Below are 104,025 nucleotides of genomic sequence, written 5' to 3'. Positions count from 1 at the left end.
TAACTGGGAATTGATGCGGGAATAAGGGATTGATCTGAGATGTTTGCGGAGTTAGGAATTGTATTGCTTTCTTTCCTTGATCTTAGATCTCTCCTTTAGAGGTTGACCACCTTTGTTATCTTGCTGATCAACGGAAGGATTATCATTTGCTGACAAGAAAAGAAACGTTCAAGAATTTCGAGTTAACCTTTAATTAGCTGATGTCTTTTGGCTTAAAATTTATTTAGAGGATGTCTTCCAAACATTCTTTCTCTAGATTTGTTGGAGAGCAAATCATAGAATTGCATATCTTCCTTTTCTCTCATCGATCTGGTCATTCTGTCCAAGCAAAAGAAACACCCTCAAGCACACAGACATATGATTACACAAAATTTGATGTTGTGGAGGCTACACCTGTAGATGCTTTTCAGTTTATGCCTGTTCAAAGTTCAAACTTACATGGATGGAATTTATCAACAACCTGTTGTTTTTTTAACTTAAAATAACTTTTTACAGCTGATGTTGACTAATCGTTTCTAATGTCTGCATTAATCATATACAACCATGAGAACCATAGACAAAATAAATCATACGATTAAGAAATCTTATTTGAGATGCTCTAAGCATACAAACAATAATATTCTGAGATTTTCCAATCAGATTCTCATTTCCCCCGCCTGCTCAAGTACATGCAAATAGCTTATGCTTGTGTCTTGTTCTCAAGCATAATAATGGAATACTTTACTTAAAATCATGCACTTGTGCATGTGCTAAAAATTAATATATTTATCGCATGGCCAAAGTACAAAAATTGCTAACATATCTAATTGGAAACATTTTAAGCTCATGCCAGGATTCTAATTTCTACAGGCTTCAAAATAACTTCTGCTATTGATGGCTGACACAGCAAGAAGGATATGGAGATTTCAGTTCATTTAGTTTCTTTTCCCACATCCTAGATTTTTCCTCACCTTACTACCTTGTGTAAAATACTTGACTCCCTTTGCAGCAACTTCAGCCTCATCCTTCTCTTTATTCTTCTTCTCATGCCTATTCTTCTTGACTCCCGCCTTCTTGCTTTTGTGGCTGGAGCAATGTTTTCCATCAACATTGGCGTCATGCCCCTTGTAGTATTCAGTTATTCCGCGACCAGCCGTCCACGGTTGCTCTCGATGACTGGGACCAGAAGAAGCATCAGAGGCCATAGAATCATCACTATTTGCATCATGATGATTAGCTTTATGATTTTCTTCAGCTAAACCATCAAATTCTCCATGAGCATCATAGCCACTTGGATCAATATCATCATCCTCCTCACCTTGCACAGGTGAGCCAATGTACATAGTCCACCCGGATTCACTGCTGTGGCATTCTTCTGCACCTCCAAAAACTAGGGAAGAATCCATTTTGAGGGCTAAAAGAAAGGTTGGAAGAACAACCAAGAAACAGTAGTGTTTTAGAGATACAAGGTGGTGATCAGCGTAAGAACTAAACTAAAACACCTGTGAAAACCACATGTGCTTTCTCCTGTCTGACCAATACAGCTCTATCATGAACAACAGACATGCCTCTCTTATACTTTTGAAAGCAACACAACCGACTATTTATTTTATTCTCTTTTATTAGCTGGATTAAATTTCACCACCTGGATATCTAAATAGCCAATTAATTATTTTTCCTGACTTTACATCACCAGTACAGCTAGAAGCTGCCAAAAGAAAGAGAGATGTGTCATACAAAAAGCATAAAAACACCGCTCAAGCCAAGTCTCCTTGAATTTGAAAGGACATGTTTTTGATTTTTCCTCTAACCAAGAGAAGAGAACATGCAACTTTTACTACTCTGGTCATGCCATCAATGAAAAGCTAGTCTTAAATGCAAATACACAGATGCCTATAGCCCTACGTGCAACTGAGAGAATATGTGAGTTGTGCCCTTGGTTTTAATGTGGGTTAGAGAGAAACAACTTCTTCTTTCTTTATCGCCTTCCTCATTAATTTTACTGGGTACATCACTTCTGTGTCATGTCAAATAAAACATAACGCCATGAAATAAATAAGGATGCAGCTTTTCTACTTTGAGAGGGAGTAATACGTAAGAAAGAACCAAACTGCAGTTATACCTAGATCAGGATATACCCAGAGGATTCTTAATTCTCAACTTTCTTTGCTTTAGCCTTTAGGGGGTCTGCTCATAAACCACATACTACATGTTTCTTGCGCTTTTAAAATAAAGGGAGAATGCAAGGCTTTGGACGGTGTAAATGTACGAGTCTCGTTCGGTTGTTAGGTAATTCGTGTATCCAGAATAGTTGCCCATTATGTGGTCAGGCTACTTTAGCATTCAAAGTAAAACATATTCTGCTTCATTTATTGCATTCATCCTTTCCGAAATTCCTGTCATTTTCCCAAGTATCATGCCTTGTTGCTCACATGCTAGGCACTTTTTAGGGATCTTTAATGCCTGGGGAGTATTTGTGTAGATTTAATCCTACTGTGCTAGAAAATTTCCCACAATTTTAAAGGAAGTACATATTGATGCAAGCGGTTCAAGTTACCATTCTCAAGATAAAGCCTGCAATACCAAAAATTTCATTTCAAGACTTTGATTCAAAATGTCGAATTCATCCTTCTGGAGATAAAGTCCAATAATCTTCTTTGTCTAAAGCAGTAAGTTGAAGTATTAGAACAGTGTCAGAAATCAAATCGTTTTTTATAGTAATAAGTATGCTTGAAATTGGTGCACCAAGAAACTTGATCGAAATAACATTGTACAGGTGATGATCTCAAAGCTGCAGGCATTGACATGAAGTGGCAACAGTCATTTGTATTTTATGCATGTTAAAAATTGGAGAGCTTTCATTTTCTTGGGACATCTCATCTCATGGGTCCGGATATAGCTTCAAGTGAAGGAACAAAAGAGACTTAAGAAAGAACCCCAAATGGCATGGGACATACACTGTTCCCAACCCCTTTTTAGTTGTTCCCCACGTCCATTTGTTCTGTTGTGGCTTATTGATCAATTGCAATACCGGACAAGTAAGGCCACTGTGTTACTCTTGTTGGTTGTCCTTTTGGTGGATCGTATCTTGACTTGCACTTGTCTTGGGCTCCATGTGAACAAGCAAATGTTTCTTAATCAAAAAGAACAAAAATCATCAGAAAGCTGGAAAGATCTAGTAATTGACGATTTTCACATTTAGGATTGCTGATCTGAATTAAGAATGTGGTGCACATTGCATAGTTCCTAAAAGGAATAATATGATAATAGTAAAATTTAGTCAAATTGGGATATGATTGAATTCTCTTTGTCTCAGTAGGAGTTGTTGCTTTCTCTTTCCATATTTGTTCAAATCAATTAGTTTCCTATGTTGCCATGAATTTTCCTATTGTATGCTGCTGCCATGGCTGAAATTGTTTCGATCTGTCCTCACAAACCTGATGTCACACACACCTTTTTTTCCCCGTTAATTGTCTTGTCCCTTCTGTATATACCAAACCCGCACCCCCCCCCCCCCCCAAAACAAAACTCTTCCTGTTCAAGAAAGACTATTGCAGGTGCTTTCTGAAGGTTTTGTTATAGTTTAGGCATTTGATGACAAAATGTTATTACTGAACCAGACGTTTTCTTCTTCTTCTTCTTCTTCTTTTTCTTCTTTCCAAATGAATTGAAAAGAAGAAGTATAAAAAAGAAATAATGATGCATGGAAATTGTATTTTTTAAGCAAAAATATCCAATTCTCAATTACTTGACTTAATACTGCGTGATTTACATGAAATAATTGGATAATTAATAGTCATGCTCTCTTTTAATATTTCAATCATGGGATGTTGGGCCTAGTGGTAAGTGCCACTCGCTGTTGAGTACAGTTTTTTGTTGACCACGACAACCATTAGATATAACAGTAGTTCAGTGCCCGAATAGCAACAGGATTGGAGCCGAGCTACAGTATTGAGGAGAAAGATTGGTAAAGGAAATGTGTGAAAATGAACATGCAAAAGAAGAGGTTAAATTGAATTAGCAAACCACAATTGTTACTCCTGACGATGGCTCAATCAAATTCAATGAAACCAAGTAAAATTTCGCTGTCCTAAGAAAAGTCTTGTACCCGTCCCTCAGGGGTCGGCTCGGCTGGTGTTGGGTTGCCTCATTAGGTTCCTGCACCATGTGATTGTGGTTCGATTTCTTCTACTATCTTGTGTATCTTGGGAGGCGGGTGCACAAACGAAGGGAGATTAGTCCACAAGGGATACTCCCTGTGATGATAAAAAAAAAAAAGTCCTGTACCTCCTACTTCTTATATTTTTACACTTTTTCCTCCTACATCCAAGAGTCAAAATAATCTTATACTACCAACACGAGCCAATATGAAGTGGCATCGGATATGTATCGAATTCGAATTCTTTATACATTATCAATGCAGAAAAGATTAATCAGACTGCAACAATGTATCAATGCAAAAATAATCTTATACTATAACACAAGCCAATATGAAGTGGCATCAGGTATGTATCGAATTCGAATTCTTTATACATTATCACTGCAGAAAAGATTAATCAAGCTGCAACAATGGATAAGATCTTGATTGATCTTCAAAGAAAAAGAAAAAAAAAACCTCAGATGCTATAAAAATCTTTAGAAACACAGTGTGAAATGATCGATGCCAGTTGTAAATCCTGACTTAGTAAAGTACCTGTACTATTTATCCACTTAGATTAGAAGACATATATAGAATGAAAAATGCAGATGGATTTTAAGACAAGCATGCTGGAAAGTGCAAACATCTTAGATATGACATGATAGATTTCTTGACATTCATGAATCACGATTGAAAATCCCGATGCTACTGTTTGAAAAGCCGTGGAAAATTTGGTCAGATTCTTTGTATTGCAATACAAACATGGTGAAAACGTTCCAAATTTACAGTCAAACATCCATCTTCAAAGCTAAAAAGCTATACATGATTTACAGGTGGTTAGCTGCAGAAGCAGCAGTACTAGAAGCCAGGGGCTTTGCTACGTACATGGGATTGGCATGTCCTGGCAAGACTACTAATACTGTGATCATCTCTGGATCTACAGCGCTCAAGTTTCTTGTTTCCTTTTCTTCTGCATCACTTTTGGATTCTGAGGAAGATGGAGTTTCATGAGAGCAGAACAGAATGACTAAAGCACAGGCAAGGAGCACCAAGAGGAAGGCAAAAAAGCAGTAGACATATGGAACTGGAGAATTCCATTGCCAAAAACTTGGCTTGGCCATAGAACCTAGTATCTGAATGGCTTGTTTAATTAGCTTGCCTGGATCAGTACTTTATACTATGGATTTTGTATCACTTAGAGAGCTTTATAGACGACTCTTGTAATTTATAGACTGCTGAGAAAATTGAATCACTTAGATGAGAAAAAGGACTGTAAATGGATAAGAAATGATTTGATTCTATTTGTTTAGTATCTGTGACTATGATTGAATGTTCGAATCTGAATTTGTCCTCCACAACCCACAAGTGCGATTCGATTGTCCATGATGCATTTGTGCCTATGTATGGATTCTTTAATAAAAGCAACCCCATTAGTGGCAATTAGTGCTAAGCATGAATATTAACGTAATCAAAATCGGTCCCTCTGCTTCACCTTCTTTCCTTTTACTATCAGGTAGGTGGCATCCAAACTAGGGAAACCGGGACATTACTGTGGGACGTAAGGAGTTTGCCTTTGCCATAAACAATCATTGTCATCTAAGAATCTCTTTTGTTCTTTTTTTTTTTAATTAGAAAAAGTAGAACTCAAATCTCCCTTTGATTGAATCAATTGGTGTTCCATTCAATATAATGCAGAATACTGATATTGTAACGATAAATTGAACTAATGATAGTTTACAAATACTATGACCTCGCGCAAGTGGAGGAATTTTCATCATTTTCTTCCTCCTCACTTCTTAAACCCACTCTTCTCCTGCTTTTATATATATATATATATATATATATAATCTAGCAAGGACTTGTTGTAGGAGAAAAAAAAAGATATAGAATGGAGGCAAAACAGAGACTTTCAATTCGCTGGAATTGTATCTTATGCAGTAGTCACAACGCTTACTACTTAGCATAAAAATAAAAACCATTAAAAGGTATACTTCATTAATATTTTATAATTAACTATTGTATTTTCAAGTGTTAATATATATTTTTTGTAATTAATTCTTGAATTTTCAAGTGTTAATATATATATATACATACCGATATTGTCGTTTGTTGAAAAAAAAAATAAAAGTGGTTTGGCTAGCCAACAAAGTGTCCACCAGCACCATTGGAATTTCAGGTGTAAGTTTGGCTCGATAAACACCCGTTAAGAACGATTTCAGGTATCAGTATTTATAAAAGTATAATTAATTTTAAGAAAAATGTAAATGTAGGAATTGCAATAATTATGATCAATGAACCAACAAGTGTCCGCTAACACCATTGGAAAAATCCTTATAAAAGTGATGTTGTGAATTGTGGGGACTCGTTGAGATAATTTAATTTCTGGTGAATTCAAGTCCCATAGTTTTATAGAAACTTTGGGCTGGTGATGTAGTATTAGCTATTATGGTTTGCATAGAAAGCGCATGGATTTAACGCATCAGGGGGATAACTCGAAAAAGAGGCGACGGTCGTAAATTAAAGGATCTTTTTTCTCACTTTCTGTAATATTTTCTATCTTAATATTTACTAAATTGTTGTACATCTTTCTTGAACAGCTCAGTTTAATTCTCTTTTCTTGTCCCTCTTCAAGTTCTAACAATTACTTACAAGGTAGATAAAAAAAAAAGATAACAGACTAAATAATAATATATGTATTTTACCTATTAGTAGTGTTAGAATAAATTTTTAAAAAAAAAAGATAAAAAAAAAAGGATGTTTGTGAAGACGATTTAAATAATGTTGAAACAAAAAATAGTGGACGAATTGTAACACTAGATCCCTTACCACTCAAAATACATGCACGACACAGGAACAGGACGATGGGCCAACATCTAGTATGTCGCTTATAGGATAAGCATTAGCTAAATTCCTTTTCCACAAAAAAAAAAAAAAAAAAAAAAAAGAGAATCCCTCAATTGCTTGAGATCTATATACACGATCCGATACTGCAGAGGAATAGAATATTCTCTCCTTGAAAAACAGACTATGAAGGCGATTTGGGAGTACTTTGAAGGTGAAGTACCAAAAATAAATATATAAAAGAAGTTAGTGTCGTTGGAATCTGCTATCGAACTAAAGATGCCCCGTGTGAGAAATTCGTTGTACTTACTGGATTTGGTCTTTTTTTTTCCGAAAGCTTAATCGAATATTGATTGCTTGGGAGAAAGATATTAGTAAAATAATGAGGAATCCTATACATGTATAAAAAGCATTTTGCAGCTGTTTTTTTTTTTTTTTGGAAAAACTTCATCTGATGACATCTGAAAAGATAAATATGGAAGAGAAAAAGTATAATACAAATGATTAAGCGCTGGGTACAGTTTGATCATGCGTGCATTGGTATGTTATGTTGATAATACCCTTTTTAAATGTGGGCGAGGAAGACTGGTCGGGACATGGTAGAAGAGCCATAATTAATCAATACAAATAGGGGAAAAGACATTAAGATGGAGGGAAATGTTATTATGACAAAAGAGTGGGGAAAATGTCTTTTGAGAACTTGCAGGAAGAGCTAGATGGAAAGAATGGGAATTGTCTTTCAATGAGGAATGCAAAGAACTCTAATTAGCGAGAGAGTTGTGTTTGAAAGGGTTTTCATGCCATTCAACAGAGTAATGGAGCTTTGATTAGTCGTTTCAAAAAATGGCACTCTTGGCAAGAACTCTTGTTGGATCCTTGCTCTGCAAGTAACTGATGAGGATTGCAACGGATGTGAAGAGTATGGTTTATTGAAAACACTAATTAATAGATCTTTAACCAACGATGAATAGATAATGGATGAGTAATGATTGTCATTCCGTTACAAGAAACACTGCAATACTCTTGAGCTTCCTGACAATCATGGGGCGCACTTGGATATTAAAAAATGTTGGCTCATGGGGTTGGGTTTCATGCTGCTAAGAATCACCACCCCCCACCAACCTTCGGGAATTAGCCTCACACTTCCAACCTCTCGCTGCCCACCTCAACAATTACAACTTCTGCTACTAGCCCCGCATCCCCTACACAACCCATTTCCTCTTCAGTAGCTCCCCAACCAGTCTCTCCCCGTGTCATTGTTACCCGTTCCAAAATTAGCATCCATAAACCAGTTCACAAACTTAATCTCTCGGTTAAGCTCCAACCCACCACCATCACTCAAGCTTTGAAGGAACCCAAGTAGAGACAGGCTATGTTTGAGGAGTTTGATGCTCTCCTTCGAAATGGAACTTGGCAACTCGTCCCCTCCCGTCCCTGATCACAATGTGGTTGGCTGCAAATGGGTTTTTCGCACTAAATATAGACCTGATGGTTCAGTGGACAGGTACAAAGCTCGGTTGGTCGCCAAAGGCTTTCACCAACGTCCGGGTGTTGACTACTCCGAAACCTTCAGTCCTGTCATTAAGCCTACTACCGTTCGTCTAGTCCTTAGTCTTGCGGTTAGTCAAGGTTGGTTACTCAAACAACTTGATGTCAACAATGCCTTCCTTCAAGGCAGTCTCACTGAGGATGTGTTCATGTCCCAACCTCCAGGGTCGTTGATCGTGATCATCCTTATCACGTTTGTAAGCTGCGCAAGGCCATTTATGGTCTCAAACAGGCACCCCGTGCCTGGTGTCACAAGCTGCGCACATTTCTTCTGTCCTCTGGCTTTACTAACTCTGCAGCCGACCCCTCATTGTTCATCTTCTCCAGTCACGGCATTGTCCTTTATCTCCTGGTCTATGTTGACGACATCATTATCACCGGCGACAACTCTCAGGCTGTGCAAACCTTAATTGAGCAGCTGTCTCATCGGTTCTCCCTCAAGGACCTTGGTCCCTTGTCATACTCATGGTTCGAAGTCTCGGCCGAGACCGAGACGACTCGGCCGAGTCGTCACCGTCTCGGCCCCTACCGATACGATACCGTGACGAAACGATACCGAGATACTTGACTCGCCGAGAAATCGGCCGAGACGTCACCGCGACGGATTGACTCGGCCGAGTCACACCGAGTCACTCCGAGTTATCCCGAGTCAAAACGAGAAATCGGCCGAGTTACACCGCGACGGATTGACTCGGCCATTTCTTTTGCTATTTTTTATTATTTTTGTTTAGCATACTTTTTTTATATTATTAACAATTTTTAAAATATTAAATACTTTAAAATTTGCGTCTCACCGAGACCGCGACCGATATGCCGAGACCGATGTGGAACGTTCTGGGCCGCGACCGCGACCGGGACCGCAACTTTGAACCATGGTCATACTTCCTTGGTGTTGAAGTTCTGTCTTACTCAGGTGGTCTCTTCCTCAGTCAACGCAAATATATTGCTGATCTCCTTCATCGCACCAAGATGACTGAAGCAAAGCCTGCCTCTACGCCTTTGGCAACACATCCGCCTCTCACTCTACACTCTGGAACCATTCTATCTGATCCCACTGAGTATCACAGGGTCGTTGGTAGTCTTCAGTATCTCTCCCTCACTCAACCTGACATCGCTTATACGATGAACAAGCTCTCTCAATTTCTGCACCGCCTGACAACTGATCATTGGACTGCCCTCAAACGCCTTCTTCGGTATTTATGTGGCACCTTGGACCACGGCATCACCCTTCGTTGTACCTCCCCTTTGGCATTACATGGCTTCTCTGATGCTGATTGGGCGTGTAACAAAGATGACTTCACCTCTACAAGTGCCTACGTTATTTATTTCGGTCATAATCCTATCTCTTGGAGCTCCAAGAAACAACGGGCTGTGGCTCGCTCCTCCACTGAGGCAGAATATCGATCAGTGGCCTCCGTTGCTGCTGAACTTCGTTGGATTTGCTCTCTTCTTAGCGAGCACGGTGTCACTCTTCCGTATCAACCAGTCATTTATTGTGATAATATTGGTCCCACGACTCTATGCTCCAATCCGGTCTTTCACTCGCACATGAAACATGTGGCCATTGACTATCATTTCATTCGAGACCAAGTTCAAAATGGTCTGCTACGTGTGTCCCACGTATCTGCCTCTGATCAACTCGCTGATGTTCTCACCAAACCTCTTGCTCGCTGTCAATTTGATTCCATGAAACTCAAGACAGGACTTGCTTCACCGCCGTCCATCTTGCGGGGGCATAATAAGAATCCTCATCCTCCACCAACTGATACTAGATAGAAGGTAGAACTCTAGCTGTTGATTACATATAGAACTCTGTCTAGTGTAGGTTCCTATTTCTGGTGTAACTTTCCCACCTTTGTGCTGCTATACGTGTATATATTAGGCTACTATGAATGAGACAATATACAAAAATTGCTCCAGTCAATGCCTCTCTGTTTCGACTTCTTCACATGCTTTCTTCAGGCGTTGGGTCGGGTAGTTCTATTTCCACTGTCCGTTTCTGTGCTTTTTTTTTTTTTGCTTCAGTTGGTTCAATAGGTATCGTGGATTCTTTTCTACAATTTGCTCTTATTAGTTAGGCTATGAATTTGAATATTTTGTGATGCAATAGATTGTTTTTGTGCCTTTTTACATCTGTTAAATGTGTTCTTAAACTTTGATTCCTATGATTGTTGGTGGTTGAAGGGTGAGAAAAAGTTATCTGCTTTACAGAACTTTTTGTACTCAAGGTAAAGTCTCAATCTTCATTCTCAATTAGTACATGTTTATTGTGGAGAGTTAATTGGACGTGAATTAATGTTTGTAAAATTTCTGAATATTTTTTACATGGAACAAATAGTTTCTATTTTGTTGGGATTAAAGATTTGTTGAGTAGTTTATCAGCACCTTTTGTTTTTGAATTTATTGGAATGCTTGTCCGTCTATTAGTTGCGTGTTTTATAAAAATTTTGTTCATTAGATTAGCACAACCTTTGCTTCGATTAGTATGACTTATGGAACTCGGGAAATGACTATGGTAAATAAGAGATGTGTAGTGAAACATGTTTTAGCTGCGATAAGGGGAAATATAATTAAACATGCACTAATTAACAAAAACACATCAAACATTCCTAAATATCTAAGCGTATGATAGTTTTATGGCTAGGGGCTCCTGTTTGTTGATTACTTTAGGAGAAATAATTTACAATCTGAAATAGTTCAATCTTAGAACAAAGGATTTACAATTAGTTGTTTGCTTTTGTTTCTAATCATTACAATTGCAAGGATGAAAGTGATTCAATTTTTTTTTGACAAATGTTTTCACAGTAAATTTTGTAAAAATTCCGATTAACTTATGATTATGTGAGTAAATGACCATTTGGTTACTTTTACATTTCTCCCCTTAAACAAATTAGTGTATTTGATTCTATTTCTGCATTTAAAAATCACTATACTTTCTCATTTTCTTACCTATATTTCATAATCTCACGATACTTAACAATTATAATACAAGTACTCACTCCTGCGTATTGCGCAGGCTTCTCCCCTGGTCTTTATGATTGGATTTGCTTTGCTCTTTGCAAATTGCAATTTATTAACGACCTAAAATTTTGGAGGGAATAAATTTTGTATTCCTAAGAGTGAAAGGTCATTGGCCAGAATAAATTGGGGATAACTAACTAATGAAATTCTTAATTTCTTCTTGTTCTTTTTTTTTATTTTTATCTTTTTTGGATTCAAGAGAAATTTTAAATCTTTAAAAAAAAGAGAGAAAAAAGAAGAGACTTGAGAGACAAACGCCTCGTACAACTGCATTCATTTCATCAACTGAAAATATAGAACCCATTTGGTCAAAGGGTTCAAGGAAGAAAGTTGGGCCTGTTACCACGCTCCAGTCCTCCTCTAAGACGGTCGGACCAAGCAAACATACAAGACCTCGGACCAGGGCGTGGGTGGATCATTGCACAGAAATTCTGGGCCTAGCAACTCGCAAGTGAAGTTGAGATGGTGCTCACTTTGTGTGTGTGCTGTGTGTTTTTTTTCCCCTTTTAAATTGTCCCTTCACTCTACAATTTTTTTCCCCTTATCCTTAGATCTAAGGCCTATGAAGTATGAACTGCTCTACTACTGCAATATCATTAGAGTAAAAAAAAAACATTGAGTTAATCATATATACACTGATTGATAGTGTATACACTATTAGATATATAACACATATGTAAGATTTGAATTTTAAATTCAAATTCAGATTAATTATCATATATTTAATGATAATAGTGTACATACTGTAAGTGTATTAATCCAAAAGGTTTTAATACAATTAATGATGGGATTTATAATTATCACGTCCCCTACCACCCCCCTCTCCCAACTTGAACCCAAAGGAAAGAAACCATAAGAGAGAGAGAGATATATATATATATATATATATTTGTTTAAATGGGAGAAGTAGAACTCGAGACCTTTAATCATACTCCCTTCCTCGAACTACCCAACTCATTTCTCCCCTAACCATAAGAATATTTCAACTCTAGATTTGTCCTTTAGAAAAAAAAAAAAAAGGCCATAAATTTGTAGTCGAAGAATTAAATTGACTAAAAATAAAGTTAAAGGACTATTTTGTCGTTAGCAAAACGGTCGAGAAAGGACTCAGGTCATTTGCTGTTTAGCTAAAGATGGAACATTAACATTCATCTACTACACAAATTGATGATCCGTCCAAAGTCTAGTTTACTTTTCGAGTCATTTCCATCTCAAAATCATTTACAATTCCATCAACAAAAAAAATAAATAAATAAAGAAACAAAAAATCACTATATATTTATAACACTTGAACGAATCAAAGCTTCTATTCAAAGACCAAACAAATCATAAAGGACCGTGGTCCAGGTGAACATAAATTCTAGGCCTCTCAAGTGAAGTTCAGATGGCTTTTGTTATTGATTTTGTCTGATGAAGATGAGGCCAAATGATGTATAATGGAATAATAAGCAACTGGAATTAGGCAGCTTCTTCCTTCTTCTTCCCGAGCAGCCTAAACATTTGAACAATTCCAGGTTCTATACACAAAAAATCTGAATTCCCTGCTCAGAAAAAGTCATACTTGTTCTTCTGGAGAACCTGGACGTGGTGAAGGTGCTGGCATTGCAATGAAACTCGGGGTCTGGTCTCCAGCCATGATCACAACAATCTGCTCAGCACGAGCCTCATCTGCATTACTCACCGGCAATTGCTCCTGAGGCTTCTCTTCTGCTTGACGATTATCATCGTTCGACAAATTACTCGACAGAAATCGTCTAGAGCAGCATACAATCATCAAAGAAAACACCATAAAATTGAAGAAAATCAGCCCACCAAAAGCAAAATAAGATGCACTTATACTCCACCCTTCCATGAACCCTCTACAAGGATAGCAGTCTAGGATCGATATTTGTAGAACCAAACCAATTTTCTTCCTCTTTCTTGGTTGAAGCACTAGGATTCTAAGTTGTTGTTTATATATACAGCATTGAAAACATTGAAATATGCCTAGAACAAGTCTGGTTCTAAATGGGAAATGAAGCATTGATAAATCTTGGGTCAAATTGACATTCCAAAAGTTGTCAATTTAGATGCAACAGTTGAATTATCACTCTCGAAAGTGGCCGTATCTTTTGACTCCATGAGTAACATTATTGTATATCTTGTTCCGTTGTTTGTTGTCATTCGTGTGTTGAAGAGGCTAGAAGGCTCTGGCAGTCCAGCAATACCAATATACTGCCGTGTGAAAATAGCATTCTCTGCCTAATGGATAAGGACCATAAAAGGTTGGAAATGAAAGTTTAAACTCCACTTACCATCCATAGTTGTTGGTGAACTAACAAATGTTTCATTTGTTTAAGCTACAATTTGACCAACTTTTACATCACTTATATGTGCAGCTCGAAGAGAGAAGAGGAAGACTAAATTCATTTGAGTTTTTGTTTGAGCAATATCTACCGGCAAATGTAGAATATATTTAAAAATTTTTGCCAACATAAACATTTAACACGTTCTGCGTTCTAATTGAAAATAAAAAATATGTTTATCTTATATACACTGATAGTATATATACTACTCACTCACCGGTATAAATGCATGCCACCTAATTTTAATTTACTCAAGAAAATAGTTGTTGAACAATTTTGGGGTCTCTGCGTATTTTCGAGTAAAGTGCCTAGGATTAGGAGTTAGTCGTATATATGTAAAACTGATGGAGGCTAATGTTAATCAAATTGGTAAGAATTGTCTTATTCTATATTAATTAGTGTATATTTTTGATGAAGTTATTAGCGCTAGTCAATGATCTGTGATTAATTGATTATTGAATCATGAATGTTTCCCATTACGTTCCAAGATTTCATCTACCTAAACAAATGGCCAAGCCATCCAAATAATCAATCATCTATCCAATCACTAAGAAAACAAGAGGGGAATGCTTGATTTGACTAGCGAAGGCCGTTGGCCGTGTGGTGTCAATTCATGCTAACAAGTGAAAAGAGGAATTGTCCTTCCTTTTTGGCTTTTCTAATTAGCCCTTTATTTTTGTTTGGGGTAAGAAGATTCCTAGTAGACCAGTCCACTTTTTAAATCCCCAAGTGCACGACCAAACTTAACAGAGGAAGTGACAGCTTTGAATTCTGAACTTCATCGAGTCTTCTTCCCCGAAATTTACAATCACCTTTTTCTAGAATTTCATGGTTAGATTCATTTTTCTTTTCAATTTTGCTATTCGAAGTACTTTGACATCCACCCCATACAGGAGACAAATGATTTTACTCATTCAGCATCAATATGCTAATGCATTACTAATTGTTAAAGCTAGCATTAATCGTTCTTAATCGACTATGTCTTGCTTCAGTCTTGAACCCAGAATGATCATCCTCTTTAACTATTCATAACTTAATCAGGCACTTGAGGAGGCTGGATCAGAAAATTAAGATTGATCTTCTAGAAAATTTTCCAAGCTACAAAACTTGAACATAAAGTCAGATAGTAACTTACAATCACTTTTTCAAACTCATAAACTGATTGCCTATACATATTCTGTCTGATACACTGTGCAAAGTCAGCCCGCCAAGTTTGATTTTTCCCAGTCTGAAGAAAGGAAATCTAGCCTCTTATAAGCCCATTAATTCATCATTACCATTCTTGAAAACACTCGCGTTGAAGAAATTCTCTCGGAGCATACTTTGTATTTTAGATGGGATTCTTCTCTGGAAAAGGTGTTCACATTGGTTGGGATGAGGAGTCCTATCCACAATACCAAGATCTTATTGCCCTTCCCTTTTTCACTGTTTCCTTCCTGTTACTTCGCTTAATTCTTGATAGATTTATCTTTGAGGTATACTTTTTAGATTTATTTTCTCCATTTCCTATTTCGTTTGAATTTTTCCTGAGCTGGGAACACTGCACACAATAATTTTTACATTCTTGTTTATTCAAATTGTTTGCTTTATGCAGAAATTAGCAACGCGCCTAATCTTCGGAAAGGATCATGCTAAGTTGAAGACAAGTTTGAGGAGAAAGAAAATTACAAAGTTCAAAGAGTGTGCCTGGAAAACATTTTATGGTATATCTGCAGAGTTTCTGGCAATTCTTGTTACTTATAATGAGCCCTGGTTTAGCAACACCAGATATTTCTGGATAGGTCCTGGAGATCAGGTCTGGCCAGATCAGAAAATGAAGTAAGCTTCTTTGATTCATAATATGCTGGATTTAAAGCTTGTAACTCTTGAATTTGCAGTTATGTACAGTATATTTGATTTTATTAATGCTGACCAGGTTTAAGCTGAAGCTTCTGTACATGTACTCTGGAGGTTTTTACATTTATGCCATAGTTGCCTTGCTCTTCTGGGATACGAAACGCTCTGATTTTTGGGCGTCAATGATTCATCATGTAGCATCAGTACTATTGATTGCAGTGTCCTATATATTCAGGTATGGAACTTAGTAGCCCAAAATTATTGCGAGGTCATATGGTGCTTTCAGACTGTATTCTTCTAACTGGCTGGTTGCCATTTCTTGAGCTGCAATCGCAAATGCTCAAGCAACATGGATCATATGTCTAAACACCGAACTATGAAAATGTAAATGTGCAGCATATCCAGGCACATTTATTAGGCACTTGCATGGTTTCTAAAATCTCATGCATTAGATATTCAGAGTCGTCAGAGTCTGGCTGCATCAGGACTCGGTGCTTAAACACCTCTTGTTCTTAGCAGAAACTCCATTACAAGATATTAACCAACATTTTCAGTTCCTGCACTTTAAAAAGTGCGAAGAAAATTCACTGTTAGTCTTAGATTACTCGTCTTGATCCTAAGCTATGTTCAGAGTGCTCATTCTGTTTCTGTTGCAGGTTTGGTCGCGTTGGATCAGTTGTTTTGGCACTCCATGAAGCAAGTGATGTATTTCTTGAAACTGCCAAGATGTCCAAATATAGTGGTTATGATCGGCTTGCTAACACTTTGTTCCCCATTTTCGCACTTTCTTGGCTAATTTTCCGGCTTATTCTTTTTCCCTTCTGGGTCCTGAGGAGCACCAGGTGAGTTCCGGTTCTGCATGATGGTTTATCCTACTAAAGTACGTATTTCTTTCCGTCTAAAAACGAGTTGTGTTTGTTGCTGTTTAAGCACAGCTATGAAATACTTTACATCTTGGACGGTATTAACAACACTGAGGGAACTGTCCTTTACTACTTCTTCAACTCTCTGCTTTTCTGCTTGCTTGCTCTGCACTGGTACTGGGGTAAACTAGCGCTCAAGATGGCCGTAGAACAAATCAAATCAAAAGGGCAAGTTAGTGACGATGTGAGATCTGGTAAGTGCAGACGTACAAGTTAGAGAGTCAATGATGGATCAAATAGAATTTTTAACTCAAGTTTCTAGATTGGAACTGGAAGTTTTATCTCCTGTGTGTTTCATCTGTAGATTCTGAAGGGGAGGAGGAACATCAAGACTAATGATGATTCACTGACCAGGCGCAGGCATGATATCCACTTGAGGAAAGGTATTGCTTTTGTTAGCAATTCCAGTTAACAATTCTTTAGTTGCATCACTAAGTCAAAAATCATTCTTACCTTCCTCTCTGCCTGCAGATACTTCAGAAGAATATATGTGAGGCAATATTGTGCTGTTGTCATTTGGTCAAATGCAAATGCAAAGAAGAAGGCTTTTGAATAGATCAATGTCCTAGGCTCAATCACGAGCATCATTATACTGTTGAATGGATGTAACATTGTTTCTAATGCACCAAAAGAAAGTAATTACATAATAGTCATAGCTATGCCCATAAGCACGTTCACAGAGAGAAGAGGGGGAAAATTTTTGAGTAAAATTTTGGTATCATTACGGCATCAAACTTGACTGATGTATTCAATTCCTATTACACCAACGACAAGATGGAGATAAAAAACAAAAAAATTGCCAAGAGCTCTCCTAAATGTGAAATGAGAACTGAGAACTTGCTAAATCTTCTTATCACAAACTAACCATAATAGTGAAAGATTGATAAGAACTAACTTTCATTACCCACATGCCAAAATATAACAAGATAGATAAAGCACCTGTATAATTAAACCAACATTTTTCTAGTTCCCATTTCTTCACTTAGAGAACTTTGCGATCAACTTATCAACATGAATGATGATATCATCGATTCGTGGCCGTACTGTAGGTTGTGGCTGAAGCATCCATGTCACGAATTGGTGAAGGGCTTCAGGATACGGAGGATTAGGCCCAGCTGGCCACTTTATTTGTGCATTTACAATAGCCAACTGTAAACTCCCACCAGATTCTCCAAGTGCATACTCAAATGGAGATACGCCATACCTGGAGAAGCAGCCAAGAATGAAGAAATTTAATGACCATCATGGGAAAAGGTCTCCAAATATCTCATCCATGTAATCCATACTAGTAATAGGTTAATGACTTTATTTGTTGACAATGAGTTTGACATCGACGCCTACTCACTGACAGATACAAGTTCGACGTTATCATTTTTTAGCTGTTTACAAGCATAAAAGTGACGATAACATGCAACAATATCTATGTTTAGAGTTAAAAATGAAACACCAGATACAACAATAAATGTAATTTGATTTATCAATCAAAGCCCCTTTCATCACAATTAATTGCGAGGTGGCTAGGCAGAAAAAGCAAGTGGCAACATAGAAAACTTTGCAAAAATTAAAAGCATTCAACTTCAAGGAAAAAGAAAGGCATCAAGTATGATCACTGGATGTGAAGGAGACTGTTTTATATACCCAAGAATCTGCTCCATCAGCATTAGAAACTATTTCAATTGAACAAGAATTCTATTTCATAAATTGTATATTAATCACAATCCAAAAGAAAAATAGTTAGAAGCCTCACATTATTGCATATAAAGTGCATCCCAGTGACCAGATATCAGTTCTTTCATCTATATCTGCATGGCTGGGACAATCCCACAATTCAGGAGCACGGTAAGGGGCTGAACAGTGCTCAGATGCCCATTCCTGCACAACCAACAACAGAAACTAACTAAAATAAGTAGGAGATACAACAAACTTTGCTGAAAACTGCACATTTGAATAGATCATAAACACAGGCAATGTCAAAGTACTAGCATCAGTTGGGAAAGTTTGCTTGAGTAACAAATATAGAGTGATTCAATGAACAACATATGATTATAAACAAAGAAAAATATTCCAAGGACCTGTAATTGAAGGGCCTCAGAACGAGATCGAATCTGCTTCCTGGCAGGACGAGCACTTCCAAAATCCATCAGGATTGCAAGAGGTGCTTGCCCTTTTCTATGTGTCAGAAGTACATTGCCAGCTTTAACATCATTATGTGCATATGGAGGTTCAAAATTGTGCATATGCTTCAATCCTGCACAAAGCTGCAGAACAACTATCTTTTCAGAAAAGCACTTATTGCAGATAAATTCAGTCTTAGTAAAAGCACTGAATTCTCAATTCAGGTGCTAGAATGAAAAATAAATATATCCAAAACAAAATTGATCTTCCTACATCCTTTAATCCTTTTCAAGTTTTGGAAAGACCAAGACATACTAAACAGAATAATGAACCCAGGTATGCAAGACTATGTTATTACTAAAGAAACATTTTTTCAGAAAATTTCAGTGCAGTACATGCTAATGGACAACAAACTAATGAACAAGATATGCAATCTTTTGCACATTTTTCATTTTCACTCACCTGATGGAAGATTTGAAGAACATCTGAGGTAGAGAAGAACTCCTTCTTAGCCTTCATAGTCTTGGAGTTGTCCATCAAAGTCCCATCCAAATGGACTGGAAACAACAAATAAGCTTCATGCTTCCAAGACTGATCTTGTGTGGGGGCCTACCATACAGAATTTAGTGTCAAAAATATACGAGTCAGTGAAAATAAAAACATCTAGTGTATCAAATAAAAATCTGCAAAGACTGGTGGTGAATGGGCAGAATGGTGTAGTATATCTAACAATGCAGCAATTAAGGTATAAAATTCATTGAAAGGAAAGCAACAAATAAAGGGAAAATAAGACCAAAACCATAGAAGGCTTAATCGCATATGAAAATGAATGAAAATCATGAGATAAACAGTCTGCACCTGTTATTCATGGCTTGTCACTTCTATACTGCTTATTCCATGAAAATTACCACCACACAATTTAAACTCTCTCTCAAACTGCCAGTAGTGAGCACAGCTTCCTTCATTCAATTGAGGGTGATGCTATGCACATATACAACGCCAGAAGATTTATGACGAAAAGACTTAGAGACAATATCTTGACCGCCTTGACTTTGAACATCTATTCATAAACCAATGCTATGAATGACTTTCAAAATTGTTTTCCTTAAAGGGAACACCTCATCCTACTTCGTGGACAAATAATCTTACTTCACAAGGAATTAACATCAATAAAAGTTAGACATGGAGATAACAACCAAGTTTTACAAGATATTACCTTGATTGCAATGATAGCATGATCAAGGAGAGGAAGCAGATTGGGATGGCTGAACAGGGATGAAACTCGGATCTCCTCTCTCACCAACTCCAGCTGTTCAGTATTCTGAATGAGAACTTTCTTCATTGCATAAGTTCCATCCTCTACACATACAAAGTTAACATGACAGAGTAACAATTAGAATGGTTTCTATAGCTATATTTCTTTCTTTTCATACAGGGCCAGCCCTAAATTGCTAATAGCTCAGATCAGAAACATAAAAATGCCAAGGCTAGAGTACACAAGTATCAATTTCCCATCATAACCAAACTCCATAGAAATATTAGAACAACCATGTTATTGAATTAAAAAAAAAATTGTGGAGCTATTGAATTCAAAAATTATGAGAAGGATCAAGCATTCTTACTGGAATCTAATTAGTATTGAAAGTTTATAGAGATTGATGAATCTGATTTTTGATAGAGTTATCTTTTCCATTGGAAAGTGAGAACAGATGCTCAGTTATAATTGATGATGGTATGCTACAACATCTACTCGCATAGTGCAATAACAAATGATAGAGAAAACCAGCTAAACAAATCAATCCACCGGGAAATTCAGAACTGAATCCATGCCAACTGCACAGGTCCCTTATAACTATCAACTCAAGAACCTGAGAATGAAAACTAGACACAACTACTACATGTCCAATGCCGCCAGTAAAAATGTGAGCTTTTTTTATTAGCTCAGACGTCATCAATTAAATAAAGAAATAGAAAAGGTCGCAGGATCAGACAAGTCAATGGAATATACCATTCCATCACCAAGTAACCAGATAAACAGCAACCATCAGATCAAAGATTCAAAATTGATAAAAGGAGAGCAAATTATCCAGCAATCTCTGCGCTGAGTAACCAAGGACATTGAACTTGACGAGAGGTGCCATGCTTGAATTCCCCACCACAGTTGTATCAAAATATTCAATCAAAATCATTTCTTTTTCTAAATTCTCTCACTTGTAAGGCCGTCATACCAGAGCCAAAAGGGTAAAATCCAAAATTCAAACCAAACCGATCAAAGAATCCCATTTTGCACCAATGGAAGCATAAACCAATTTTCAGATCAAACGCAAGAAACTAAAAAGGAAACTTAAAAACAAAAAATGACCCACATGGGGAAAAAATATAAAGATCCCAACTTTACAATCAATCTCAAAAAATTCAACCAAAATCAAGTGGAAGAAATCACTTAATACCAGATAAATGAGAAGAATTCTTGAACTTTTTGGAGAGGCCAGCATTGGAGGAGGGGTCAGAAGAAGGGATTTCTTTGACAAGATATACATAAGCAAAGCCACCTTCACCTAGCTGCCTGATGACCCTGAACCGGTTTTCATTGATCCAAACATCTCCCCCACCATTAACGGCGTCGTAGAGGGCATTCAGACCAGAAAAAGAGCATCCCATCTCTCTCTCTCTCTCTGTTTCCGGCTTCCCCTTGTACGAGGGAATTGCAGAAGGCTCCTCCTCCTCTCCTCCTCAGATCTCTAATTAATTCTGGTTCCTTAATGGGAGGCACTAGTCTTTCTCTCTCTGAAATCTCAATGCAGTCTTATGAGCTTGTAATAAGTCAGAAGTTAATGTAACATTTTTAATGACTACTTCAGTACTTTGCCCTTTTCATTTTTACCTTTTTTTTTCCTTTTGTTGATACTAAATATTTTTAGTAGTTTGTTTAGTTTTCTTTTTTTTTTTTTCCATTTTGTGGGTTGGGGATATTACTTTCTTTTTTTTTCAACTTTTTTTTTCTTATGTTTTTGTTTATTTTTTATTATGAGGTACTGTCACTTGTCCAATGGTTAAGTTCCAAGCAATATTTTAGGCCAGTGGTTTAAGAACGTGGGAGGAGAAAATTGCCTGAAAATTGATTGGTAACTAGCACAAGAAAACTTTTCGGTGGTACTGGGGGAAATTTGTGAAAACAATATTAGACCTCCAAAGGAAAATTTCTAATGACAAATGAGCCTTTTTTTTTTTGTGGTTTTTGGGCGGGGGGGGGGGGGGGGGGGTTAGGAAAGCAACTTCATCAATGGCCATCTAGATATTCGAGGCATTTAAGGGCAAGTTTTAGACTAGTGGCCTAATTTTACTCGAGTTAAACTCAAGCCTCAACTAATCCTACTACTTTTCTTTAGTCCCCAACTTACATTGGAAAAAGGAATAGAACAAGCAAAAATAGAAATCCAGCAGTTGAACATTAAATGCTGGAACACATCAAGCTGTTGTTCCCCTGGTGTCTACTGCTCCTTGCATGGCGACCTTAGGGCTGCAAACGAGTCGAATTTTAACCTAATCGAGCCGAATCTCGACATAATTTCATTGAATTCGAACTCGAATTCGAGCTCGACGAGCTGACAATTTCAAACTCGAGCTCGAAAAAAAAAATAATTATTTTATTTTTTAAAAAATAAATAAAATAATATTTTTTTCTTAATAAATAATAAAATATTAAGGATATATATGTAATTTTACTATTAAAATTTAAAAAAATAAAAAATATATATACTTAAAATAAAAAATAAAAAATATATATACTTAAAATAAAAAAAATAATATATATATATATATATATATATATATACTCGAGCTCGCAAGCTTGAGCTCGAGTTGGAGCTCGATTTCGACTCGAGCCAACTCGAACTCGAACTCGACTCGAGCTGCTCTCGTTTGCAGCCCTAGGCGTCCTGCTGTTGTCTTCTTCCTTCACTGGCTTTCATGCCATGTTTAATGCAGTCTCGAAATGCTAAATGAACTTGCAAAAAAACCTGGTCGCTGAGAATTAGTAGTTAAAGGCTTGAACTTTGAGCTAAAAAAGATTGAGAAATTGTTTTTGAAGGCTTGGCATATAATTAGATGCAAAATCCATCCCTCACTCAATTTTGTTCCTAGCTAAAAAAATGGTTTTGGTTAATATAGTTTTGTCGGCAGGTGCAGGTGTAGCCATTTTTGGCGCAAGAAGTACCGTCCTATGCTGTTACACTTAAAATAGTAACAATATGGAAAAGAAAAGGGAAATTTGCTGGCTTATGTTTTAGCAAAATTTTTTCTTGGTTTAGAATGTAAACTGTCTGGTGGAATGATTTACTTCCTCCATTGATCAAAGCTGTAATCTATGATTTGAATGAATGGCAATTATGTTTTACCCTAAAAAAAAAAGAAAAGAAAAGCAACAATCAAAATCATCCGTCCAATTGCAAGATTTTGTCACAATGTTGATCTCTAAACGTTGGGAACTGTAAGCACATGGGACTTCAAGAACTCGGTTCATTTGCTGATATGAATTAGTTTAGCCTCCTAACAAACATGAAAGTGAAGCAGAATTTATCCTGCCAAAGCAAAGTCAAGCCCTTTATCCTAAGATTTGAAAAGATCTTTCGAGTATGAAGTAAACATTGTCCAATGAAGTTTGGAAAAACAGGTCACAAATTCATTCTCCTTTGATACATGGAAAACAACCAACAATTTGCGCTTAAGTAGCTCCATCAAGCATAAGCAACCTGGAACTTGCATTTCTTGCAGCTTAATGGTACGAACTGTCTGAACTGTGCTTCAGTTTCACGGATTGCTTAGGGACAAGCTGGCTGCTGTTGGGTAATGCAGTGTATATTTCCACCTCCCAACACAATTTCTCTTGCACCTTCAATTCTTACAACCTGAATTAGTGGTCAAGGCTCAATGTTTGAAGCACGGACAATAGTTGAATTCGATTGGAAACATAGAAATGCATAGTAAAACTCAGGTAACAACCAGTATGGATGGCCAGTCTAACCAACCTTGTAATCTGGAAAAGCCGAAGACAGGACCCGAACAGCTTCATCATCCCATTTTTTGTCCCCAAACTGAGGGGTGATAATCGCTCCATTGGCGATGTAGAAATTCACATAAGAAGCAGCAAGTCTCGTACCAGGCAGTCTAGGCTTAGCGTCACCATCCTGTAATCCATACAGTTGGCCAATAGGCAAAAGGGTCATGTGAAAAGAATAAAATATAGGTGTTAACTTCAGTTTCACCAAGTAAATTCTGAATCTGGTTCCTCGTTAAGCTACTGAAACTATCAGCAACATGGAACTGGTTTGAATTTCCTTCCCGCATGATACATTATAAGTTAATTGAAGCCAACAAAAATGAAATTAAGATGTTAACATACTCCAAGAAAATAATCCCCCTAACATTTCTATAGTCTTCAATTGAATAATTATGAGCTGTTCTAAAATAAACAAGGATTACTATACCACACATACTTGGACCACACCAGCTGCCTCCTTGTCGGTCATATAGAGAGGCCCAGGCACATGAAGCTTGATAACTTGTAATTTTCTGCCGCTAGCATCAGTAGTACTGGTAAGAATGGAGAGGGCTTCGACAGATCGCTCATATTGAGGATCTGATTCACAATCTGTCCAAGACAATAAAACTACACCAGGCTTCACAAAGCAGCACATGTTGTCTATGTGACCATTGGTGTCCTCATCTCCTGCATCAAACAAAAATCTTCAACCCAGCCCAGCAACACGATTTTCATTATTTTAGTCAATGAATTTGATTCCGGTTCAAATTTCTGCAAGTCAGTTACTCAAAATTGGTAATTGTATCATAATTTTGGACTTTAGTCTGTCTTATGAGTTATGATAAGTAGTAGTAATAATAATAATAGTAAATGAATTGGGAAAATCTATTCAATTATAAGATCCAAATTCTGCGCCACCAATATTGCGTTTCTCTCCAATGATACTTGTAATCAAGAAAAGTAGATCAGCCCATTGTTATTACTCATAATCAAGAAAAGGGTACTGGGTGAATGTGTTGAAAAACTATTAACCACCACTTATAGTCCATAATTCATTAATCGTCCGAGACTTGACTTAAATGAAAACAAAGTCACACACCAACGGCATTAAATCTTTGAAACTTCAGCAATAACATAATACCAGGCTCTTTTTCTGGTACCCAAACCTCTGTTTCCTGAGAATTACAGTGCTTCATAAAACAGTTTTCTTCTGCTTTCTTACTAAGAATGGGTTGTCACGAGTATTAATAAGCTACCCTTGAGTTCAGGTTTCAAATCTATGCTAGCTGAAACAAAACCAAATCTGCTACAGGGGAACACTTCAGCATCCTCCAGACCCAAAGAGAACCTTGATGGGTATCAAAATTAGAAAGAAAACATAATTGTTGTGACACAAAAAAAATCCAAATTTCAGGATAAAGAATTTGTTATTAAGTAGTGATAACATCTGTGGTTCACCTCCCTAATTGTCTGCAATTATGTATATGAACATGAATCAGACATTATAAAACAATATGGATCAACATAATGAATTAAAGCCATAGTTCCCCATAGACAACACCGTTCAATTATGGAGCAGACAGAAGGAAGATAATGTTGGATGCGTGCTAAACAAACCATATAATCCACGAGGCAGCCAGATAATCTTTGTCACTCCAAGATATGCTTTCAGTACATCCTCTATCTGCTCCTTAGTTAGTTGAGGATTCCTGTTTTTGTTCAAAAGGCACTCTTCTGTTGTTAGGCAAGTTCCTGAAAAATCAAGTGAACACTAAATGATTTATCATGTGATTTTGGAAGTTTAACAACATACATTCAACTGAAACAATTGAGGGTACATTCCTAATTAATTGAACTCCAATCCAAAATAAAGTCCTAGATTTGATGGAAGGCCATCGTGTTCAAATTGACTTGGAGCAGACAGATGAAGTGAATGACCCTCCTTTTTGTGTAGCTAAATGGTGTTCTGAGATTGCAATAAGTCGCAAGAAAACATTCGACACTCATATCTATGCAGTAATACAACAGTTTACCTATATTTATCAAAAACTAACCCAACTTTTAAATGATTGAATCTGTCAAAAAATTTCTCCAATATGATATGGTGGCTCATCATATCCAACAGCCAAGGCTTCAAAGACAAAGTGAATTGCTGATGTCTCCATTTCAATGGTACTGTTTGGTAGACAGGCAACAATTCTCTTAAATGGCAGGATCTCTTGAAGCAAACTATACTTGTTTATTTTTCACACTTGAAGGACTCTGGAGACGTTTCTTGACAAATAGTAGTCAAACAGATCCATGCTGATGGATAAAAGCCAAAAATTGCAGGCCAATTAGACAAATGAAGGAGAAATGGAGTTATACATGCTATGGACATTACAACCTTATTCAAATCGAAATAAAGACTTTCCGAAATGAGTATTTCCGCAAAATCATACAAAAAGCTATATCTTACCCTCTCCATCTACATGAATGCTTCCTCCTTCAAGAATTATAGATTGAGGAAACCTGGGAAGCCTGTTGATTTCCAAAATCTTTCGATTGGAAAATAAAAAACCAAATGAATAGACAAATATGCATGCATTCAGCAAAGAAACACTGTATTGACCAGAGAAGCCACATCAAAGGAACTTCACCAACCTTCCTTGCTACAAGAAGGTCAAGGCTCCAATCTTTGTAACATCCATCATCAACACCTAGTAATAACAACACAACCATGTTAAAGAACTCCATTAGCCAACAGCAATAAAACTATTATACATTTAAGACACAGAAATATATGTTATAGCAAAGACATATGATAGGACCAGAGACAATTAAAGATCAAGACGTTTATAAATTATGTATAGCATGAACTTCAATTAAAGAAGGACATGCAAAGCACGATCTCTTAAAAACTCAGTCAGGCAAATCCCTGGATATGAAGAAATTTTGTGTAAAACAGAGAGTTTCACCATATGGTAAAACCTATTGTCGGAAGCCCAGAAGGTTGATAATCTCTAAGCAGGAACACCGAATTTGATCAGAAAAAAGTAAGACAACTTAGAAAACCTGTTATGCAGGTAATCCTTATGTATCAATACAAATATTGATAACTGCTTTACAACACTAATTACTTCATCAGCCTAGATAGACCAAAAGAAAGTGCCAGCCATCTTACCACCCCAGCTGTTGAAATTCCAGTCAATCCCTGCAATTTTGTGCTGTTTTATTGAACTTGAATCTCTCTTTCTCACTACAAACTTCACAAATGAAAGTCAAGGTCAATGGCAGCCTACAAATATCGTATACCAAAAACAAGACCAATCAACTCTAAAGGGGTAAAGAAGAAGCTCACAGTTGGACCAGTATCACGAAACCAAGAATCATTCATACTCATCTCGACAACCCTGATGTTTTCTGGCATCTGACTGCGTGCATTTGCCCACTATAAAGAAAAATAGCTTATATTAAGGGCAAATTGCAACAAAAACTATCGAATTCATAAGTTACATCTCCTAAAAAGATTTACCAACCTGGCCAGCAGCAGCACAGACAGTAACAGGTTCAAATTTCGAGATTGCAGATGCCACTCTTGCAAATACACGCTGAGCATGCACCGCATTGTCTCGCCAGTTATCTGGACGCTCCTGCATGTCACCGATGAAGCTTAAGAATTCTTGCAAAGGAGGCATAAAACATGGATTATCTTTGATAAAAGCATTAAGGTACAAAGAGAAAGGATAATGATCTAAAATTTAATATGCGAAATAAAAAATACAGCGAAATCACCACAATTATAAAATGAAATCCAACAGCACATTTAATTTATTTTGGTGAACAAATTTAGATAGCCCTATTAAGCTTTCATAAAGTTTGAAACTGTATCTACTGGAGAAGTGTAGAGCCCCATGGCAAAGTTAACTACTATCTTGCAGCATGTGATCCCATGTCGATTTTCATTTACCATCTGAAAATCTAAATTTTCCTAAGCTTTTAAACCACTAAATCTCCACCTGACAGGAATCTAGATGCCAATTTTGGTCCAACCCCACCGTTGGACGTAGTATAGCTGTGAGGGATGCGAGTCCAACCCCACCTGACAGGAATCCAGATTCAATAAAAATGTTTCCTCCAACCCCAAGAACTAGAACTTCAACACGCATCCAACTCATTATTTAAATCAGAAATTTTGGGATAGTATCTTTCTTCTGCAAACAAAACCCGAAACCGACAATCCAACAATCATCCAAGCTCATCCAGTCAGAACCACATCAAGATATCCAAATTGAACTACTAGGCATCAAAAACCACAGTTAGTAGTAAAAGTTACGAAGACCCTTTATCAGATAATTCATCCAGATGCGACAACCGCGGAACCATTAAAATATAAAGGACAAAGTTCGAAACTTTGCTATAAATAATAATTAAAAAAAAGGACTCGAATGTCGGCAGCTTAGTAAAAGACGGAAGAGAAAATAAACAGTTACATTTACTGCCAACCATTCCAGCACTCGTATGAGTTTCCACTCTGCAGCATGTAAAATCCATGTTGAGAGGGTGTTTCCTTCAAATCCATCTGATTCTTGAATCTGCTCTTTCAATTTAAAGCAACTACAATTTGTTACAATTTGTTGAGAGCTTGATTATTTTCTTTTTTGAGGAAAAATTAATGAAATAGTGGTGGATGAATTTTAATGGTTGGCTAGTGATGTCAACGGATGAGTCAACGTACAAGCTCACGAGATACTACTATAACAGCTGTCATTATAAGACATTTAAGTATATACCTACCTCCCTTGAGCTTTGGCCAAACTACCAAACAAACCCCGAGGTCTAGTCAAATAACAAACAAACCCCTTTTACTTAACGTCTGTTAAACATCATCCTGTACGGAAGCAAGGTAACCGGTATCAACTACAATAATATGCCCTTTTTTTTTTTTTAATCCCATGGGGAAAGAATTTGACCATATCCGTTTTTTACTTCTAAGAAAACCATTTAATTCTTTTTACTTTATTTTAATGCTCTTCCTCGCTGGCATTTTAAAGTATCAGCCATGGATGGGAGGAGCAGTGCCCTGCCACAGCCGCCACCTCCACCTCCACCTCCGGCTATCACCACAAATGGCGAAATCTTGCCAAAGTTATAGGATCAGTTCAGTTTTTAAAGTAGGTCATGATTTGAACCTCAAATTTGGCAAAAAACTAATTGAGTTGGCCACATATAGAGGTGGAATCAAATTCAAGTTGTGGGGCTCTCTTCTTGCCTTCACTCCTACATTCAAATCCTCAGAATTTAACAAATGCTTCAAGACGGGGAAAATTAGTGCCCACCTCAAAAAAAAAAAAACCGGCATTTAAATTAGAAGGAGACGTCAATGATTCTCTAATCAAGAGCCAAATACCCAAAGCCTCAAAACTCACTTCATTTTGAAAACCCATTTTCCTTTCAGACCATAATTCCTAAACTAGAATTGTTATAGGGCATATAACATTAAAAAAAAAATGACCCTAAACTAGAATTTGGACCTTGATCCGAAGAAAGATCGCCATCCTGAACAATCACTTTTGCCGGAGTCACGGGGAAAGTGAGGGTTGATCTTTTCTCCCCATCTGTTTTCCAAGGAACCTCCAACCACAAACCCAGCGGCAGACAGTCTCCAAATGCCTAGATGCTTTGTTTGATTCACCTGATCACTAGTATCAGCAGGTAATTCATGCAAGCCGAAGCCATGAGAGGATACATTTGAGTACAATATGCGTTCAAAGGCCATTTTGTAGGCAGGATTAGGAAGACGGAGTTTTGTATTGGCAAATTTTTTCATGAGATTTATTTTCTTCTAGATTTTGTTCAATCTTTTTTTTAGGCTGCGAGAAAAAGGTCAAACATCTGTCATGATTTCACAGACCGGTCCATCCTATATCCTGTACCCCAGTAGAATTTAATTGGAGGCTTTGATGATACTCTCCTCTCTTAATTGTGTCAGATTTGAACCTCTGCCACCCACTTGGTGGGACAAGGGGCACAAACGGTTGCAGGTGCAATCGTTTGTGTCGGTTGTATTCATTTTTCACAGCGCGTAACTTTCATTGCACACGATGTAACTTACTTTGCACACGACGTAATTTTACAACACTTTTTTGTGGGCCCCACACATGGCATGAAAATCGAGTTACATGCTGTAATCTGAGCCGCACAAATTTTTGAGACCACATCGTGACCGTGAACCTTCAGAAACGGTTGTCACTGCCCCATTTCCCTTTTGGTGTATAGTGAAGTCTTTAGAGGGAGAATTTTGGATTAAAGATTGATTTATTATTGGCTGTCATACATTGGTTAGGGCTGGGTTTCTTTTTTGTTTTTTAAATTTGTTTGTACCCTAAAGTCTTTGGAAATCATGGTGGAAGGCCTCATTCTGTCATTCATGGATGTTTGATGGGTCAATACGGTTTGACTGGGGCACTCTTTTGAGTCCACACACCCTTTAATTTTTCAGCTTTAATCTCAAAAAAAAAAAACTCACATTATCACGAGTATATTCAAGGTATTTCCTTGTTGGTTTCTATGAGTCCTTGAAGTTTTTAAAATAGTTTTGTTCTGCATTGATAAATCGGAATTGCTTCCTTGCATCTTGACATTATGGAGTTTCAACCTTCCTAGCAAAGCATAGATTCCAAGATAATTGCTAAACTCACCTAATGTTGGGAGAATAATAGGTTCAAGAAATGTTGAGATAAGTTAATGTGATTCAATCATTTATAAAGACAAAAGTTAGTCAAATAGATGAATTGACGGCCTTGTCCCTCCAAAATCAAGCTCGCCAGTGAAGATAAAGAAATTCCGTTTGTCTTAACAATTCAATTACACGAAATGCTACAAAAACATGTATTTTGGTTAATTCAATGATATTTTTGAGTAATAAAATAGTTTAATGACCTGAACAAATGCTAATATATAATTCAGTGACATTTTTGACGATTTGCTCGAATAATAATGGACAGACAGAGTAATAGCTGTGCAAGGCCCATCCCTTCCCCTTTGCTATTCTTGTAGATTTTGGGGCCACATAAACCTTTTCTGTAATGGATAAACTCTTGTTGATCCATGCATACATATTCAAATTTATCATTGCACAATTCTAAATGGTAGTATGTAAAACCTTAAAATTCTCAAACAAGTTAGCAAAATATTTTGTAGCACTTAAACTTGCAAAAGTTAAAGAAATTTACCTAAAAATTTACAAATTAACTGAAAAAAAAAACTAAATATCTACAAGAATGTGATTTTAAACAAAATTTCGTTCTGGTATTGGGTGAAAAATCATATTGCCTAAACACCAAAACAGTTAAAACGGGTCGATTGCATTAATAGATCTTTGGTCAGGACCGTCACCTTCTCCCTCAACTGTCTGTCTCCAACAAGAGAGCTTTTAAAGAATCAAAGAACAGAGTTCAAATTATCTATCCTCCACTTGTATTGTATTGTACCACTCCCACCCTACTTTCCCAGCTCTCAACCCGTCGGCCGCCCTTTCTCCTCTTGAGACCTCACTGTGTTCTTCTTATCAGGACCTACCACACTTCAATTGCCTTGCTCCTTTCAAGTCCTACAGCCCCGTTTTCACCTCAATTTTTTTTGTTACAGGCACGATTTTGCTGAAAACCAGAACCAATCAAAGCTTAAAGGTTTTTTTTTTTCGCTTGAATTATGTTTCTTGATCATGCATGCCATGCCCCCTTTGTGTATATGTTTTTCCCCCTTCTTTTTTTTTTTAATTTTCTTTGCTGGGTTTTTGGTAGGGAGTTGGGAGGTGTGATTTTGTTTTCTGGAGGATTGAAACTTTGTGAAAGTATTAATCTTTGAAGATTATAATATGGCTATTTAGTTTCTGCATGTCGTTTATTTTCTCAATCTGAATGAATTGGTGGTTGTTTGGTTGCTAATTCAACTTCTAGGTTTCCATGTAGAACTCAATTTCATCTCAATTTGGTAATAGGAAAAAAGTTTGCTGCATCTGCATAGAGTCCCTCGAGCTTGAAGTTTCTGTTTAGCTCGGTGTCCTGTTTACGTCAATTTCACTTTTATGGTCATGCATGCCATGCCTACTTTGATATAGTTGCCCGCTAGTCTCTTTTCCATTTTTAATCTCCTTGTACGGTTCTGAATCTTATCTCGTCTTTTTTCTTCTTAAAAGTATTGATTTTTGAGGATCATGAAAGGGCTATTCACTTTCTGCATGTCATTTACTTTTTCAATCTGGAGAATTCAAATTGATAGTTGATTGCAAATCTTTTTGCCGCTTTTTGATCAAGTAATGGACTGACTGGATATAAAAGCAGGACAATTGTGCAATTATCCTTTTCTTTTGAGAGCACCAAAGTCATAACCAATTGATTGACTTTTTGGTTACCTTTCAATGTTTTTCTTTCTGTTGGTGCATCAGATGCAGAGGCTACTGGAGATAGTTTTTGTTATAAAGTTAAGCAACATTATTGTGGATCAGCTTAAACTTTTTACTTGTAAAAGATAGATGTTTTTCTGGTTTTGGTTAGGCAAGTAGGGGAATAAGTTTAAACGAGCCTAAACATGCGAAATAATATATTGCCCAACAAATCCTGACTTTGAAGATTCAGCTGAGAAATGGATATTTTACTTCATGATGGAGGAACTTGAAATCTGATGTTGAAAGCTTGTGGCTCAATGTATAAATGGAGAGAACAGACTGCTGTAAAATGTTTTTAGTATCTACTCTTATCTGCCTTCTGACTTATTTCTCATGCTGACCTGGGTCCGTTTGCTTGTTATTTACATGATTTCTACGTATTTAGCCTTGGAGCTTAAATTTGGTTCCTAAGCCTTCAAAACTAAGAAGTTTCTGTAAATTAAATTTCCTTTTGCACAAGATGATTTTGAAACTTTCCTTGATATTGCAATTGTATTCTCTTTTCTTACAGAACTATTATTTTTTGTTTTTTCCCATTCTTTCTGCGTTGATTAGATCCTCATTTCTTCTTCATTTCATCATTCCAGAAACTCGTGTTACCCCCTCAAATGGCTCAGGACACTGCTCCAAGTGCTGATTCACCAAGGAAGCGGCATGGCTTATTGAGAGACCAGGTTCAGTTAGTTAAGAGAAAGGACTCCGAGCGCTACGAGATTGTTGCCTTAGAAGATCCTCTATCATTTGAGAAGGGTTTCTTTATAACTATTCGTGCGTGCCAGTTATTAGCTCAGAAGAATGATGGAATAATATTAGTTGGAGTAGCAGGTCCTTCTGGGGCTGGGAAAACTGTGTTTACAGAGAAGATCCTAAATTTTATGCCTAGTATTGCTGTCATAAGCATGGATAACTACAATGATTCGAGCCGTATTATTGATGGAAATTTTGATGGTATGCCTTGCTTCATTCTTTTTTTACTTTTGGTTACATACCATCATCTGCTCATTATCCCTTTCCACTGAAACCAGGATTTTTTTTCTGCCCCCTTTCCTTGAAGCAATGTCTTTGTGAATGTTTGTGACCCCAACTGAAATCTTAGTCTCTACTTCATCTTGACATACTAACATTCATCAACTAACCTAGGGCAGATCATCGAGGGGCTTAACAGCTCTGATATTATACAAGATATCTGGCTAGACATTTAAAGTGAGTTTCCATGGTACTTTTCATTTGCAGAAACATGAAAAGGAATTTTTAATATCTCCATTGTTACATATTATGGTTGTCTTTCGAAAAAAATATGCTGAGAATATTTAATGCTACATGGTACCCAATTTGTGATGAAACTGACAAATTTAGATGATAGATTGGGATTTGTAAACCTGTATGCTAAGAGTACTGATCTTTGAGCATTCAAATTAAAATTTAGCATAATTTAATGCATTTTATATTGTAATCCATTGAGAAGACCTTCAATTTCTGATCAACATGCATATTTTACAGTTAAATACATGTTAGGCTTTTCATGTTTATCATGCAGAAGTGAGTTGCCACAGTGCTGCCCAAGAAATAAGACCAAAATGGAAATTGATTTACGGAGTGAGTTTCGTTGGGGGGGAATGGTAAAGTGAGATGAATAATGAGTGCAAGATTGCTTGTTAATATTGCAATACATCTGTATAGAGAACAAGTATTAGTGGGGAATCAAGTAATTTGTACTTTGTAGTGACTTGAGCTCTCATGGTATTTCAAATTCTTTTTGCCTGCCATCATTTTGACATTTCAAGTGGCATTCCTAAATTTTGAATGTGGAAAAAAGATTAACCTACTATGTGTCTTTCGTAATCTTTTCAGTTTTACATGTCGTCTTTGCTAAACTTCGGATTGTATCTTCTCTGTCCTTGACTATTTTTTGATAGATATTAATGTCTTCAAGTGATAATTCCTGCTCTAACTGTAGTTACTGGTAATTTAAAATGCAGATCCACGCTTGACAGACTATGATACATTGCTTGAGAATATCCAGGGTTTAAAAGCAGGGAGTCCTGTTCAAGTTCCTATTTATGATTTTAAATCCAGCTCTCGCATAGGTTACAAGTAATCTACTTTTCCACTTCTCAAGGCCTTCTCTATTCTGCATTGTGGATTTCCTCTAATTTTTTGTTATAAATAAGCTTTTGTGGGTTGCCATAGTGGGAAAGACAAATGATTTAGGTTAATGCATTTGACAGGACTCTTGAGGTGCCAAGCTCCCGCATCGTAATTATTGAAGGAATATATGCCTTAAGTGAAAAATTACGTCCTTTCCTGGATCTCCGGGTTTCTGTTACTGGTGGGGTGCACATTGATCTTGTAAAACGTGTGCTAAGGGATATTCAACGTGCTGGACAAGAACCTGAAGAAATAATTCATCAAATTTCAGAAACGGTTTGATTTTAGTTTGAGTATTTTTGTCTACAGATACTGAATTGGGTCCTAGCTATATATGTAAGCCTGAATATGAGTTTTATGGGTTTCTTGGAAAACAGGTATATCCAATGTACAAGGCATTTATTGAGCCAGATCTACAAACAGCACATATAAAGATCACTAATAAGTTTAATCCATTTTCTGGATTTCAGAATCCTACCTATGTCTTAAAGGTTTATTTTTAAAACCCTTTACCAAGTAATGTACAATGGTACTGTAATGATATGTTGTATTGTTGCCCTTCTCATTTTGTGAATGTTCTCTTTTATAATAGTCAACAAGGACTGTTACAGTGGATCAGATTAAGGCTGTTCTGTCTGAGGAACATAAGGAAAGTAGAGAGGAAACTTATGACATATATCTTCTGCCACCTGGAGAAGATCCTGAAGCATGCCAATCCTATCTGAGAATGAGGAACAGGGATGGAAAATACAGTCTCATGTTTGAGGTTTGACCTTTCCATTTTGGAGTTTGTTTTGTACTAAGAGAGTTGTGAATGTGGTGCTGATGCTGAGATGATTCATAACGTTGATGGTTATAGGTTGTGAATTCCTGCTAGATAAGTAGATATTGACTGATAAACCATTCTACTTCATACTGATGACAGCAACACTAACTTTATGGATTGTCATTGTAGAGATTAACAAATTTATTCAAACGGCTCCTTTCTTCTTCTTAGTCATAACACGCTAAGAATTAAGATCCTTGTGATTCTTGGATTCCTGTTAATCTTTTATATTGCACTTCTATTTTATTGGTTTTCCATTTTGTTCCTTCTCTAGCTAGCTTATGTATGTCATTCTTGATGACAATTTATGATTTCTGGGACTAATACTACTACAGTTATACTTTTCTGATGCCCAAAGATGTGAATAATGTTTGAGTAATCTGTAAATGCTACTCACCACTAGCTTTTTTGTAAAGTAGATTTTTGTTTGTGATAAAAATAAATTCTAACTTGTTCCATCTGCTTCATGGTGGAAATCTATTTGTATTTGCATTTAGTACGATAAATAACTCATAAACTGCAAGTTGCAGCATTAAGCACCAACTTGAATATTGGATCTTATCAGACATGCTTTTTAGAATATTAAGGCATATATCATATGCCCTTAAGCAAGTCATTAACCTTTGTCATGAACCTCTAAGCCAAGTTGAAAAGCGAACTATCCAAAATATACTCCATATACCTTTTACCAAATCGAGTTTGTTATCAATGTGATCTACCAATCTGCCTGCCTGCATCTTTGCAACTCCTGGATATACAGTTGAGATCATTAGAAGGAGGTTTTTCTTCCCCCCAACACCCCCCCCACCCGGGGCCCAAAAAAAATCGTATTATGAGAGTTGAATGAAGAGAAACTATCTTTAGTATAAGCTAGATGTGGTTGAGTGTTTTTATTTCTTTTTTTTTTTAATGCATTTCTTGCCTTTCTGTTTGTGGTGTGGGCTACCATTTAACTGTCCATTTTGATAGCATGGTCAATGTCTAGTCAATGACTTTATATGCATCTGCATTTAGGCATTTTTTAATGGATAAAGCAACTTATAGTTTCTAAATGCTATGCATACTAATTTCAGGAATGGGTTACAGATAGTCCCTTCATAATTTCGCCGAGAATTACATTTGAAGTTAGTGTACGGCTGCTTGGTGGCTTGATGGCTCTGGGTTACACAATTGCATCCATCCTAAAAAGAAGCAGTCATGTCTTCTCAGATGACAAGGTTACTGTCAAAATTGATCGGTTGGAGCAGCTCAATCGGCAATACGTTCAGGTAAGGATGCAATAAGTGACCAAGTCATGATGAGTTGAACGTTGTTGCATTAGGTATTTACTTGCGTCGGATTCTGGATTTTCCTTGAGGTTTTTCAGTTTGTCCCTTTGGATGTTAATGGCTTCGAGGATACATGACTCTTTTTTGTATATCCACATATCCCACTACTTATGTTCATGGTCCACCTCCTGAGAATCACCTAAACTCATAATCAGTACAATTTGTTCAGCTTCCTTAATGCTAATTAGTGCCTTGAAAACATCTGGACTGTTAATTGTGGCCTATGACATGTGAAATTATTAAAAATTGTTTCAGGAGGCTATTATGTGTTGAATTCCTGCATCTCCTTATCCAACCAGAAATCTCAGTTTATTTTAGTATGAGAAAGTGTAAATGTCAACTTTAGCTGACAAGTCTGACTTGGATATGCCTGTGATTTCCTTTCTAACTCTGGACTGCAGAATGCTTTTGTTTTTTCACTATAGAATTGCACCAATCAAAATAAAAAGTAAATTAATCTATGTTTGGAAATTGAAATTAGTGTATAGTTGGATATAGTCGGAGATCTTATTATATGGAGATATCTGAGCATCAAGAATTCAAGACTGTTGTTTGCATGGTAGTTGCTAAATGGAATTCACATAGGTTATTCTCACTGTGAGAAGGTTTACCATATTAAGCTTGATATTGTTGCATTTTGGCTCTCAAGCTAGCTTGCGTAGTCGATTACCATTCTACTGCTTATGATTTTTGAAGGTCCAAGGAAGAGATCGGTTATATGTCAAATATACTGGTGATCGACTCGGATTGGATGGTTCATATGTTCCTCGCACTTATATCGAACAAATTCAGTTGGAAAAGCTCGTTAATGATGTTATGGTATTAGGCCTTTCAATCAATACTTTTTTTGGTTAATTTCCTTTCATTTAATTATATCAAACATGATTAGCGCTCACCAGTATGAATGCTGCTAGACTTGCACTAGGTCCAAATGGGTTTATATCTCCATTATTTTCAGCTTAGATTATTCTTAGTCCTTTTTATATTAATGGGCAGGCATTGCCAGCTGACCTGAAAACTAAGCTCAGCATAGATGATGACTTAGTCTCAAGCCCTAAAGAAGCCCTATCAAGAGCCTCTGCAGACAGGAGGATGAAGTTTCTCAATCGGTAATTCTAAACTTCCTGAAAGGACAGAGTTGTTCTAGTGGTTATAATTTGTGATTTAAGTTGTAGAAACTCTCTTAAGTTCTATGCTTTTCCCTATAAATTTGCTTTGGTTAGACATGATGAATGTTACCTGTTGAGCATAACTATGTTTGTGTGAAATTTTGAGCAGTGGGATGTCGCACTCCTTCTCAACACAGCGTGATAAGAATCTCAGTAAGTTGACTAAACTTGCAGTTAATAATAGGAGATATGATGGAAGAATGCCTGATTCACCTGCTGCACTTCCTAACCAGGTATTTCTTCCTTGGAAAACTAATTTGTATTATAGTTAACTGTGAAATCTTTATTTTGGCTTGCTTCTGATTGTTTTATTAATCATATTTGTTATTATATGAAGAATCCGTTCTTCTCTTCATCATATTTTAATTTATTCCTTGTATTCTAGGAAATTAAACATGCATCTACTTTTCTACATTGGAATTTTTTCCCCAGGGAATGATTAATCAACTATCGGAACAAATTTCTACACTGAATGAGAGAATGGATGAATTTACATCTCGAATTGAAGAGCTTAACTCAAAAATCTTTACGAGAAAAGTTTCTTCCAGTCAACAGAATTTGGCTTTGCAGGCTGAAGCCTGCAATGGCTCTGCACCTACATCTTACTTTGTGGCAAGCTTAGGCAATGGTTCATTGACTGGACCTGTATTACCCAATTCCTCATCATCTCCTCAATTGGCAAGGGAATCTCTATTGGAAGAGGTAAGCCATACTTTTTCTTTTTGGATGTTTGCTTCTGTTAGCTCGTTGAGGTGGTGGGTGAGGAATTGTCACATAATTAGCCTACTCCACAGCACCTATTGAAATTATGATAAATGCCTTTAAGAATCTTGGTAGGATGATATTCTTTAGTCAATGATGTGTAAAGGGAGGGGAGCAGGAACCTTTGTGGCTGAAGCATTTTTATGTTCAGAGCCTTTCAACTTTCAAAGCTCCTTATTTTTAGTAGAGAAAGGACTACTTGAGATGCATAAAATCGTAGCTCAAGGCAGTCCTGCTGCAGAATGGCAATGGTAGACTGCTCCATTGAGTGGTGGCTATGCATTTATTAGAACTTTTATAGACCCTTGTCCTCTCCTCTCTTGTTACTGGGTCTCACCTTGGAGCATGAGTCGTATTAACACTCAGAAGACACTGCAGAGTAATGATGAGAAAATTGGCGAGTCCACAAAAATCCTTGTCCATCTTAGGATTACCTGAAGGTGAGACATCATCAATCTAGAAAATTAGTATTTATAGCTCAAATACTGAAGTTATCAAGTACCAGACAAATTGAAAAAGGAAACTAGTACTTGAATGGGAAAAAACTCCTTGAATTGCATGTGATCTTGTTGCCGGTACAGGTTTGTTATATGGAGCATCCCGGTTGCTTGCTATACAATAATATAAGTGAAAAAAAATAGTAAAGACATCTTTCTGTCTGATTATAAGTGGAGCAGATATCTGATATCTGCTTGCATGTGGTTTCTTTGCAGTCATGGTTTCTTTGTGGTCTTACAATTTCTATTTTTTTTCCACCTAAATCTTCAGTCGGTGCATACATTTGCTTCACCCTGCCTGATTTCTTGGCTTTTTGTGAGCCATCTGATGTCAACAATTTTTGGGAAATAGGTCTTACTCATCTCGAGGTCACAAAGACAAATCATGCATCAAATAGACACACTCAGCACTATATTACGAGAATGTATGGGGGAACGGTCGCGCCAAGGGAGAGCAGATAGGACTACCAGATCACCTGCTGAGTCCATTGGTGCTCCTCTACTTCTGACCTTGGCTATTGGTGGCATAGGTGTTTTGTTGTTCAGAACATTCTCATCACAACATTGACCCTGTGCTAATCCTCATCCTGCAGCAAACTGGGAGATCATATATAGCATAGAATAAATAGAAATAGAGGAGAATGTATATGTTGTGTCTTGAAAAAACCTCGTGCTTTGGTAGCTTATCCTATGTTGTTTAAGTGACAGAAAAATGTATGTATAAAGCGATATAGTTAACCTCAGTTTGTATGGAGAAATACAGAACCTGGGGACTCGATCTATAGCTCTGTATTGGTATTGGAAGGTGTGGCTTAGCGAAAAAACATACTCTACTGAAAACCGAGAGAAAGATAGCAAGCAAAAATGCACTTGCGCGGCTGGGAACTTTTGACAAGAATATTTAATTATTCTAATCTCAACCTTTTCACAATCTTGTTTTTATGCTTCTTGCTAAGATTTTCCATGATACAATCATTCAAGAGTCTAGTTTATTGTCCTGAGAAGCGAAGGATTTTCCAGTAAATTTCGGATTTTTTTTTTGAGGAAAAAGGAAAATTACCTGGGAATTTTCAAATATATGTAGACGTCTAAAACCACTGAAGCAGATACAGCATGGAAATAAAATCCTTAAAATTTTCAACATCATGTTATGGTTAAAAAGGGCAGGATACAGATGGTAAACAGCAGACTAAATGCTAACGTATGCACTTCAGCGGGCCTCGAAAGCTGCTCGATAGTTGAACAGCTGGAAAAGCACGGAGTCTCGACAAGTTTAACTCTGTAAGAGCAGACCTGGGTTTTTATTGGTAATCTTGGGGGATTTTTTTTTCAAAGATGGCTCCAAACATTGTAAATACAAATGTCTGGATGAAAATGCACCTCAACATTTTAGGTTGCATCATTTGACTGGAAGATAAATTCTATCGCGAAATTCTCTACTAGGGTCTAAATCTGTTGAGTTACTGAATGCCAGGAACAAATATAGACAAAAGACAACAGTGAAGATGCTTCTCTCCTTGGGTAAAACATGTGATAAATTAGAGATAGAATCAGGCATAATCTCCGCACTAGAGTGCATGACGATTTAATACAAATAAAGTCCTTGATCTAGAACATGGAGTTAGCAAGTTCAGTAACATCTGATGTGACTTGATCATATTCCGCCTTAAGCTTCTCTTGTTCCTCCTGCCCAAGTTCCCCTTTTGTGGGTTTAGTTAGCACCAAAACACAGCAAGTTGGCCGCTTGGTGGTTCCTGCATTAGCTAGATCCTGAAACAAGCATATGCATTTTAATCACTCCTGCTATGAAAAATCACATTGAGTGAACTATAAACAACAGCAAGACAACCTATGTAGGGCATCCACTACAATCACAGCATCAGCTGCTCTTTAATGTTTGGAGGCACCAGAAAATGCAGAGGGATCACTAAATAACCAGGTTAGCCAATGGTCGTTCAATATAAACATATCATGTACAAGCTCTTATTCCCAGGAGACATATAATTGAAACTGCACCAACTATTTTCATCGCAAAATGGACAGAATTGAGGCTTATTACAGATGCAACTAAATTAAGCTTAAATGAGCCACTGAATAATACAAATACCAGCACCACTTTCAAGTTAATGAAGACAAATCAAAAGCTCTTGGATCAGTTCCTTATTTCAAAAGGGAGTAGTCACCAACCTGCAGCACCATGTTATTCAATGCAATCCAAAAGAAACATAACAACATAAGCAGGCTTAGTTATCATATCACACAAAGTGCCTAATATTCATATGGCTATTTGCAAATCAAAGGTGCAGACAATTAAGCTCTCCACTGACAGAAGGTTCTATTCATTGACCATATGTCCCTATCACTGCATGGATCTAATTAGCAAAAACGATTGCTTTCAGAGGCAACAATTTGGATTATTAAAAAAAAAAAAAGAAAACTACAGGAACTACAGGGTAAGCACACTAATGCAGAACCATCTCTTCTCTATCCCCCTTCCCCCCCCCCCCCCGCCCCGCTCTCTCTCTCAAATTTCTTATTTTTTTTCTTAATATTCACAAAGTTCACATAAGACACCAAAAAGAGTTCCAAAGGATTAAAAGAGAAACATTCTGGAAGTCTCATGACCCCTTGTCTCTTTCTTCTCTTGGCTTTTGTCTTCATTTTCATGGGTGTCGCAATAAAATGCACAAATTAAAAAATAAGTGCAAGACACGCTGACCGCACCAATGCATAGAGAATCTTTATGAATATAAACATGGTGTAACACATAACCAGAAAACATGAAGATGATTAGAAATCAACTTACTTCTTTGGAGGGCACATAGATGTATGGAATATCAGATTCTTCACACAGGATTGGAACATGAGTGATAACATCTATAGGAGATATATTTCCAGCTATAACACATAATCTGCACTCATTAAAAAGGAAAAATTGATATTTTCCAATTAAAAGCAACTCCAGATTACAAATCTGTGAGAACACTTTGATACAGAACATACCATAGCACAGATAAACCATATTATAGAGATGCATTTAGGTATCTAGATTGCATCTAAAAGCAATGGAACTTGTACAGAACTTAAGACAATAGTCCAACAAATGTTTTTAAGACAAATTATAAGCAACAAATCCCCAAGTTTCAAGCTTTGCAAAAATAGTCAGCCTTGGAACTTCCCAGGTTAAATGCATAAAGACCGGCATGTTCCAATTCAGAGTGCTACAAAATGCTGCCTTTTTCTACAACTTTAAGATGCTAAATCATGTAGTCATGGCACTAATAGTTAGCTATTCAAAAAAAAAAAAAGCAAAATGATCGGATTTCCTGTTTAAAATAAATTATCTACGCTAACATAAAGAAAACTGGTCTTTTCATTCTGTAAAAATAGATAGTTTGAACTAACAAAAACACTTGCGCAATTTACTTAAATTTCGGAAGTAAATCCAACAAAATTTCTATTATCTCCATTAAAGATATCAATGCTTGGGTAATAACACCTTTATAAACAGGTATTAAACATCAGGAAAAACACTAAGAAAACAATAAAAATCCAAACTTGGACTGACCCTTTATTGCCGCGGCGAATACTTTTCACTACCTCCTTAACCCCTCTTTTCAAGCACTTATGCTCTGCAGCTGAAACCCAGAAAAACCCACAACTTTAATTGAAATTTAAACAAAATCCACAAAAATAATCACGTTTTCAATGGAAATTGAGATCTTTACCACGTCGGACGAGCTTGAGGGTGCGTTTACAGAGTTTTTTACCGGCCAGGGGTTTAGCAATTGGGGCAAGCCCCGCTAACTTCTTCTTGTCCTTCTCCTTCTGCGCCGTTTTCTCCGCTTCACTATCGCTTCCCATTTCTGCCTTGGCCATTTTTTGTATCAGGGCAGAGAAAAAGACGATGGTAAAGCAGGTGCAGGTTTTTGCGATGGCGGAGCTTTGTGCCGAGACGCTAGTCCCTAGTCACTAGGGTTTTAGAAAGAAAGGGTTTAGCATTTTAGGTTCCGACGTCGTTTCCAAGTGCTGTATTTTACCCTTTTGGGTAGAGATGGTATATGGGCTATTGAAATACGGGTCTCAATAAATGTAATCTTGGGCTGAACATGTTTTCCAGTTTGGGTCCAAAACAGGATTAGACTGAAGTAAACAAATTGGACAATTTACAAATTATTTCTGGTCCTGTGACTATATTTGTTGATCATGAAGGTTTGAATTTGCTAATAAGTAGTGCAATGACATTATCCGTTTAATCGCGCAACGGATCTTCTGTATCAAACCATGTCTCACATCCTGTCCCACTCTTTAGGATCCCGCCAAGTGTCCCTTAATAAACCAAACCCTCAAACAACCCAACTCGGACCATATTAATCGATTAATCGGACAGAAAACTTAAACCCATTCAATCTCTATAACCAAACCGATTAAAATAAAAACTCTTTAACCAAAATCACAATTTATCAACAAAAAAAACCCTAAAACCCAAACAACCTCTGTCCTCTCTTCATCATCTTCACCAACTTTCTAGGACCAGTTTCCTCGCACTGATTTGTGTTCCATACCATAAATACCTCCAACAGTCATCATTCAGTTAAATACTATCATTATTTGTTGCAAGGAGATAAGGGGAGAGAGGGGCTATGCGTATTTTTCTTTTTAAATGACGTCCTAATTGAAGAAAAAAGATACAATGGCGAAGCAGCAGCAGCAGCAATGGAATGCCTGTCGTAATGGTAGTGGGGGAGCGATTGATAATAGCAGTTGTATCAGGTTACACAGGAGCAATGGCAATAGCAATAGCAATGGCAATGGCAAGAGTTTCTCCCTTTTCTTCCCCTCCTCATGTCTACCAAATTGGTTCAAATGTATACAGACAGCAACAACATAGAGATCGCCCGCCGGTTGTTTGACAAATTGTCTGAACCAAACGTGTTCGCTTGGACTGCTATCATTTCGTTCTACTCACGAAATGGGACTTTTAACGAGTGCATATTCACTTACAAAGAAATGAAATTCAAGGGCGTGTTGCCTGATAATTCAAGGGCTTTGCCTATTCGGTATTTTCTCAAATGGAATCGAGGGATTTGGTATCATGGAATACAATGATTCGAGCCTTTGGAATGAATGGCTGCGGCCAAGCAGCTGTTAAACTCCTTGAAGAGGTGTGTAGTTCTGGTGTTAGTCCCAACTCTTTGACATTCTCTTCTGTGCTGTCAACTTGTAGTCATTCTGGTCTTGTAAACGACGGTCTCAAGATTTTCGACAGGATGAGCACTGATTTTGGCTTCAAACCTGAGACAGGACACTTTACATGTCTTGTTGATTTACTAGCACGGGCTGGTCAGCTTGATGATGCTGTTGACTTCATCAGAAAAATGCCTCACGGGCCTGATAAACATAGCTGGGGTTCTATACTTGCTGCCTCTCTAGAACAGCAAAGCATAAGAATTGGAGTCCTGGCTTCAGAGCATCTGGTCAATCTGGAGCCAGAAAATGCTGGACACTACGTGACATTGTCAAATTTATATGCTAAAGCTGGAAGGCCAGATGATGCTGTGAGAGTACGGAGGTTAATGGAAAGCAGAGGATTGGTCAAGCAATTTGGATATAGCAGTGTCAGTTTAGTGGCATCATTCAATTCTCAGAGGGTTCGTTCAAGGCATCATTTCCAGATTCGTATAATCATTTTTATCCAGAGGATTAGTACCTCATTCAGTTTGCTGAAGCTAACTCTGTTAAAAACATATCTAGTTGCTGGAACTTGCCCCATAATGAGGCTACAGAAATTTCAATGGTACTGATGTTGTTTGGACTCTGGGAAGTCAAGCAGAGTAAGGAAAATTAAAAGTATATTAAACCAACAAGAAACGTCTTACATATGCTCAAAATCAACACCGAAATTTTGTGTAAATATTAGGAAAATAATACCCTACCTTCAGTACAAACTTCTCCAAGTTGGGTGAAGCACTTATAAAAGAAGTAAATCCAATCAAACTGTCATCTTTTGATGCACAAGCAACTAAGATGAACTACTTCAAATTAGTTAGTTGAGGAAGATAATTAAGGATTCCTTCTTCCTGGGACTATCAAACAAGAAGTAAAAATCAAGCAAGTCAGGAACACCTGAGAAGTAATTATACATAATACTCAAACGAAATTCTATCCAAAATTCCTATTAATAAGTTGAGTTAACCTCTGAAATAGCAAGCTTTGACGCATATAAACTAAGAAACTCTAGTTTCGCCAAGCAGCAGAAAATCACAGAAATAACATTCCTGATTGAGTTACGGAACCACCCAGAGAGTGATACTTCCACAAGCATGGGGACATTCTGAAGAACCACACTATCTACTTCAGTAAGTTTAAGAGAGACTAGATTTGTATCCCGGATAGTGATTGATTTTAATGTGAAATACTGGCATATCTCCAGAAATTTCAATGTAAGAGACGGACCACAAACTTCAAAATTTACCAAACTTGAACACTGATGCAACACTAGGCGCTCAAGGAATGGGCAATTGCGTATGAAACATTCAAGAACATCCCCAGTCACTTTCAGACTTTTCAAGCTCAATGTTCGCAGGGACTTTAAGTCAGTCACAGAACAAGGATGAATATCACCATAACCAGGTTGAGATTTCTGTGAAGCTTTCCCACTGCCGAAAACCAGGCATCATTCAATTCTCAGAGGGTTTGTTCAAGGCATTATTTCCAGATTCCTACAATCATTTTTATCCAAATTATTTCCTACAATCATTTTTATCCAAATTATTTTCAGTCAACATCCACTAGTATTGGAAATTAAGACGATTTCTTGTATGCATCAAGAATCCAGAGTAGCTCAACTAATATATGTCATCTTCGGAAGCGGAAGTATCCATTACCCAGTACAAATTTACACTAAAACTAAATATATTTCTACCATGAAACAACCGTGAATTTCAGCTCAACTAATATATCTCATCTTCTACAGTTTAGTCAAAAGAATGTTTATTAACAGAAATTTAAACAAAATTATCAAAATCAATTGAAGTATAAGCACAAAGTATTATTCCACTTAAAGGTCTAACTAATCCACGAATGCAATCCCACAGTCTCGTCCTCCATTTCTTCAGAAGCATCTTCATTCAATTTTTCCATTTTCAACAACTTGTTGATCAGAATCATCATTATTTTCAAGTTCTTGTGCCTATAAAAACGGACCCAAAGTTAGCAAATATATTGAATTATAATTGTAAATGATCAAACTAATATATATAAAATTAAATAATTAATCAAGGTTTTCTCTTACTTGGACAAAACTTATTGATGCATGTTGTTGTGCTATTGAACTTGAAGACATCAAATCATAGCATTGGTAGAAGTTAGGGTCCAACGTCTGCCGAAAAAACAAGAAATAAAAGACCACACATACAAACAAACAGCTATAAACTTGCAAAACTATAATACTTGGAAAAAATTAAGATAAATAAGAAACAACATGCAACTAATGGTTGACATAATATCTACAAAAAACATACTATTCACTTACTTGTAATAATTGTGTCATGTTCTTAGTATTTTGCCTATTGCAGATGTCTTCTATTGGAATTCCAAATTTCTGATATAATTAAAGAGAGACAACCACAAATTAAAAATATCATTGACAAAATATATCTTCGATGTAGTTTAGTCATCTAAGAATAAAATATTCAAATACAAATTTAGAATGAATTACATATCTACTATACTAAACAAGAGAAAAATGACGAATAACTAAACATGTTGTGGTGGTAATTCTCGAACAAAACCTTGAATTGTAGAAGAATCCATCCTTGAATGAATAACATTATTTCCAGATTCCTACAATCATTTTTATCCAAATTATAAATAAAGATCCCAATACTATTTCCATGCTCATCATTCATCATAGAACTAAGGAACCAAAAAAAAAGTAATAAATTGTCAAAAGTAATAAAAGTCAAACAATAAAATAGCATTGTTCACATAAACTAAATAAATTGTCAAACCTGTAATCTTTTTGATGAGAACTTCTCTTTCACCTTGTACTTTCGTTTCTTTATAGCCATTTCTAGTGCACTTTTTGGTCTCTTGCTTGACTTGTAAGTGACTCTTTCTTTCACTTTGATGCCTTTTATTTTACTACAGTCGATTTCGGATGGATTAGTATCAACATCTTGATACACGCTTTCCCTTTCTTCAATACACACTTCTTTCATTTTCTTTTTCCTTTGACAACATGCATCCATTTGCTTTAACATTTTTCAAAATCCATCTTTAGCAATTTTATAAGCTTCATCACATTCAGAAGTTTTTGTCATTAGCTGCATATATAGATAGGATAACTCTTTGTAACGAAAACTCAATTTTGCCTTTGACTCCATTTCCTGGCTACTTTCACTGGAAACACATACATTTCCTATTTTAGCTGCTTTAGTCCATCTCTTCAATATATATGCATCAGGAATTGTTACAATATTCAGAGTCATCAATATTTTTAGTGCATGTGAACACAAAAATCCAGCAAATTCAAATTTCTTACAACTACATGAAATTGAATTCTTGGACGAATCATAAGTTACGAGGTGATGGGAAGTCTTACCATATGGTGTAACTCGATAAATCACTTGCTTTCCTAATTCACCATCTACTTCCCATTTACAATCAATTCCTTTGCATAACTCGTCCTTAAATCTTTCATAAACTTCATGTGTGTATACACTCGCCGCATGCTGTAAAATCTTACAAGGGAATGTCACTGCCGGTGTACTTTGATTGCCTCTAAAATCTGTTACGGATTCATCATAGCGACGATCATCTAACAGCCTTTGGAAGTGTTCAAAAAATTCAAGTAAGTCATGTTTATAACTTACATACTTCTTTATAACACTGTTCATGGACTCACTTCGTTGGGTCGTGGTCATATCGGCACAGAATGTTTCTCTCCCATATACTAAAGCCCATTTCTCCTTTATATCAAACATTTTCTTCAACCACTTGTTGTCTTCCAGACAATACATTTTTAACATTTCACTCCATCCCTCTAAAAAATCATTCTCATTTTCATAGTCATATATGCAGTGACTAAAATTAGCAGCAAAATTTTGAAAATCTTTGAAGACTTAGCTAGATGAGTTGCTGCATTTTGATAGATATGCCATATACATAAGCAGTGATACTTTGTTGGCCATTGAGAAGCTAAAGCCGTTGCCATTCTTCCGTCTTGGTCTGTAAGAATAGTTCTTGGTATTTTTCCCATCATGGCCTTAGCAAATGTGTCAAACAGCCATTCAAATGTTCCAATTGTCTCATCATATAATAAAGCACCTCCAAAAACTATAGTTTGTTTATGATGATTTACACCAACGAATAATGCAATTGGCCTCCCATCTTTGTGTTTTCTATAAGTTGTATCGAAACATACCACATCACCAAAATGAGTAAAATCCGTTCTCATCTTTGCATCAGCCCAAAATATGTTAGTTATCAAGTCATCTTCATCTACTTGAATGGCATAATAAAAATTTGGGTCCTCTAATTGCATCCTTTGTAAGTACTCTAAGACTCCTCCTGTGTCACCTTGCATCATTGGTATGGATCTTTTGGATCGTAAGTAGTTTTTTAAATCATCTCGAATGAATCCAAGATTTTCTCGTCCACCAACTTGTTTCGACATCAGTTCAATTGATTGTTTTGGTGCAATTCCACAACTTCGGGCCATATCTATTTCAGCTTCATGTGCCATTGTCATGTGTCTATGAGATCTAAATAAATGGGTTTTGCTAGGAGTTGATAGCTCATGATTATGTTGTGCAACAAATTGCACAACACGGTATTTTTCAGCTTGTCTACAACTAATTTTCATTCTTGCACCACAATCACATCTTGTTTCTGCACGCGGACACTTAACAACCATATTACGTTTGTCTTTTGGCCTTTTTCCTTCATGGGAGCAGCAGAAAACCCTGTCCAACATCATATCACTATTTTTGTCTTTATGTCCCTTACTCAATCGAGTTCCAAACCCAGATGTTTTGGCATATTTTTGGTAAAAATTTCCAGCTGCTACTTCAGTATCAAATTCCATGCCAAGTTTCGGGACCAAGTCATCTGGTATAGCCCCTCTCTTCCCCTATCTCCCTGCAACAAATAATGATAGTATTTAACTGAATGATGACTGTTGGAGGTATTTATGGTATGGAACACAAATCAGTGCAAGGAAACTGGTCCTAGAAAGTTGGTGAAGATGATGAAGAGAGGACAGAGGTTGTTTGGGTTTTAGGGTTTTTTTTGTTGATAAATTGTGATTTTGGTTAAAGAGTTTTTATTTTAATCGGTTTGGTTATAGAGATTGAATGGGTTTAAGTTTTCTGTCCGATTAATCGATTAATATGGTCCGAGTTGGGTTGTTTGAGGGTTTGATTTATTAAGGGACACTTGACGGGATCCTAAGGAGTGGGACAGGATGTGAGACAGGGTTTGGTACAGAAGATCCGTTGCGGTTTAATCGTCTCCCATATAGAATACAACAAGAAGCTTTTGGTGGATGATATGCTATTGGGGTGGAATCTATATCTATATATATACTAGGGTGTTTTCCGCACATAAGGCGCGGGTGGTGCCCGGGGGTTTGTCTCTTTTCTTTTGAGGTATTAGGAAAATGCATGTGTTTTATGTGTATTATTTAATCTTAGTGGTGATTTGTTAATATGTATATATATATATATATATGCATGTGTATATGTGTGTATATTCTTATATGTAGATTTGTATATATAAATATTATGAGATGAAGGTGAATTGAAGATGGAAGTTAAAATGGTAGGTGTAATGTTATGTTAGGATTTTTTTTATAGCTGACTCTGGAGCTAAAGGAAATGAGAAAACGTCACACTTATATTATAGAGAATACATCACACTTATACATTACACTTCTTGGTAGATTGTGCTCCAACCAATCTAAGTGTAAGTTGGTTGGTAGCTTATCTGCCATCAAAAGATTCAGATAGATACACAGAGTGGTCTTCTTAGTTGTCTTTAACAAAAGTCATTATAAACATACTTAGGAGTGTAGATGGAGTTCGTGCTACACATGCGTTGCATTGATCGCAAAAGCAAAAATTTTTGTGAAAAGCTTACTGAGATTATTCTTCATCTCCTGATCTTGCAGTGCGCTGCTTTCTTGGTGGCCTTTTAGTTATTTTGAGTGAAGTCAATAGCCAGTCATCAACTTTAGCTTTTGTGGATCTTTCTGTTCTATTGCTTGGCATGCTTGAAGCTGTTCCAGTGTCTTGTTCATTTTCAATGTTCATTGGTTCTTGCTCGTTTTCTGGATTTGTTCCTTCTGCATCTTTTTGTGCAGCACTGGTTCCTGTTGCTCCAGTCAGTCTGTGTCCTGTGTCAGCTAGCCGGACTTTGTGAGCAACTATAGCTGTGTATTTTTGAGTTGCAGAAGGCTCATAGCTATAGGGTGCATTTTTTATGAAGTAGATGATAGTGTTCTTGCTGATGCAATCATCTGTAGCTCTATAGGGAATATCATTCTGCAATTGTGTAATGTATGTTGTTCAGATTGTTTATTGTGTAATAAGAACGTAAATTTGATCTGTAATGGCAGCTGATAGTTATCATGATTACCTGTGCTTCCTGTTGTTGAATTTCTGAAATTTTATAAGGTAATAGTTGTTAGGCGTCTTTTCCATATAGATCAAGTGTGATGTTGCCGCTCCAATCCGTAAAATCAACAATTATTCTTGGCCTGATGGATATAAGAATAATTTGATCAAATAAATGATAAATGGTTAATTAAGGAAAAAATGTTAGGTATGTTACCTTGCTACAACATGGATACAATGCTGACAGGAAAGACAGGTAATTTTATACTCAAGGCTGCTGCGAATGGATTTGTGGCAGAAAGCGCAGGCATAATACCAGAGTTTTTGGCTTCTGTCCAAAAGTCTGGCTGTCCCTTATATCCAAAATGCTTTCTTCTGTAACAAATGGAATGGTATTTTAGTTAGTTTGTGTGGAAATTTATTTGGATAATTTTATTGTTTGAGCAGGTAGATGTATTAATGTGTATGAGGTTATGTTTACCTGTGGAGCAGTCACAATGGCACCGATATCGGTTATATCGTCTGGATCTGGTGCTGGAAGAAGTTCTAATGGGCTTTGATACGTTTTTTCAGTTATGGCCTTTGTGATTGCCTGATTATTTTCAGCTGCCCTGTTGTTGTAGTTTATATTTTGGTATGAATATCATGACTGGCAGTTGAAATGCCTTTTTTCAATTTATTCAGCATTTACCATTGCTTCAGAGTTGCAGCTTCTTGTATTGGTAGGTTGATTAGGATGCAGGAAGCAAATTTTGTTGAAAGAGTTAAAGTTGCAGTGATGTATATTAGTTTATGTTAAGATGTGTTAGTGTAATATTTTATTGTCTGAAGAAAGCTGTTAAGAGTTCTTACTGCCGTATGATGTCGTCTTGACTCTGAGAGCTGCAATTAATGGTTGAGTGTGGATTGTTTCAGCAATTATTTGGCCCTCATCAGTTGCATGCTCTCCCCATAGTGTAAAGATGATTGTCATTGAACTGGTACAGGAAAGATTTTTGTTAGCAATTACAACGTAGTTGTCAATAGAGCAAAAGTAGTTATGGCATTATACCTTTGATCTGCCAGTACAATGTCTCGGATTAGAGTTGTTCCTTTGGCTGATTATGGATTCACGTGGACAACAATACCAATCACATCTGCATTTAATTTTATGAGATTTTATTGAAGATATGCAGTTATTATTTGCGAAATAGGAAATATTACCTAAGTCAGAATTAGTGTCAATCTGATGACAAAGTTTTTTGAATGGAGTAAATTGGTAGAGTGGTGGAAGAAGTGGTGGTTGTTGTTCATCGACAGGTTCGACAACGGTTGAGTTATCGATGATGATAATGCATGTTTTTCGCTCAATAGTTGGCTCATCATCTGTATACTGAAGCCTTTGAGACTACAAAGCGCCTGTAAATCTGAAAGTGGTTTCTGAAGAAATCTATGTCTGATCCGTAGATGAGAGCATCAATTTTGTTTGCCTAATCAATGTATTGATAGGAGCATTAGATATATAGTATTCGTAGGATGAGTATTAAATCTGTAGTCATTAGTCTAATGTACCTTTTCGTCGGCTTGAAGTAGCTTCAGATATCTTCTCCCTTCTTTTGATATCTGAGATTTTTTGCTTGTCGATGACTTGGACAGTAGCTGCCCAATTCTTAATTTCAGGGAGCAGCTCATCAAAGGTTATGAAGTTCATTGGTCACAATTGCTGCACAGTTTTAATATTAGACGAGAAATTAGACAATATAAGGATGTGATGGGATAAGATTAGAACTCTGCATGTGCAATGTGTATGATGAATGAATTGCAGGTGGTAATGAGCAAATGTTATTGTTAATAGTTGAAGTAAACAAGTATGAGCATGTTATGAGCTGAAAGTAAGATTGTAGAGTGTATGACAGGTATGATGAGCTAAGTGTCAATGGTGGCAAAAAAGCCAGTTGGGAAATTGTTGCTATGAAAGCATTCATAAAATATTAGAGCTGTACTATCTCCAAAATCTCAGTATAAACTATGTTAGGAGTAATATCATCTGAGGTGAGATCAGAAAGAGAAGGCTTGATCAAGATTTTGACAGAATTGCTGTTTCTAGCTCGAGAAAGAGCTACATAGAATTGGCCGTGAGAGAAGACTGGCTCACGAAGGTAAATACCAACATAATCTAAAGTCTGACCCTGAGCTTTGTTTATTGTCATGGCGAAGTATAAACGAATTGAAAATTGCATTCTTTCAAAAGCTATTGGACAGTCAGGGTCACTATCTGATTTGAAGCATATTCTGTGCAAGAAAACTTCTTTTTCGGCAAATTCACCACAGCTGATGACTGTCTCTATTATATTTTGTCGTAGAGATCTACATATGAGCCTTGTGCCGTTACAGAGGCCTTCCGGAGGATCTATGTTTCTGAGTAACATGATTGGAGCGTTTGCCTTTAGGAGTATTTTATGTGGAGGGAAACCATTCGGTGTGAGGCTGCTAACAAAATCTTCTAGGATAGCCTGCTGAGAAGTGTCCGCTATTTTATCCCGCTAATGTATTCAAAAGTACTGCCTGAAAATTCTTCTATCAATGCATTGTTTATGTCATCGACAAAGTCGTTTTTAGCTGTTAGAATAGCTCGGTTTGTCCATGAATAATCTTCGTGTGAGCAGCTCTTCAAGTCTAGAAATACTGCATGAATTAATTTGTTGAGTGATTGCTCTTCAGTACTGCATGGCACGAGTAAGTCTTTAGGAATCTGAATTTTGTTGTTGTGGACAAAACATTCTGTTCTATCTCCTATACGAAAAAGATAATCAGTAAAGTGTGGATCAACAAGAGCTCTCATATTTTGTTTAAGTCTAAGTTTCTGTAAATGAGGCCAAATATAGGAATTTATAAGACTTGCTTGCATGAAGTCAGCCTTTGTTCCTTTTGTTATGACTGGAAGTACCTGACGAAAATCATCCCCAAAAACTATGACTTTGCCTCCAAAAAGATCATCTGTGTCTGTCAAGTCTCTCAATAGTTTGTCCTCGCATTCGATTCCTGTTTTGTGTATTGTTGGAGCTTCATACCAAATGATCAGCTTCACTTGTCGAAGTAATGCTGCTAATGTACTTTGTTTGCTAACAGTACACATCTTGCTGCTATCCATATTGATTGGTATTTTGAAGCGTGAATGCGCTGTTCGCCCTCCAGGAAGTATTGATGCTGCAACTCCACTTGATGCTATAGCCAATGCTATAAAACCTTTTGATATGATATCAGCCAGTAAAGCTTTATATAAGAATGTCTTGCCGATTCCTCCTAGTCCATCTAAGAAGAATAATCCTTTGTGATCATTGTATACATGAGCTGTAATTATGTCAAATGCAAGTTTTTGCTCCATATTTAGTCGACTAATGGACGCTATATCTTCGTCTGATACTGCAATCTGAGTTTCACTGATAGTATCTCTTGTTTCTCTGTCTGCTTGGTCAAACCTCAGAATTCGTGGAACTAAGTTGTAGCTATTGATATTCTTGCCCATTGATTGTAAGAATTTACTTATTTCATGAAACACTTGTATTCTTATCTGATCAGGTTGTGCATCAAATTGGTGATAAAAATCTTCGGATAAGGATGTCTCGAAATTTTGCCAAAGCTGTCTAGGATTTACTGGTGGGAAATGTACTAATAATGTAGCAAAAAGTCTCCTGAAAGTGTGTGACATATGATATAATGCTGCTTCTTGGAGGCATTGTTCCTGTGCGTTATTTGATTCAAAATATCCACTCAGTGTTGCTGCTTCCTGAAAGCTTGCTGCATATTTACCATCTATGATTTTGAGATCATCAAATGAAGTTGGTCCCTTAACGCTGACTAAAAGCAGCCACAGAAAATAACACTCCCCTTCATTTGGATTTGCTGCAACAATTCTTCTAATACAGTTTTTTTGTTTCCTCGCTGACCAGTACCTCTTATCTGGATGCCAAACGAAATGTTCAGGGAACTCCTTATATGTGCATTTTAAGGCTTTTGCTAAGTCATCAGTTGCATTCATATAGAAAAACTCTGTTAACATGGTCCTTTTCTTCAACTGATTTTTCAGTACATCCCTGATATCCTCATCATCCTTGAAACTCATGGATTGATAATTCTGTAAGTGTAGCTGTAAATTGAGAACTGAAGGATGCATTTCATTGAGAGAAAATCTGTATATTTGCCACATAGTTTCAATACCAGATACTCACCTTGCTGTTTGATACTCCTTTATTTCATCAACACACTGGTCTAAAGTATTTGAGTTGACCCGAAAATGTTTTTTGTCATGTCCTTTGAAAATGTCCTTGAACATGTATTTGACAACTTTGATGGTAGAACAGATTTTAACATTGATATGACAATTGAACTTTGTTAATAGGTATGGATTATATGGTTCTACCCATCTGTTATCAAGTTCTTGGCCTCGGACGTTAACTATTTTTCCATCATTTCTTCGTCAATATATCGGATAACCATTTTGTCTATGAGTTGTAGTAGCCGCCCATTGCTTTGGATACTTGTTCTTGCAGAATCTCACTCTTTAACCTTGCATGCACACATTGTTAGGATTTTTACTACCACAAGGGCCATGCATCATATGCCTGCGGACCATCTTAAATAAATGCTTTTCTGCACTTTCGTCTGGTAGTTCAGCCGAGACAATTTGATCATAAGAATCAGGGGAATATAGCTTTGAATTTGGTTTCAGAATAATAAGGAAATGAGTATGCGGCAAGTCTCGTTTCTGAAACTCAATCACATACGTGTATGCTGCAACCTGACCAAAAATTTCTTTCTTGGATAGCTCTTCCTTTAGAATTTCCAATTTAGCATGAAAGACCCGAGCACATAAGTCGATTCTGTTTTGTGCTTCATTCGTAGGCAGCATGTTTTCTTTAATTTCTGGCCATGAAGGATTGCATGTCATTATAAGAAATAAATCTGGTCTTCCGAATTTTTGCACTAAGGCCATAGTATCCATATATCTCTTTTTCATGTCTCGAGATCCTCCTATGAATGAAGCAAGTAACAGTATATGTTGGCCTACTTTGGAACCCTGAGACTGTCCATGAACAACAGAATCCATTAAGCCTTGGAGTTTCTCTTTTCTTATAAGTAGTTGTTTACTTCTGTAGAAGTCGAGTCTCAGAGTTTCAAGCTTGACATACATATCTACAACAAATTGTTGTAGTAGACGGCCTGTGTTCAAAATAATTGGACTGTATTCTTTTCTGATCTGAAACTTGTAGGCATAATATTCTCTCATTGAGACAAACTCTTTTGAATTTTCATATTGTTGAAAAGCTGCAAAGGTTCATTTAAAGTATGAGTCACATATATATATATAAAGTATCTGAATAGAATTTTTATGCTGATAATACATTTGTACAAAATAGTTGAATAAAATGTACCTTGTTGCTCAGAGCTAAAAAGCTCTTCAGCTGATCTAAAACTAGTTAATGTTACTGTGCATTTCTTCTTTCTTTCTGCTCTTTTACGTTTCTTGGGGTTCACATTTCTCGATCTTTGAATTCCTAGGTGCCAGCTTGTTTCTCCAAGAGGATATTGCAGGGGATCATAACAGTCATAATAATATTGTACACGATGACTCTGGCTTTGTTTTGTATATACTTGTATATGTCTCGTGTAAGCTTCTGTTGGATTTTCCCCTTCAATCCATAGAGTTGCAACCTGAGAGACTGTAGGCTTGTTAGAAGTTCTTTGATCAGCAGTAGAATGTGATCTGAGAATAATCTGATATGAGTCCAAATCTGCAACATTGCGCAAGCTTCGGAAAAAATAGGCGTAAGGATTTTACTTCATCATATCCATGAGTTTGGAAACTATATTCACTCTGACTCTCTCTGAAAATGCTAGCCTATTCTGTAATTCATGATCTGTATCATGAAAATAAAGTTGCAGATACATCCCAGATCCTCCGTGGGGAATCAATTCATTGATGAAGTGATATGTTTGTCCTTGGATTTTGAATGTATAGATGCCATTAGTTCTCTTGCATAAGGCCTTTTCATATTGAACTCCAAAAGATGTAAAAGCAAACATATTATTATATGTTCAAACATATGTACGAAAAGATATTGCATCTTCTGTGTTTCCTGTATATAACTCAACTAAAATGTCTGGCAATTTGTTTTCATGTAGGACAACTTCACCATCAGAACAGCAGAAATTTGGTGTTTCAGAATGGAATCTTTTGGCACCACAATATTGGCAGTCAGAAACCTGAGGTAATTTATCTGGTTCATCACTGATTAATTTGAGTGCTTCCGTACCCTTAGCTGTTTGAGCTGATAGACAGTAATAAATGAAAATGGCTAAGGTAACTAATGGTATATATTCAGGTGAAGAACAAGCTATAAAGAGTACACAAGACTTGGAATTGATAGACTTCTATTAATTCATGAACCTTTTCTATGCATCACCTTCCTTTTGATATATCTGGTAGATCGTTGCCGGTCAGTGGATGTAACTGGGGCAAGAATTGTGTTATTTAAAGAGAAGTTATTGATATAAGAGTACATTTGATTGTAAGAAGTGTAAGATTAAGTAAAAAAATATTTTTAGACAGAAGAAGCAATGTAAGAAATATTGCATTAATAGCATAATAAACCTTTAATGGAAACATTAGTATGAGTGATATTTGGTTCTATCGTTTGATTCAGAGAAGGGACCATACTAATGCCTACAAGAATACAAAAAAGGTGCATGTGAGACATTCTGTTAAGACAATTCATAGCGTAACAGAAGTTCAAAATATAAAGAATAAAATTGTTGATGGCAAACCTGGTGTATCTTCCACAACATCAGAAATATAGTTGTAACAGTTGGTGCAAATTGGAGATTGACCTGCTATATAAGACTGGTTAGCAACTAATTATGATCATAAGATACAACAAGTCTTGTGTAATTATGGAAGTGTACCTTGATTTTGTTCTGTATTGGATTGTAGGGATTGGTGAACACATTGCAGTATAGGCTGCTGAGCATTGGTTGCTATAATTATAAATTGATAATGATAAGTATTTAATCAATGATCAAATTGTTATTAGATACGTAACTGTAGCTGTAAGGTAAGCATAAGAGATATAAAATGCAGGATGAAATGACTAAATAACTGAATCAATTAACCTTCATTTTTTGTAAACCGAAGTTCAGATGTATGTAAGACTTCATCAAATCGCAATTGGTGCTGCAAGGTTTGTTTGGGAGCTTGATTATGACGAAGTTGCTCTGCAGCTAAAGGAGGGAAAAATATCTGAGATAGAAGCGAAAATAAAGTACCAATGCAATAGAATAGAAAGGCAGTTTTATCAGATGTAAATAATAGTACAATTGTCAGTAAATATAGGTATCTCACTCTTGAGTTCTTGATAAACATTAGTCGCAGTTGATATGTTTGCAGCGTCACTGGATTCTTGAGAACATTTGGTAGCTTGCTTAACCACTATTTTCAAGTGGAAATAATCATGTTGAACAATTAGCATGCATAAAAATGGAATTAATATTAAGACTAAATTTTAGTAACTGAATACAGTAAACAGCCTATGCACCTGCATCAAGAGGAAGTTGGAGCTCGTCGCATGGCTGAAGTGTATCTCTGGTGCTGGTTTCTTTTTCGTGACACAAATTAGTGGGATTTTTTTTTGGTTTTCCTCTTTTGATAGGCCTCTCTCTGTTTCAGACGGCGCAATTCTTTTTCCTCAGGCGATAACGCAGCATATTTCTCCCTTAACTTCTGATTGCGCATAGCTTTTTGCGCAACTATCTTATGACTATCACTATAACTACTCATCCTATGGTCTAGTTGAATACACTTGGTTTATAAAGACGTTTAAAAAAGCTATAAACACATAAAAAACATCATGCACATAAAAGTGAGGCAAACAGAAGTGGAGCTAATTGTTTGTGGGAAAAGATGAATGCGAATAGCTAGCAAAGTCGATGCAACTACAATAGTGCAAGAAATTGTAATGAAAGTGAGCAAAGACGGGAGAGAGATTCTTACCAAACAAAGATCCCTAAAAGTATTCAACAGCTGCTGGGGAAAATAGAAACAACGTCAAAAAGATATGCATGCAAAAGATAAATGCAAAATGAACAGAAGCATGCACGAGGAAAACATGCAAAAGAACTGGTAAACGGCTGATCAGCAGCTATTAATGGAACAAAAATGAGGGAAAAAAATAAAACAAAGGGAAGTAAAAGGATCAATACCAGCAGCAACAAGGCAAAGGAAGCAAAGTAATCGGAGACGAAAGGAAACAAAAGAAAGCTAAGCTAATGGAGGAAGGCCAATATATGCGGATGATGAGTAATCTGTATAGCAGTGTGCTGAATATGGCATTGGAAATAGCACATACATGAAAGTGGGGGCACAAAATTTATTTTCCAATGATAACCTCAACTTAAAATCTCATAATCCACAAGAAAGGCAACTTTGAGGAGGAAAGTGTAAATTGGAGACTGAAATTACTATTTGTTGATTTAACCCAACAATCTTGTCAAAGGAATTGACAAAAAAGGCCAATTTCATAAGACTGAGAAGACCATTAAAAAAGAAGCTATTGAGGGTAAACAAAGGAACAATAAGTGCAGCAAGGGCATAAATGTAATATAAAGCTAAAAAATCTCCAATTGTTACACAAATGTTTATCAGTGTGAGAGGGGGGGATAGCATCAGCAAAACAGCTATAGAGTAGAAAATGACGGCAAAGGGCTTGAAAGAGCAGATGAAAGTGCCTTTGCACAGTAAAGAAAAAGTGCCTCTTATATATTATGCGGATGATGAGTAATCTGTATAGCAATGTGCTGAATATGGCATTGGAAATAACACATATATGAAAGTGGGGACATAAAATTTATTTTCCAATGATGACCTCAACTTAAAATCTCATAATCTACAAGAAAGACATCTTTGAGGAGGAAAGTGTAAATTGGAGACTGAAATTACTATTTGTTGATTTAACCCAACAAATTGTCAAAGGAATTGACAAAAAGGCCAATTTCATAAGACTGAGAGGACCATTAAAAAAGAAGCTATTGAGGCTAAACAAAGGAACAATAAGTGCAGCAAGGGCAGAAACGTAATATGAAGCTAAAAAATCTCCACTTGTTACACAAATGTTTATCAGTGTGAGGGGGGGATAGCATAAGCAAAACAGCTATAGAGCAGAAAATGACGACAAAGGGCTTGAAAGAGCAGATGAAAGTGCCTTTGCACAGTAAAGAAAAAGTGCCTCTTATATTGTGTAAGGATATATGTATATGAAAGTAGCTATTTTAATCACTATGTTTGTCCCTGGTATGTCTAATTGAAGAGAATTAACGGGTTATGGGTCATTTGAATTTTACCCATACTAATCCTATTTGGATTATATTATGTGTTTAAAAATTATCTCTAATTTTAAAATAACCATATAATTTTAACTAATCTTATCTTAATGATATCGGCTTTCTACCAAATTATTACATACAAGTATAGTAAAATATTTTTAAATCACAATTATTGAAATCTTATATTCCCAAAAATTACTTCCTTTTACCACCATAATCTTATCTTAATGATATTTATTTTCTACCAAATTATTACATAGAAGTATAGTAAAACCTTTTTAAATCACAATTATTGAAATTTCACATGTCCCATAAATTACTTCCTTTCACCACTATGTCATTGATTAGCATTCAAATTGTTCATCATCTTTTCTTTTAATTTTGAATTAACTTAGTGTAAAAAAAGAATTAACTATTACATTGATATATTTATCAATATTATTGGAAACTGAATATTTATTGACGAGAAAAATGGATTGCTAGATCTTTTTCTACTTAATTAAAAATGAATATATAGTTATAGATTTATGGTCATTATAAGAATTTAAATTATATAAAAATATTTATAAAAATGAATATCTATCAAGTTTTTATTTGATGTATACTATCATATTATAGTAAAAGTATGTAAACAATTTTTTAAAAATTAGTAAATAATTGAACATTAATATACATTAATTTTTTAAAATTAACATGAATGAACATGTAGAACTATTGTTAATTTTTATATTTAAATTATTTGTATTTGTATAAATTCACAATAAATAAAAGTTTTTAAAAATTAGTAAACAATTGAACATTTAAAATACATTAATTTTTTAAAATGAATATGAATGAACATGTAGAAATGTTGTTAATTTTTATATTTAAATTATTTATATTTATATAAATTCACAATAAATTAAAAAAAAACGGTGCTAAAGCACTGGCAAAATTCTAGTTTCAATGAGCCATGTGGGTTAATCTTAATTTTCTATTTTTGGGTAAGAGAAAATTTGGATGGATTCTGCTTCATATACAAATGAGTCGAGTTTAATTAAATAGCCTGTAAGCCTAAAGAGTTTATTGCACTCTAAGCCCCTAGAAATCCAATTGCATCTTCCCCACCAACTTCAACTGGTTTGCATGGGAAGGGCTGAAGTAGTGTTGGAGGGAGGAGGGGTGAGAAACAAGAGAGGGGGAGGGGTGATGTAGAGGGATTGAGAACAGAGATGGAAAGGGGATGAAGTGGTGGCTGACAAAAAGTTTTATGTCGATTCAAGACCAATAGAAAAATAGAGGGGTTGAAATTAAATCAGACTCTTTTTGTTGATATTCTGTCTTGTCAAACATGCGATTTCTAATCATAAATTTATAAAGTCGTGATATTGTATTCTTTGTCACCATCACAAGAAAGCAGTATTCACAAAAGAAATATTCACACACACTATTCTATTTCAACCAAAAGAAGATGGAGCATAATTTAAACCAACAAAAAAAGGGTTGTACAATACCTTACCTCCAAAGTGACAAATACTAACATATAATATTTAGATTACAAAATACTTATTTTAGTGCCTCAATTGAATTTTCCTAGTGTTATGCCAAGGCTTAATTTTCAATAAATTAAACAGTTGCATTAAAATTAACGAAAAGGGATCCAGCCGTAGGAATTTAATTACTTTAATTGTCTTCTTTTAATAGTATGTATAAAATAGCCCCACTCCACCACGTACTAGATTATATAAGAAAGTCCGTAGGGAGCTTTTAGCTGAGCAGAAACCAACAGATGGAGCGTCTTTCACACATTTAGGTTTGGCATCCTAAAGTCAGTAGATTTTGCAGCCTGCATGTTGCAACCTGCTCAAATTTTGTTCTTCATTAGCACAATCAACAGAACTATATTTCATCCAACCTTGCTGAAAAAAAAGGGTAAAATACAATTTACTCTCTGATGATTTAGCGATTTTTCACATAACCTCCTATAATTCCAAAAACCATATATAACCCTCTCATAATTTGAATTAAAGTGTCAAAGTGATGGAAATAATCCTCTGTAATGGAATCCATGAAATGTCGAAATTATTCTTATTTAAAAATTAAAATAGTTGAAGTGATCAAAATATATAAACATATAGTATGTATGACATTTTAATCCTGTATGGTTTTCTAACTTTATATAGGCGCAATTTTGACATTTTAGTTGATTCCGTTATGAAATATAGATTTCGCCATTTTGACACTTTAATCCAAATTATGAGAGGGTAATATATAGTTTTTGAAATTATAGGGAGATTATGTGAAAAAATGTTAAACCATAGGGGGAAAAAGTATATTTTATCCAAATAATAATAATAATCTTGTCATGCATTTGAAATCCCAACTAATTTTGTCCCACCCCAAATGAGTCCAGATGAACACAAATCAATGCACGATGTTCTTTCTAAATCATTTTACATAAAAACTTTTATAAAAATTTAAGCTTGGATACATTGCCAATTTTTACACAGAAACATGTATGTGTGTGCGTGCATGGGTTGAGAATATATGAAAGTGATTTTGTAATCTTTTAGTAAAGGTAGAATTAATACTTAAGGTGATTCATAACGCTTCAAGAAGTTCACTTATTTCTCAGAGTTAAGACTTGTGAGCTTACGTACGAATCACATAAAGTCAATTTTCAAGAGAGTAAATTCGGTCCTGCCTGGATCTAAAGCCGGCGAGCTTGAGATATCGGCTATGAATGATAGGCCTCGTGCCCACTGATCAATTTCTGGCCCCCTGTTCTATAACGAAAATCTGCGTTTCTACCTGACTAATTTGAAAATTATAACACTTCTAGACATGGCAATATCAATGGCAGCATTTTCGAATAAAGGGATTGCTGAGACCATTCTCTGTTTCTATGTCTTTGTGTTTTGTTTCCTTCCCACAGTATTTTGTGCTGGATATTTGCAAAAGCTTTATTCACCAGTTCCTGGTCCCGGGTGCTTTGCGTTCGATTTGTTAGGAGTAGGACCTTACACAGGCGTTGCCCGATGGAAGAATTCTCAAAAGCAGATGGGCAAGGATTCTTTTTCCTTGTACATGGCAATATGGCATATTTATCAAATTAGTCACCAGGGATATACTCTGAATTAATTTGCAGCTGTCCATTCAAGTAGTGCAACTATAGCTTTCAGTTTTAGAAGCCATCATATCGCCAATGGGTAAAGATTCTCTACAATCTCAAAAGTGATTATATAGTATAGTTAATGGTAATAAATAGGGTGGTCTGAAATTCTCCCTATCCTTGCCTTGCCAACTTCTTAAATCTCACGACTCCACTTCTAGAAAAAAAAAAAAAAAAAGAAGTTAGATAGAGGAGATTAAATGAAACACACAAATTCTAATGTGTGACAAAAATTTATTTTATTTTTGCGTGTGAATATTTCAGTGTCTACATTTGATATATATATATATGATAGTGTTCGAATGTGTTTTGTTGGTATCTACATTATATCATGCGGTTGAAACTGGTAATTGATCCATTGCAACACTTGAGTGGTCGAGTTTTTTGCAAAACTTGATGAATTGACTAGAGACTCACCAGAAAATTATACAATTTGTGCTTAGATTCTACAATCCTTAAGCTTTCTAAGTTCCAATTTGGTCCCGGAAATTTTGTGATGGCACTAATAGCACGGCTGACCCAAAAATCTGTGGGAGGCCATTAGGCTTGGGGTTTTACTACAAGACTGGTGAGCTCTACACAACAGATGCTGGTTTAGGCCTTGCTGTGATTGGATCTGGAGGAGTTCGTGGAAAACAACTTGCCTCCTGTGCAGAGGGAGTGCCATTTTGGCTTCCCTGATGGCCTTGAAGTAGATCAAGAAACTGGTATTGTCTACTTTACCGATGCAAGTTCCCGCTACCATATCAGGTATCAGGTTGCTAAGGTGATTTATTAATTTTGCTAGTTATGATTTCTTTTAAATTGATACTCCCTCCGTCTCACTTTGATAGTCCCGTTTTCCTTTTTTGTCTGTTCCAAATTGTAGTCCACTTTTCAATTGAAAATTATCTTTTAATTTTTCTAAAATACCCTTGTTCAATGTAGGTTGTTATTAGTATAAACTATCATATTTAGTGTAGATTGTTTCTTGACCATCAATTCAAGTTTTCATGAATAATTAATATAAAGTTGTACTTTATTTAATGTAAAGGTTTTTTAGAAAAATAGCAACCTAAATTTTTTTTTCTAATAAAGTTAACTATTTTTTCTTAAATTATGGAAAGAAAATTAGGACTATCAAAATGGGACAGAGGGAGTATTTTTGATCGACTCAAATTGAATTTTTAATTTCTAAATGTGATAGCATAACATTGTCCATTTGCAATCAAATTTTAGTGCTAATTTCCGCACAAAAGGTCGGCTATTTTTTCACAAAAGGTTTATGTGTTTCCATTCTGTTGCCAATGTAAGAGTTATATTTATGGATTATTTGTAAAAATCCCTATAAGCAATTTATGATCCCGAGAGGATATTTTGATCCATACTGATGATTGAAACCGAACCACCCAAATGTTCTTACATGCCTATGAAAACGAAGCTACGCAAGCTATGAACTATGGACAATAAGTCAATCAGCTAGCTAAAGTCAATTTTCAAGACATAATTTTATCGAAACCCAAACACGGCCGCTTCAAATGTCAACTATAGATCTCGTTGCGCTGCGCCAATTTCTGGCCTTTCGTCCCAAAGGAATTCTACAATACAGCGCTACACTTTCTAACTTTATACCTATAAATACCCTCGTTTATTCGACAGGGCTTCATCATCTAGAAATGGCAACTCTTACAACAGCATTTCCTAATAAACGAATTGTTGAGACTATTCTCTGCTTTTATGTCTTAGTTTTCTGTTTCCTTCCCACAGTTCTTTGTGCTGGGCATTTGAAAAAGCTATATCTACCAGATCCTGGTCCCGAGTCCTTTGCATTCGATTTGGCAGGTGGAGGACCTTACACAAGTGTTGCTGACGGAAGAGTTCTCAAATATGAAGGACCGAAAGTTGGTTTTGTGGAGTATGGATACACAAAAGCAGATAGGCAAGAATTCTTTTTACTTGAACATACATTTTTAGTTTAGTCACTAGGGATATACCATCTCTCAATTATTCTGTAGCAGTACATTTTACCATTGTATCTGCGAACGTAGCTTTCAAGTTTTAACCTCTCATATGTCCAACAAGGGATACAGAAAGGTCAAAATTTTCGCAAAATCTGATAACTTGATTGACAAAATAGATTTATGTCAAAGTTAATTATTCAATTTGTGCATATATTATATAATTTGTAACCTTGATATTTTCCTGTTTGGTTCAGGCCCCGGAAATTTTGTGATGGCACTAATAGGACGGATATCTCTCAAATCTGCGGTAGGCCAACTGGTTTGGGGTTTTACTACAAGACTGGTGAGCTCTATTTGGCAGATGGCGGTCTAGGCCTTGTCGTGATTGGACCTAAAGGAGGTCCGGGAAAACAACTTGCCTCTGCTGCAGGAGGACTGCGATTTGGCTTCCCTGATGGCCTCGAAGTCGATCAAAGAACTGGCATTGTTTACTTCACCGATGCAAGCTCCCGCTACAATATCAGGTTGCCAAGATGATTAACAATTTTTTAGTAGTTATAATTTCTCTTATATCGGTATTATCAGAAGACTAGATTGAATGTTAATTCCTGAATGTGATGCATGTCATTGTTTGTTTGCAGCCAAATTGCAGAGGTAGTTGCCAATAGAGATCAAACCGGAAGATTATTGAAATACGATCCAAGAACGAAAAAGGTCACAGTATTGCTCAGGGGACTTGCAGGGGCCGCTGGGGTGGCAATTAGTCAGGATGGCTCATATCTTCTGGTTACAGAATTTGTGAAAGCAAGAGTTTCCAAGTATTGGTTAAAGGGTCCCCTAGCACATACATCACATGTTATTGCAAACCTGTCAGGTGCGCCAGATAAGATCAAGAGGAACAGTGCTGGAGATTATTGGATTGCAGTAACAGTTCAAAGCCAGAAGCCGACACCAACATTACAACTTCAAGGACAAAAGATCAATGGAAATGGCAAGATACTGGAAACAATAACCTTTAGCCCTGGTTTTAATTCTTCATTGATCACAGAAGTGCAAGAATACAAGGGCAAGCTATATCTAGGTTCTATATATATTGGATATGTGGGGGTGTACCGGAAGCACTAATTAACGAGAAGGAATTGGATATGAATATGGATAATGTTCATCGCTATCGCATTTCAGTTGAAATGACTAGTCAATAAAACTGTTGTGATGTTTCGTTTTTTAATCATTCCTATGAAAGCCACAAGCGTAGAAAAAGTTGAAATAATTTGATCGTGTTCCTCTTTTTTCCCCTTCTTTTTGTGTACACTTTCTTGAAAAGTACTGCAGACTTCATTGAAAGAAGGTAGGAAATATGGTCCAAAAAGAAACATCTTGTCCTTCATTTTGAGTTACGTAATTCATTTGATCGACAATTTTTTCAATTTGCCACAGTTTAAATATTCTGAGAACAAACCAATTACCGGCGTGGGGATTTTTTTTTTTTTTTGGTATGTATTTGTTTGGTCTCTTGAAAGCAAATCAGTAATAGTTAACAATAATTATCAAAGACTAACTCCTCTTTTTTTTTTTCCCTGAAATTAACCTGCATTATTGGTGCTATATTTTTATACGTGATGCTTCAATTGAAAGTCAGATCATGTGTAATGACGACCTTCAATTGTCTTTTTGACTGACCAATGTTTATAATAATTTACTTTGCTTGATCCGAAAATACAAAACTGATTTGATCAATTAAAAAAAGGTAAATTAAAGACGACTTGAATCATCGATACCCTGCATTACCTCGATATTGCTCAAAACAAGTAAATTAATGGTTTTTGGTTCTTGACTCGCAAATAGATTAGAATATTGTTATTGTATTCTTCCCTTCATGGGATTTCCCTCCCAACCTTTTCCATCATATGAGAAACAAAATCCAAAGAACTCATTTATAAATTGTGATCTTGCCTTAATGCTTTTTTACCACTCTCTCACAAAAGTTCGTACTCTATATCTTCTTTAATTACATTTGAGTTCATAACCTTAGATAGCCATCCATACCAATATTCAAATCTTTTTTTTCCACTTGTCCTTTTGGTGGGAAGGGAGGGAGGTTCATATTAGTCACATATCATTCAGGTTAGATGAGGCAGGAAGTATGGTTTGCAGGCTCATATTACCTTTATGGTTGAAATCCACAAATTCTTGGATGTATCCTAGATTTTAGAGGATAAATGAACATGGATTGCTCCTAATGAGGGATAAGCTTTACTTACCTAGGAACACCTAGGAGCAATCAGACAAGCAGAGGAAAAATGAGGCCGGTTTGGTAGTTGAATCCTTTGCTTGAAAAGCTGAAATAAAAGCTGATTTGGCTCAATAATTTGACTAGTTATAGAATTGAAATGGTTGGAAAAATGACTTGGTCCCGTTTATCGAGCTGTTCTTGTTTGATATGATACAAGAAGAAATCATAGTTTATGACCATCAAAACCAAGAAGTCTCCTTCACGTGTAGGATCTCAATCGTGAGCTGCTAATGATTTTCTTCTTCACTTCTCGAAAAGGAAGACAATTGAAGCTTACGGAGATGCAGCAAATTTCTTGGAAGGAGGAAAACTAACCAAAAGTACGAGTCACCGACTTAAAAACCATCCGCATCACTTCAACTTAATTTCTAGTGAATCAAAACTGTCACGCTCGTGCCTACATACAAAAAGAGTATGAAAACATTGATTGATTGATTGATAATCCTTAATTAGTGTACTATTATTATTTTGGTTTAAATATTTCAAATTGTAGCTCACACTCGAAAGTTATTAGATCAGCTCTCTACTTTACTGTATTGCATTTGATGTTAGAATAAAAATAGTAGTGTATAATATTTCAAACTCTTTGTTAGCAAAATGATTATAGTAGAAATCGTTTATTACGTTTTTATCTTGTCAGAATAATATAATTGAGTGTGAATTCCTAGATTGCAATAAAAAATATCTTTGTCAAAGTCAATGGCCGAGATTAAAGGGATTGAACACGAAAAATGATTTCCAAATATTGTTGAGAAAGAGTCTTAACTTGCCCTTACACCCACGATATACTTTCAAATCAAATATTTAGTGTCCCAAATAATAAATTTATTAAAACTTTATCATTTTATTGTATTCATAGGTATTTATATTATGAAAATTGTGATATATAGACAAATGATATTCTATATATAACTAGGAGGATTTGTTGTTATCGTTATCCAAACTTTCAATCTTTTCAAAAATTGAAAATTAATTCAAAACTTATAATTTAACAAAGTTTTATCACATATTTTATAAGGTTAGTGAAAAGTAAAAATATTTTTCTATTATTTTTAAAATGTATAAAATGCAGAAGAATTTTAAATTATATGACAATCGTATAATATACAGATATTTTATGAGTACTTACTAACTAGAATGTGAAGTTTCAATCATTAATAAAAAATCTTATCATTATTTCAAATAAACTTCCTAATACTAGTCTGATACAAATTTTTTAAATAAAATGGTAAATTTGTAAGTTTTGATCATTAATCAAATTTGCTATGTTATAAGTGAGATTTACTATTTATCTATAAAAATTACTATTACTTGAAGTAAACTTACTCTCTAAAAAGTAAGTTTGGGACATAAAGTGGGAGTTTGTTCTTTAAAAAAGTAAGTTTCATATTTATTTCAATTAACCTTTTGAGATATAAAAATTACTATTTTTCTAAATTAATTTACTATTTTAGATGAGAGGCGTATTATTAAATTTTTAGATATTATCGTATTTAGGTGGATGAATCTAATAAGTAATCAAATGGTTACTAAAAATATAATAGACAATGGCTTTCGAGACATTTGAATAAGTCAAGAATCCCAAGTCTCGTCCACATCCACATGCCATTCGATCGGGATCCATGCCGCCACGACCGTTTCCACTTGCACAACCCATGCAATGACTCGTCCGCTCTTGTTCCTTAATTTCAGAGAAAGACATTAGAAACTTCAAGGGAGATAAGAAACCTAGCCCAGTTTTATAGTATACATTTTGACGGCAATTGATATCAATAGAAGGGGAAAATTCTTTCCCCACTTTCACTACTTCCCTAGTCAATGAAAGAAGAATTTCTTAGCATCATCCCTGCTATTCATTTTTTGAACCACCATTGAGTTATTTCAAACATTTAAAACCTTAAACGTCAACCCAGCAATAGTTAAACAAAATTTTACGTAAATCACCAAACATCCTGAGTGTTTCCGTTTTTATATTCAAAATTATAATCTATTTTAATGGCCAGAAATTTCTAGCTACGTGCTCGGGTGATTCTGGCAGCACATGCAAAAATTAGTAGCCATTAATTGAATGGACAGCATAAGGGTTGAACATTTATATATCATGACTTGGGAAAACTTGCTATCAGCGAGTTTACTCCAATCTAGGCAAAGGTACGATTGGTCAACCCACAATTAGATCAGCCGACGAAGATAAAACTCTTGCACACTTTAGATTCAAGTGAGGTCCAAAAAATGTTTATTGAATTGTAATATGGATTGATCTTTCTTATACTAATGGCGTATATACTTTCGGGTTGAGATGCTTGGCAAGTAATTTTAATATGAATTTAAATATCAGATTTTATACATGTAATACGCATCCATTAGCACTAGTATATACGTTGTCAGAATAGCAAAACTAATCTTTCTAATTAATACCTTATTTAAACTTTATGGAGAAAGCAAGTCAAGAGCAAATTAACTACGACATTATTTGCAAAAAAAAAAACTATGACATTATAGATTTACAATTATAAAATTTCAAATCAAAGATGCGATTCTACATAGAAACACATGGGTATGTTCTATTAACTAATATAACACGAAGGATGATGTGCTTTTGAGTCATTGATTGTACTTCATTAAAAATGATGATAAGAGTGCTCGATAATCAGTCCATCAATCAAGCGGGAATACCTTTTTCTGGTAAATTAATCTCTTGTGGCATCACTTGTATGAGTGATGGATAAAATAGTGGTCAGAGGGACTAAAAATCTATTTATAAAAGTCAAGTTAATTAAACCTTAATTATCAATATACATTTATATACTGACTTGTCTTCTAATTCTCATGTTGGAAGTATTAATTGTCTAAAATACTAACGTGGTCAGGAAGGCCACTTAAAAGTTTAAAGCAGAGGATTTCCCTTTGTACAAACTTCATTGATGATTCTTTAAATAAAATTTCAGGTTTGCTGAAAATGAATAAATATTTTGACATGTCTTTCTTACGTTTAGCTCTGGCAATCAAACTTTGGTTCATTTTGTAGCTGTAGCTTGTTGTCGTCCTAAAAAAATTTAAAAAGAGTGGCATCTTGTCTTGCAATACGTTAGCATCAATTTAAATCATTCCATGATGAACATAAATTCACCGATTACCTTTTTAATCTCTTTGTGTCATAACTTACAAGAGTTTGAGCTTGGATGTATTCGCAAGGGTTAACAATTTTTATGAACATCCTACTACCATGTATCAAGCTAGCTAATAGTCGACAGGGAGACTGAGAATCCAAAAAAAAAAAATTCTAATAAAACTAGAATTAATTTTACACAATAAAAGAATTAATTTTACACAATTGTAATCATAAAATTATATTTACGAGCTTAAGTTCTCCTATTCAACTAATTTATCCTTCTTATCATTAGTCGGGCTCAAAAATTCAGTTTAAGTCAATTGTCGATTGTCAACTGTCACATTCATCCTTAGCAATAATCTTTGGTCGAAATTGGATTTGGAACTTGATTCATGAAATATCATATTATAAACATAGATCACATTACGAGGTCATACGAGCCCACATGACTATCCTAATAATTTAATCCCTGTATCATTTTAAAGCTCCCCGCCATGGCTCGAGTTCGTCCCTATAAATACCCTACTCAGTTACGTTATTTCCATGTAAAAGTTTATCGTCTAGACATGGCAACAATGGCAATATTGTTTCCTAATAAAAGGGTTGTTGGGTTTATTCTCAGTTTTTATGTGTTTGTTTTCTGTTTCCTCCCCACAGTATTTTGTGCTGGACATCTCCAAAAGCTTCATCTACCTGATCCTGGTCCCGACTGCTTTGCATTCGATTCAGCAGGTCAAGGACCTTATACCGGCGTTGCTGATGGGAGAATTTTCAAATATAAAGGACCCAAAGTTGGTTTTGTGGAGTATGGATACTCAAAAGCAGATAGGTAACAACTAACAAGTCCTTCTGCTTGCACTTTCAGTCATAAATAATTATATCATGAATTACCATATCCCAAATAGGTAGCAAAAACAGATTGAAAAGAGGAAAGAAAAAAAAAAAAACATCTTCAAGCTATTTAATATTTTATTTCGTGCATATATTACCGCGACTAGTAATCTTGGATGCCCTCCAATTTGGTTTAGGTCTGCGCGATTTTGTGATGGCACTAATTCAACCGCCTTGGCAAAAGCCTGTGGAAGGCCATCAGGGTTGGGGTTTTACTACAAGACTGGTGAGCTTTACGTAGCAGATGATGGTGTAGGCCTTGTTGTGATTGGACCTAAAGGAGGCGCTGGAAAAGTACTTGCCTCCGGTGCAGAGAAAGTGCCATTTGGCTTGCCTGATGGACTAGATGTTGATCAGAATACTGGCATCGTATACTTCACAGATGCAACTGCCCGCTACACTATCAAGTTGGCTAGATAACTGTCATTATAGTTTATTTTTCTTCAATCCTCTTGGATGTATTATTTAAAGCGTTAATTCCTGAATGTCGACATATAACATTTTGTCGTTTGCAGTGAAATCCCGCAAATAATTGCTAGCGGAGACTCAACAGGAAGGCTATTAAAATACAATCCAAGAACAAAAAAAGTTACTGTATTGCTGAGAAGACTAGCAGGGCCAGCTGGGGTGGCAATTAGCAAGGATCGCTCATATCTTCTTGTCACAGAAAATCTGAAATCAAGAGTTTGGAAGTATTGGTTAAAGGGTCCGAAAGCAAATACAGCACATGTTTTGCTAAATGTGTCAGGATCGCCAGCTAAGATCGTTAGGAACAATGTGGGAGATTTTTGGTTAGCAATGACGGTAAAAAGGCAAGTTCCAACCCCAAGAATTAAACTTCAAGGACTAAGGATCAATGGATATGGCAAGATATTGGAAACAATAACCTTCAACCCTGGTTTTGACTCGTCAATGATTACAGAAGTTCATGAGCACAAGGGGGCACTATATTTAGGTTCTCTATATGTTGGCTACGTGGGAGTATACAGGAAATTCTAGTAGACATTGATATGTTTCTTTGTTTAGTTGACTTAGATTTTATGTTTAATAATAAGGGAGTTGCTTCTCAATAATAACCGGTATCAACTTTTCACATTGGGTTGATCGATTGTTCATTTTTCTTTTCTTAGCATAAGTGAAAAGTTTTGAACTCGAGACCTCTATTGTACTTTTATGAGGTTTACTGATAAATTTGTTTTTGAAGTTATTATTTTTTGTACATATACTGGTCTTTCCGACTAAATTCGCCGTCTTTTTACAAGTATTTATTTTTTCTTGGTCTGTAGACTCTGTACGAAGAACACTATTTGGGCAATAGTCAATTGCTCTTTACTTTCATAAAACTTCTACCATTAACAAATAGTATGACATACATGAAAAAAAAAGGTTATGACATACACATGATTTTGTTCCAAAATAATCTTCATATATTGCGGATCTGTTATCTACAAGATTTTGACATGTCTTGCTTTGTAAGCCAGAGTGCATTACATATTTACATTACCGTTTCTCGAGTTTCTATTTCATTATCAAACTCGATAAATTTTGCTATTCAATATGGTCCACTACACTTAATTTTATAGTTGGTGCTTGAAAGGAAAATTTTTTTTTTTGAGCATTTGTGCCTTTTCTCCTAATTTAAATCTGAAATTTACTTAAAAATTTTGAGAAGAGAGAATAATATAAGAGATGCACAGTGCATGAGTAGGTAAATAATTAGTTTTGGTTGGATTTATTGAAGGGGTTGAAACTAAAATCACAATACAATTAATTTAAATACACTTCATTAAAGTCATTGCTGAATAATAGGTGCAATAATAATTCCTTTAACATTGTTTTTAACTTAAGTAAAGAAAATGTACACTTTTTATCACCAAATTAATTAAAACCTATATATTTTTGTCCATTAACATATTTTTATTAATTGAGTAGCCATTTTGACGAAAGAAGAGGTTACTGACTAAATGAGGAATTTTAAATAGTTTAATAAATGATCATTTGCTCTTCTTTCATTTACTTTATTAACTTATAGGGAAAACATATATTAAGAGTTACAAGAATTAAACAAGATAAGCGACGCGACACACTTTTTCTTAAACTATGACCTTCATCTTTTATCTCCAGCCTACCGCACTAATTACATTCCCAAAAAAGAATATTTAAAAGGCTAATAGCTATTTGTTCAATAAAAGAACAGTCCTAAACTAACACCCCAAAGTCGTCTATTTAATTTCACGTTAACCACAGTGAATCCCAGTCTTTTCAGTTTTTATTTTAAATTTTGGATTTTTGGCACTTAAAAAGGCTAATAGCTATTTGTTCAAGCTTATATAATTTATTCCAAAGGTAATCTTTTTATGCATTGAGGGAGTGTAAATGTATGTTACGTAATTTAATTTTAAATTTAAAATTCACTTTTTACATAGGTAAAACACATGATGCATCTACACTTGTTAGTGTAAAAAATTCTCTATATTGCCCGTGCATAAAAGTTTAAAAATTAATATTCTATACATTGACAATTTGTACACTGCCACCTTTGGATAAATGATAACGATAGACATCAATAAGATTTGAACAATTATCATGATTTTGCAAAATTGGCTAGTTATTAAGGGTGTAATCGAGTAGAGTCGAATTCAAGTAGTCCATTACTCGAACTTGAGTTGAGTTAAAAAATTTGAATTTGAACTCGAACTCGTCAAACTCTTGAAAGTTGAGCTCTATTTTGTTAAGCCTAACTTAACCTCAAGCTCAAATCTTAAATATATGTATATATGTATATGCATACTAAGCTTGATTGTTTGATTAAAGCTTGACGATCTTTTGAATTTCATAAATTAGGGTAGAACTCGTGCTCATCAAACAACTCAAATTGCTTAAACTTGAACTCAACGATTTTCTTAAGAATAAGTTTTTCGATAAGCTGTGTTGTTTGATTTTAAAACACCAAACTAAATTTCATTAATTAGAACAAAGCAAAAAAAGTTGAATGATCTGTTTTAGGGATGGCAATGGGGCGGGGGCCGCCCCGCCCCGCATCCCCCGCAGGGTTAATAAAATTTTACTATAGTTAAATTTTAATAAATAATCAAGTACTAAAATATCAACACATCATCAAGTTATTATTCATTGTAATTTTACAATTGAAACTCATAAAAACAATCAAACAAAAGTTATTTGAATACAATCCAACATGATGAAATAAATACAACTAAAATAGTCAAGTTTTCACTTTTGGTACAAATACAATCACTAATTCATTACTGTGTTTGTGTTTTTTTTGAGAAAAAAGTGTTATTCTATTAAGTGTAATTAGAAATTTAGTATAAATGTATTAGTAAATTTAGTATAACTAATTAATCAATTCTATTAGTAGACATGTCTAATTATTCGTATAATTGATAATATCAATTATATTACATACACTAATATATATTATATAATACATCTAACTAATAATATCATTATCATAAGTTTACAACTAATTAAATTACATATTATATATAATTATATATATTTATTTATATATATATACTTTTTTTTTTGCGGGTGGCAGGGCTGGGGTATACTCCTCCGCCCCCGCCCCGTTTCTAAACGGGGGGAAAAATTCCCCCCCGCCCCCGCCCCGAGAGCCCCCCACGGGGCGGGCACCCGCCCCCATTGCCATCCCTAATCTGTTTCCTACCAAAATTGGCCTTTTTAATATCAACTTAATTGAGTTGTCATTATACTTCAATACTTTTTGCATTACCCGCATACAATTTTTTTTTTAAAAAAAGTTTGTTAATGGTCTTGATTTCCCGTCTTATAAAGAAATCAGATTGCTATTCCATTCCCTTCATATATATAACTTCCCAACCCTCAACGTCATTAAAGAAAAACCCAACAAAAAAACCACAGAAATCTTGCTATCAATTACTATCTAGTACCAATATAACGACAGAAGTCTTGCTATCAATTATCTAGTACCAATACAGAAAAGCCCTCACAACTTGCTATTTATTCCCAGAGGAGTTAAAAATGACGCAATTGGTAATGTTCTTGAAACATTGAATCTTGCTGGAAAGTTCAAGAATTTGAGGCAAATCTGGTGTCCTAATTGCTAAAGCACCAGGTTTACCGCAAGGAAATGTTGGAAACTTCTCTGCATTGGCTTCTGAATGAGGCATACTTACTTGACGATTGGGTTATTGAATCTTGCTGTTGTTTCCGACTGTGTCCTTGGCCTTTTCATACATAAGTCATTATATTTTCTTGGTCCGTACGAAGGAACGACATTTGGTCAATAGGTTTTTGTTTTTACTTTTATTGGGTAATCAATACTTCAATAGTCAACTGCTCTTTGATTTCGAATAACTTTTACCATGCATTTCCTCGCAATTTACAGCTGCTCGCAATTAGTCCACCCCATACCAAACACCACACAACAAACTTCACATAGCTCATAGCTGAGAAAATTGACAAGATCATCGATGGAGAATAGCAATGGCATAGGGATCTTAGGCCTCGGAATTTAATCAATGGAGAAATGGGCAATCAGCATATCAGATAGGTCAACACAAGATATTGAGGACCATTATCCGTCATGAATTATGATCCAGATATGGCTCGAATCCTGCTGATTTTTTTTTTTTTTTTCTGAATATGGAATCCCCTACGGAACCATTTATTGGGATTCAACCTATTTACATCCTAAACAGGTTGGATAAAAATTTAAGTGTTTTGACCCCGTATTGGACTCAGATCCGATTAATATATTTAAATACATAATATATCCATTATAATTTGTTACTGATTCATTTGTTTTGTCTCAAATAAAAAAAGTTTCCACATAAATCAAGTAATTGTTGAAATTTTTCTCATTGTATTATTAGTATTTTACGAATAAAGTTTGTCTAAAATAGAAGTATTGAAATTATTGAGAACTATTATAGTGAATTGATTTCATGGGCTGCCAGGAACCCTTTCGTCAATTTCCTAAGATCAGACCTAATGATAACATCTAATTTGATGGCAATTAACAAATGGTATCCGGAAAGCACTAAAATCTTAATTCTAGTGTCAAAATACAATCCAGCTTTATTTTCTAAACCTATTACGTATAATTTACTTCCTAAAACTATTACATCTAATCTGATCATTGACTAATCTTATCCTGAAAGTACTAAAATCCTAGCGAAGCTTGATCTAATTTTTCTTACATCATGTCTTGCAGCGGTATCCTTCCCCACTGTTATTTCACTCCTCTGTGAAATATTTCAACGATTAATGCGTGGGGTGTTGTAATATCAACTTAATTGGAGGCTTTAGATGTCAAGAGGCTAGAGCCATAGCCGTATATTTGTAGCCGTGCTATTAGCACAATCCCTTTCATCATTTTCAGGTGTTTGGTTAGCCTATTTACAATATTTTCTTACTTCATTTTCTAGTGTTTGTTTAACTTTTGAAATATTTTCCAACTTTGAAATATTTTCACTTTTACCTCTATCTTTACTTTCTACACATTATAACCACATACTTCTTCCCATGAAAAATAAAAAAATTTATCTCATTGTTTAACTTTAAAAAAATCTTAGAAAAATGTATATATGAATAAAAAATTTCTTCTTAAGCAATAAACAAATTGCTGGCTATTCATTGTCAAATATCAATCACACGCAATGCTTATTGTGACATATATCTTGCACTCTCATGGCTGAAAGCTTCTCTAGAAAATAATGTTCCTATTATACATAATTAATCACTAGAATATGGTGAGTAGGGTGAGGCTTTTTTTTTTTAGCATACTACAAGCTTCGAAAGTTTGACAGACACCTTAATCAGACGAGACGCGTGCGTTTAGGAAAACAACTTCAATAAGTTTGAAAGAAAACAACTAGGATGAGTGAAAATCTTTTACACAGTAAAATATTTTCAGTAACTTTTGTGCAACCAAACACGGGAAATTAAGAACATATTTTCCTGGAAAATATTTTCACCCGAAACAAACAGACTCTTCATGTGAATTATATTAGGGTCCTAAACTATATCATTTTCACATCCATTATGTAACGGCTTTGCTACCCACCCCATCCTCCAGCATCATCAATTTCCATCATCAAATCATAATCCAAAAATATGGCTAGTTCTATTTCACTGACAGTATATACACTAGTAATCATCGGTGCAATCAATACTTACAAAACTTAAAATTCAAATTCAAATTGAAGTTGAAGTGGCATGTATCTGAATTGACTAATTTATACACAATCAATATAGGAACATTAATTTATGTAATAAAGTGAAATTTTTTTCTACGTATATATGTTGATTCTCAACGTTTTGTTTGATCCAGGGACAAGCAATTCTGTGATGATGTGATGGATATCAATCTAGGGCCACACTGTGGAAGAATCTTAGAATTTAGCTTCGACTCTATAACTGGATTTCTCTACATGGTGGATACGTTCTTGGGTTTTTATGTTGTTGGTCCGCAAGGTGTCCGATTTAATTTTCTTCACGGGATTTAAGGTGCGTTTCATGAATGCTATAAGTTAAATGATAAAATATTGATGCAAGAATTCTTAGCTTAGCAGTGCCAAATAAGGAATTTGACAAAATTGAGTTCGAGTTGTCTGTGGGAGAAAAGCATATTCTGGTAACTTCTGCTTCAGAATTTTAACCCCTTAAACTCTGAATTTCAATTACCGTAGGAACATTAAACAATGAAAAAAGGCATAATTTTGTCTAATCAAGTCTCGGTTCTTCCGTAGCCTTCACCTGTTGTTCGTTACTATTTTGTTAAAGAAGTTGGGAAAAACTTGAATAAAAAAAAAAATCAAGATATTCTATATGTGAAGCATTAAAATTGGGAAAGCATATTCCCAATTAGTAATTTATATTTCTTATATTTTCTGAAATAGTCTATCAAATGCAAAAAATTTTGGTAAGTCAACCTCTTATTTATTGTCCACAATTCATCTTCCATATTTCCAGAACCCACAAACATCTGGACGAAATTGAAGTAAACGAAAAACTAAATGGGCAGGATTTTGAAATTTCAGAGACAAAAATGAATTTTCTTAAAAATGGTTAAGAACTACAAGGATAATCAACCTATTCGCCAGTTTTACAAGTAATTATACACCCGCATACTGTCTTTCCATATTCCATTTCTTTTTTTTGCCATGCCGTAGAATTGAAAAGCTTGTGACAGACATGGCAGCCATATTGTGCAGAAAAGCTGACCAAGGGAATTTTACTATTGATTCAACTGGAAGATTAATCCCTTTACAAAAGAGGTGAAGGTATTGTTGGATGGACTCTCGTTCCCAACAGGCTCATTCGTGCTGTTTGGAGAGAATGCCAACAAAAGAATCAAATGACTTGTATTCTTTATGAGGTCAGAATAACATCCATGAAAGCACAAGAATTTTAATCTGCAGTTCACTAAATTACAATGCTGCACTATATCTTAATTGCGATTTCAAAGTTGCATTCATGTCAATCTTTTTTTTTTCAGCTTTAAGTGTGACTCTAAACTCTACATGAAAAGCGGGAAATGGGAGGGTTTTAATTGGGTTCTTAAGGTCCTCATGTCATACTTATGAGGCCAGAATCACACCTATCATTCTCTGTAATAATTTGAATTAAGAGTAAGATATCCAGCTTGAGGAGGGTGTTGAAAAGCAAAGAGAATTTAGATCTAGTTATGGAAAAGAGCCTGGAAATTCTAAATTTCTGAAGTTTACTGTACAAAATTTTATTAGACTCTATTCAGATACATTCAGGCTACGAAACAAAATTAATTGGATTTAACTGATGCAACAATCTTAGACACTCAAGAGAATCCAACACTTCTTGACAAAGCTCCTATTGATTGAAGCCTCCCCGCAAGATGTAATTGAGGGCTAATTAATAATTTAGTAATTTATTAATTTAGTAATTAATATATACTACTAGCATTTTAGTAATTTTTAGCCTAATTAACAATTTATTAGCTTAGGGCTCCATCCGTACCTTTCCAAATTTAGCAAAACTTTAAATTAGGAGCTCCAATTGGACCAAACCAGGAATATGTTTCATGACAACAAGAATGAAATTAATTTGAATTTAGGGTCTGTTTGTTTGGGTGGAGAAGGTTTTCCGAAAAACATTTTCCATATTTTCCGTTGTTTGGTTGTTAATTCATTTAGGAAAATAATTTCTGACAGAAAATAAGTTACACCCATGGGCGGAAAATAACTTCCTTATCTATCATTGTGAAGTTATTTTCCGCTGTGTGCTTTATGATGCTTCCAGCTCCATGATGGCCAGACCGCCGCTACATTTTTCAAAATACTTCAGGTCCAGGCTACTAAACACACAACTGTTTCCACAGATCCCCCATTTATACTTCCCATCCAATTAAATCAACCTCAGCTACTAGAAATGGGAAGCAAGAAATACATTATCAGGACTCCACCCAAAAGTTCCTAAAAACCCATCAAAACTGGGAACATCAAACTAAAATAAACGCCTCAAGTACCAAGGTCTTTATAAACTTTGCTACTACAGATTCTGTACAAATTCTCTCAATTGCATCATTTATACACCATAAAATACAGACTTTCTGCATTTACAGGGTTCAAGTCATCCATTATCCTTCTTGCAGCTAAACTATATCAACGTTGGCTAAACCCATCAAGCAAATTCAGTTGTCTAGGGAGGTTAGTATTTATTGCAACTCTTACCACGAAGAAATATCTTTATATTCTCCTGTTGAGACACCTACTTTTCTTTTCTTTGTCACAGAAACAACGGGTAGACTGCTGTCAACAGCAGTAGTAGACTCAACCTGCGAATTCCTTGCTTTCAAGTACTTCCCTACACCACACCCAAACCTTGACTCCCTGAAGTTCCAGTCCCTGGATTGTTGTACCATAAGCCAACCTTATCCTGAAATGCAAAGAAATAAATAAGCCATTTAAATAGTAGAAGTGAGGGAAAAAATACAGACGCAAGACGAACAGTATCAGATCCAGGACTAACATTTTCTTCATCTTCAGCATTGTTCTCATTAGTACTCTTCTTCTCGTCCTCTTCATCAGATTTTCACTTAATAACCAAACATTGGAAAATTATGGGGTAGGAAGTGATTTTCCAGGAAAATGACTTCGATGGAAAATATTTTCAATCCAACCAAACGGACCCTTAGTAGGAAACTTATTTCCTTGCATTACAGCTGCTCGCCATTAGTGCACCCCATACCGATAGCCCACGACAAATCTGCTGCTTTCACGTCCATTATCAATCGAGGTGTAGAATAAAATTAAAAACAATGGCATAGCCATCAACGGCCACCTTGAAACTCGAGGAATTTAATCAATAGAGAAACGGGCAATCAGCATATGCAACGGGTCAACAAAAAGATATTAGGGAAATAGGGACCATCATCCGTTATGAATTATGATCCTCTGACTTCGAGGGAGAGGAAGAGGGAGATAGAATTTTTTTTTGTAAAATTTTCTCATAAAAAAACATGATTACAACCGAAAATCACAAGAGCAAAGGATGGGAATAACAACCCACATATACAATGACAAATAGGCCTGTTAATCGGGTCATATAAGTCGGATTTTCATAAGTTCAGGCTCATCTCATTTAATTTGTGACATTTTTGAGTTTTGGATTAAAAAATATGAAAATCATACTCAACTCACAAAATATTCAAGTTTTGACCTTTATTCGGGTTTAGCCGAAACTCACTTGTTATTTCTCACTTTTCTTAATATAATTACTATAACTATGAAGTTATAAAACTAATTTAATATTCACAGGACCACAATATTAAAACTAATTATGAATAAGTAATAGTTCTTAAAAAGTACATAAATCAAGAAATTTTCAACAATATGTATGTTTAATTCGTTTAAAGTACATGAAAAATGGTAATAAAAATGGTAATAAAACATGCAGTCATAAGCCAATATATCTTTAGAGGTTGGAATTTCTTTATAGCCTTGTGATTTGAATCCAAACATGCTTGGTGATTTGTGTTTCTGCTAGAAATTCTAGACAAAAAAGAAAACAACCAATATTATGCAAGTACAAAAATTTACTCAACCAAAAAGAGAAGTTAGAATTTCAGTTATGCATTACCAATAGTAGCTCTCAAGAAAGCTAGTAGAGAAGTTTTTAGATGTATTTTTGTGTGTTTGTAATTTGTATATATTTAGTATTTAGTAATAATATATTTGGGTATATAATTATAAATAATATCAAAATATAAATATTATATATATCATTATATATAAATAAGAGGTAATTAAAGGGCCGGACCTATATCGAATTTGAGTCCAATGAAACTCGAGCTCGGCTCATATTTAATTCGAGGCTAATTTTTAGGCCCAACTTCAAACCTGCTAACTAAATGATCGGGCTCATCAAGCTTTTTCTCGAGCCGAACAAGTCGAGTTCAGACTGACCTGACACTATTGACAATTCTAACAACAAATCTAGTCATCTGTCAAAGTTAGGATAGAATACGAATTCTTGATCTTGGCAGTGAAGAATATATTAAAAGTGACTCCGGGCAAACTGGGCTAACCAAACTGATTCATTTGAGTAGAATATCTAAAGGAATCACTCATTGCCTATAAATTCTTCCTTCACATAGTTGTCTTCCCTGAACGCCTTGTCCACAAATTTCTGCAAACTAAATGTACAAACGCTACACTATGGCTTTGTTTATTTTTTTGCTACTTTCTACTTTCCCTGATTCGATATTCTCGACTGCCACTAATATTGCCATCACATCACCCACCCAAAGTATCACTCTCACATCATTTGAAAAGCTTCCTCTACCCTCCACTGCGACCTCTCCGGAGTCCTTGGCTTTCAATTTACTAGGGGAAGGTCCTTACACTGGCGTCTCCGACGGCCGAATTCTTAAGTATATAAGGCTTACTAAGTCTTTCGTAGACTTTGCCTACACTTCACCAAATAGGTAATTTCTAATTTATTCTTAGGAGCACAAAGTGTATTTCATAATTGTCATATCTCAATTGCACCAATCTATGATGGTCATATGCTCGTGTCATTATTCTTGGTGCTCCGGTGAAATGGCTTTTATTCTTTATTTTTTGTACTCAATTAGTTTAGATTTTACAAAAATCTGATTATTAGAGAAGTCTAACAATTAGAATTAGCAAAAACTACTTTTTGGGTGATTATAAATTTTAATTTTTTAATCATTAAAAAAATGTATAATTAAAATATAAAGGCGACCGAGAACATTACAAAAATTGATAATCCAAAATCAAAATTTATAATCAGTTAAAATACTCAACTGAAAATAAACTCATAGAGTGTGGCGAATACCACTACTATAAGACTACTTATAATTAATTGTGAGCTAGCAAATATGACCAGACAAAACAGAATAAAGGTTCATACTTCATGTAGGTTTTGTAAACTACCGGCACCATATTTTCAACCTACACTTTGTGTTTAGGACTCGGGCATTTTGTGATGGGACGACTAGCCTCGACAAGTCTCCGACCTGCGGGCTGCCTCTGGGACTGGATTTCGATTATTTCACCGGTCAACTCTATTGTTGTGATCCATTCGTCGGCCTTACCCGTGTAGGAGCATTTGGAGGGCTGGCTACTACTCTTGTCCCGACTAAGGATGGAGTGCCTTACCGCTTTCTCATTGCCGTAACTAAGACTAGTGATGGACCTGTCTATTTTACAGATGCCAGTGCTGTTTATGGTCCAAAGTAAGTTCATCACTCTTGCATAAAACTTCTAGTACAATTTATGGCGTGGCTGTTTTTGCATGGACTCAGGCGATTGATTGCATTTGCATGATCCGATCAAGAACAAAAAAGTAACCGTGCTACTCTCACAGCTAGCCGGAGCTGTAGGGTTGGCCACCGACAGTGATGCCTCATTCCTCCTCGTTTCAGAGTTCATTGCAAAGAGAATTCTAAGGTATTGGCTTAAAGGAGAAAAAGCTGGAACTTCTGAAATTTTCTTGACATTTCCAGGAGGCCCAAACAAGATTAAGAGGAACCAAGAAGGAAACTACTGGGTTGCAGTGAATGTTCCGAAAAATGACTCCACCGTTGCACCCCAAGGTGTGAAATTTAGCCCTTCAGGAGAAATTCTAGCCATGGTTGATCTCAGCAAAGAGTACAATAGCCGTATTACAATTGTTATAGAATATAATAACAAAATATATGTTGGAGGTCGGAATTTTCCTTTTGTGGGTCAGTACGATATCAAATATGTCTGAAATTTAACTTCTACTAAGATCAATTTGTATCAAATATGGTTGAAGCACGGATGCCCTTTTAAAACAAGTCTAGTTTGGTTGTCTAGACTCAGTAGCAAATGCTAAGATTTGCTACGGAATAATATACTTATATGCTGATCTTTGAAAGATTAAGCTTGTGCTAATAAAAGGCAGTCGCTTTAGCTTTCTGAAATTACCTCCACGCAATTGATATACTATCCTTGTTTTAGCTTAGAAAAATACACAAACTGTAATAAGTTAGTTGGAACTCAGAGATTCGCAGATGGCCGAATTCTTGCTTTTGGGATTGCTTTCGTAGCTATGTAAATGATGAAACGTCTTAAATTGACTTGCAATAATGTTTTAAGCTTGATGTTGTTACATGAATAAGGCAATGCATCAGCTCTGAATACAAATCATATGCGTTGCTACCTTTGTGTATGTTTCATTCTTAATGATGAGATAAAAGCTTTGAAATAAAACTCATTTTTCACATTACTATCATCTAATATGATAATTATGATCTTGAGCACATTGGCTTTTTGGAATTTTACTCGTTATAAATCAACCATCCTGAATGAATAGAAATAACTTGTCCAATATGTAACATTGGGGAGGCCGGCCACCAACAAGGGAGATGAAACATATCCACCTTGTATGACATGTTAAACGAAGTGTATCTTTCAGGAACAATTTTACAAAATTTTCATTTTCACCCCATGAATGAAATTTTCTGGCTTCATTCCACGCCATAATGACAGATTATGCGTGCCAATTTTATGTGCTGCAAGATTGAAATTGAGAATAACATCCATGAAAGTACAAATTAAATTCGTGAGAAGACAAGAATTTTATTCTGCAAATCACTAATTTACAGCATTGTGAGAGCAAGTCCAAAATCTGCGCGCGCGCGCAGAAACAATGGGCATCAACTGTGAAATTTGATAGGGCATAATATTGGAAAGTTGGACTTAATTGGGTTCGACTTGAATGAGGAGATTTGTAGAAAACCTATTTTTTTAACGAAGGAATGTCAACACCCAAGTGTAAAGAAATTAAACTAAGGCTAGGGATGGCCCTGTTTATTTTACAGACGCCAGTGCTGTTTATGGTCCAAAGTAAGTTCATCACTCTTGTCTTGTATAACAATTCTTCACTTTTGAGTGTGTTTGTTTATCTTGATTTAGCTTAGAGATTGAAGGAGACTGTATAACCTTAGCGTGGCTTAAAGCTATCCAAAGAAGTATCTTGCTATATATAAAGCAGGAGGGACGGATTTGGTGTAAACAAATTGTGTCATTTACTGCCTAATCAACCCTTACTTCTAAAGAAAATTACATTATTTTATCTACTCACCTCCCTACAATCGCTCAATATTTGTTGAATTAACTACTACTTCCTTAACAAAAAATTACCATTTTTTAAAAATACCACAATAATTTAACTATTTTAAATTACTATTTCCAACAAAAAAATTACTAGTAATTTTTAATATATTTTTATTAGTAGCACACACATTGAATGTGCCGTAACCACTAGCAGTAATTACCCTTATGTATTTGATTACCACTCACTACTACTTCCACGGGGACTGCCTCGTTGTGTTGTGGCCCCATAAATCCAAGAAATTTATGCTTCTGCACCTTGCTTGACTCTTCTAAGAATAGCAACAAACTGCCATTAATAGTGCGAGGCATTCATAATTTTCTTACTTTTTGTTATTTTCCTAGGAAACTACGTATGTTTATCTGTATTTGTATAATTTGTTTTGTATTAAAGAAACGTTTCTATAATTTTGTATATTTGTATAGAAGGTTCTGTTAACATTGATGGCAAAAATTGTATAGGAAAATCTTTGCTAGTAATACAAATTTAGGGAGCATTTGATAAAACAGAAATCTGAAATCTGATATTTGAATTCATTATGTTATTGAATTATAAATATTGAAATCCTAACATTTGAGTACATTCTACATTAGGTGATAAGTAAATAGATTATCACTTATTTTTGAAGTAAGTTTTGCCTACATAATTCAAATCCACTTCAGTAATTAAGACGTTCTATTTTTAGTTATCAAACACATCTTAATATGTTAAGATCTTAATTTATTAAATTTAAGTATGGAATTGGGTTATCAAATAGGAAGTGTTTAGAAGGAAAATAATAAATGTTTTTACATACGAGCAATTTGTATTGGATTAATCTATCTACTCCAAAACGTTAACTTTAAAAAAGGGAACTATTTTTATTTAGAATATTTAAGAAAATTATAGCTTTGTATTTTCTTTAGGACTTGACTTCCATTGACATATATATGAAAATTAAACATTTTGATGCTTTTATCTTTCAGTTGTATGCTAAGTACACTTGAAATCCACAAATATAATTCTCTATCATTCGATAAACTAGAGTAAATTGATCCGCTTTTTGTCCTTAATATTCCTCACATATTACTTGAGTTTGTTAATGGCTGATCAATTTGGCCTGAATCTTTGTGAGAAGAAAGTTTTCAACTTCTTGTGACATTTCGATTGGGGCATAAACGAGCTTAATTAAACTGAATACACAAGTGATCAAGCTTATTTGATTATTTTAATGAGTTTGAAATTTTGTTCAAGATTAATTTGTTTATTTATTGAATCGAGTTTGAACGAATTTTTTTTTTATATTTAAGTGTTATCGAATATAAAATATTGTTCAATTTTGACTTGAATAGTTAGCGAAAACTCGAAAGAACTCTTATTAAGCCGAATTCGATTTAAGTATCAAGTGGTTTGGTTAGATTAATTAGAATACCCAAAAGTTTAGAGGCCAAGATCATCCAGCATATGAAAAAAAAAGTATATAAATCAGAGTCCAATCCCATTATTTAAAAAAAAAAAAAAAAATCTTGGGTGGCAGTTGAATCAGATCGTTGAGTCAGCAGCCACTCTGTATAGTAGAATGTTTTGTTTATACATTTTGCTATCAAGAGGGATGTACATGCAGCAATAGACAAGGGAGCTTTTGTAGTAGAACAAATTAATTTAACAAGAAAATTGAATCGAGTTTCCAATTTTCTTTACTATTCTCGGTTAATTCTGCATCCAGCGACTGTGAATCTTCTCCAGTGAGGTGCAGTTTGTACGTGTCAAGAAGTCTATGGAAACATTCACTGATTGCCAGCGAAATTTTCCTTTATAGATTGCGATGCTTATCATACAATTGCTTATCCCAATATCGTTAATGCTTAATCAAACGTCTAAACACATTATATGTTGATTACAAAAGGACGACCCAAAAGACAACTTGTAGTGGAACCAATTTCAAAGGCAAATGGAACTTAATCACCAGCATATTATATTGGTATGAATTTATAGCTGTCAAATAAACCCATTTAACTAAATTTATCCATATCCGCTAATAAATAGATGAGTATGGGTATTTTAAATTTTTGCATATGGATATAAATGGGTTACCCAATAATACCCATTGGGTAACTCATCAAATCCAATTAACCCATTTAGAATTGTCTTCTCCCAAACCTCCTCTCTTCTTCCCCCACCTTTTTTTTTCAAATTTTTCATTTTGTCATGATGTTAACTACTTTTGTTTCATTATTATTATTATTATTTGTTGGTTTTATCTTATCATTTTATTTTCTCTTAGTTTGTTAACTTGCTCATTTTTCAGCGTTACCAATTTATGACAAGTTTTAACCTCTTTTCTTACTTTTTCAAAATGAAATTTTAAATTTACACACGAAAAAATGCTAGAGGTTCAAATTTTTTGGATTAAGTTTTTATGTTAACTTTTATAGTACTTAGTTCAACTTTTTATATTCTTATTGTTTAATTATTAAATAGTATGTAATTTTGCGACATAGAGTACGGATGAAAAAATAATTGATAATTAGGTTTATTGTGCATTATAAGAACTAAATAGGTAAATGATGGTATGAATTAATAAGTTTGCAAAAATGAATTTATAAAAAGTTAAAATAAATGGGTAATTGGGTTACCCAATTCATTTTTTGGACTTACGCATTTATACTCATTTAATTAAAATTAAATGGGTATAAATGGGCTCACTTATACCCATTACCCATTTTATCCATCCGAAACACGCCAAAATCACCCATTTTGACACCTCTAGTATGAATTAATACCTTGCAACAATAAGCAGTGTTAATGTCAGAACATACAAGACTAGAAGACAGAAGTGATAACTAGCATCAAGGATACATGGATAGATGGATGAGAAAGAAGACCTAAAGGCCAATAAAAGAAATATTATTGAGCGCCGGAGTTTCATCTTAGTAAATACTCAAAGCAACAATCTATTGTCAGAGCGGTCCTCTATGTAGGGTGGGTGATATTCTTAGAGTTCTTTCTTATCCTTTGCTGTTGAACTTCCGGAAGAGGAGTTCTGGGCTGCTACTTGCCTTCCTTTTTGAGTCACAATCTTCCCTCGCACAATTAATGACACTAACAATTCTTTTCGTTTTTTGTCAGGTCTGCTATACATTTTTATCTGCCATCGGATCCCTATATGAAGATTAGATCAAGGACCATACAACGCCCATATGTTGGTTTAAATCATGGACGATTCAGGCTGCTAAACTTAACAAGAAATCCACCGAAAATTAGGATGGGACACAAAAAGGAGAATTTTTGGGTTGTCGTGAACAGGTTGTACATCAACAGCTACTCTTTATTCTACCCAGCATTAGGCATAAAATTAAACTCATAAGATCGAGTGAGGCTTCAGACGGATTTTGAAGGCAGCATAAAAAACGTTAGAATCAAATGTTGGCTCATTATTCCCAATACTTTATGCCAACCGGCCGTATGTCATTTTTTTCATTGAGCATGTAATCTATTGCAAATCACTTTTCGAAGCGCTAGATGATGATCATAGCCCTGGGAAGGGACACCAGCATAACAAAAGGGAAGATGGAGACAGGATATTATAGCATGTAGAGGATTTGATGGAGCAGTAAGGATTATTCCGTGGCACTTGATTCACAGAGATCTATTTTTTCACAGAGAATTTGAATCCCACTCCACCTGCACTGTTAGTGAACAGTGTGGCAAGTCCACCATTTGGTGCCCTACTTTAAAACAGATCCCAGACAAACAAATAAGGGAAAAAAAAAACAAGGAAAATGACAAAAATCCGAATCATTGTGGTTGTTCTGCTAGATCAAAATGGTCTTTTTTTTAAAAAAAAGTTTGGTTATATCATCTCAGATGGCATGCCTAATGAATTGCCATACTGGTATTTACAGGCTGAATCCGCGGAGGCTAACGCCACGGCCCATCCCGCTTCCAGCTAAAGAAGGGAACCGCCACCCTATCTACGTTGTGTATGGGAAGAAAATAACGGTCCCAATAAGATTTTTTAAATCATTAGCTTAGTTTGCTCATCTCATCACCCGCTTTCACGGCGGTCGTTATGATTTCAGTATTGACTATCGAGTGATTGGAGATATATATTATTTTTGCACCTTTGAATTCGAGTTTCTTAGCTATCCACCATTTGTCAGTCAATCATATTGGCTTAGAAAAATTCAAATTGCATACACTTTCCATTTAGAAACAATTTTTAAAGAAGAAATGGTACTAGGCTTGTTTTTTTTTTTTTAAAGAAAAAAATTGCAATTCAAGTTACACCCCTTCCTTCCTTTATATAGCAATTCCTTTCTTTTTACTTTCGTATCACATCTTTGTTCCTGACTCTCTTAAAGAAAATAATTTGATTTTCAAGAGACCATGAATCATCTGATTCTTTTGAATGTACTTTTGATATAGAAAGAAATGCAGTAGAAGCAGTCCGTTTCCTTCCGAGGTCCCAAAACCAAAACCCAACCACATTCATTCGCCGGAGTACTTCCCCAGCATCACAAAGTCCACTAGCACACGAAACCTGCAAAAATGCCCATCCTGTCACCAAGACTGGCTTGAAAGATGAAACATGGCAATAAGCTCACTTATCTTTCAAGTTGATACTTCGATAGCCAATTGTGCTCCTAGTCAACGGAATTGAGCTTCAAATCATTTCTACTATTCTTGTTTAGAGTCTTCATAATGGCTTAAAGCTAAAAATCAAAAGCCCGTTTGAATTGCTATTTTCTGAATTTTCTAAAGTTTTTGTAAAAAAAAAAATGTATTATAGCGATTTGATGTATATAAGTTAAAAAAAATTGAAAAATATATTCATGAATAATGTAAAAAATTTTAGTGAAAAATTGCATTCCAAATGGGATACAATGGAACATGATGTAAAAACCCTACTGCATAGACTTTTTATTATTTTTTTATGGCATAGACATCACACTGAATTGAAATAACAAGTCTCTTCACTTGAGGGTGGCCAACAAATTTTAAATGACCCACAAATTAAAAGGAAGCCAGAAACCAGTCAAAATCATATACATTTTAAATGTTTATGTGAATTTCTTGAGACGAAGCTAAGTGACAGTGGTGTACGAAAAATAGAGAGTTTCATTCAAGTGAACTATTAAAAAAAGAAAGAAAAAAAAGGCTAGATAGTGAGATGAATATTAAACGTTACAAACAATATTCTAAAGCCAATACTCAAGCTCCTTTAATGTTACCATTAGTATGGAACTTGCTAAGATAAGTATTTTAGAGTAGGCTACCATTTAAACCAACTTTACTTAACTTTATGCCAAAAAAAAAAAAACCCAGCAAAAAATTCCCTTATTGAGTTCTTCCCACAATAAGAAACAGCAAAAATTCACACTTCCAACAAGACTCTTTATAACTGTTTTTACACTTCTCAATGCCGATGCTAATGTCATGGAAGAAATTTACATCCAAGTTGATGGGCTCTGTAGCTCTTAGGACTTCTGTTTGCCTATAAAAGCCATTGCAAAGAACGACCTTGGCAGGACCATTTTTAGGTGTAACAATTGTTTTAAGTAGCCAAAAAATGGCAACGCTTTCCATTTTTGTCATCGTGTCCTTTCTTCCTTCTATAATTGCCTTGGATCCATATTCAAAGTTTATTCAGCTTAATCTCCCTTCTGGAGCCACTGGTCCTGAGTCAGTTGCACTGGACTCAAGGAATGAAGGTCCTTATTGTGCCATCAGTGATGGTAGAGTTCTCAAATATATAGATTCAAATACTGGTTTTGTAGATTTTGCCTATACTTCACCAAAGAGGTATTGTGTTTTTCTCCTTATGAGGATCTAATGTTTCACTTGTCAAAAGTTAATCTTAGGCATTACTTTGGATGAGAATTAAGACATCAACTAATCAAGTTTTTCTTGGCTGGGTGTCTAATTTTGGTTCTCTAATCATTTAGTGGTCTTGTAAAAGAAATTGGGCAAAAGATTTGAACTCAAGCTGGTGCATAACAAAAACTTACCCAAAAGGGTAAACGTGATTGAATGGTCTTCAAAAACTTCTAGCAAAAAGTACCCTAATTACAATTTCTAATTCAATTTTCAGAATTAAAATTTTCTTTGTTTCTTTCCAACAGGACTAAGCAATTATGTGATGGAACAACAGACGCCAATTTGGGGCCAACATGCGGAAGGCCACTTGGGTTTAGTTTTGACAATCTGATTAATGTTCTTTACATTGTTGATGCATTTCTTGGACTTTTCAAAGTGGGACCAGACGGTGGACTTGCTACACTACTAGCTAATAGTGCTGGTGGTGTAAAGCTCAACTTCCTTACTGGAATTGATGTCAATCCAATTACTAGAGATGTTTACATCACTGATGCTAGTCTCACTTATGATCTAAGGTATTCTTTAGTTCATAAACTCCATTGAAAAGTTCAGCCTATCTAATCCTAATGCATCTGAAACTTTGATAAATATCTTCATAGTGGTGAATCTTGATATTACCATGAGTGTAATTTCTTTGGTTCAAGGGAAGAGTTCAAGCCATATAAAGGTAAACAGGAAAGCAGAGGGTTTAAAAGTCAAATCAGGGACTCATGATCACTTGACTAATATTCACTCCAGTTAAAACTGGGTATTTGGACCAATTTCATCACAACTGAACTTAAAAACTTTTTGTGTAGAAATATTACGCAGCCAAATTTGGTCACAGATTCAAGTGGAAGATTGATCAAATACAATCCTAGGAAGAATGAGGTGACCGTATTGCAGGAAGGGCTATCTGTGCCAATAGGACCCGCAGTCAGTTTCGATGGCTCATTTGTGTTGTTCTCTGAGTACAGTGCCAAAAGGGTCGTGAAGTATTGGCTATTGGGACCAAAAGCAAACACATCTGAAGTTCTACGAGACTTGCCAGGAAATCCTAGTAAAGTCAAGGGGCCTCAAACGTGGGAGAATTCTGGGTGGCCGTGGACATCAATGTTCAGCAGCCACGCTTTACCACACCTTATGGTTACAAAATTGACTCATTTGGAAATTTACTGTTCGTGAAGGATTTTGAAGATCATTATTACAATGTTCCAGTGAGCGTGGTCCAAGAATACTTTGGAACAACCTTACTGGTTGGTTCTCGAGGTGAAAACTTTGTTGGCATCTACAAAAAGACCTTATTTTGAAACATGGCTAGCAGCTATCTTCTTACACAGACTGGAAGCCGTAATTGAACTGAATTTGTAGAGATAAGGATGCAGTGCCGAAAGCTATTAAGGACCCGTCTGGGGGATGTAGTAACTTATTAAAAAGTACTTTCCGAATAAAATTTTTAGCAAAAGTACTTATTAAGTGTTTATGTACTTTTAAATATGCTGTTTGGAGATATAATTCAATAAGTAATTATTTTATTGGATGTATTTATCTCTTTATTTAGTTTAGGGTAAAAAATAAAAAGTCCCATGTGGTATATCTAATACATAGAAAAGCCCCATGTGGTTTCAAAACATACAAAACGACACCCCATGTTTTGAACTAAATTGTAAACTAACAAAATTCGTTAAATTTAACGAAAATGACGGTCTCGCCTATTAAACTTACCGGATTCCGTTAAGTTTACCGTTAAGTTTATCGGATTCCGTTAAGTTTTCCGTTAAATTTACCAGATTCCATTAAATTTAACGAATTCTGTTAGTTTATAATTTAGTTTAAAACATAAGGTGTCGTTTTGTATGTTTTGAAACCACAGAGGGTTTTTCTGTATATTAAGTATATCACATGGAGCTTTTTTGTTTTTAATCCTTTAGTTTATAATATAGGATAAAATGATTAAATTTAATATTTAATATTTTAAATCACAAAAATTCCTCTAAAAGTACCAAATTTGAGCTTTTGTTAAAAGTACTTTTAACACCAAAACTTTCACTCCTAATTCGATCAGAAGATGTTTACCGAACATGTTCAAAGTACTTTTAACATCTAAAAGTGCTTTTTTTATCAAAAGCACCGCAATCCCAAACAAGGCCTAAATGTGGAAAAGATTGTAGTATTAAAACGCTAGCATATAGCTTTGCGAGACATTATATGTTTTTATTTACAGGCATTTCATTACATAAGACATACTTAGTTTATTCCATACTCTTATTTCGTATGTCTGATGGGCTTACTTAGAAATGGATGTGAACCCATCTATTACGGTACTCGCCTCTTAAAAGTGAACAAGTTCTAATTAAACCTTCTTAATTAGAAAATCTGTTCCAAATAATCCCTTCCTTTAATTCACTTTTGGTCAATAACGTTTAACCAAACTTAGGTCCTATTTAATAACCTAATTCAGTACTTAAATTTAATGGATTCAGATCTTAATATATTTAAACCATTTGATAATAAAAAATTAAACATTCGAACTAATTAAGTGTCACTGAAATTTTTAGACAAAATTTGCTCCAAAAATTAAGTAATAAACTATTCACTTATCATTGAATGTAATATGCACTCAAATATATTAGATTTAATATTTAACAATTCAATAATTTAATGGATTCAGATTTCAGATTTCAGACTTTAGTTTTTCGACTTCAATTTTATCAAATGCACCCTTAGTGGTATAGTGAAGTCTAGCAATTTTTTCAGGACCTTAGAGCAATTAATCTCCCATCTAAATGAGATAAAAGGAAATACTCTTCCAGTTAGGTTTGAAAAATTTATAATTGAGGGAGAACTTCTGTCATGAACCCTTGCATCTATGCACCATCTCACCACGTGTGGGCATATTTTGTAAGATGACGCAAAGATGTACCAAATTCATATCGGAAAAAGCCATAAAGAAGTATGGAGAAGTATGGATTGGGTACGTGATGGGTGATGATTAGTTAAGTTTGTGAAACAGATAAGGTCGCCAAGTACATGTTCTTGTTATCTTCTACTGTGGCGGAGCCACCTCTGGAGACTGGAATTGCCAACCCTCAATTTTCCAAATGTGAAAGAGTAGGCATGAAAGTTCTATAAAATGTAAAGTTTTTCTCATAATTGCACCCACTTGATTTCAAGAAACAACTTCTTTTATACATCTTTCCCTTGAAATTGCCCCCAATATTTTTGAAAACGTCCCTAGGCAAACAACTTCTTTTATACATCTTTCCTATGGCACAATTATTTTAGAGCATAAAATTGAATACTACTTGAAGAAGAAGTAACTTAAAAAGTTTAAACCAAAACATTCAAAATTAATACACAATTATAACAAAACTTGCTTTTCGTTGTTTGGATTGTAAGTTATTTGGGATATTTTTACTGTAGCACTTTTTGTGATGTGATGTATGTGAGATAAAAAGGTGTATTGGAAATTGTAATGATGATGTAAGCAAATAAAACTGGGTAAATAATGTTCAATCCAAACAAGTATAATTAATATTGCTCCCATTTACTATAGGCCTTGACTCTGTCACTGATTGTCTACTTATCCTTCCTTGATCTAGTTATGTGTTTTAAGTTTAAATTGCAATTCACCATCATGCAATTTAGCGTTTTTCTACGAGATTCTCATCCAAACAATATTATGTAAGAGCAAAAGTTAATTCATTGGAAAACTTGCTTTCAAAATTTTAGGTTTAGATTCCCGTAATTATGTAGCCGAGCTGTATGTAGCATACTACTGGCATTTTAGTAGCTCTGTCTCGATCACTAATTGTTTGCTACTTGAAAATTAAAATGGAAAATTTAAGTCACAATTCTAGGAAGACTTTAAAACAGTAGACAAATATTGAAATTCCGATGAAAAATATAATAATTATTTTGGTAAGAAGCCCTTTAAGTTGTTTATACGATTTTTTTCCCTATAAATACTTCTTGGAACTGCCTTGGCTCAATTCAGAAATAAGTAGAAATTAAGTATGGGTACGAATACGATGGCCATGTTTACCATCTTACTATTGTCTACTTTTCCTTCTTTGATCTTTTCCCTTGGGACTATTATCCCATTACCTAAAACAGATATTACTCTGAAAGGATTTACAAAACTCCCATTTCCACCGAATGTCTTGTCCACGGGTTCTATCTCGTTTAACTTACTAGGTGATGGTCCTTGTGCTGGCACATTAGATGGCAGAATTCTCAAATACCAAAAACTCACCAACTCTTTTATGGACTTCGCCACTACTACACCAACAAGGTAATTTTTAGCAGCTAATAATATGATTATGCCAAACCAAAATCACAAGAATCTGATCATATTTCAGGGGGAAAAATAATCCCTGTTGGCTTCCAAACTAAAGTACACTTGCATACTTTTTCCTTCAGGACCAAGGCATTTTGTGATGGCTCAACCAGCGTCAACAAGACTCCCATCTGCGGTTTCCCTACAGGGTCGAGTTTTGACTATGCTGGGAGGCTATTCAGCTGTGATATAACCACAGGTGTCACAGTTGTATAACCACAGGCTGAATCCGCGGAGGCTAACGCCACGGCCCATCCCGCTTCCAGCTAAAGAAGGGAACCGCCACCCTATCTACGTTGTGTATGGGAAGAAAATAATAATGGTCCCAATAAGATTTTTTAAATCATTAGCTTAGTTTGCTCATCTCATCACCCGCTTTCACGGCGGTCGTTATGATTTCAGTATTGACTATCGAGTGATTGGAGATATATATTATTTTTGCACCTTTGAATTCGAGTTTCTTAGCTATATATCCACCATTTGTCAGTCAATCATATTGGCTTAGAAAAATTCAAATTGCATACACTTTCCATTTAGAAACAATTTTTAAAGAAGAAATGGTACTAGGCTTGTTTTTTTTTTTTTTTTTTTTTAAAGAAAAAAATTGCAATTCAAGTTACCCCCCTTCCTTCCTTTATATAGCAATTCCTTTCTTTTTACTTTCGTATCACATCTTTGTTTCTGACTCTCTTAAAGAAAATAATTTGATTTTCAAGAGACCATGAATCATCTGATTCTTTTGAATGTACTTTTGATATAGAAAGAAATGCAGTAGAAGCAGTCCGTTTCCTTCCAAGGTCCCAAAACCAAAACCCAACCACATTCATTCGCCGGAATACTTCCCCAGCATCATCAGAAAGTCCACTAGCACACGAAACTGCAAAAAATGCCCATCCTGTCACCAAGACTGGCTTGAAAGATGAAACATGGCAATAAGCTCACTTATCTTTCAAGTTGATACTTCGATAGCCAATTTGTGCTTCTAGTCAACGGAATTGAGCTTCAAATCATTTCTACTATTCTTGTTTAGAGTCTTCATAATGGCTTAAAGCTAAAAATCAAAAACCCGTTTGAATTACTATTTTCTAAAGTTTTTGTAAAAAAAAAAATGTATTATAGCGATTTGATGTATATAAGGTAAAAAAATAATTGAAAAATATTTTCATGAATAACGTAAAAAATTTTAGTGAAAAATTGCATTCCAAATGGAATATAAAAGGACATAATAGAAAAACCTTACGGCATAGACATTTTATTATTATTTTTACGGCATAGGCATCACACTGAAATGAAATAACAAGTCTCTTCACTTGAGGATGGCCAACAAATTTTAAATGACCCACAAATTCAAAGGAAGCCAAAAACCAGTCAAAATCATATACATTTTAAATGTTTATGTGAATTTCTTGAGACGAAGCTAAGTGAAAATTCACATATTTTCTACTATTTTTGTTTAGAGTCTTCACAACGGCATAAAGCTAAAATTCAGGAGCCCGTTTGAATTGCTATTTTCTGAAAATTTTATTAAAAAATGTATTATAGTGATTTGATGTATGTAAAAATAAAAAGGTGATTGAAAAATGTATTTCTGGATAACATAAAAAAATTTTAGAGAAAAATTGCATTCCGAATGGGATATAATGGACCATGATGTAAAAACCCTACTGCATAGACTTTTTATTTTTTTTTTTTACGGTATAGACATCACACTGAATTGAAATAACAAGTCTCTTCACTTGAGGATGACCAACAAATTTTAAATGATCCACAAAATTAAAAGGAAGCTATACCCCAGTCAAAATCATATACATTTTAAATATTTATGTGAATTTCTTGTGTGGGTTCGTCTTCAGTCATCATCACAGGTCAGAGCATACCTCGGGATCATATGTTGTTTACAATATTTTTTTATGCATTGCCCATTAACACAATCCTCACATGACATTGTGATTCAAATACACAATTTTTTTGTAGGAAAATGGACAAAAAGAATAAGCATTTCAACAATACTGGCACGTTGGGGAGTCAGGACTGATCAACACAATCTTCACGTGATCGTGAGATTCAAATACACAATTTTTTGTGGGAAGATGGACTAAAAGAATCAGCATTTCAACAATCTTTGGTCCAAATTATCATTTTATTTTACTAATCATCAAAACTAATGATTTAATTACTGGTGATCTTTAATCTCCCCTTTGTTACGATGACAAACAAAAAACATGATTTCTTAGATCAAACTCTTTTTAAATATGGTTCCCTGGGTTTCATGGCATAGGAAATCCAATAAACCTCCCCCTTAGTACAAGCATTAGATGAAAATTAAAGCCATAAGTCATAAAAGAATTATCATTTGCCCATTCTTCCCCTTTTGTCATCAATTTAAAAAAACGGTTAAGTATAAGATTTTTGAAAAATTTGGGCAGAGTTTTCCCTATTATGGGAAGGTATCCAGCTGCCAATAATCTAAATAACAAGAACACAAGGGGAGAAGGTCCGGCAAGGACCAAAAGAACATTGGAAGTTATTTGGATTGTAAGTTATTTGGGATTATTTGGGATATTTTTACTGTAGCACTTTTTGTGATGTGATATATGTGAGATAAAAAGATATTGGGAAGATAAAAAAGTGTATTGAAAATTGTAAAGATGATGTAAGCAAATAAAATTGGGGAAATATGAAGCAATCCAAACAAACCCTATGGGTTTGTTTGGATTATTTGCCTAATGCTTTTTAGCTAAGCAATGTTACGTAAGGGAAGAAGTCAATTCCGTGAAAACTTGCTTTCACAATTTTAGGTTTAGATTTAAGAAATTACGTAACATGTACCATATCACTAGCATTCCAGAAGTTCTGTTCCGATCACTTTGTTTGCCACTTGAAAATAAAATGGAAAACTTTAAGTTAGTATTAAAAACAGGGAAATCACGACTCTAGGAAGACTTAATAATGGTAGACTGCTATTGAAATTCTAAATTTAATATGTAATTTTTTTGGTAAGAAGTCCCTGAAGTTGTTTACCACGACTTTTACCTATAAATACATCTTGCAATTGCATTTGCTCAATCCACAGATAGGTACAAAGTGTAAGTACGATTACGATGGCCTTGTTTACTATCTTCCTTTTGGCTACTTTTCCCTCTTTAATCTTTTCCCTTGGGACTATTATCCCATTGCCTAAAACAAATATTACTCTGAAAGGATTTACAAAGCTCCCATTTGCGCAGAATGTCCTATCCTCCGGGTCTCTCTCTTTCAATTTGCTGGGTGAAGGTCCTTATGCTGGTACATTAGATGGCAGAATCCTAAAGTACAATACACTCACCAAGTCTTTTATGGACTTCGCCACTACTACACCATCAAGGTAATGTTTAGCTGCTAATAATATGATATTGTGTACTACATTAAAGGAAACAAAAAACAAGAATTGATCATATTTCAGGGGGGGAAAAAAAGAAAAGAGAAGAACAATAATCATTGGCTTCCATACGAACATAATTTTTCCAAATTTTTCAGGACCAAGGCATTTTGTGATGGCTCAACTAGCCTCAACAATACTCCAATCTGTGGGTTCCCAACAGGGTTGAATTTCGACGATTTTGGGAGGCTATATAGCTGTGATATATCCACAGGTGTCACTGTTGTTGGACCTTCTGGAGGGCTTGCAACCACTCTTGTTCCCAGTAAAAATGGAACTCCTTACAAGCTCCTTCTTGGCATAGATGCTGCTAGCAATCAAAATGTCTATTTTACAGATGCCAGTGGAGTATTCGGTTTTACGTAAGTTTTCTTTATTGAATTCATGATCTTTTGGGTTCTTCAAAACTTGGAAGGCTGCAAAGTGTTATGATGATACATCATGAATTGCAGTTTTTGGAGCAATTTTAACTAATTGATTTATTTTAGTTTGATTAATCCGTCAATCATTTTGGAGGTTTTTTCTTTTCTCTCAGGGAGGTAGACAAGGCCATCCGAACTGGGGACTCCACAGGAAGACTGTTAGAATACAATCCAAAAACCAAAAAAGTGACCACACTGCTCTCAAATCTCGGGGGAGCTGCAGGGGTAGCTACTGATGCTGCTGCCTCCTATGTCCTAGTCTCAGAGTTCATTGCTAAGAGAATTACAAAGTATTGGCTCAAAGGAGAAAAAGCTGGCACTTCAGAAATTTTCTTGACGTTTACTGGAAATCCAAACAAGATTAAGAGGAATTGGGAGGGCAATTATTGGGTTCCGCTAAACTATCCAAGGCCGGACTATACCAATGCCCCTAAGGGTGTGAAATTCAGCCCATCAGGGCAAATTCTAGATACAGTGGATTTCAGCAAGGAATACTATCAAAATATTACTGCTGTTGTGGAACAACGTGGAAAACTTTTTCTTAGCGGTCTCTTCATCCCATATATTGGCCAGTATGAATTGGAATACCTCTACCATTGAGACTACAGCAGACGGAATTTGCCACCCAGGATGTCATTGGAATGCCCTGCAGATTGATGAATCCGCATCGCTATTAATAAGAATCAGCTGTGAACGCTAGCATTTGCTGGGAATAAAACTTTTCATACATTTGTATACGCAATATCACACCTAAATGAACCACTTTTATATTAACAACGGCTGGTTTAGCTTTCGCAATTCCCTGTCCACAATTTTACAAGCAATAATGTTGAGCAGAAAAAAAATATACAAAATGGTAATGGAAGATTACAGTCGAGAAAAAATATACAAACCTGAAGGAGTATACGGGAATGAGAATTAAGGATAAAACACACTTGGTGGATTTAAGTGGTGCAACCATTGTAGATATGATGACTGGAAGAGAATACAATAGATGTTATTTCAAGGGTTTTCGCAATATAAGCAGAAGAAGTTAACTTTTAAATTCAATTCGTGCTATGAATTTAGCATCAACCTCTAAACGCACAGTAACTAATTGCTTTTGTACTTGCCATTCCGAAATTAGCAAAAACCACTCTTGAACATACATTTGCGGTGTGCTTTTCTACTTTGTGCTTGTGCATGAGGAGTTTGACAGAAGTCCTAAACAAAAACTAGAAAAAAAGTTGAGGAAAAAAGAACGGAGAAAAAAATTCGAGGAGATGAGGAAAACTTGGGGATGGTTGTGGACTTTGAATTGGATACCGAAGAAGTCAATTTTCATATCTTGGAAAGTTGATATAGAAATTTTTTTAAAAATTTGGATAAAAGCAATATTGGTATAAAAATGTTCAATTTACCATAGTCAAATAAAAAAGAAAAAAGCCAAGAGGCATTTAGGGGCATTCTCTAATACGTATCGGTGGTGCGCGCGCTCGTGCGTGTCCTAACATTGAAGAGTAACAACTCGAATTAAAAAGCTCCCCAGCTTCATAAGGGATTGCAATTCTTCAGTTACGATTTCTAACTAATAAGCCATTTGATTCAAATTTCACAATTACTATTATTATGGGTATGATATATTAGAAAATAATAATGGATTTAATAAAAATTCATAGAGTGTTCGATAATTTTACAATAGTGAGTTTTAGTTATAAAAAATAATGAATAAGTGAAAACCTACTCTTTAATAGTTAATCATATAAAACTTATAGAAAGGGTCTATGAAACCTATTAGTAATTGATTTCGATTCACCTTAAATACAGATTATGTATGAATATAGTTAAAATTGAAGCTCATTCCTCGTCTTGAAACTCATCTACCAAACGCCCCGTAAATATATATATATATATATATATATATATTTATGTCTTCCCTTTCCAGAAATTAACAATTTTGGGTTGAAATTAAGGGAAAACTATGCAGTTAGATAGGTTGGCTGCTTGGATCTTGGTTTATTTTCTTCACATTCCCTAATCCATACGTTTGAATTCTTCAGTCTTCTTGTGAGGCTTACATTACATGCCTCAAGAAGGCTGTGACCACTCAAATAGTATACCTCAACGACTTCTGCGACCACTCAAATACTATACGTTTATAGGCAGGCTTACATGCTCATTAAATATTTGTGACTTTAACATGAGCTAATTCTACTTCTATAATGCTGAATTTGATGACGCAAAAATTTAATTACCATTCACTACATAAATACTTACTATCAGAAAATATCAATTCTTGACTACTAATTTTATATTTTTAGATATTCAATTCTTGACTTTTGTCACTAGTCAACATCAAATAGTTTAAATATTTGAATTGTCAATATTTAAACTATTTGATGAGACAAATTTAGTCTGGGAAAAGCAATAATGGCTATGAATCCAACAAAATTTGATACGCTTTTACCATGAGAAGGATATTTTTCACCCTTGGCTAAATATCTTTTAGGACAAATTACATTTTACCCCCCTGTGGTTTACCATATTTTTACATAACCTCTCTATGATTTCAAAAGCTATACATAACCCCCTCATGACTTGGATTAAAGTGTCAAAGTGACGGAAATAATCATTCGTAATGGAACTTCTAAAAATATCGAAATTACCCTTATAAATACATGACACACATTAATCCCGTATGATTTTTATATTTTACCATATAACCCCCTTATAGTTTAATACTTTACCATATAACCCCCTTATGATTTTCAAAATATACACATAAACCCCCTTGGTTAATAAATAATTTTCAACTTTACATAAGGGTATTTTTGACATTTTAGATGACTCCGTTAAGAATGATCATTCCCGTCACTTTGACACTTTAATCCAAATTATGAGGGAGTTATGTATAACTTTTGAAACCATAGGGGGTTATGTAAAAAAAGGCTAAATCATAGGAGATAAAGTGGAATTTGCCCTATCTTTTATGTAAAACACGATCATCAAAGTGAGCTAAGAGATTAAAAAAGAACAAAGAAAAGAATACTCCTACTTTAGTCATATGTGCTTGGCTAATTTATTAGTAGTTGTATGACCTTAGACTTATTTTGCTCTAATTGATAATCCATGGGATGCAATTAATATTCTATATCAAAGTTATAATAGGATAATGTAGCCAGAAGCGGCAAACAAATGGGTTTATTTGTTTTTATATATGTTCCTCAATCGCTCTTTTTTTCAATTACCTTTTTATTTTACGTATATTACATTATAAAAAAATATTACAGTATTATATTTTAAAAAAAATTTCCAAATGCATCTATGAGAACAAGAGTAGCTGAAAAAGAAATGGTCAATTGCCATAAACCAAATTTGTGATGTACAATTCAATTTGATTCATCTAGACTTATGTTGCATAGGGTTGACTAAAGAGTATCAACTTGTGCTATCCATCTGCTTTCTTATTTCCTTTTTTGGTAAATTTTCCCATGCTTAGGCAAAAGAAAAAAAAGGTTTTCCATGCTCAATGAATTCACTCGTGCCTATAAGTACTTCCTTGACACTGCCTTTTTATCCCCAAATCCCCGACTAATATTATGAACAATATGGCTTTTTTCATTTTCTTGCTGCTATCTATTTTCCCAACATTGATTTTCTCAACTGATACCAATATTGCCATCATTGCCTAAGCAAAATATTACTCTAACATCATTTAAAAAGCTCCCTCTACCCGACAATGTGACATCTCCGGAGTCATTTGCTTTCGATTTGCTAGGGGAAGGTCCTTACACCGGTGTCTCTGACGGTCGAATACTCAAATATATAAAACTTAAAAATTCCTTCAGAGAATTTGCCTATACTTCACCAAATAGGTAAGTTGTTTTTTTTTTCTTTTAAAAGTGAGCTTTACACTGCAATATCGCAATATTACCCACCTAAAACAACCATATGCTTTGTCTCCCTATGTTTAGATCACCAATGAAATTTATTTTATCTATTATATTATTCGATATATGGTATAGGGCATGAAACAACAGCTATCTGTAGAATTACTCTTGCAAGATTATTCGATATAGTCATTCATCTTCAAACCAGAAAGAAAATATCCTGCATCAGTAAAAGCTAGAAAATGAGAAGGGAAACCCGATTATTTAGCTTTCTATATCATGACATTTCATTATCACAAACTTTGTTCGACATTTTACTCGTGTTTCAGGACTCGGGCATTTTGTGATGGGACGACTAGCCTTGACAACCTGCGGGCTGCCTCTGGGACTGGATTACGATTATTTCACCGGCCAACTCTATTGTTGTGATCCATTCGTCGGCCTTACCCTCGTCGGAGCATTTGGAGGGCTGGCTACTACTCTTGTCCCGACTACGGATGGAGTTTTTTACCGCTTTCTCATTGCCGTAACTAAGACTAGTGATGGACCTGTTTATTTTACAGATGCCAGTGCTGTTTATGGTCCAAAGTAAGTTCATCACTCCTGTTTTGTATAACAATTCTTCACTTTTGAGTGTGCTTGTATAGCTAATTCCTCGTGATTTAGACTAAAATGTCAAAATGCCGAAATTTGCATTTTGCAGTAGAACCAACTGAAATGACAAGGTAGAAACTAAAATGACCATATTTTATAAACTTAATATGTATGATACTTTAATCCCTTATAATTTAATACTTTACTGCATAATTTAAAAGTTTTTGAAAATCAATACATGACCTCTTGTGGATAACAAATCATTTGTATTAAGATAGGGGTACTTTTGATATTTTAATAGACTCCATTTTAGAATGTAAATTTCGTCACTTCAACACTTTGGTCCAAAATTTTGGGGGTTATATATTGGTTTTGAAACCATGAAAGGAATTTTTTTTTTGGGCAAAACCATAGAAGAGTTATTCGTAAAAAGTCCCAAACTCTAGGGTGATCAAGTGTAATTTACCTTTTTGTTTTTAGGTTGAAACAAAAGTATTTGTTGTTTAAAACGCAACAATCTACACTAGCTGCATCACCTTATCTTTCAGTTGAGGCATGAAATGTAGACAAAACAGACTTTGTGCCGGAAAAAAA

General features: G+C 35.3%; 13 protein-coding genes and 1 long non-coding RNA gene across 14 annotated transcripts; 7 read left to right on the top strand and 7 right to left on the bottom strand.

The window, feature by feature from the left end:
• Window positions 1-823: 823 nt before the first annotated feature.
• On the bottom strand, window positions 824-1,385 carry LOC113768890. Its single transcript, XM_027313398.1, has 2 exons — window positions 951-1,385; window positions 824-877 (listed from the first exon to the last, which is right to left on the bottom strand). The coding sequence occupies exons 1-2, from the start codon at window positions 1,383-1,385 to the stop codon at window positions 824-826; spliced, it is 489 nt and encodes a 162-aa protein (XP_027169199.1).
• Window positions 1,386-14,972: 13,587 nt separating this feature from the next.
• On the top strand, window positions 14,973-17,284 carry LOC113768086 (ASC1-like protein 1). The gene is made up of 7 exons (XM_027312321.1): window positions 14,973-15,347; window positions 15,467-15,690; window positions 15,788-15,943; window positions 16,365-16,550; window positions 16,644-16,825; window positions 16,936-17,014; window positions 17,103-17,284. The coding sequence occupies exons 1-6, from the start codon at window positions 15,207-15,209 to the stop codon at window positions 16,965-16,967; spliced, it is 921 nt and encodes a 306-aa protein (XP_027168122.1). The 5' UTR covers window positions 14,973-15,206; the 3' UTR covers window positions 16,968-17,014; window positions 17,103-17,284.
• A 37-nt stretch (window positions 17,285-17,321) lies between these two features.
• On the bottom strand, window positions 17,322-21,553 carry LOC113768085 (serine/threonine-protein kinase 16). The gene is made up of 6 exons (XM_027312320.1): window positions 21,197-21,553; window positions 19,963-20,105; window positions 19,209-19,355; window positions 18,704-18,889; window positions 18,379-18,503; window positions 17,322-17,835 (listed from the first exon to the last, which is right to left on the bottom strand). Exons 1-6 carry the CDS (start codon window positions 21,405-21,407, stop codon window positions 17,610-17,612), a joined length of 1,038 nt encoding a protein of 345 aa, XP_027168121.1. The 5' UTR covers window positions 21,408-21,553; the 3' UTR covers window positions 17,322-17,609.
• Window positions 21,554-23,199: 1,646 nt separating this feature from the next.
• On the bottom strand, window positions 23,200-27,419 carry LOC113767789 (agmatine deiminase). Its single transcript, XM_027311985.1, has 9 exons — window positions 27,306-27,419; window positions 27,128-27,217; window positions 26,951-27,032; window positions 26,431-26,486; window positions 26,246-26,324; window positions 25,405-25,539; window positions 24,233-24,474; window positions 23,774-23,932; window positions 23,200-23,653 (listed from the first exon to the last, which is right to left on the bottom strand). The coding sequence occupies exons 2-9, from the start codon at window positions 27,194-27,196 to the stop codon at window positions 23,567-23,569; spliced, it is 909 nt and encodes a 302-aa protein (XP_027167786.1). The 5' UTR covers window positions 27,197-27,217; window positions 27,306-27,419; the 3' UTR covers window positions 23,200-23,566.
• A 3,744-nt stretch (window positions 27,420-31,163) lies between these two features.
• Window positions 31,164-39,723, top strand: LOC113767807 (inorganic pyrophosphatase TTM1-like). Its single transcript, XM_027312009.1, has 12 exons — window positions 31,164-31,457; window positions 32,803-33,163; window positions 34,195-34,309; window positions 34,444-34,639; window positions 34,741-34,854; window positions 34,956-35,129; window positions 36,263-36,457; window positions 37,214-37,336; window positions 37,514-37,626; window positions 37,796-37,919; window positions 38,119-38,388; window positions 39,298-39,723. The coding sequence occupies exons 2-12, from the start codon at window positions 32,824-32,826 to the stop codon at window positions 39,511-39,513; spliced, it is 1,980 nt and encodes a 659-aa protein (XP_027167810.1). The 5' UTR covers window positions 31,164-31,457; window positions 32,803-32,823; the 3' UTR covers window positions 39,514-39,723.
• A 703-nt stretch (window positions 39,724-40,426) lies between these two features.
• LOC113767808 (H/ACA ribonucleoprotein complex subunit 2-like protein) lies at window positions 40,427-42,951 on the bottom strand. Its single transcript, XM_027312010.1, has 4 exons — window positions 42,674-42,951; window positions 42,514-42,583; window positions 41,752-41,857; window positions 40,427-40,715 (listed from the first exon to the last, which is right to left on the bottom strand). The coding sequence occupies exons 1-4, from the start codon at window positions 42,822-42,824 to the stop codon at window positions 40,554-40,556; spliced, it is 489 nt and encodes a 162-aa protein (XP_027167811.1). The 5' UTR covers window positions 42,825-42,951; the 3' UTR covers window positions 40,427-40,553.
• Window positions 42,952-44,050: 1,099 nt separating this feature from the next.
• LOC113768889 (pentatricopeptide repeat-containing protein At5g39350-like) lies at window positions 44,051-44,749 on the top strand. The gene has a single exon (XM_027313397.1). It carries the CDS (start codon window positions 44,051-44,053, stop codon window positions 44,747-44,749), a length of 699 nt encoding a protein of 232 aa, XP_027169198.1.
• Window positions 44,750-46,041: 1,292 nt separating this feature from the next.
• LOC113767583 lies at window positions 46,042-46,546 on the bottom strand. Its single transcript, XR_003468030.1, has 3 exons — window positions 46,480-46,546; window positions 46,240-46,326; window positions 46,042-46,137 (listed from the first exon to the last, which is right to left on the bottom strand). It is a non-coding gene; the product is annotated as an uncharacterized LOC113767583 (long non-coding RNA).
• A 666-nt stretch (window positions 46,547-47,212) lies between these two features.
• On the bottom strand, window positions 47,213-49,035 carry LOC113768888 (protein FAR-RED IMPAIRED RESPONSE 1-like). The gene is made up of 2 exons (XM_027313396.1): window positions 48,128-49,035; window positions 47,213-48,032 (listed from the first exon to the last, which is right to left on the bottom strand). Exons 1-2 carry the CDS (start codon window positions 49,033-49,035, stop codon window positions 47,213-47,215), a joined length of 1,728 nt encoding a protein of 575 aa, XP_027169197.1.
• A 4,037-nt stretch (window positions 49,036-53,072) lies between these two features.
• LOC113768887 lies at window positions 53,073-54,716 on the bottom strand. The gene has a single exon (XM_027313395.1). The coding sequence runs from the start codon at window positions 54,714-54,716 to the stop codon at window positions 53,073-53,075; it is 1,644 nt and encodes a 547-aa protein (XP_027169196.1).
• Window positions 54,717-62,740: 8,024 nt separating this feature from the next.
• Window positions 62,741-63,749, top strand: LOC113768886 (protein STRICTOSIDINE SYNTHASE-LIKE 10-like). Its single transcript, XM_027313394.1, has 2 exons — window positions 62,741-62,979; window positions 63,578-63,749. Exons 1-2 carry the CDS (start codon window positions 62,741-62,743, stop codon window positions 63,747-63,749), a joined length of 411 nt encoding a protein of 136 aa, XP_027169195.1.
• Window positions 63,750-64,723: 974 nt separating this feature from the next.
• Window positions 64,724-66,133, top strand: LOC113768885 (protein STRICTOSIDINE SYNTHASE-LIKE 11-like). Its single transcript, XM_027313393.1, has 3 exons — window positions 64,724-64,986; window positions 65,263-65,532; window positions 65,650-66,133. The coding sequence occupies exons 1-3, from the start codon at window positions 64,724-64,726 to the stop codon at window positions 66,131-66,133; spliced, it is 1,017 nt and encodes a 338-aa protein (XP_027169194.1).
• A 4,846-nt stretch (window positions 66,134-70,979) lies between these two features.
• Window positions 70,980-72,303, top strand: LOC113768884 (protein STRICTOSIDINE SYNTHASE-LIKE 12-like). The gene is made up of 3 exons (XM_027313392.1): window positions 70,980-71,242; window positions 71,442-71,711; window positions 71,820-72,303. Exons 1-3 carry the CDS (start codon window positions 70,980-70,982, stop codon window positions 72,301-72,303), a joined length of 1,017 nt encoding a protein of 338 aa, XP_027169193.1.
• Window positions 72,304-82,004: 9,701 nt separating this feature from the next.
• Window positions 82,005-83,565, top strand: LOC113768883 (protein STRICTOSIDINE SYNTHASE-LIKE 12-like). The gene is made up of 3 exons (XM_027313391.1): window positions 82,005-82,273; window positions 82,781-83,033; window positions 83,179-83,565. Exons 1-3 carry the CDS (start codon window positions 82,005-82,007, stop codon window positions 83,563-83,565), a joined length of 909 nt encoding a protein of 302 aa, XP_027169192.1.
• Window positions 83,566-104,025: the final 20,460 nt, after the last annotated feature.

The sequence above is a fragment of the Coffea eugenioides genome, chromosome 4 (genome assembly GCF_003713205.1).
Source record: "Coffea eugenioides isolate CCC68of chromosome 4, Ceug_1.0, whole genome shotgun sequence".
Lineage (NCBI taxonomy): Eukaryota > Viridiplantae > Streptophyta > Magnoliopsida > Gentianales > Rubiaceae > Coffea > Coffea eugenioides.
This window is presented reverse-complemented; position numbering and strand designations above follow the sequence as displayed.

What these genes read in the sequence shown, in the direction of transcription:
- LOC113768890 (XM_027313398.1), bottom strand. Translation starts at nt 1,385, where the DNA reads ATGGATTCTTCCCTAGTTTTTGGAGGTGCAGAAGAATGCCACAGCAGT. An exon ending in ATTTTACACAAGGTAGTAAG is followed by an intron (nt 878 to 950) that starts GTGAGGAAAAAT and finishes TTGCTGTGTCAG; the next exon opens with CCATCAATAGCAGAAGTTAT.
- LOC113768086 (XM_027312321.1), top strand. Translation starts at nt 15,207, where the DNA reads ATGGGATTCTTCTCTGGAAAAGGTGTTCACATTGGTTGGGATGAGGAG. An exon ending in TTGATAGATTTATCTTTGAG is followed by an intron (nt 15,348 to 15,466) that starts GTATACTTTTTA and finishes TGCTTTATGCAG; the next exon opens with AAATTAGCAACGCGCCTAAT. An exon ending in TAGTGACGATGTGAGATCTG is followed by an intron (nt 16,826 to 16,935) that starts GTAAGTGCAGAC and finishes TTTCATCTGTAG; the next exon opens with ATTCTGAAGGGGAGGAGGAA.
- LOC113768085 (XM_027312320.1), bottom strand. Translation starts at nt 21,407, where the DNA reads ATGGGATGCTCTTTTTCTGGTCTGAATGCCCTCTACGACGCCGTTAAT. An exon ending in GAATTCTTCTCATTTATCTG is followed by an intron (nt 20,106 to 21,196) that starts GTATTAAGTGAT and finishes TTGTATGTGTAG; the next exon opens with AGGATGGAACTTATGCAATG. An exon ending in TGCACTTTATATGCAATAAT is followed by an intron (nt 17,836 to 18,378) that starts GTGAGGCTTCTA and finishes CTGCTTCTCCAG; the next exon opens with GTATGGCGTATCTCCATTTG.
- LOC113767789 (XM_027311985.1), bottom strand. Translation starts at nt 27,196, where the DNA reads ATGCCAGAAAACATCAGGGTTGTCGAGATGAGTATGAATGATTCTTGG. An exon ending in ACCTTCTTGTAGCAAGGAAG is followed by an intron (nt 26,325 to 26,430) that starts GTTGGTGAAGTT and finishes TCCAATCGAAAG; the next exon opens with ATTTTGGAAATCAACAGGCT. An exon ending in GTGTGGTCCAAGTATGTGTG is followed by an intron (nt 23,933 to 24,232) that starts GTATAGTAATCC and finishes TATGGATTACAG; the next exon opens with GATGGTGACGCTAAGCCTAG.
- LOC113767807 (XM_027312009.1), top strand. Translation starts at nt 32,824, where the DNA reads ATGGCTCAGGACACTGCTCCAAGTGCTGATTCACCAAGGAAGCGGCAT. An exon ending in TATTGATGGAAATTTTGATG is followed by an intron (nt 33,164 to 34,194) that starts GTATGCCTTGCT and finishes TTTAAAATGCAG; the next exon opens with ATCCACGCTTGACAGACTAT. An exon ending in CTGCTGCACTTCCTAACCAG is followed by an intron (nt 37,920 to 38,118) that starts GTATTTCTTCCT and finishes TTTTTTCCCCAG; the next exon opens with GGAATGATTAATCAACTATC.
- LOC113767808 (XM_027312010.1), bottom strand. Translation starts at nt 42,824, where the DNA reads ATGGCCAAGGCAGAAATGGGAAGCGATAGTGAAGCGGAGAAAACGGCG. An exon ending in CCTCAAGCTCGTCCGACGTG is followed by an intron (nt 42,584 to 42,673) that starts GTAAAGATCTCA and finishes TCTGGGTTTCAG; the next exon opens with CTGCAGAGCATAAGTGCTTG. An exon ending in TCTATGTGCCCTCCAAAGAA is followed by an intron (nt 40,716 to 41,751) that starts GTAAGTTGATTT and finishes TGCTTGTTTCAG; the next exon opens with GATCTAGCTAATGCAGGAAC.
- LOC113768889 (XM_027313397.1), top strand. Translation starts at nt 44,051, where the DNA reads ATGATTCGAGCCTTTGGAATGAATGGCTGCGGCCAAGCAGCTGTTAAA.
- LOC113768888 (XM_027313396.1), bottom strand. Translation starts at nt 49,035, where the DNA reads ATGGAATTTGATACTGAAGTAGCAGCTGGAAATTTTTACCAAAAATAT. An exon ending in GCTTCTCAATGGCCAACAAA is followed by an intron (nt 48,033 to 48,127) that starts GTATCACTGCTT and finishes TGCTAATTTTAG; the next exon opens with TCACTGCATATATGACTATG.
- LOC113768887 (XM_027313395.1), bottom strand. Translation starts at nt 54,716, where the DNA reads ATGCATCCTTCAGTTCTCAATTTACAGCTACACTTACAGAATTATCAA.
- LOC113768886 (XM_027313394.1), top strand. Translation starts at nt 62,741, where the DNA reads ATGGCAATATCAATGGCAGCATTTTCGAATAAAGGGATTGCTGAGACC. An exon ending in GGCAAGGATTCTTTTTCCTT is followed by an intron (nt 62,980 to 63,577) that starts GTACATGGCAAT and finishes TGGCACTAATAG; the next exon opens with CACGGCTGACCCAAAAATCT.
- LOC113768885 (XM_027313393.1), top strand. Translation starts at nt 64,724, where the DNA reads ATGGCAACTCTTACAACAGCATTTCCTAATAAACGAATTGTTGAGACT. An exon ending in GGATACACAAAAGCAGATAG is followed by an intron (nt 64,987 to 65,262) that starts GCAAGAATTCTT and finishes TGTTTGGTTCAG; the next exon opens with GCCCCGGAAATTTTGTGATG. An exon ending in AGCTCCCGCTACAATATCAG is followed by an intron (nt 65,533 to 65,649) that starts GTTGCCAAGATG and finishes GTTTGTTTGCAG; the next exon opens with CCAAATTGCAGAGGTAGTTG.
- LOC113768884 (XM_027313392.1), top strand. Translation starts at nt 70,980, where the DNA reads ATGGCAACAATGGCAATATTGTTTCCTAATAAAAGGGTTGTTGGGTTT. An exon ending in GGATACTCAAAAGCAGATAG is followed by an intron (nt 71,243 to 71,441) that starts GTAACAACTAAC and finishes AATTTGGTTTAG; the next exon opens with GTCTGCGCGATTTTGTGATG. An exon ending in ACTGCCCGCTACACTATCAA is followed by an intron (nt 71,712 to 71,819) that starts GTTGGCTAGATA and finishes TGTCGTTTGCAG; the next exon opens with TGAAATCCCGCAAATAATTG.
- LOC113768883 (XM_027313391.1), top strand. Translation starts at nt 82,005, where the DNA reads ATGGCTTTGTTTATTTTTTTGCTACTTTCTACTTTCCCTGATTCGATA. An exon ending in GCCTACACTTCACCAAATAG is followed by an intron (nt 82,274 to 82,780) that starts GTAATTTCTAAT and finishes CTTTGTGTTTAG; the next exon opens with GACTCGGGCATTTTGTGATG. An exon ending in ATTTTACAGATGCCAGTGCT is followed by an intron (nt 83,034 to 83,178) that starts GTTTATGGTCCA and finishes CTACTCTCACAG; the next exon opens with CTAGCCGGAGCTGTAGGGTT.